At 38.5% G+C, this 144,179-nt stretch overlaps 1 protein-coding gene and 1 long non-coding RNA gene across 2 annotated transcripts; both read right to left on the bottom strand.

Moving 5' to 3' along the window:
• Window positions 1-12,745: 12,745 nt before the first annotated feature.
• LOC128638068 (uncharacterized) lies at window positions 12,746-13,223 on the bottom strand. The gene is made up of 3 exons (XR_008399039.1): window positions 13,096-13,223; window positions 12,929-13,015; window positions 12,746-12,841 (listed from the first exon to the last, which is right to left on the bottom strand). It is a non-coding gene; the product is annotated as an uncharacterized LOC128638068 (long non-coding RNA).
• A 15,009-nt stretch (window positions 13,224-28,232) lies between these two features.
• Window positions 28,233-130,189, bottom strand: LOC128638067 (modulator of macroautophagy TMEM150B-like). Its single transcript, XM_053689936.1, has 7 exons — window positions 130,090-130,189; window positions 60,715-60,789; window positions 53,634-53,693; window positions 49,748-49,815; window positions 48,898-49,025; window positions 33,151-33,328; window positions 28,233-28,667 (listed from the first exon to the last, which is right to left on the bottom strand). The coding sequence occupies exons 1-7, from the start codon at window positions 130,098-130,100 to the stop codon at window positions 28,474-28,476; spliced, it is 714 nt and encodes a 237-aa protein (XP_053545911.1). The 5' UTR covers window positions 130,101-130,189; the 3' UTR covers window positions 28,233-28,473.
• Window positions 130,190-144,179: the final 13,990 nt, after the last annotated feature.

Genomic DNA, 144,179 nt, shown 5'->3' with positions numbered 1-144,179 from the left:
TTGGAGTCTGTACAGACGGTGCTGGAACAATGATGGGTGGGAATGTTGGATTTTTAGCAAAAGATACAAGGTGGCATTGAACATATCACTTTTACTCATGATCCATCGATAGGCACTTGTAGCCAAAAAAATATCACCAGAGTTAGATGTGCTTCGCGATTCTATCAAAATGTTACAGACGTGCCCGGATTTGAAACTTGGTCTCCTGGTTCCCAGCCTGTTTCTCTGTTCCTGCACCACAAGGCTTTGCATTTGCTTGAAGTTTTTGGAGACCTGTTATCTGTAGTGGATTGCTCTCTGGCTCCACCTGCTTGTCAGCTGCAGGTAGTTTTGCAATCAGCTCCCCTATAAAAGGCTGCTTTACAATCCACTTCCTGCTCTGACATAAGGATTCATCCTGTTCTAGTGTTAGTGCCTCTCACCTTGCCCTTGTTTCCTGTGTTGCCTGTATTTCCTGTTTGGTTCCTGAACCTGACTTGTTCTCTGACTACCCTTTTGGATCTCACTTGGTTTTGATGAAAGATTGGGATGGGATAGCGCTAAGAATAGCTGAGAGGTGAAAAAAGGGGCCAGAATGGGATAATATAATAAATATTATAAATACTATAAATATTAAAAAATGTGTAAGCGCCACAAAAGACAGCAATAGAGAATATGTTTAAAGAGACCAACAAAAAATAGCGTTTAAAAAGAAGATAGATAATATTCTACAATATCTCTCAAGATGGTAAAATGATCACTACCATAAATCATCCGATAATGCCAGTGGAGCCCAAAAAATGAATTCGATATATTGGATCAAGTAATAAAATTTATTAAATGACAATCAATTTACGAATATTGTAACAATTAATACTAGATAAATTAAAAGTGTGATGTCGGCATTGATAAAATACATATTCTAAACTACAAAGATAAAAACAATGATAAATTATTAATAAACCGTGTATAATCAATACTAGATAGAAGGCAATGAAGTTAATAAAATAAGTTAGGGTGTACATACAAAAGTAACCAGTTAATGTATCAAAAGGGATGTTATCACATATGTGGGAAACCTGTATCCATTTTGGTTTTCGCAACAGTGTTGTATAGCAGTAAGATGATCCATATACAGGTTCAAGTTTATTCTCTGGTTCCTGATGGTAAAACAACGAGTGTGGAACTGATGTGAAAAACTGATACTTTCTCCGTAAACCTGTTCCTGCACTGTGGTCCGTCCAGCAAAATGAGTATTCAGCGTCTTAGGCAAACGGTTTGAACAGTGTTCCTCGCTGTGTTGAAATCAGATCCGGGTTTAGGTTCAAAATAGTTCCATTCAGATATACCTCTATTCTTGAGGCTTTATTTTAACCCGGTATTCAGACAAATTCTACGCGTTTCAGCCGCCAGGGGCCTTTATCAAGATCCTTGATAAAGGCCCCTGGTGGCTGAAACGCGTAGAATTTGCTTACTGACCTTGGATACTTATTAATTCAACCCCCGGTGTGGTATTGTTAGTAGATAGGACAGGTACATTGAGCAGTTCTGAAACTTTATTCTGAGCTGTCTCTGGATGTGTAATCCCTGTCCCAGGACCTACTAATTGCACACTAATCCTTTGAGCACAAATTTTGTTTACACTCGAGGGCAACCGTTTACTTTCAACTTGTAATATGCGGTTTACTTTCAACTTGTAATAGTGCGGTCCCAATATTGCTTATCGTGTCCTGTGCTAACAATAGCATGCCACTTGTAATGTAGCCCTAATTGTACACATTTACGCCCCAATATTCAAAACATTGACAGATCGACGAGAAACTGCCTTCTTGTCAATATATTGCTTAAAAAGGGGCTAAACCACAAAGTGCTGACGAGTGGGGATGTGTCTCACATAGGAAATACTAGATATTGCGGCTTTTGCAAAAGTCTGCTGACAAGGGCACTATCAGCGGAGGGTGGGTCTGTATTTGAAGTGTTCCTACACAGCACAGACAGTGCATTCACTGAAACGAAAAAAGAGATTTCTGTATAGGAACACTTCAAATAATGCATACCTAACATTACATCTACAGCACCTACACTACCTTCCTCACACTGGAAAATATTGCCGCTGAAAAGGTTGCAAGATAAATATGGCTTAAAATCTGTACCTAACTTGCAGGGCAGCCCTGGGAAAATATCACACTACTGGCGATGTTTCCCCATTAAAATGCAGGTTACTCCCCTAGAATGCCCAGCAAACTCTCATGAATGCCTATCTCAGCATTTTGTCAGAGATCTAACTTACTAATAAAGACAAAATAAAACCCTACCTATTAACCCCTTGCACCAATAGGTTGTTTATATACATCCTGAGGTACATAGCCCATCATACTGCATGCCGTATATATACATTAGACCTTCAGGCAGCCCATGAAGCCTCAGTTGTCAAGTGACAGCTTAGAGCTGCTCTTCCTGGGCTGCAGACATCAGTCTTCATATAATAATGGAGCATGACTGGTGCTTTGTTACCATATGAAGACAGATTGCCAGATCGTTACAGACAGTGACAATGATCATCCGTTTGTGCTGGTGGAAGGTTCGGGAGGGATGGAGGGAGCTGATTGGACAGCACAACAGTTGAGGGGGGAGGGAGCGAGGTGTGTCACCCTACTTACAGAAAAAATGTTTGGAAGGGAGTGGGAGGGGACGCTATGCTTCAGAAAAATGGGCAATCAGAGTGGGGGGGCTACATAATGATTGTGGGTAGGGGGAGGGTCCTACTCTACGGAATTTTTAAAAAAAATAATAAATAATGGTGGTCAGAAGTGTAGGTGTGGGGGTAGAAAGCTGTTTGGGAGGGACCAGGGATGTAGGAAGTGTCAGGTGAGAGGGGGATCCCTGTATTAAAATAATATTATCCTTACCAGCTAACTAATTAACCCCTTCACTGCGGGGAATTTCAGAAGTGTGGTGCAGAGCTGCAATTAGCGGCTTTCTAATTGCTAAAAACTAATTGCAAAGCCATGGATCTCTACTATTTCTGAACAAAGGGGACCCCAGAGAACCTTTTATAACCATTTGTCTTATGAGTGCAGTAGTTGTGTGCCAATAATTTCAGTGAAATCCCCATAGTTTGTGAAAAAGTAAACAATTTTTTTATATTATTGCATTTGGCTGTGAAACAGTGGCATGAAATATACCATTATGGGCCTAGATATCTAATGGACAAAAGACAGGCGCTTCATGTGCATATCTGTAGTCCAAGTTCAGATGTAACACATAATAAGCAAACAGGGTACTCACATTTGAAAAGAGCACCCTTATGTGCTGTTAGACGCAGGTTAATATCTTACAGGTGTATCAGTTCACCTACTCCCAGAAACTGCAACTGTCCCAGGGATCCTTTGAGCCACTCTTCAATGGCAGGTGTATGGGCTTGAATATAACAGGCTTATGCACACTGGTTGTACAATAACTCAATTAATTTAAAACAGATTAAAATAAATTAATACCAAACCAGTGTATAAAAACTGGGTGCAATAAATACCCCAGCTCATGCAATGCGTTTCGCAGCTAAGAGCTGTTTCATCAGGCTTCTAGGCAATATGGACCTAGATCAAAACCTTGGGTTGTCTACTAAAAAAAATATTGTTTTGATAGGTAAATAAAAAAACAAAGCTCTATTTCTGTTTAAATGGAGTGATAGCAGATTTTGTAATTCTTAGTCCAATCAGCCAATAGAAAAAAGTTCCATTCTATTGGCTGATTGGACTAGGAATTTAAAACTCAGCCAATAGAAATGCAAGGGCAAGGAAAACTTTGTATTCAATCTTCAGTGCGCTGCAGAGACATCATGAAGAGGACGTCGGGTGGAAGATCAGAAAAAATAAGGAGCTTTGGATGGGAGATCAGAAGGTGGATGGAAGATGACAGCCCCAGAGGGGTGCCGCCATGGAAGAAGACAGAAGAGGAGCATGGCCGCAGCTGCCCACCTAAGGAGCTGGATTTAAGTTAGTTAGTACTAACTTTTGGAGTTTAGCGTTAGGGATTTTTTGGGGGGGTTTAGTTTAGGGTTAGCAAATGAGCTAAATCACTGATGCACCATTTTAGGATAGGTTTTATGTTGTATAATATATTTAAAGATAGGTTTTTTTGGGTGGTGGGTGGTTACTTTGGTTTTAGTATAGGGTATTTTAGATGCAAAAGAGATAATCACTTCAACTAGGGCACTGCCTGACAAATGCCCTTTTCAGGGCATTTTTTAGTAGGTTTTAGTGTTAGTATAGGTTTTTTTTAGGGGTGGGCTTTTTTTAAAGAGGACTATAGCTTTACGATAGGCTGGTTGGGTATTTTTATTTTTGGAAATGGTAGTGTTTTTTTTTGTATAACATTAGGGGTCTTGGGGGATTAGCCCAAGGGATTAAGGATTAGGGGTTTAAGTAGTAAAGGGGTAGTTTACAATGGGGGTATTGATGGATAGAGGGTTAATAGGTTAGGGATAGTTTGCGGTGGGGGTATTGGTGGTTAGAAGGTTAAGTAGTGTAGAGATAGTTTGTGGTGGGGGTATTGGGGGTTAGGGGGTTAAGTAGTGTAGGGACAGTTTGTGGTAGGGTATTAAAAGTTAGGGGGTTAAGTAGTGTAGGGATAGTTTGCGGTGGGGTATTGGGGGGTTAAGTAGTGTAGGGGTAGTTTGCAGTGGGATATTAGTGATTAGTGGGTTAAGTAGGGAGTTTATTGCTTTGAGGGTGATGTAAGTTTAGGGGGTTAATGGCAGGTGTATGGGCTTGAATATAACAGGCTTATGCACACTGGTTGTACAATAACTCAATTAATTTAAAACAGATTAAAATAAATTAATACCAAACCAGTGTATAAAAACTGGGTGCAATAAATACCCCAGCTCATGCAATGCGTTTCTCAGCTAAGAGCTGTTTCATCAGGCTTCTAGGCAATATGGACCTAGATCAAAACCTTGGGTTGTCTACTAAAAAAAATATTGTTTTGATAGGTAAATAAAAAAACAAAGCTCTATTTCTGTTTAAATGGAGTGATAGCTGATTTTGTAATTCTTAGTCCAATCAGCCAATAGAAAAAAGTTCCATTCTATTGCCTGATTGGACTAGGAATTTAAAACTCAGCCAATAGAAATACAAGGGCAAGGAAAACTTTGTATTCAATCTTCAGTGCGCTGCAGAGACATCATGAAGAGGACGTCGGGTGGAAGATCAGAAAAAATAAGGAGCTTTGGATGGGAGATCAGAAGGTGGATGGAAGATGACAGCCCCAGAGGGGTGCCGCCATGGAAGAAGACAGAAGAGGAGCATGGCCGCAGCTGCCCACCTAAGGAGCTGGATTTAAGTTAGTTAGTACTAACTTTTGGAGTTTAGCGTTAGGGATTTTTTTGGGGGGTTTAGTTTAGGGTTAGCAAATGAGCTAAATCACTGATGTACCATTTTAGGATAGGTTTTATGTTGTATAATATATTTAAAGATAGGTTTTTTTGGGTGGTGGGTGGTTACTTTGGTTTTAGTATAGGGTATTTTAGATGCAAAAGAGATAATCACTTCAACTAGGGCACTGCCTGACAAATGCCCTTTTCAGGGCATTTTTTAGTAGGTTTTAGTGTTAGTATAGGTTTTTTTTTTAGGGGTGGGCTTTTTTTTAAAGAGGACTATAGCTTTACGATAGGCTGGTTGGGTATTTTTATTTTTAGAAATGGTAGTGTTTTTTTTTTGTATAACATTAGGGGTCTTGGGGGATTAGCCCAAGGGATTAAGGATTAGGGGTTTAAGTAGTAAAGGGGTAGTTTACAATGGGGGTATTGATGGATAGAGGGTGAATAGGTTAGGGATAGTTTGCGGTGGGGGTATTGGCGGTTAGAAGGTTAAGTAGTGTAGAGATAGTTTGTGGTGGGGGTATTGGGGGTTAGGGGGTTAAGTAGTGTAGGGACAGTTTGTGGTAGGGTATTGAAAGTTAGGGGGTTAAGTAGTGTAGGGATAGTTTGCGGTGGGGTATTGGGGGGTTAAGTAGTGTAGGGGTAGTTTGCAGTGGGATATTAGTGATTAGGGGGTTAAGTAGGGAGTTTATTGCTTTGAGGGTGATGTAAGTTTAGGGGGTTAATAGGTATCTTTATTAGGTTTGTCAATTTACATTGTCAATATAGGTGGCTATGCTGCTTGGAATATTTCTCCAGCATCGCCACCCATTGCAATGTATAGTAAAATGCCTCTCAGCGATGCTGCCTTAAAACACTGATGTCAGCTGCTTGGAATATTTTATCGGCTTTCTCAACATGGCAAAGGATCCCTTTTGAAAATCTCACCACCTTGTGGCACTTTCGATCATCGGGCCTTAGTGATTCTTAATAGTTCTCTGGGCTGGTAAAATTCTTTAAGAATTCTCACGAGTCCTTCTATTTCCCTGGTGGAATTATATAAAGTCACCTTTTACCCTGAAACAGGGTGTCTCGCTAAGGGGCGTATGCTGCATTTTCGTATGGGGAGAAGATGCATACATTACAAAAGTGCACATTAAAAATTGTAATTTAAACATTTTACAAAACGAATAATTGAACCATTTACAGAAAAATATGCAGGGAAATTTTTTATTTTTAAGGCGAATAATTTTTTTTAACAAAGTTGTTTACCAAAAATCTTATCAAAAACATAAATTTTGCAGGTAAAATTACACAGGAAAAAAATTGTAATACTATGCACAGTGTAAATCGTAATTTAAGTACACTGGATGTGCAAACGAAGCAAGAATTTCAAACTAAAAAGTACAAAATATAAAACATTAATTTTTCATAAAATGGGCTAAACATCTGCGTTCCATGGGCATATATGAATTTTCTCTGAAATCCCATGGCAAGTTTTCACCAAAATACTAAAAACACTAATTAGCCTGAAAGGAAAACCTATGCTTACCAAAGTGACAGGTAATTTAAGGTACAGTGCACTGAAAACAGCGTAATTTGATTTGTATTAAAGGGACAGTCTACACTAAAATTCTTATTGTTTAAAAAGATAGATAACGCCTTTACTGCCCATTCCCCAGCTTTGCACAACCAACATTAAAACCTATAATTTCTGCCTGTTTCTAAGCCTCAACAGACAGACTCTTATCACATGCTTTTTTATTAGCTGTTCACAACAAGAGATTGCTAATTCATGTCTGCCATATAGATAACATTGTGCTTTCTCCCATAGAGTTGTGCAGGACACAGCACTAACTGGCTAAAATGTAGGTCAATAGATAATAAATAAATAGCCATGTGATAAGGGGGCTCTCAGAAGAGGCTTAGATACAAGGTAATCATCTCGTTGGTTATGCAAAACTGGGGGACGGGTAATAAAGGGATTATCTATCTTTTTAAACAACAACTATTTTGGAGTAGATTGTCCCTTTAATCGTAATATTCAAGTTTTAAAACAAGCCGGTATCCCCCTCTGTACTTTAACCTCTATTGAGAACTTTTACCTAGCAGAGAGCTCTTGTTATTTGTATAAGAGACATCTCACCACTCACAGGGACAGACCCTTTTGTTTATAGAATTCTATAAAGGCTGTTCTGCGAGCATTGGAGGGGAAAACCACATCTAGACCGGCTATTTTTTTTAGAAACGGGGCCATAGTCATCATTAATATTTAATCAATTAGTGACCATATTTTATTTTATCAATGACTGTGTATATATTTTGCTTCCATTTTTTTTTTTTTAACCCTTGCAAAAATAAAAAGTAGGACATTCATATATTCGGAAATTAACACAGGTATAATTCGGTTAGCTTGATGAATGTGAACAGTTAAGCTTCTAATGGAACATATGCCGCTAATATATAAGAAATTCCCAAGCTAAGTTTAAAGTTTCTAGACATTAAACTCTGATTTGTTCAGCATTTCACATTAAAATGTTACTTTTCAAAGTGGTTGTTTAAAGTGAATGAAAATGTTGATGCTAAAGTGCCCGGTTTTTAAAAATTTGATTAAAAACAGGGGCACTTTAATTCATCAAAATTTACATTTCACTCCTGTTGAGAAAAAAAACTTACCTTTTAATCTTGACAGCCGCTCCAGCTTCCTCCACCCGTCGCAAAGCCTCTTCCTGGGTCTAAAATGAGGAATCCGGCTTCCTCCAATCAGGCGTTGAATCAGACACTGATTCCCCTGGGGGGGAAGTCTTGATTGGAGGATGACCTATCCATCATTTCTGACATCAGAAATGGCTTGCGACGACCGGAGGAAGCTGGAGCTGCTGTCAAGATTAAAAGGTAAGTTTTTTTTCTCAACAGGAGTGAAATGTAAATTTTGATGAATTAAAGTGCTCCTGTTTTTAATCGAATTTTTAAAAACCAGGCACTTTAGCATCAAAATTGTCATTCACTTTAAATGTTACATTTGAGGAAAGTTAACAGTCAGTTTGGAGAAATTAATGCTGAATGTTCAGAGAACATTCAACATTTGCTCAGACTAAAAAAGATCCTGGTCTACTTGTCAGAAAGTCTTCTCTGTCCCTTAGGAATAAGCTGTTTACAAACATGCACAGACTGTTAGTTTAATGCTATAACAAAAAATTAAATAAACAGCTTCAATTTAAAGGGTCATGTAAATCAAAATTCAACTTTCATGATTGAGGCAGGACATACAATCTTTAGAAAAAAAATCTACAATGTAATGTTATCAGTTTTACCTATTTCTCTTTGTATCCTTTGTTGAAATATATCTCTATCCCATAAAGATATACTTTAGTGATAGTGCAGTCAAGTTAAGCTCTAGAATGCAGCAGTTTCAGTCTTTCAAGGGTGATCTAAACTAATGCTGTACACACTGTCAGAAAAAATGTGCAAAAATTGTACCTTTAGGGGTAGAACAGCTTGTCACTGGGACAGTACCCTCAAAGGTACACCTACTGTACCCTTTAACATAGGTGCATATTGGTACCCTTGCAGATTGTACCTTCCAAAGGCAAATATGTACCTTTAGTGACCATAATGTACCCGTAAAAATAGTGCAAATTTGGCCTTTTCAGGGTACTGGCCCAGTGACAAGCCCTTTGTACCTCATGATGGCAAATTTGTACTCAATACAGATTATTGGAAATTTAAAATGCTGTTTCATCATATTTTATTTTTTTCAAATATGCATTCACCTAATTGTTCAGACAGTATTACAATATCCACAATGCAGTTAGATAAATTTACTTTAGATAGTGTAGCCAAATAACATGTCCTAAGACTGCTACTGGAATTCCTGAAAGAAAACCAGGCTAAACAACCAGTTCCAAAAGGAATTACTTGAAAAGTTTTATTGCAGTCTATACTAGACTCTAACAACACCCTATTTAACTTATGGTGACACGCCACATTAAACATAAATATATATACAAAACATATACCGCTAGATTTAGAGTTTTGCGCTAGAAGGGGTGCGTTAGCTACGCGTGTTTTTTTCCCCCGCACCTTTTAAACAACGCTGGTATTGATAGTTCTCTGAAGAGCTGCGTTAGGCTCCAAAAAGGGAGCGTAGAGCATAATTTACCACCACTTCAACTCTCAATACCAGCGTTGCTTACAGATGCGGCCAGCTTCAAAAACGTGCTCATGCACGATTCCCCCATAGGAAACAATGGGGCAGGAAACAATGGGGCAAAAAAGCAGTGTTCAGCTCCTAACGCAGCCCCATTGTTTCCTATGGGGAAACACTTCCTAAGTCTGCACCTAACACCCTAACATGTACCCCGAGTCTAAACACCCCTAACCTTACACTTATTAACCCCTAATCTGCCGACCCCGCTATCGCTGACCCCTGCATTTTATTATTAACCCCTAATCTGCCGCTCCGTACACCGCCAATCAGCCAATCAGATTGAGCTCGCATTCTATTGGCTGTTCCGATCAGCCAATAGAATGCGAGCTCAATCTTATTGGCTGATTGGATCAGCCAATCGGATTGAACTTGAATCTGATTGGCTGATTCAATCAGCCAATCAGATTTTTCCTACCTTAATTCCGATTGGCTGATAGAATCCTATCAGCCAATCGGAATTCGAGGGACGCCATCTTGGATGACGTTACTTAAAGGAACCTTCATTCGTCGGGAGTCACCGGAAGAAGAGGATGGATCCGCGTCGGCTGCTTCAAGATGGTCCCGCTCCGCGCCGGATGAATGAAGATAGAAGACGCCGCCTGGATGAACATGTCTACCGGTCCGGATGTCCTCTTCTTGCTGGATAGGATGAAGACTTCGGAGCCTCTTCTGGACCTCTTCTTGCCGGATAGGATGAAGACTTCGGACCCTCTTCTGGACGGATCGGTGATACCCGGCGTGGTGAAGATAAGGTAGGGAGATCTTCAGGGGCTTAGTGTTAGGTTTTTTAAGGGGGGTTTGGGTTAGATTAGGGGTATGTGGGTGGTGGGTTGTAATGTTAATGGGGGGGTATTGTATGTTTTTTTAAAATGCAAAAGAGCTGATGACTTTGGGGCATGCCCCGCAAAAGGCCCTTTTAAGGGCTGGTAAGGTAAAAGAGCTGTTAACTTTTTTATTTTAGAATAGGGTAGGGCATTTTGTTATTTTGGGGGGCTTTTGTTATTTTTTAGGGATCTTAGAGTAGGTGTAATTAGTTTAGAATTCTTGTAATCTTTTTTTATTTTTTGTAATTTAGTGTTTGTTTTTTTTGTAATTTAGTTTAGTTGATTTAATTGTAGATAATTGTAGGTAGTTTAGTTAATTTATTTATTGATAGTGTAGTGTTAGGTTTAATTGTAACTTAGGTTAGGATTTATTTTACAGGTAATTTTGTAATTATTTTAACTAGGTAGCTATTAAGGGCTCTATTTATCATTCATTTTAGAATTACAACTTTCAATTCTCCTATGAACTCGCTGCATCTCGCCCTTGCAAAGGCGCACATGTGCGCCAATATTTATCATTAAACCAGTAGTATTTTATCGCTGATTTCCATTGTCGAGATGCGGCGGATTATTGATAAATCTCGCCACAATTTTTTAAAATGCGCCTTATTTATCATTAAAACAGCTTTCAATGTCGATTATTTCGAGCCAATAATGTTAATATCTTTTTTTTTATTTTATTTTTATCCTTTGTTTTTTAATAACTAATATAATACTTTTCTAAATTTTTTAATCCATTTGAATATTATACTTTTTTTTATAAATTTTAAATCCATTTTAATATAATCTGCCTTGCATTACATCAATTTTACTTCCTCAATATTTATTTGAATTGACAAATATTTAATATTGTGTTTGTAAAATATTGATTTTTAAAATATATATATATATATATATATATATATATATGAATGTATATTTTTTAGTTCATAGCTGACATAATCCAAGCCCCCTTTGCATGACCCACATGACTATTTCAAAGGTGTTTCTAGGGACAGTAAACTATTGCCATTGTACCTTTATTAATATTAATACAATTTTACATTTCTTTTCTGGTGAAATGCATTTTTTGTAAATAATCTTATTTTAAACTAAACATACATATGCTAATTTCATGGCTACCTCTTATCACAGGCTTTTGAAATATCTTTTCAAAAGAGTTTGAAATTACACGTTGGCCATATAGATAACACTCTGTTCAGGCACTGGGGTTACTACACAATGCTAATGCAAGAGAATAGATAATAATCAGTGATAGTCATTTCATCAGTGAGCTGGAAGAAGTCCAAGGTAACCACAGATTAAAAAAAAAAGTGTATTAATATAAATGAGTTGTTAATGCTAAACATTAAACTCAGAAATAAAGTGAATATCAATCTTTTGCAAACAATAAAAAAATAGATTGTAGACTGTCCCTTATTCAATCTCATACATTGTTATATTGATTTCAGTGTTATGTTTATAATAATTTATAAGGACACCAATACACGGTTAAACATAAATATTTATTTTTTATCACAAAAATAAAAATAAAATTTGGTCACATTATGAAAAATCAAATTGTATTGTTACATTTTTTCTATTTTAAGGCGCATTTCATGCAAACTTGAATAGTTTTCTTTAAGTCCTTTTTCAGCTTTCTTTAATATCTCCAATAACTGTTTCTTGTTAATCAATATGTTTTGATCTTCAGGTACTGTATAAAATAACCCCTTAATGACCACAATGTACCCTGTATGTCACTGGTCGTTAAGGGTTTTTTCAGGACATAATAGCACAAGTCTAGCAAGAACACGCTATTAATGCCCTCCCTCCAGCAGGCTTTGTGGAATAGAGCAGTCTCAACGCTAGTGGCAAGACCATGCTATAAAACAATCAAGTCCCAAAAAAAGGCCAATGACATACAGGGTACGTCGCTGGTCCTTAAGGGGATAAAGAATAAGGTTATTCTTATGTATTTTTAAATCCATATATAAACACATGTCTGATATACTCACCCCAGTCATAATTAATGGTATCAGAGGAATCATTTGAACTATTTTCATCATGCACCTCTCTGTCCACCTCTTCTTCTTGCATCACTGTATAAAATGAAATTTTAGATTTTACTCCACTTGTATATATTAAAAATAATTAATTATCCTTTTTTTTGTATTTCTCTCTCTCTCTATATCTATCTATCTATCTATCTATCTATCTATCTATCTATCTCTCTCTCTCTCTCTCTCTCTCTCTCTCTCTCTCTCTATATATATATATATATATATATATATATATATATATAATATTTGGTAGTACAATATTCTGTTATTACTAGAATTTTTCTAATATATTATTACTTACTATCTTCTAAATCGTCTTCCTGCACAAGCACTTGTTCTATTTCATAATCTTGTACCACTTCTTCTCTCTCCTCATTATTTCCCTCTCCATCTTGACGGTAATTCTCAACCTGAATTTCTGCATCATCTATGTATAACAAAACAATGGTTTACATTTCAAATAAAATTATTTTTTTATTATAAATGCAATAAAAAGTAATAAAATTAATTTAACCTTCCAAATTCGGATTCTGAAGTTCTTCTTCCTCATTTGACTCATTTTCAATAATAGGCCTTGCCCTACGTTGTTGCCTTCTTATTACTTAAACACAAAAAATGTTAATTTTATTGCCAACATTGTATGGATCTATATATATATAAATTATTACAATTTATAAATACCTGGAATATCATTTCCCTCCCTGTCCATAAACACCCTTGGCAAGGGGTCAGATTCTCCACCAGAACTTGAGGAATTGTCATCAATTGGACAGAGATATCTCGGTGCTCTACGGTTTTTAACTATTTAAAAATGTAAACAAATTAGTTGCACTTTTCATATTATATAATGTAAAATCATATTTAATCTACAATTTAATAGAAAAGAAAAATTATTAATTTGTACATATCTTTTAGAAAAAGACCATATTTCCAATGTTAGAAATAGATTAGATAATCTTTCTAAAATTTTATTTTATCTAATCGCCTTAATACTAGGATGTGCACAACATACTTTCACACATTCTTTTCTTTTACAAACATCAAAACAAAGTTGGCTTATAATTCAGTATAAATAGATAAAAGAAAGAATCAGACATATTATAAAAACCGTGTCATTCTTCAAGGGAGACAGTGTCTACTGTTGAATCCAAAGATTTACATCACTATCTCTTTTTAAACTTGTAAAGTAGAGAACCCAAACAATGTAAGTTAATTAACTTTAGAAACAACACTCAAGATAACTGTGAAAGTAAAATTATATTAAAATGTGTTAGCCAATCACAATAGACAAATGTACAGCCATAAATCACCAGACTCTGAGCATATCTAGAATTTCTTTTCTCTAAGTGATTTCTAGAGATACAATAAAATTATATAACACAATTAAATTTGATAGTTTTATAAAATAAATGTGTTTTCCAATGCACATGTTATGAAATTGATAAAAATACAAATGTTATACATACATTTCTGAGTAACATACATTGTAAAAATTGAATCTGGATTATGTCAAAGTCTTACATTTGCGCAGGTAACACCGGATAAGTGTCCTCAATTTAGATTGTCTCCTGTACAAATCATTGTAGCGTTTTAGGCATTGCTTTCTCGTCCTCCTCTGTCCAGATATACGCCTCACTCTTCTTACCATTTCACAGAGAATATTATTTCTCCTATCCTGGTCAAAGGTGTAAATTCCCCTTCTTTTTTTTGGAAAATATTTTTCCATTGTATATGAAATTATCAATAGTTCACCTATAGAGAATTTCCTAGATCTTGCCATCTTGCTGTGCTGATTTCTATTTCTAGGGTGTAGCCAAGTAACTGAACTAATTTCTATATAAAAATGCGCAATTACAAGTAATAAAATAATCCAATATTTTAAATCAATATTGATATAGATTGGTATTTGTATAAGTTTCAATCTATGTTTCAATATGTATTATAAACTTGTATTAACTTTTAGTTACATCCTAAGCTTTATAATCTTTATTGTATCAATTGTCTCTAATAGTATCTAAGCAAACCTTAACTTTTTACCGTATTGCAACAAATGTATTTTTTTATGCTAGTATCCATCAAATATAACAATTGTTACTTTAACAGACAAAACTAACATGTAATAAGAATTTATATAAATATTATTTAATTTACAATATTTACACATAACCAAACACATGACCGTTATTCATTTTAATTTCACGCCCTTTTCTCGCAACCTTTATGCACAAATTCTTTAAATTAGATTGTAACTTAAATTTAAGTTTAGTTAAATTGTGGATACCATTTTGTGCACTTTAACTACTCATTTTTAAGATGGCATCATTGCAAGCAGGAAAGACAAAAAGTGGGAGAAGTGTAATGTTCACCCATCGTCAAAATTGTATTTTGGTGGAACAAGTGGTGGAACATTATGAGGAGATAATCGGCTACCAGGCAAGAACTGTTAACCCACAGAGAAAGCGGGCAATATGGACCCAAATCAGCGCATCTGTGTCTTCAGAAGGTAGCTTTCCGAAGGATGTAAGGGCATGTCGTAAGAGGGTTAACGACATTAGAAAGAACATAAAAAAAAAGGTATGCCAAGCAAAACAATCGGCTAAAGCAACAGGTGGAGGACCAGGATACAGGGCGGAATTGACTGATTTCGAACAAATTCTCTATTCCAGGATGGGGGATGCAGTTGTGGTCGGCCTGGATGTTCCTGGAGACACAATGGACTTTAGAGGTAAAATGTTTTTTTTATTATTTCTTTTTTTTTTTTGGGTGGTGTTCTTACATTTGTAGGTATATTGTGAATTGATAAATTTTTATTTATATTTAAGAACAACATGAGGATGTCTGTGGGGAAGAGGAGGTAAATGCACAGGAGGACCAACCTTTTGTCCATGAAACCACGTCTCAGGAACCTCAAGCTTCAACTTCCCAAACAAATAGAGATCGAGAAGAAAGCGCATGTAAGCAATATAAAAAAAAAAATTATATGTGTATATCATATCGTTAGTTTGTCAGAGGCTTTTCAAAAAAGTGCTGTTGAGATAAAAAGATGGATAACACAGGAGGGAAGAGAGATAGAAAGGAGGGGATAGAGATAGAAGGTGAGAGAGATAGAGATCTCAAAAGCGAGGTGTGGGTGATGGAGAGAAAAAGAAAATGGTAGATAGAGAGAAAAAAGAGACTTTGCAGTGTTTGGAGATCGAGATCGCAAAACATAGGGTTAGAGGGGTGGGTGATGTATAGAGCTATGGGTGTGACTACTGTAATACCATAAATTGCCCTTTTGAACGGGCATAATGAAAAGCAATATTAAGCACAAATAAATAACCAAACAAAATATATATTCTTAACATAATTATATAAATATAATGAACCTTGTAACGGAATTTAATTTGTAATCAAGCAAACAATGTTTGTATGGGTATTGAAATTCTTCGATGTTTAAAATATTTTTAAATGAACGCATGTGTACATTGAAATCTCAAAAATTGAAAATATAGTTTGTTAACCTTTTTATTTCTCAACAGGTGTTAGAGCATTGCTTCAAACTATGCAAGATAGTTCAATTGCATTATATGATGGTATGTATGGAAATGGTAAATTTTAAAGGTTAGATATGGTTGTTTTTATTTTATTTAATTTGTTTTTTAATTTTATTTTTGTTTTTGAAGAAGAACAGGTCGAATTGACACTGCAACCACTAGTCGAGGACACCATCAATCAAGACGATGATGATGATGATGAGACACAAATACATGGTCACTCACAGGAGGGACCAACACCACCTGATTTAAATACACCTGCTGCAAGTCAAATGGTCAACGAATCTGACATTGATGAAACAGCAGAAGAAGTCAGACAACCTCCAATCACAGAGCGAACAAATGACATACAGGCACTGACAGATATGGCATCCTCATTTAGACAGGAACAAAGTGCTTTTTTTAAGGAACTCATTGAATTACAGAAACAAAGGAACAATATTCTGAAACGTGATTCAGAAATAAAAAGTGAATATTATAAAAAAAAATTAGAAATTATGAATCGGAGATCTCAGAATTGATACACAGAATCAAAAAAATTAAGTGTATATATTTTCTGGTTTTTAAATTTTGTTGTGATTTACATTTATTTTCGCTTTGTTTGTTTTAAAGTTTGTATTATTCATATTTATATATATTTTGTTTTGGTTATATTTTCATTAAAGATATTTATCCCTTAATAAAAGAAACATTTTTGATAAATAAGCAAAAGTTTTATTTTTTCAAATGGGTGGAGTTAACTTCAATATCAAAGAATTGTGTACATTTCTTATAAAAGAATTCAAACTCTGGGTGATGACATGTATTCTGAAAAAAAAAAAAAAAGAAATATTAGTAATTCAAATACATAAAATTTAATAAAATAATACACATTTCTAAATAGTTTGCAATAATACTTACATGAAAAATATCTTTCAATAATTTCCAATCTATTTTGTACACCTGCCCTTGTAGTGTGTCTGCCTATAATTTCTTGAGGGATATAAGTGTCATCTGTGGGATCATTGGGACACTCCTCCTCTAAATTGCCTTGGGAAATTGCAATGTTGTGCAACATGCATGCAACTAGAATTATATCATTACATTTTTCAGGCGAATATTGAAGTGCTCCTCCAGACCTATCCAAAACTCTGAAATGCATTTTTAAAACCCCAAAAGTTCTTTCGATAGCACTTCTTGTGCTACGGTGGGATTCATTAAATTTAATTTCTCCTCTGGTATGTGGCATTGGGACAGGTGTCAACAGCCAAGTTCGCACGGATAACCACTATCACCTATTTTTTAAAAAGAAAAATTGATTAGAGATTATAAATAATTTATACATTACAATTAATCATAATTCATATATATATTTATGACATGTATAAAGTGCAAATCAGAAAAAAACTTCCAAAAAATACAGAGAACTGATTGCATTATAATTAGATTATATGGAAATAAGTTCATATTTACCTAATAGCCAACCGTGTGGCATGTTGCCCTGTTCAAAAGCAGAAAATAGTGCAGATTGTTTTAGGATGTGGAAATCATGACATGATCCAGGAAACCCAGATCGAACAGCCCAAATTCTAAGGTTTGCATCACACACAGCCTGTATGTTTAGGGAATGAAAGCTTTTCCTGTTCCTATATTGCTCCTCCCTTAGGGATGGTGGTCTAAGAACAATATGGGTGCAATCTATAGCACCAAGAACATTGGGCATACCGGCTACTTGGTAAAAGTTGGACTTCACTGTATGCCATTCATGCACATTCCTAGGAACATAAATAAATTTAGAAAGATGTTTTAGAATTGCTTTTAAAACAATTGTTAAATGGCGGCAAAATGAAGGCTGACTCATGCCCACAACATCACTGGATACAGCCTGAAAAGATCCGGTTGCCAAAAAATGTAAAACTGCGAGTAATTTCAAAAGTCCATGTATTGCCCTTGTTCTTCTGGTTCGGGGATCAATGTCATTTTTAATCAGAGAATATAGATTCAAAATGCTTTCTCGGTTTATCCTGAATTTGCGCTTAATTTCACGATCGGATAATGCCTCAAGTCCACAACGGGGCAAAAACAATCGAGGAACTCTTTGCCGTCTCCGGAACATATTTCCATCATTTTCACGATTTTCATGGGACTGAGCAAGAGAAATAGCGGCCAAAATAAAAAAAAACTCCATCTTCTATGAATAAAATATGGGAGTAAATTGTAAGTTCTCCTACTTGGTTATGGAGTATTTTCACGGTCGGATTTATAGGAGAATTATAGGTTCTCCTTTGGCGCAAAATAATGATAAATATGATTTTCGGCGATTTGTTGGGAGTATTTCTAAAAATACGACTGAAATCCATTGTTTTTTGGCTGTATTTGGCGCACCTGTGCGCCTTGGCAAGAGCGAAAAACTGGTCGCATTTTTAGGTCGTATTACAGCTTATTTTGGGCGTAAAATGTGTTGATAAATAGGAGAATAAATCCGACAGAGTAATTATAGGCGTAGGAGAATTATGATGATAAATAGAGCCCTAAATAGTAAATAACTATTTAATAGCTATTGTACCTAGTTAAAATAAATACAAAGTTGCCTGTAAAATAAATATAAATCCTAAAATAGCTACAATATAGTTATTAGTTATATTGTAGCTATATTAGGGTTTATTTTACAGGTAAGTATTTAGCTTTAAATAGGATTAATTTATTTAATAAGATTTATTTTATTTTGTTAGATTTAAATTATATTTAATTTAGGGGATGTTAGGGTTAGGGTTAGACTTAGCTTTAGGGGTTAATACATTTATTAGAGTAGCGGTCGGCAGATTAGGGGTTAATAAGTGTAGGTAGGTAGCGGCAACGTTGGGGGGGCAGATTAGGGGTTAATAAATATTATGTAGGTGTCGGCGATGTTAGGGGCAGCAGATTAGGGGTACATAGGGATAATGTAGGTTGTGGCGGTGTGCGGTCGGCAGATTAGGGGTTAAACAATTTAATTATAGTGGCGGTGATGTGGGGGGACCTCGGTTTAGGGGTGCATAGGTAGTTTATGGGTGTTAGTGTACTTTAGAGCACAGTAGTTAAGAGCTTTATGAACCGGCGTTAGCCCATAAAGCTCTTAACTCCTGACTTTTTTCTGCGGCTGGAGTCTTGTCGGTAGAGTTCTAACGCTCACTTCAGCCAAGACTCTAAATACCAGCGTTAGAAAGATCCCATTGAAAAGATAGGATACGCAATTGGCGTAAGGGGATCTGCGGTATGGAAAAGTCGCGGCTGGAAAGTGAGCGTTAGACCCTTTCCTGACTGACTCTAAATACCAGCGGGCGGCCAAAACCAGCGTTAGGACCCCTTAACGCTGGTTTGGACGGCTAACGCAGAACTCTAAGTCTAGGCGATAGAAAACAACATAGTAATAAAATATAACTCTAATGAAAGGGAAAGGGGATTCAGTGGAGGGATAAATTACAAAACTCACAACTATATATTGAATTGTCACTATGCAAAATATATGCAAATGAGTCTATTTCCCCAGTGCACATTTTGGAGATGGAGCCGTGTTACACATGTCGAGGAACTTTCAACCAATAGATGGTGCTATGGCGTGTTACACAATGTCCATATGTGTGACTGGGGAACAGTTACAATTTTATTTTATTTGTTTAAAAACAGGTTCTTAAATAGCTCTTGCTTATTTTAATTTAAGTTAATATATTTGCTTTATGTTTAAATGCATTAAAATGTTAAAGTGCTTGTGTGCTATTTAGAACCACAACACAGGGTCATTGAAGATATGGGTTGTTAAGTATTTTTTGTTGCCTTGCCCACTTCTTGCATATTACCAACCACCATTGAACATTAATAATTTTGCTGTGCAACATGTATGTTGAGTTCATTTTTGGTGACTGGCAGTTATGTGTTCATTGAATAATTGAGGTGCACAAATTATATGGACTTGCAGGGTTTGGCAGCCTTGAACCACCCATCCCCCTCAACCTTTTAGTCACTCAAGTGATTGTACCTTTTTGGGGGGTTAATGGTACAGACATGGACCCTTTGACAGTTGGAAACATATTTGTACCTTATTTACCCCTAAATGGTACATATTAGTTCCTTAAGTTATAATTATGATCCATTGAGGGTACAACCACAGCAGTTGTACCCTAGGTGTTCACAAACGGACCCCAACCGTACCTTTTTTTCTGACAGTGCAGCTAGAAACACTGTTCAATAAAGACACAAACTGGGAGTGCATAAGTCTTTGTATAGGAGGCATCCAAACAGAGTATGTAAGTGGTGGTAAGTGAAGGAATAGCTGTAAGTGTTCCCTCCTGTCCCCTAAGTTGCCTGCTGCATAGGGTGACCATATTGCCGCTTTAAAAAGGGACACATATAAAAAATACATATGTCAGGATTCTTATACAAAACAGTTCTTTAAACAACCCTGACGTATTTTTTATATGTGTCCCTTTTTAAAGTGCAATATGGTCACCCTACTGCTGCATCTTAAGCTCACTCTACAGATTGTTTGTATAACATTGCTAAAATGCTGCTGCTAATTAATGCTCATGTGCACACTCCTGAGCTTACCTAAGTATGCTCTCATGGAAAGGAGTTCAATAAAGGATACCAAGATAAAAGTACAATTGATAACAGAGGTATTTTGTACACTGAATGGTTTATATGAATCATGAAAGTTTAATTTGACATCTAGGACCCTTTAGCCCTTTCAAACTATCTGTGTAAGTGATTTTCTCTGCAAAATGAATATGCGCAAACTCAAAAGCAGATTTTCCAGATGCAGAAAACATGATAAAGGGACACTAAATACATTTCATGCATCCCCCTCCAGTTTGCACATCAGCTCTGGAATGTAGTGAAAGCTATTTCAACACGGTGGCACCCATAATTAGAGGTAGGCACGGAATAACCTCAATACTATGGGCTAGATTACGAGTTCCGCAGTAAATAATCTTTTTGCATCGCTAGCATTAAGCTTTTTGTGCTTTTCAGGTTCCACTGGTATTAAAAGTTGAAAAAAAAACATATTTTACACTAGCTGTAACCTGAAAAGCGCAAAAATCCTAAACCGAGTTTCGCGTGCATGTGTTCCCCCATAGAAATTAATGGAGAAAAAAAAAGAAAAAACAAACCTAACACCCTACCATAAGCCCCTTGCCTATTATCCCCTATTAACCGCCATACCCCCACATCGCAATAAATAAAAAATACTATTAACCCCTAAACCGCCTTTCCCCTAACATCGCAAACACAAAATAATTATATTAACCACTAAACCACCAGTTCCCCACATGGCAAAAACTAAATAAAACTGTTAACCCCTAAACAGCCAGCCCCCCACAACGCAAAGTCATAAACTAACATCTAAAACCTTAACCTAACCCAAATTAAAATGCACAAAAATTACAAAATAAATTCTTACTACCATAAAAAAACATACCTGTAAAAATAAGTAAAACCTAAACTCACATTACCAAAAATTAAAAAACCCTAACATTACCAAAAATATAAAAATATAAAAACCTTACATTACTAAAAATAAAAAACTAACATTACCAAAATGAAAAAATCCTAACATTACAAAAAAGCACAACCTAAGATTACAGAAAATAATAAAGTCTAAATTTACAGAAAATAAAAAAGTAATTAGCCAAAAAAATAAAATATTTAATCATTTTCTAATACCCCTTAAAATAACAACAACCGCAAAATAAAAAATCCCCATTCTAAAAATAAACTACCAATAGCATTTCCCTAAAGCGAATAGCTCTTTTGTTGAAACCCCCCACTAACCCCGCTAACATTAAAAAAAACCCAACCCACCAAGATAAAAAAAAAAACCTAACTAAAAAATACTAAATTACCCATTGCCCTGAAAATAGCATTTGGATAGGTATTGCCCTTAAAAGGGAATTCAACTCTTGCTGCCCAAAAAAATAAAATCCCTAATCTATAAAAAAACAACCCGAAAAAATAAAAAAAACTGACACTAACCCCAAATTTGGTACTCTCTGATGATGATAGGTGGCACTCCATCTTCATCCATCTTCATGCCGGCGGTGGTCCATCTTCTAACTTCATCCCGGTGGCGGCTTTAACGTTGGTCGTCCTCTTCAGACCTTCAATACGGAGGTCCTCTTCATGCAGTCTCCAGCCGCACTCTGAATAGTGAATGTGAGGTACCCCTTTTTTTATAGGGGTACCCTTGCATTCCTATTGACTGATTTGAATCTTCAAATTCCAATCAGCCAACAGAATGAAAAGCTTTCTTCTTTCCGATTTCGCTGAACTTCATATCATTGGAATTAAAATGGCTCACGAAATCGTGATTGCGCTAGCACAAACCTGTTTGCGCCTCACTTGTAATCTAGGCCTTTGTTTTTAAAATTAATCAATTAACAGATAATATATTTTTAAAGTATACACCGAGTGGTGTAATTACAAATATGGACCAATAGATGGTAGTGGTGTATAAACAGTAACGTTAAGGAGCTTACACACACATCCCCTTGAGAAAGCAGCCAGTAACACCCGGGAAATGCGTTGGGGCCAGGAGAGTGCGTGATCAGCTGAAGTAGTGACAGGAGAGGAGGCGGGTCTGTGCAGTGAGCTTTTGCCGGGTGGTGACGTCACACGCCGGCTTGGAACATCAAACAGCTGAGAGACTGCTGTGGACTAAACTCCCTCCTGCTGTGCCTATTTTGGATGTTATGAGCGTTTTAAATTTTTTTGTTTGTGAGTAGTTTTGTGTATCAATAAATCCTATTTTGGTCTGACATATTACACTATTGTGTGGTGTTTCTCTCTTGCGCTTTCAGATTGGAGAAGTAATCTATTTTTGTGCTCATATTACATGTCTAGAGTTATTTTTAATTGCTTGAACAATAGTCTAGGGCACGCTAACATCTGCATGTCAGAGAGTGTGGATGCACCATGTCCTTCACATTCATTTTTAGACTTTTATGGGGGTTTACAGTCAAATTAATGTTGGCTATTGCTTGATCTCTAAGCCAAAAGTGTGCACAAGTATTAGAGTTCTTAATGTGGTTCTGTGCTATACAATTAATAACAGCCGTTTACTTAATCTCTTTAAGAGCTAAATTGTACAGCAGTATTATTCATTGTGCTCAAGCATAACACTCACCATTTGTAATATGAGTGCAATGAGCACACTTATAGCACTCCCTACACAATCCATTAAAAGTTCAGGGCTAGTTAAAAAAGTTTGTTGTGTTGGGATACCTAATTTAAAATATTTAACCATCTATTTGTAATACCAGAGTGCCCTTTATTCTTTGCGCATGGCTGTGCAAAAGATAATGCACCCATCGCTATTGATTGCGCTCCACTTGAAATCTAGCCCTTAGTGTTTAATGTCCCTTTAAGTGAAAGCGGTTTAGCTTTACATTGAAACAAAAACTGCAGTGTTGGTTCTAATTTTCGATGGATGAAAAGGAATATTAACTCTTTTTTTTCTAGAGTAGTAGAACGTGCCTCCACAAGTATACTTTTTCTTTTTTATGAATATAGAATAGTGTTTTTAAATAAATAAACACATTTTGAAATATCTAATTTAGATGAAAAAAAATAGAGTTGACTACAGTATCTTTTAACATAGTAACATAGTAGATGAGGTTGAAAAAAGATATTGAGTTCAACCTATACAAATCTTAATTTATCGACAATAAAAGCTCTAGTTGATCTTAAATTAATCCCATTAAAAAGTTGACCCATTAAACACCAGCAATCATATCACTGAATTCTATTTCTTGCCAGAAATGTATCTAAACCATTTTAAATGTATCTAAGTAATTGACATTTACTACCTCCTTAGTTAATGAATTTCAAAGTTTAATTGCTTTTACAGTGAAAAAACATTTACAGTTGCAAGAAAAAGTATGTGACACAACAATAGACAATCACGGTCTGCTTAAACTAATAACACACAAAGAATGAAATGTTGCCATGTTTTTATTGAACACACCATGTAAACATTCACAGTGCAGGTGGAAAAAGTATGTGAACCCTTGGATTCAATAACTGGTTGAACCTCCTTTGGCAGCAATAACTTCAGCCAAACGTTTCCTGTAGTTGCAGATCAGACGTGCACAACGGTCAGGACTAATTCTTGACCATTCCTCTTTACAGAACTGTTACAGTTCAGCAATATTCTTGGGATGTCTGGTGTGAATCGCTTTCTTGAGGTCATGGCACAGCATCTCAATCGGGTTGAGGTCAGGACTCTGACTGGGCCACTTCAGAAGGCGTATTTTCTTCTGTTTAAGTCATTCTGTTGTTGATTTACTTCCATTGTCCTGTTGCAACACCCATTTTCTGTTGAGCTTCAGCTAGTAGACAGATGGCCTTAAGTTCTCCTGCAAAATGTCTTGATAAATTTGGGAATTCATTTTTCCTTCGATGATAGCAATCCGTCCAGGCCCTGACACAGCAAAGCAGCCCCAAACCATGATGCCCCCACCACCATACTTCACAGTTGGGATGAAGTTTTTATGTTGGTGTGCTGTGCCTCTTTTTCGCCACACATAGTGTTGTGTGTTTCTTCCAAACAACTCAACTTTGGTTTCATCTGTCCACAGAATATTTTGCCAGTACTGCTGTGGAACATCCAGGTGCTCTTGTGCAAACTGTAAACGTGCAGCAATGTTTTGTTTGGACAGCAGTGGCTTCCTCTGTGGTATCCTCCCATGAAATCCATTCTTGTTTAGTGTTTTTTACGTATTGTAGATTCACTAACAGGGATGTTAGCATTTGCCAGTAACTTTTGTAAGTCTTTAGCTGACACTCTACGATTCTTCTTCACCTCATTGAGCAGTCTGCGCTGTGCTCTTGCAGTCATCTTTACAGGACGGCCACTTCTAGGGAGAGTAGCAGCAGTGCTGAACTTTCTCCATTTATAGACAATTTGTCTTACCGTGGACTGATGAACAGCAAGGCTTTTAGAGATACTTTTATAACCCTTTCCAGCTTTATGCAAGTCAACAATTCTTAATCGTAGGTCTGCTGAGAGCTCTTTTGTGCGAGGCATCATTCACATCAGGCAATGCTTCTTGTGAAAAGCAAACCCAGAACTGGTGTGTGTTTTTTATAGGGCAGGGCAGCTGTAACCAACACCTCCAATCTCATCTCATTGATTGGACTCCAGTTGGCTGACATCTCACTCCAATTAGCTCTTGGAGATGTCATTAGTCTAGGGGTTCACATACTTTTTCCACCTGCACTGTGAATGTTTACATGGTGTGTTCAATAAAAACATGGCAACATTTCATTCTTTGTGTGTTATTAGTTTAAGCAGACTGTGATTGTCTATTGTTGTGACTTAGATGATGATCAGATCACATTTTATAACCAATTTGTGCAGAAATCCATATCATTCCAAAGGGTTCACATACTTTTTCTTGCAACTGTATGTTGTTTGAGATTAAATCTCCTTTTCTCCAGGCTTAAATTGTGACCTCTTGTCACAAATAATTATCTAAACATAAACAGAGCTTCCATCATCTCTGTATATAGGCCTTGAATAAAGTTATATACAGTAATCATGTCACCAATCAAGCGCCCTTTTTTGTAGAGAAAACAGAACCAGTTTGGCTAATCTCTCCTCATAGCTTAAATTCTCCGTTGCCCTATTAGTTTTGTGGCCCTTCTCTTAACAAACAAAGCAAAACAAGGGTCCATGCACTAAATCCCCAGTGTAAGATATATCAATCAAATCCCCTAAAACAAATACATATAAGAATCTGGAGTAGCAAGCCAGAGAAAACAAGCAAAATCGGACTTACTGGATCTATCGTACGCCAACCTATTTTTAGGTTGGTGGGAAGAGACCCACATCTTTGAAGATAAAAATCCATTTAGGCAACGTGTGATCTTCTACCGAAGATTCATAGATGACCTTATCTTTATCTGAAAAGGTCCAGTGAATAAAATTGAAGAGTTTTTACAATATCTGAATTCAAATAGGGACAGTTAACCCAAAATTTCAAATAGGTAATTCCTATAAACTTGCTAACAATTATTATTTTTAACTATAGCCCAATTTAGTAGCCTAAAGCGTTTCTAAGTATTAGTACTTACTTTTGTCTCGTGTGGCTGTTTAAAATGTCCGCCTGCCCCCTCCAATATTTCGTCACCAGTATCTTTTTTTTATTATTATTTTTTTATTATTATTTTTTATTTTAATCATATATTTTTTATTAACATTTTTATTTTGATTTTTGATTTCTTGGATACCCCATCATACACAAAGGACTAATTGGATTCAGAAGGGCACCGGATTTGTTACACAGGACATTTGTTAAGGATATCACTACTTATTAAGACTTGTTATATCATGTGGGACTTTTAATACACATTTTTATTGTTTATATGTTTATATGTTTTGGTATTCCCCTCTCTCCTGAGGGGCACTCACTCTATTGTTTTTAACTAATTTTTTAATTGTTTTCAATCGAATTGTTATATGTACATAGGGTACCCTAGTTTATGTGAATGTAATAAATGTATTTCAATATTATTCTGTTGTTCTGATAATTTAGCCTATAGCTGGCGCTCCCTCTTTCTATATTAATATCCATTTTTAAAAGTTTTTAGGGGTCTCACTTTGGGAGCTTTTATCTGTTTGGATGTTGGCGTTGTATATGCACGTTTAAACACTAGGGTGCTGAATGCAATATAAGATACAGTTGATAGAAGACAGCACCCTCTAGACTTACAAATAGGTGCAACAAGTGCCTTTTATTAAGTGACGTTTCAGGGAATACACCTTCTTCATCAGACCAACAGAAACAAAGTGAACAGCAAACATTTATACCCTATTACCCTCCCCCTGTGCAAAAAAACTGCCGAACTGGTTGCTATGGCAACCAGTCAAAGTTACAGTTAAATAATAATACATACATGAAAAGTGTAACACACATATATATATATATATATACAGTATATATATATATATATATATATATATATATATATATATAAAATGCAAACAAAGTGTTTACCAATGCAGTTCATAGGAACCATATACCTCCAAATAGCCACAGATAATATCAGATATGTGCCATAAAACCTTAAAGAAGAACCAGGCAGTGGCGTGGCGGTCGCGTGTGTGCGAGACAGATCAAAAGAGAGGGGGGAGAGAGAGAGAGAAAAAGAGAGCAAAAGAGATTTGAAAGAGCAAAAGAGAGGGGATAGAGAGCAAAAGAGGGGCGAAAGAGCAAAAGAGAGGGGATAAAGAGCAAAAGAGAGGGGGAATAGCAAAAGAGAGGGGAGAGAGAGCAAAATAGAGGGGAAAGAGCAAAAGAGAGGGGAAAGAGCAAAAGAGAGGTAGAGAGAGCAAACAAGAGGGGGGAGAAAGAGAGAGAGAGAAAGCAAAAGAGAGGGGGAGAGAGAAATATAGAGGGGGAAATAGAGAGAGCAAAAGAGAGGGGGAGAGAGAGAGCAAAAGAGAGGGAGAGAGAGAGAGAGAGAGCAATAGATAAGGGGGGAGAGAGAGAGCAAAAGAGAGGAGGAGAAAGAAAAAGAGAGGGGGAGAGAGAGCAAAAGAGAGGGGGAGAGAGAGCAAAAGAGAGGGGAGAGAGAGAGAGCAAAAGAGAGGGGGGAGAGAGAAAGAGCGCAAAAGAGAGGCTGGAGAGAGCTCAAAAGAGAGGGGGGAGAGACCAAAAGAGAGGGGGGAGAGAGGAGGGGTAAAAAAGAGAGGGGGAGAGAGAGCACAAAAGAAAGTGGGGAGAGAGAGCACAAAATTGAGGGGGGGGAGAGAGTGCAAAAGAGAGGGGGAGAGAGAGAGCGCAAAAGAAAGACGGAGAGAGAGAGCGCAAAAGAGATGGGGAGAGAGAGGGAGCAAAAGAGGGGGGGAGAGAGAGCAAAAGAGAGGGTGGAGAGAGGGAGCAAAAGAGAGGGGAAAGAGCAAAACAGAGGGAGAGAGAGCAAAAGAGAGGAGGGAGAGAGAGAGCAAAAGAGAGGGGGGAGAGAGCAAGCAAAAGAGAGGGGGGAGAAAGAGAGCAAAAGAGAGGTGGAGCTAGAGAGAGCGCAAACGAGATGGGGAGAGAGCGCAAAAGAGAGGGGGAAAGAGAGCAAAAGAGAGGGGGAGAGAGAAAGCAAAAGAGAGCGGGGGGAGAGCAAGGAGTGGGACCGCTGTACTACAAAAAAAGGCCTGTGTAAACGGCCTTTAGGATTAGTTGAGTATAAACAGCTATAGCATAGAAGTTTGAAATGACAGTAAAGGTATTGAAAGTTAAGGTATTGAGAATTGAGTCTAATAGTCTTGACATCTTTATATTAATATTTTTATTATTGTTTCTATGTAAAGTACCATCATATTCTGCAGCACTAGATAACGTGAATATGCTATGTATTAGATACAATACAAGTGCAATACATTCTAACTAGACATAACAGTAATAATGGATAATGAGAGGAAGGGGGTTCTGAAGAGCTTACTCTCATTTTCCTTAGAGAAATGTACCATTCTGAATCACATGAAAGTGCGTTTTTTCCTCTCTCTAGATCCACGTTAATACAATGCTATAGTTGAGACCTGCATTTCATTAGGAATTGTTATCTTCCTCTTCAGGACATGGAGAGTAACCGTATCAAAATGCCAGAATTCAACTGAAAACAATCCAATCAGCACGAATATAATCATGGCAACAATCCACTCGCATATTGCTGATGCTGATTTCATATTCTCTGTAAAGAAGACCACCACTGTTGCAATGAATAAAGGAAAATAAACAGAGCTGGTTGGGTGTTGCAATGATAAATACAAATTTTCAGTTGGTGCTTGGTTTTAGTGGACAGACAAAAAAAAATTATTTCATGACTCAGATAGAACATAAAATTTTAAACTACTTTCCAATATACTTCTATTGTCAATTTTTCTTTGTTTTCTTTTTATCCTTTGTTGAGAAGCAGGGATATAAGCTCAGGAGTGTGCACGTTTCTGCAACACTATATGGCAGCAGTTTTGCAAGAATGTTATATAGCACATTAGCAAGAGCACTAGATGGCACTGTAGTGCGTCAGGCATGTGCACGCTACCTTTCTAGATATCTCTTCAACACAGAATAACATGAGAAAGAAGGAATTTTGATAATAGAAGTAAATTGGAAACTTTTAAAAAATTGTGTTCTCTATCAGGTAGATTACGAGTTTTGCGTTACAACTTTTAATGCTGAAAAAATGGCAATTCCAGCATAACGTCAGTAACGCACTATTACGAGTCGTGTTGGTATTGCTATACCGCAAGCATTTTAGCCTGTAACGCAACATTCATTCCGCACTCATAAAAAATTATGTTTTTGCGTTGGATTTTTATAGCGCCGGTATTACAGGTTGTGCGGTGAGGCTAAAAAGCTTGCATTACAGCCTATACCAACACGATCTATACCGCCATCTGAGAGCAGTAGTTATGAGTTTTGTGTAGCAAAAATGTTTCACAAAACTCATAATAAAGTGTTACAAAGTACACAAACACCCATAAACTACCTACTAACCTCTAAACCGCCACCCTCCCACATCGCAAACACTATATTAAACCTATTAACCTCTAATCTGCCACCCACCCACATTGCGACTATTAAATACATTTATTAACCCCTAATCTGCCGCTCCCTACATTGCTGACACTAAAAAAAATTATTAACCCCTATTCCGCCATTTCCCGACTTCACCCCCACTATAATAAAGTTATTAACCCCTATTCTGCCGCTCCCCGTCATTGCTGACATTAAAATAAACCTATTAACCCCTAAACCTCTGGCCTCCCACATCTCCGCCACTAAGCAAACCTATTAACCCCTAAATCGCCGGCCCCAGCATCGCAAAACACTAAATTATACTATTAACACCTAAACCTAACACCCCCTAACTTTAAATAAAATTTACAATATAACTATATTAAAATAAATAAAATCTTACCTGTTAAATAAAAATAAACCTTACATTACACTATAAATTAACCTAACCTTACTATTCTAATAAAATAAATAAATACTACCAATTGAAAAATCTAAATGACCCATTTAAAAAAAAAACTAACACTACGAAAAAAAATAAATCTTAAATTACGAAAAATAAAAACCACTAAGGTTACAAAAAATAATAAAAAAATTATAAAAAATTAAAACAATTACAGCTAATCTAATAGCCCTATAAAAAAAGCCCCGCTCCCCAAAATAAAAACACCCCCTAACCTAAAATAAACTACCAATAGCCCTTTTGTAGGGCATTGCCCTAAGTTAAACAGCTCTTTTACCTGTAAAAAAAAATACAAAGTCCCCCCAACAGTAAAACCCACCACCCAACCAACCCCCCCCCAATAAAAAAACCTAACTCTAAAAAAAACTAAACTACCCATTGGACCTAAAGGGGCATTTGTATAGGCATTGCCCTTAAAAGGGTATTCAGCTCTTTTTCATTGCCCTTAAAAGGGCATTTAGCTCTTTTTCAAAAGCCCAAACCCTAATCTGAAAAAAGACCCCCCAAAAATAAACAAAATACTTAACACTAACCCCAGAATATCTACTCACGGTTGCTGAAGTCCGGACATCCATGAAGCAAAAAGTCTTCATCCAGCCGGCATCATCTTCATCCATTGTGGGGGTGTCTTCTATCTTCATCCAGCGTGGAGCGTCCACTTCATATGGTCCCTGCCATACACTGAAGCTTCAATGCAAGGTAGCTATTTCAAAATGGCGTACCTTACATTCCTATTGGCTGATTTGATTCTTCAAATTCAAATCAGCCAATAGGATGAGAGCTACTGAAATCCTATTGGCTGATTTGAAAAGCCAATAGGATTTCAGTAGCTCTCATCCTATTGGCTGTTCTGAACAGCCAATAGGATTTTAGAAGCTCTAATCCTATTGGCTGATTTTAATTTAAAGAATCAAATCAGCCAATAGGAATGCAAGGTACACCATTTTGAAACGGCTACCTTGCTCTGAAGCTTCAGTGTACGGCGGGGAATGTATGAAGGGGACGCTCTGTGCTGGATGTCTTCACCGCTCCGCGCCACTGGGATGAAGATAGAAGAAGCCCCCGCGATGGATGAAGATGTCCGGACCTCAGCAACCATGAGTAGATATTCTGGGGTTAGTGTTAGGTATTTTTTTTTTTTTTTTTCAGATTAGGGTTTGGGCTTTTGAAAAAAAAACTAAATGCCCTTTTAAGGGCAATGAAAAGAGCTGAATGCCCTTTTAAGGGCAATGCCCATACAAATGCCCCTTTAGGGGCAATGGGTAGCTTAGCTTTTCTAGAGTTAGGTTATTTTATTTTGGGGGGTTGGTTGGGTAATGGGTTTTACTGTTGGGAGGACTTTGTATTTTTTACAGGTAAAAGAGCTGTTTAACTTAGGACAATGCCCTACAAAAGGCCATTTTAAGGGCTATTGGTAGTTTCTTGTAGGCTAGGGGGTGCTTTTATTTTGGGGGGCTTTTTATTTTTATAGCGATATTAGATTAGGTGTAATTGTTTTTATTTTTGATAATTTCGTTTATTATTTTTTGTAAGCTTAGTGTTTTTTATTTTTCGTAATTTAGTGTTTATTATTTTTTGTAATTTTAGATTTTTACATTTTTCTCACAGTGTTTTTTTAACTTTGTAATTTAGATTTTTTTAATTGGTAGTATTTTTTATTTTATTAGAATAGTAAGGTTAGGTTAATTTATAGTTTAATGTTAGGTTTATTTTTATTTCACAGGTAAGTTTTTATTTATTTTAAGATAGTTATATTGTAAAATTGATTTAAAGTTAGAGGGTGTTAGGTTTAGAGGTTAATAGTTTAATTTAGTGTTTTGCAATTTGGGGGGCGGTGGTTTAGGGGTTAATAGGTTATTTAGTGGCGGAGATGTGGGAGGCCGGAGTTTCAGGGGTTAATAGGTTTATTTAGTTGCGGAGATGTGGGAGGCTGGAGGTTAAGGGTTAATAACTTTATTATAGTGTTGGCAATGTTGGGGAGTGGGGGAATAGGGGTTAATAGCTTTATTATAGTGTCACGATGTCGAGGAGCGGCGGAATAAGGGTTATTTACTTTATTATAGTGGCGGCGATGTCGGGGAGCAGTGGAATGGGGTTAATAACTTTTATTAGTGTTGGTGATGTCGGGAGTGGGAGATTAGGGGTTAATAACTTTATTTAGGTGTCGGCAATGTTGGAGGTAGCAGATTAGGGGTGTTTAGACTTGGGGTTTTATGTTAGGGTGTTAGGTTTAAACGTAACTTTTTTTCCCCCATAGACATCAATGGGGCTGCGTTACAGAGATTTTTCTCTCCGCACTTTAGGTGTTTTTTTTAACACTCTCTCCCCATTGATGTCTATGGGGGAAAGCGTGCACAAGCATGTCAAAGCAGCCCTTGGATTTTGTGCGGTATGGAGCTTAACCCCACCATATCGCACGCACAAGGAGGCTTTTCAGTAACTCGTAATGGCAGCGCTATGGAGGGTGAAATAACGCAACTTTTTTGGCATTGGTTTCGCACCCTGTTTAGCACAAAACTCGTAATCTGAATAATGAGTAAAAAATTTGGGTTTCATGTCTCTTAAAGTTTTAGGGTTTGTTTTTGTTTTGTTTATAAAAACAAAAAAAATATTTGTTATTATTTACTTTCTGCAGTGTAGGATCCCCCTTAGCCTCCCACCTCCCTGATCCCTCAAAAAAAAGCTCTCTAACCCTCCCCCTCCCAATGGTATCCACCATCTTATGTACTGACAGCTATCTGCCAAAACCCAGTTTATAAATTTATATTTATATTTTATTTATTTATTATATTTAAAAATTCTGTAGTGTAGTACCCCCCACCTCCCTGCAATCACTACTGTACTATTTTTTTCTGTAGTGCAGCGTCACTTCCCTCCCTCTCCCATCCACAGTATTTTCTCCCACTCCTTCCCCCCCACCGCTATGATGCCCATTTGCCTCACTCCATCCCTCCCAAACCTACGACCAGCACAAACTTAGATCGTTGCAGACAGTGACACAGACCATGTCACTGTCAGTAACGATCACGCAGTCTGCACTCATATGGTAATGGAGCACCAATAGTGCTCTGTTACCATATGAAGGCAGATGCCTACAGCCCATCTGTTGTGTATATTAGAATCAATAGATCTCTATTACTGTTATTCCCTTTATTCTTTTATCACATATTCACTTTGAACAGACCTGCAGTGGTGAAACTGGTAAGGATACTTATGACAATCAATGCTGTGCAAGCTGCACTGAGGAGAAATCTAGTTGGTGCAACCCAATGCCCATCATGGCTTGACTTTACTTTATAGGTCAGGACTGACTGCATCCAAAAATAAACATTACCAGCGACGAATACCAAGAAAGCTCCTACTAGGTGAGCCTCTTCTTGTACAGAAATCTGTATAAGAAAAATAATGGTTAATTAATTAGCATTATTTTGTACACATATAAAAAAATCTTCCTCTCACTGTTTGTGAATGGTCTAAAATACAATAGTTTATTGACCTAGTGTAATTGTTTGTGATATGAAAATGGTGGTGACACAAACTGTAGAAAACATTAATACTTTGTTTCAGCGCCATAAACTAAAATTAGAAAGTAGAAGATTCAAAGACATTGTAAATATGTTGAATAAATAAAATTACCTCACTATATTTATATGAAGGTCTCCAACCTCCTAAAAAAATGTTGCCCTATTATTAGAAAACTATAAAATCTTATTGGATGTCTGAAACCATCAGAAAATTCTACACATGTACAGTTCATAATTGAACAAAACATTCACTTTGCAGTTTTTTTTAAATACTAAAAAAAAAGGCCCTTGTTCCCGCGCAAACCTTCAGGTTCGCCGGAAACATTAGTTATGAAGCAGCGGTCTAAAGACCGCTGCTCCATAACTTGTCCGCTGCCTCTGAGGCTGCGGTCTTCAATCTGCCCGATCCTATACAATCGGGCTGATTGACAATCCCTGCTAGTGGCCAATTTGCAGGGGCAGCATTGCACAAGCAGTTCACCAGATAAATGTTGACAGTGTATGCTGTTGGCATTCAGCAATGTCTGTCGGACATGATACCCTACAGCGTGTCATGTCGGACAGACATTAGTAAATCTACCCCTTACACTTGATTCAAATGATATATTTATCACAAGTATGGCACCTTTATGCTTTTTTGATGCTTGTGAGTTTTAATAAATGTATTTCTCACCATGGTAATAAATATGTTACTATTACAGAAATCGGCATTTTGTCTCTTCGTAACCTTTAAACCAGCAAGTAAATATATGCCTTATCCATTCACAAACTTTATACTTGCTTGGTGGAGGAAGATAGAGAGAATGTGATAGAGACTGTGAAAGAGAATGTTCTCACTCTTGAAGTCAGATGAACTAAGGGACTACAACTCCTAAGAAAGAATGTTTAAAATACTCTTCTAGAGAGGAAGAAGTAGTTGGAAATTATGGACAAGTGTTGCTTGATATGCCCAGGTGTTCTTGTTTTAAATGACATTTTGAAGAATGACTTGGAACCACTGTCTCAGCCTAACAGGGCAATTTCTTATTGGCCAAAAATATTACATTGAATACATGTCCAGGCCTCTGTTAGTTTTCAGCCTTGAACTATCATAGCCAGTTGACTCAGCTTTACCTTTTTAAGATGCTGCATACTTACGGCTAGATTACGAGTTTTGGGTTATGAGGGTTGCGATACTAACTTGCAAGTTATTGTCACCGCTCACTTCCCTACAGCGCAGGTATTACAGGTTTACAAAAACCCAGCTTTATCAGGCAAGAAGTAAGCGTATAGCAAAATTGAGCTCCATACCGCACTCCAATACAAGCGCTGCTGAAAGCTGGGGTGAGCTGGTTTTACGTGCTCGTGCACGATTTCTCCATAGACATCAATGGCGAGCGCCTGCTGAAAAAAAGCCTAACACCTGCAAAAAAGCAGAGTAAAGCTCCGTAATGCAGCCCCATTGATTCCTATGGGGAAACAAAATGTATGTTTACACCTAACACCCTAACATGAACCCCGAGTCTAAACACCCCTAATATTACACTTATTAACCCCTAGTCTGCTGCCCCTGACATCGCCGACACCTACATTATACTTATTAACCCCTAATCTGCCGCCCCCGACATCGCCGCCACCTACATTATATTTATTAACCCCTAATCTGCTGCCCCCAACATCGCCGACACCTACATTATATTTATTAACCCCTAATCTCCCGTCCCCCAATGTCGCCGCAACCTACCTACATTTATTAACCCCTAATCTGCTGCCCCCAACGTCGCCGCCACTATATTAAAGTTATTAACCCCTAAATCTAAGTCTAACCCTAACCCTAACACCCCCTAACTTAAATATAATTTAAATAAATCTAAATAAAAATTCCTATCATTAACTAAATTATTCCTATTTAAAACTAAATACTTACCTATAAAATAAACCCTAAGATAGCTACAATAAAACTAATAGTTACATTGTAGCTAGCTTAGGGTTTATTTTTATTTTACAGGCAAGTTTGTATTTATTTTAACTAGGTAGAATAGTTATTAAATAGTTATTAACTATTTAATAACTACCTAGCTAAAATAAATACAAAAGTACCTGTAAAATAAAACCTTACCTAAGTTACAATAACACCTAACACTACACTATAATTAAATAAATTAACTAAATTAACAACAATTAAATTAAATTAGCTAAAGTACAACCCCCCCATTAAATTACAGAAAATAATAAACAAATTACAAGATATTTAAACGAATTACACCTAATCTAATAGCCCTATCAAAATAAAAATAGCCCCCCCAAAATAAAAAAAAACCCTAGCCTAAACTAAACTACCAATAGCCCTTAAAAGGGCCTTTTGCGGGGCATTGCCCCAAAGTAATCAGCTCTTTTACCTGAAAAAAAAAATACAAACATCCAAGCCAGGCCGAAGTCCTCAACAAAGCCGCTAGGACCACTTTGCCCAGCTTGGATGAAGACTTCTCCTGGCTTTGTTGAGGATTTCGGCCCGGCTTGGATGAAGACTTCTCCCGGTAAGTCGATCTTCAGGGGGTTAGTGTTAGGTTTTTTAAGAGTGTATTGGGTGGGTTTTATTTTTAGGTTAGGGACTTTGGGCTTGCAAAAGAGCTAACTGCCCTTTTAAGGGCAATGCCCATCCAAATGCCCTTTTCAGGGTAATGAGGAGCTTAGGTTTTTTTTAGTTAGTATTTTATTTGGGGGGTTGGTTGTGTGGGTGGTGGGTTTTACTTTCGGGGGGTTGTTTGTATTTTTTTCAGGTAAAAGAGCTGATTTCTTTGGGACAATGCCCCGCAAAAGGCCATTTTAAGGGCTATTGGTAGTTTAGTTTAGGCTAGGTTTTTTTTTTATTTTGGGGAGGCTTTTTTATTTTGATATTGCTATTAGATTAGGTGTAATTTGTTTAAATATCTTGTAATTTGTTTATGATTTTCTGTAATTTAGTGTTTTTTTGTACTTTAGCTAATTTAATTTAATTGATTTAATTGTTGTTAATTTAGTTAATTAATTTATTTAATTATAGTGTAGTGTTAGGTGTTATTGTAACTTAGGTTAGGTTTTATTTTACAGGTACTTTTGTATTTATTTTAGCTAGGTAGTTATTAAATAGTTAATAACTTTTTAATAACTATTCTACATAGTTAAAATAAATACTAACTTGCCTATAAAATAAAATAAATCCTAAGCTAGCTACAATGTAACTATTAGTTATATTGTAGCTAGATTAGGGTTTATTTTACAGTAAGTATTTAGTTTTAAATAGGAATAATTTAGTTAAAGGGACATTATACACTCATTTTTTCTTTGCATAAATGTTTTGTAGATGATCTATTTATATAGCCCATAAAGTTTTATTTTAAAATAAATGTATAGTTTTGCTTTTTTTAAATAACATTGCTCTGATTTTCAGACTCCTAACCAAGCCCCAAAGTTTTATGTGAATACTGTCAGCTACCTTCTCCAGCTTGCTGCTGTTTGTGTAAAGGGTCTTTTCATATGCAAAAGAAGGGGGAGGGGGGAGTGTCTTATTTGACACTCGCAGTGGGCTTTCCAGCTACCTTTTCAACAGAGCCAAACTGACAGCTTCTAAGTAAGTTTTTAAACAGTTTTATACTGGATTTTTATATCAGTATCTGTGCATCTTATTCTTTATAGTAGTGTCTATTACATGCAGTTATATGAAAATGAGTGTATACTGTCCCTTTAATGATAGGATTTTTTATTTAGACTTATTTAAATTATATTTAAGTTAGGGGGTGTTAGGGTTAGGGTTAGACTTAGATTTAGGGGTTAATAACGTTAATATAGTGGTGGTGACATTGGGGGCGGCAGATTAGGGGTCAATAAATGTAGGTAGGTGGCGTTGATGTTAGGGACAGCAGATTAGGGGTTAATAATATTTAACTAATGTTTGCGAGGTGGGAGTGCGGCGGTTTAGGGGTTAATATGTTTATTATAGTGGCGGCGACGTTGGGGGCGGCAGATTAGGGGTTAATAAGTGTAGGTAGGTTGCGGAGACATTGGGGCGGCAGATTAGGGGTTAATAAATATAATGTATGTGTCGGCGATGTTGGGGGCAACAGATTAGGGGTTCATAAATATAATTTAGGTGGCGGCGGTGTCCGGAGCAGCAGATTAGGGGTTAATAAATATAATGCAGGTGTCTGCGATATCGGGGGCGGCAGATTAGGGTTAATAAGTGTAAGATTAGGGGTATTTAGACTCGGGTTTCATGTTAGGGTGTTAGGTGTAGACATACATTTTATTTCCCCATAGGAATCAATGGGGCTGCATTAAGGAGCTTTATGCTGCTTTTTTCTAAGCTGGCTCTCCGCGTTGATTCCTATGGGGAAATCGTGCACAAGCACGTACGACCAGCTCACCACTGACATAAGCAGCGCTGGTATTGGAGTGCGATAATGAGCAAAATTTTGCTCAACGCTCACTTCTTGCCTTTTAACGCCGGTATTGTAAAAACTCGTAATACCAGCGCTGTAGGTAAGTGAGCGGTGAGAGAAAACTGCTTGTTAGCACCGCATAGCCTCTAACACAAAACTCGTAATCTAGGTGACTGATAGGCAGTTCTAACCCAAACATTTGCTTATCTAAAAAAACTACTGAAATCTATATGGACGAATATGCACCTACTAACATTTCATGTTAAGAGCTACAAATTTTTTTTCAATCCGAATAAATCCTACTCTCGATTGGATTACATTCTAGTTGACCATTTATTCTTAAACTATTTAGAATCATCCCAAATTTAATCTACTACATGGTCGGATCACTCTGGAGTGATTAGCCCTTTAAATCGGCCTTCATGACCCATTAAGCCCTTCATCTGGCGTCTAGATGACACCATTCTCTCAGAACCACTTTTTAAACAATCTATTGAAGAAACTTTGCAAACCTTTTTCCATGAAAATTTAACAGCTAACGTGGATATGAGACTTGTATGGGAAACACATAAATACGCCATTAGGGGGGAGCTAATTAAGATTAAGGCAGCAAAAACGAAACACCGGTCACAATACCATCAGCTCACACAAAAATTAATTGATCTTGATCAATCACACAAACTCAATCCTTTGAATGAAGAAATCTTTAAAGACTTAACTGAACACAGATCTAAATTAAACAAATTATTAAACATTAAATCCCAGAAACAAGCTTTCTATTTAAAACAAAGATTCTTTGCTGAGGGGAACAGAGCAGGCAAGCTTCTTGCAAGAGCAATTAGACAAAAACAAAATTCTCTGTATGTATACCATTTAAAACAAGATGTAAGTAAAAAGATAGAGGATACTACCTCTATTTCTGAATTATTTAGAACATTTTACGCACAGCTCTATGACTTGTTCCCCAACAGGAAAGACTCAGATCAAGCGATCAAATGTACAACTTATTACTATGCCCACATTACAACCAGAGATGGTGAACTCACTCCAGCAACCCATCAATGCACAAAAAATAGAAATGGCAATTAAAATCCTAAAAATAGGGAAAGTTCCAGGGCCCCATGGGTTCACCAGCCTCTATTTTAAAACATACAAACAGATATTAATTCCACATCTCCTTGCCCTTTTTCAGTCTATAGATCAAAACATGCCCATGTCCCCTAGAATGTTAGTAGCTTAATATATCAGTTCTGCCTAAAGCAGGAAAAGCTCCAGATCAGCCAGCCAATTTCAGACCTATCTCTCTCTCTCCGTAATGTTGATCTAAAAATGTATGCAAAAGTTTTAGCAAATAGACAAAACACAGTTCTCGCTTTTTTGATACATACGGACCAAACAGGATTTGTACCTGGCTGAGAAGCCAGGGACAATACGACACGTATATTACATCTTATGCAATATGTTTCCCTTTACAAAATTCCCTCAGTCTTCCAGTCAACAGATGCTGAAAAGGCTTTTGACAGGTTGAACTGAACTTTTTTAAAGCTTGCCCTTCAAAAATTTGGAGTCTCAGAGAAATTCATATCTAATATATTAGCACTTTATGCCCAACCGACAGCAAGAGTAAAGGTGAATGGTATCCTTTCTGACTCATTCCACATTAAGAATGGAAAGAGACAGGGGTGTCCCTTGTCTCCTTTGCTGTTCGTGCTTTCTATGGAGATATAAGCAATTAAAATAAGAAGTAACCCAGAATTAACGGCTCCACAAATAGGCCACACAATATAAAGCAACACTGTTTGCTGATGACCTATTACTTTTCTTGACAAACCTAATGCAATCTTTACCGAAGATACGCACCCTATTAGATGAGTATAGCAGGGCATCTAATTATGTAATAAACTCTTCCAAATCTGAATTACTTCCTATGGAAATGTCCCCAAGAGAGAGCAAATTTTTAAGGACTGACAATCCATACCAAATTCAATCAAAATCTCTAAAATATTTAGGTATCCATCTATCACCAAATCCACAATACCTGTTTAAATATAACTATGAAAAATTCATACATGATTTTAATTCCTTAATTATGGCATGGCTGCCCAAATCATCAATAAATTGGATTGACAGGATCAATGTAGTTAAAATGAACCTCATACCCAAATTGCTTTATGTCTTTCAGACAGTAACAAATTAACTTCCAACTCCCTATGTTCCCACACTTCAATCTATCATAAATTCATACATTTGGCCCCCCCAAAAAAACAAGAATAGCAAAAAAAAAAACTCTTTACCTATCGACTGATAGAGGAGGATTGGAGTCCCAGACCTTCAAGCTTATAAAAATGCTACAATATTGCAAAGAATAGTAGACTGGAGTTACTAATCCAATACATCATCCAAGGCTTAGGTTTCCTTGGAACATTCTATTCTTTCAATTTTCCCTCTTCTTTTTTCTTTTCTTTCTCTATATCGATTATCTAAATTAGTACTAAGCACAAACCTCCATAAACTATTTATCAAGGTCAGTGGATTTTGTTTCACTCAGTTTATTATAAGACTACTTGCTCATTGAATTACAATTTATAACTTTCTGTTGGCATATCTCTAAGGTTCAATGAATGAAGCCTTCAACTCATTCTGGAGCTCTTACTAGGAGCTATGTTAAAACTTATGTATAACTGTAAAAAGCTGACAGGAAAATATCACCTGAGCATCTCTATGTAAAAAAGGAAGATATTTTACCTCACAATTTCCTCAGCTCAGCAGAGTAAGTTCTGTGTAAAAAGTTATACTCAGCTGCTCCCAGCTGCAAGTAAACACATTTAAAAAAATGAAGAAATGAACAGCAGCCAATCAGCATCAGCAGTGCTGAGGTCATGAACTCTTACTGTGATTTCATGAGATTTCACTTAACTCATGAGATTTCATAGTAAGCTTCCTTTACCTGATTGGTGAAATAATAGAGTGCACGATGCTAGTCCCTTCAGATGTCCCAGGACAAACACACTAAAATGCTGCTTAGAAATCCTTTACAATGGGAGGTGGCTACTGAGGAACTTTTGAGGTAAAATATCTTTCTTTTTTACATAGAGATGTTCAGGTGATATTTTCTAATCAGCTTTTTACAGCTATGCTGCATCACTTTCAAGTGTTTAAACATTTGGGTATTATGGCCCTTTAATGTTTAACCCCTTAACGACTGAGGACGTGCAGGGTACGTCCTCAGAAAAAAGGCAGTTAATGCCTGAGAACGTACCCTGCACGTCCTCAGTGTGGAAAGCAGCTGGAAGCGATCCTGATCACTTCCAGCTGTTTTCCGGTTATTGCAGGATGCCTCGATATTGAGGCATCCTGCAATAACATTTTTTACCCCTCCGGTGCAGAGAGAGCCACTCTGTGGCCCTCTCTGCACCGGACATCGATGGCCGCATTCGTTGGTGGGTGGGAGCTGAAGTGGGAGGTGGGTGGGCGGCCATCGATGGCTTCTTGGTAAAAGAGGGGGGCGGGATCGGGGGCGGTATCGCCGGGGGCGCGCACGGGCGCGCGCGCGTGCACGGGGGGTGGTGGGCGGGCGCGTGCACGGGGAGGGAGCGGGTGGGAACCACTTACACTACAGAAAGGCTTTTTTTATTATGGGGAGAAAGGAGGGATAAAATCCCTGAATAAAGTAATCTAAGGGATCTGGGAGGGGGTGGGGGATTAGTCTTGGGGGGGGGGGGGGAAGCTACACTGCAGAAAAAAATAAAATAAAAAAAAAATAGACATTTTTACATGCAAACTGGGTACTGGCAGACAGCTGCCAGTACCCAAGATGGCCCCCAATAAGGCAGAGGGGGAGGGTTAGGAAGCTGTTTTTGGGGGGATCAGGGAGGTTTGGGGCTAAGGGGGGGATCTTACACAGCAGCATATGTAAATATGCTATATATAAAAAAAGGATACCTTTTATTTTAGTACTGGCAGACTTTCTGCCAGTACTTAAGATGGCGGGGACAATTTTTGGGGTGGGGGAGGAAAGAGAGCTCTTTGGGAGGGATCAGGGGGTCTGATGTGTCAGGTGGGAAGCTGATCTCTACACTAAAGCTAAAATTAACCCTGCAAACTCCATACAAGCTACCTAATTAACCCCTTCATTGCTGGGCATAATTCACGTGTTGTGCGCAGTGGCATTTAGCGGCCTTCTAATTACCAAAAAGCAACACCAAATCCATATATGTCTGCTATTTTTGAACAAAGGAGACCCCAGAGAAGCATTTACAACCATTTGAGCCATAATTGCACAAAATGTTTGTAAATGATTTCAGTGAGAAATCTAAAATTTTGAAAAATTTAACGTTTTTCTTTATTTGATCGCATTTGGCGGTGAAATGGTGGCATGAAATATACCAAAATGGGCGTAGATCAATACTTTGGGTTGTCTACTACACTACACTAAAGCTAAAATTACCCCAAAAAGCTCCCTACATGCTCCCTTATTAACCCCTTCCCTGCTGTGCATAATACACGCATGGTGCGCAGTGGCATTTAGCGGCCTTCTAATTACCAAAAAGCAACGTCAAAGCCATATATGTCTGCTATTTCTGAACAAAGGGGATTCCAGAGAAAAATTTACAACCATTTATGCCATAATTGCACAAGCTGTTTGTAAATAATTTCAGTGACAATCCTAAAGTTTGTGAAAAAATTTGTGAAAAAGTGAACAATTTTTTTTATTTGATCGCATTTGGTGGTGAAATAGTGGCATGAAATATACCAAAATGGGCCTAGATCAATACTTTGGGATGTCTTCTAAAAAAAAATATATACATGTCAAGGGATATTCAGGTATTCCTGACAGATATCAGGGTTCCAATGTAACTAGCGCTCATTTTGAAAAAAAGTGGTTTGTAAATAGCAAAGTGCTACTTATATTTATTGCCCTATAACTTGCAAAAAAAAGCAAAGAACGTGTAAACATTGGGTATTTCTAAACTCTGGACAAAATTTAGAAATTATTTAGCATGGGTGTTTTTTGGTGGTTGTAGATGTGTAACAGATTTTGGCGGACAAAGTTAGAAAAAGTGTGTTTTTTTCCATTTTTTCCTCATATTTTATATTTTCTTTTATAGTAAATGATAAGATATGATGAAAATAATGGTATCTTTAGAAAGTCCATTTAATGGCGAGAAAAACGGTATATAATATGTGTGGGTACAGTAAAAGAGTAAGAGGAAAATTACAGCTAAACACAAACACTGCAAAAATGTAAAAATAGCCTTGGTCCCAAATGGACAGAAAATGGAAAAGTGCTGTGGTCATTAAGGGGTTAAGGAAAAAGGAAGGGAGAGACATGTAAGAATTTCCTATACAGCGGAATGGACTTCAAGGCATGTTTTTCCTTTTTCTTCTTTATTTTTTCTTTTTTGAGTTTATACGAATGCTAAAGAACCAAAAGAACACGCTTGATAAAGGTCACTGTGAGACCGAAACGCGTTGACTAGGTAAGGACAATTCTATTCTTATACCCTTTGGAAAGCAACCTACACTATTGTATATTTTTCCTTTGGCAGAAGGATTACTCAGAAGACCAACAATCGAAATTTACACCTTTTCGTCTAACAACACTCATCCACTGAACATAGGAGCCGTTACTGACATACAAACACTGAAGTTGGGGCACCTAAGTATTTTTTCATTATCTGACTTTAAGCTTTTTGGAACTTCAGCTTACACATTTTTTATAAACCATTCTAAGTGCTAAAGACTTTATTATTTAAAGGCACAACTTATCACCGTTGATTCACAGCCTTTTTTTTCTCACTTTTTTCCCATTTTTGGATTTTAGCTTTGACTTTTATATCTGTTTTTATTTGACTTTTTCTGGTTTCAGACAGTGTACCAAGTTTACTAACATTTTTTATACATCATATACTATTTATTGAGTAGTTTTTATTTAGTATTGTTAATCACATGGATCCATGATATATGTGTATGTACTGTTTTTAAGTTTTGTCAATAAATTGTTATTTTAATATCAGTATTGTCACCAGTGGCACTTTATACATAGTTCCATTCAGACCCAGCCTCCTCCAGGGTGGCACTTTGGTATATTTCTGATTACTTACGCTACCTAAGTGTCAGCTAGATTATGAGTTTGGCATTATGAGTGAAAAAGCAGCGTTATGCTTCATAACGCTGCTTTTTCCCTAACACCACTATTACAAGTCTTGCAGGTATAGGTGTACCGCACACTTTTTTGGCCGTCACGCAATGTCAGTACCGCACTTTAAAAAAAAGTCCTTTTTCAATGGGACTCCCAGAACGCTGGTATTATGAGTTTTGCTGTGAGGCCAAAAAGTGAGCGGTACACCCTATACCAACAAGATTCGTACCCCCATCTAAAGTCAGTAGTTATGAGTTTTATGCTACAAAGCTGTAGCATAAAACTCATGACTAAACTGTCACAAAGTACACTAACACCCATAAACTACCTATTGACCCCTAAACCGAGGCCCTCCCGCATTGCAAATAATAAAATAAAATGATTAACCCCTAGTCTTTCGCTGCGGACATCGCCGCCACTTAAAAAATGTATTAACCCCTATTCCGCCACTCCCGGCATCGTTGCCACTATAATAAAATTATTAACCCCTAATCTGCCGTCGGCCCACTCCGCCGCTATAATAAACTTATTAACCCCTAAACCTAACCCTAATGTAACCCTAACCCTAACACCCCCTAACTTAAATATAATTAAAATAAATCTAAATAAAACCTACTATTATTAACTAATTCCTATTTAAAACTAAATACTTGCTTACCTGTAAAATAAATCCTAAACTAGCTACAATATAACTAATAGTTACATTGTAGCTATCTTAGGTTTTATTTTTATTTCACAACTAAGTTTGTATTTATTTTAACTAGGTAGACTAGTTAGTAAATACTTATTAACTATTTACTAGCTACCTAGTTAAAATAAATACAAAGTTACCTGTAACGGGCGGGTTTTATTTTTAGCTTAGGGTTTTGGGCAATGTAAAAGAGCTAAATGCCCTTTTAAGGGCAATGCCCATCCAAATGCCTTTTCAGGGCAATGGTTAGCTTAGGTTTATTTAGATAGGATTTTATTTGGGGGGGGTTGGTTGTGTGGGTGGTGGGTTTCACTGTTGGGGGGTTGTTTGTATTTTTTTTTTTACAGGTAAAAGAGCTGATTTGTTTGGGGCAATGCCCCACAAAAGGCCCTTTTAGGGGCTATTGGCAGTTTACTGTAGGCTAGGGTTTTTTTTTTTATTTTGGGGGGCTTTTTATTTTGATAGGGCTATAAGATTATGAGTAATTCTTATTTTTGATAATTTCTTTTTTATTTTGTTTAATTTAGTGTTTATTTTTTTGTTGTAATTTAGATAAATGCATTTTGTTAATTTAATTTATTTAATTTTATTGTAATGTTAGGTGTTAGTGTAACTCAGGTTAGGTTTTATTTTACAGGTAACTTTGTCTACCTAGTTAAAATAAATACAAACAGCTGTGAAATAAAAATAAAACCTATTAGTTATATTGTAGCTAGCTTAGGGTTTATTTTACAGGTAAGTAAGTATTTAGTTTTAAATAGGAATTATTTAGTTATTAATAGTAAGTTTTATTTAGAATTATTTTAATTATATTAAAGTTAGGGGGTGTTAGGGTTACGTTAGGGTTAGACTTAGAGTTACGTTAGGGCTTAATATATTATTTAGTGTTAGTGATGTGGGAGGCCAGAGGTTTAGGGGTTAATAACTTTAGTATAGTGGCGGCGGCGACATTGGGGGCAGCAGATTAGGGGTTAATAAATTTATGTAGGTGGCGGTGACAATGGGGGAGGCAGATTAGGGATTAATACGTGTAATCTAGGTGTCTGCGATGTCGGGGGCGGCAGATTAGGGGTGTTTAGACTCTGGGTTTATGTTAGGGTGTTAGGTTTAAACATAAAGTTTTTTCCCCATAGACATCAATAGGGCTGCGTTACGGAGCTTTACGCTCCGTGATTGCAGGTGCTAGGCTTTTTTTTTAGCCGGCTCTCCCCATTGATGTCTATGGGGAAATCGTGCACGAGCACGTCAAAACACCGCTTGTATTTGGGTGAGGTATGGAGCCCATTGCAACCATATCACCCTCACAAGCCGTTTTTTTGCAAACCTGTAATAGCAGCGCTATGAAAGGTGAGCAGTGAAAATAAGTTGCAAGTAATTAGCGAGCCAGCTATAACGCAAAACTCGTAATCTGGCTGTGTAAAATAGAATTGTATTCAAATGGAGGAATGCTGTAAAGTTTTATAATATGCCTGTAAACATTTTAATTTCTTTTAAATAAAAGTTATTATAAATATATATATTTTACTCCTGTCTGATTACAGACCCTGCAAGAAAGTTGCTGAACAAATTAACTCTAAAAGGACATGGAACTATAAAGGAAATCTATGCAGATAATATAGCAAAGAGACAAAAAAGGAGAAGAGAAACAGTAAGAAAGCAATGGGAAGGTGATATAAGGAAGAGGAAAATTACATAGTGAGACATAGGGAGAGAACAAGTGAGAAGGGCACAAGGGGCTGTGAGGAAGGGAACGAGAGCTGTTAGATAGTATATGGGGAAGTGAGCAGAGACACATGAAAGAGAGCTGTTAGATAGTATATGGGGAAGTGAGCAGAGACACATGAAAGAGAGCTGTTAGATAGTATATGGGGAAGTGAGCAGAGACACATGAAAGAGAGCTGTTAGATAGTATATGGGGAAGTGAGCAGAGACACATGAAAGAGAGCTGTTAGATAGTATATGGGGAAGTGAGCAGAGACACATGAAAGAGAGCTGTTAGATAGTATATGGGGAAGTGAGCAGAGACACATGAAAGAGAGCTGTTAGATAGTATATGGGGAAGTGAGCAGAGACACATGAAAGAGAGCTGTTAGATAGTATATGGGGAAGTGAGCAGAGACACATGAAAGAGAGCTGTTAGATAGTATATGGGGAAGTGAGCAGAGACACATGAAAGAGAGCTGTTAGATAGTATATGGGGAAGTGAGCAGAGACACATGAAAGAGAGCTGTTAGATAGTATATGGGGAAGTGAGCAGAGACACATGAAAGAGAGCTGTTAGATAGTATATGGGGAAGTGAGCAGAGACACATGAAAGAGAGCTGTTAGATAGTATATGGGGAAGTGAGCAGAGACACATGAAAGAGAGCTGTTAGATAGTATATGGGGAAGTGAGCAGAGACACATGAAAGAGAGCTGTTAGATAGTATATGGGGAAGTGAGCAGAGACACATGAAAGAGAGCTGTTAGATAGTATATGGGGAAGTGAGCAGAGACACATGAAAGAGAGCTGTTAGATAGTATATGGGGAAGTGAGCAGAGACACATGAAAGAGAAATAGAGTGAGATTACTAAATGTGAAGAAATATTAGCTACCGGCTAAAAAAGGGATTATGGGCTGTTTTTATCCTCACTGTAATTAGGATGAATGGCTGCATATGCAATATATATTTATAAATTGTATCAGTGATTGGTGGCTATATGCAGCTCTCTGTACATAATACCTTTACTCTGGCTACTTAGGAGGAGACCAATATAGGAAATATCATGCTGTACAACAGGATATTGATGTATGGTAACTGTTTTTTTACCACTATCATTTGCATGTGGTACTGCCTATTAAATACCTTTATTTATTGGTTAAATTGTCTTTGTGTGCAGGGATTATTAGCTATATATACTGTACATCCCCTATGTATAGAGGATTACTAATCTATTTATCTGCCTGTTCTTTTATAACTATTGTGGGGCCAATATTTTAAAGTGAGAGCGAACATGATACAATGTAGCGTATCATGTCCGCAGCACATCGATAAATGGCAACAGCATATGCTGTCGGCATTTATCATTGCACAAGCAGTTCTGATGAACTGCTTGTGCAATGCCGCCCCCTGCAGATTCGTGGCCAATCAGCCGCTAGCAGGGGGTGTCAATCAGCCCGATCATATAGGATCGGGCAGATTGATGTCCGCAGCCTCAGAGCAGGCGGACAAGTTATGGAGCAGCGGTCTTTAAACCGTTGCTTCATAGCTGCTGTTTCCGATGAGCCTGAAGGCTCGCGTGGAAACAGGGGCATCAAGCTGTATTTGGAGCTTGATAATTCAGTCTCATTGAGTCTTCAGTGGGTATTACTGCTTAATGGCTGTTCCATTTACTTGGGTCTACTTAAAGTGATTGTAAAGTTTAATGAATAAGTGCCCGGTATCTAAAAATAATCTTAAAAACAGGGGGCACTTTTTAAAAATACATACCTTTGCGTTATGGTAAACATAACGCCGATCCACTGCCCGCAGCTCATGCTTTCTTTAGCAGATCAATGACAAATCTGGTTTGATCAATGACAATCGTTGTGTGCCTCCTTTGGCGTCCAGCTCATGGGGCATGCAACGACTGGAGGAAGCCGGATCATCATTGATCTGCTAATGAAATCAGGAGTTGCGGGCAGAGGATCGGAGTTATGTTTATCATAACGCAAAAGGTAAGTATAATAAAAAAGAAGCGTCTTTGTAAAGTTTAATGAAATAAAGTGTCCCTGTTTTTATGATTATTTTTAGATACCCGGCACTTATTCATTAAACTTTACAATCACTTTATATAAGCTAGAGCGAGAGTAACAAAAATTGATGGAAAATGTGGAAAAAGAAGGAATACATCAAGAGTGGGCAATGAGGAATGCAACAAGAAAAAGTAGTATTTGTGAATAAATGATTTAAGTAGGAAGGACTTCATGGTCTTTACAATAAACAGTGTATTTATTTTTTTGAGATTGTTAGTATTCTTACAACAAAAATGTTAAAAGGGCAGTACACTTAAAATAAAACTTTTATGATTCTGATAGAGCAAGCAATTTTAAACAACTTTCCTATTTACCTTCTATTAAAAAAAATTGCTTTGTTCGTTCAGCAGTCTTTGTTGAAGAGGATATCTAGGTAGGCTCAGGAGCAGCAATGAAAAAAAACTTAAAATGAGTGCAACAAAATCTCACCTGAACATTTCCAGCTATGGATGTTCCCAAGGCACACAAACACCCCATGACCAAGCTTGCTGAGTTCAGATGGGAGTTATAGCCATAGTCTCTGAGTTGCTGAAATCTCAATACTACAATCCAGGCAGCTAAACAGAGAGAAGAAGCTGAATTAATGGATATTATTATTATTAATAAAATATATTAATAAAAATGTTTATTTTGATTGGGTAATAAAATACACACCGTCCACCATTCAATTTATATAGGTGTTTTTGCTGCCCTATAAAATAGCTTTTCATTATTCCTTCTTTCTATCTCTTTGTTTATGTAGTATATTTTTTCTGCATTGAGTATTAGACTTTAAAGACTTTGTACCAGGTTAAGGCATTTTTAATAAGAAGGGACTTTGTGTGGGCATTGGAAAAGCTCACAGGTGTGAAATACTGTCACTAGTACTGTTTAGCAGTTCCTGTAGGAAAATAATTATTGTTGCAATTATTTTCCAGCTGCTGCATTGTAACTGTTGGATATTCCCCAACAGGAATGTGATGGCTCACAATCTGCAGTTGGTAACAAGATGATGCTATGGGAAAACACTTTTCATTATCAGCTGTGAAAGTCTAGGGTCCAGCCCAAAGTATGCAAATGTTTCCTTCTGTTATTTTGTAGTATGAGAAGAAACTGATTAATATACATCTAATGTTTTATGTTCCAAATTGTAAATATTGTAGAATTTGTATCACCTCTAGATAATGGTGAGATTGGTTGACCAGTCTAAATTTACACAGAAATAGCAAAGCCTAATTCAAATTGCTTTTAGTGAATACAAGCTGAATGTTAGCTGAAGAATTAAGCCTTTAACACTTACCAAAAAATGCCCCAATATTAAGAACTTGTCCAAATAAACAGCTCTGGGGTGGGAATGCTCCACAAATGCTGTCCAAAAAAACAAATCCATGTATTTATCATATTATACTTAGTTCCACTAGTTATTTAAACATGGTATTTATCTTAATTCGGAAACAACATCACCACATACAAATGCTCCCTGTATGATCAATTATAGTTAAAAAAAACCCCATAATAATAAGCACTTTGACAATTATAAAAATTAACAAAATTAACAACCCAAAAAATTCACATGTCCACTGTGCCCAAAATGAAATAAAAGCAAAGGAATGATATTGCGGTATTGTAAGTAAGTATCTTTGAGAAAATCCCAATCTGGGTGTGAAAAGCATCAGATAAGATCTCCTGTGAGTATCCGGTGTTTTGTTGCAACTATATAGTTTATTTAACTAAACACAATAAAAAATGTTTTCACACCATGGGGCCGATTTATGAAAGTGCGGATGGACATGATCCGCTGTAGCAATCATGTCCGCTGCACATCAATAAATAAAGAGAGCATACGCTCTCGGCATTTATCATTGCACAAGCAGTTCAGGTGAACGGCTTGTGCAATGCCCCGTAGCCTCAGAGGCGGTGGACGAGTTAAGGAGCAGCGGCCTTAAGACCGCTGCTTCTTAACTCCTGTTTCCGGTGAGACTGAAGGCTCGCGCGGAAACAGCTGCATTCGGAGCTTGATGGATCGGCACCCATATCTTGGACCCTGTCATGCATGGATTAGCCTTCTATATGTTGAAGCCATTGTTAAAGTCTGACTTTTTCATGATGACAGTTTGTTTACAGGGTCAGGCGTAAAAATTCCGCTGAGGTTTGGATGATGATTTAGCACTTAAAGGGTTAGAAATTCTTCCACATGGGTGCTTAAATAAAAGACTTTATTTTAATTAACATTAAATAAGTAATGATATAAAGCTATTTTTGTTTACAACCAAAGCTTCTACATACCTTCAATATAATGTTTAAGTTATCCTGAAACGAACAGTAACGACCGCCCATAAAAGGAGGAAGAGTTTATGCTAATGCAGCTTCCACCCCCACCCAATGGAGAAGCGGCTGTGTCCGTTCATTTTAATATGCCTGTGATGTAATGTCTTTTCCCTTAGCATGCACGCTTGCTATTTTCACATGCGCACTTTGGACAGAAACATATATTTGTGTTTCTTTTAATCGCATTACACCGGCTTCCAATGCTTAAAGCGTGACACTCCGCTGGGTAAGTGGAGAGAGGAGGGCGATTCTGTGCATGCTTTTGCAATAAAATAGTTTAGATACGCATGTGGGCTGCCATAATGTTTCTACCTAGGTAGAACTTTGTAACAGGGCCATGTAATGAATATAAAATGGGTTTGGCACAGATTTAAATTTAGAATTAAAATTACAAGGAAAGAAAAGAGAACTTTAAAGAGGTACCTATTAGAAAGATATTTATTATATTAGAAGGTTTGAATAAGTTAAAGATTTTTTTGGGGTTTCCTATTCCTTTAACTATTATTGTTACATTGTACAGATATAAAAATAAGTTAAAGCAGCTATAAAGTGTTTAGTCTGTAGCTTTGTACTTAACACAATGCAATGCTATGAGTTCTTCAGGGTGATCCATAATGTCCGTGTGCCAATCCCTTAAAGATACATACACACATGTTTCTATGGTTTTGAAGCACAACAGGTTAATTTCACACATGTCATCTATTAGTATCCCTACACACTATTAAAAGGGATCAATCATAATACAAGTCATTCAACCTGTAATGGGATCACTAAACCCCCTATATCACCATTCTGTTCTTCATCGTTTACATTTTTTGTCATTTTGATATAAACATCTTAACTAAGATTTTAGAGACTTTGGGACATATTTATCAAGCTCCGTATGAAGTTTGAGGCCCCTTGTTTCCAGCAAGCCTGAAGGCTCACCAGAAACAGAAGTTATTAAGAAGTTATGAAGCAGCGGTCTAAAGAACGCTGCTCCATACCTTGTCCGCCTGCTCTGAGGCGGTGGACAGAAATCAACCTGATCGAATTCGATCAGGTTGATTGACACCCCCTGCTCTAGCGGCCGATTGAAGAACTGCTGGTGCAATGATAAATGCCGACAGCGTATGCTGTCTGCATTTATCGATGGGCAGTGGAAATAATATGCTACTTCGTATCATGTCCGCTCGCAGATTGTTAAATATATCCCTTTGTGTTGTTTTTAGAGGTAATGATATTGTCAGAAGCATTTGGTGATTGTGATCTTGGGTAAAACACACTGAAAATACCAGACAAAGTTCACATCTGCTGAAAACAAGAGCAAGATTGTGATCAACTGTTCAATAAACAGAAATTATGGGATAGATTTTAATCTAACCCAGCAAATTAAACTCCTTCAAATTATTAGAGAGTAAATACAATTCAGTTTCTCCAACTTGTCATCTGTAAAATAGACCAGTGTTTCTAATTTCCATTCCTCAAGGCACACTATCAAGATAGATTAGCACAGATGAAGTAATCATCTGATCTGTAACCATGGTTATTAACTTGCTTTTAACCAGGGTAATCCTGAAAAATCTGACTGTTAGTGTGCCCTGAGGGCTGGAATTGAGAAACATTGGAATAAAAACACAGAATTTAATCCAGAGCATGGAACTTTATCCACATGTCATTGAATTGCAGCAGCTCCATAGGGCTGGTTGCTAAAACCAACCAGGTAAGGAGCTACCTACTTCTGCCTTAATAATATTGGTGCCTATGTATTGGTCTGTTATAATATTGATATCCTTTTCTATTGCATATTTTTGCCTTTTGTACTGGTATTTGTAAAGCTTGTCAGTTAGTTAAACTTTTGCTCCAATTTAGCTAATCCAAATATAGGTAGTGTAGATGTTAAGAAGCAGTGATGGAAGTTAGATAGCCTGACTGGAATATAGTTTTTAACTAAGAAAAGAAAAAGTTTATTCCACTCTACAAATGCACAAAAATACACATGATTGATAAGCATCATCATAATTGAGAAGAAGGCACTTTATTTGATAAAAAGGAAAATTGTATTATCTATATGTAGGTAATAATGCATATATTCTTTTCTATATATTATGGGGTAGATTACAAGTGGAGCACTAATTTATTGCATGCCCGCAAAAGGGCAAATTTGCCCATTAGTGGGTGCGTGATAAATAACCAGCCATTACAAGGTCTCTGGTTAATTTAATAAAGTGCCCCAAAAATACAGTGTAGTGTATTAAAAAAAAAACTGCACTCTGTATTCTGGGGGTAAAGTTGGCAGGAGTGGGGTGTTAAAAAAAAAAAAAAAAACGGCACTGAAAAATGCCTTTATATTGCAGTCTGTGGGAAATGTGTGTTCCCGGTAAATATATATGTATATGCTTATATACATATATGTATTTATGTGTTAATATGTGTATATACACATATAAACACACACATATATATATATATATATATATATATATATATATATATATATATATACAGTATATTCAAATACCTGTATTTAAATTTGCTGCCCATCACTGAACAACTTACTCCCTTTGCTGCGCTAGGTTCCCATGCTGTCTCTCATGCCATGAGAACGAGGCTCCCATTACTGTGAACTTGTAATACACATTAGCTTGCACTTGTAATCTGGCCCTATATACATGAATTCTGGATGTAAACTGGTACAAATCAATTTTATGTGTATTGTAGTCTACTTTGTAATGCATGAGATAAATAAGTAAGCAAAACATGTTTTAACTTATTGTATTTTACATACATAATTCTTGTCCAATAAATAATTACATTGAAACCACTATTTGGAGACAAATGAAGAAGCTCAGTTGCCATTTTGTTAAACTAGATTTTACCTGATGTATGGAACGCCAGCAGTGATATCTACTGATCCATTAGTCACAGCTATAGCGTACCTGAGGGAAATACCATAGGTGAGTCAGGTAGGTTAATTACATAAAACTATGTTTTTCTTCTATAGTTTTAGACTACATCCTAGTCTCTATACCTGGGAATATTGACACAAATATAATGGAATATACCCCCAAACACCATTTAGGCATTTTAGTATAATATATTAAATATATCATATTCCTTTATGAACAATTTGTGAGGCTTTTTTCAAATGTAAACCTAGATACAGTATTGCCATTTGTCTTTTTGGTCATATTTTTCTATTCTGATAAAAGCTTTTGAAGGTTCGGGTATGCTAATTTTCAGCACTTTTTAGGGGCTTAAATTGACCATAAAAAAATTATACATACGGAAAATAAGGTTGTAATAAAATCCCTAAATTAATCCATCCACTTTATATTAATTACAAATTTTGAGGTATTTCTAATCTTTTTTAAATACCCTTTTCTCATTATTCAACAGATCGAAATTTCCAAATGGCTACTAGACTAGACATAAGCCTACTAGGGTTAAGGAAAGCACTTCAACAATAAAATCAATTTAAATAGGACTATGGTCTGTTTATTTACAATACAAAACAATTGTCCAACAAGTTAGTCAAAACAGAAAATTTCAAGCATGAGTATCAAAGTCTTTTTACTGTTTACTAGTATTGTTTGCAAGTCTCCATCAGTAAGACACCACTCCATCACTGTCCTAAAAACACATGAGCCACATGAGATTACTTTTATTAAGAGAGACACAAACAGATGGTAATCCAGTACTTGATAGTGGGATGGAGAATTGTCTCAATCTACTCAACCCCAGGGAACCCAGAATGCTCAGCAGAAGAGAGCTTAACTTAAACCTAAACTTTCCCTGAAGTTGCCTGTTTTATCCAACATGTCAGGGAAGTGGCTATACAAAATTATTCAAAAATTTAAATCAAAGTTCTTAATACACACCATTCATTAATCGTCACTGGCAGTTTGTCACAATAAATTAATAAAAAAAAATGGAAAACAGCACACCTCAAACGGGGCATGGAGTCAAAGACTTGTAAAGTCCTCACCTTTATTCATCATTCATGTAGACTCCAGCCTCCAAATCTTTTGAACGATACATGACTAAGGGCCTATTGCAGGCTTGAAACGTTGTATTCTCTGTTTGGACCCAACAATGAAACAATAAAGGTCTTTTAAAAGATTAGGAGACTAGAGTCTATATGAATGATGAATACTAGCTTGTCACAATAGACACACACATGGATGGAAATTGCAGGAGATTGCAGGGGAGTAACTGGTTTGTTTTTCCTATTTTTAACAATAGGTGGATAAGTGGATGTTATATAGGTTTAAGTAATTTATGACAACGTGTTTTTTAGCTATCTAGGCAACACAACACATGACTGTGTTATTATTAGGTGTTGACATCCAGAATGAACAATTAATCAAATACTAGAGAACCAATTATCTCCAAGTCTTTGTGGTTCTTTCTAATAATTATGGCCCCTTTCATGGACCACAACACCATTCCTATAGCTCCAGTGAAGTCATAGCTAAGGCATAAGAAGATTAAAGGGACACTGAACCCACATTTTTTCTTTCATGATTCAGATAGAGCATGCGATTTTAAGCAACTTTCTAATTTATTCCTATTATCAATTTTTCTTCATTGTTTTGCTATCTTTATTTGAAAAGCAAGAATGTAAGTTTAGAAGCTGGACCATTTTTGGTTCACAACCTGGGTTGTGCTTGCTGATTGGTGTCTAAATGCACCCACCATTAAACAAGTGCTGTCCATTGGCCTGAACCAAAATTTGGCTGGCTCCTTAGCTTAGATGCCTTCTTTTTCAAATAAAAATAGCAAGAGAACAAAGACAAATTGATATTAGGAGTAAATTAGAAAGTTGCTTAAAATTGCATGCTCTAGCTGAATCATGAAAGAAAAAAATTGGATTTAGTATCCCTTTAAGGAAATATCTCTGTTGTGAAATTTCGCCAACATATAGCAATTGAAAAAGTTATGAATACATAAGATTTTGAGCAAACAGTATGGTCTTTCTCGGTACATATTTGTGTAACTAGGTAATATTAACATCAACATCAGGCAGCAACATGTCAGATAAGTATTATTCACACATTGTCATTATTATAAGCAATATACATGAATATTACTCTCTATCTATACTCCATCATTTGATAAAAGAGACTCAGCTAGATGATTTCATTATTCTGGTAGAAAAAACGTATTCATCCCTTATAAGTCTGATAAAGGGGTAGTCATTCATAGGGTTAACTAACTGATCATTTAATCTTTCTAACAATTATATAAGTGATACTTCAATTTTCCATTCTGTCAAAGAGGGTGCAGAAAATATCATTCACATTCATGGTTTTATTCTCTCTTTTACTGCTTAGCATAATATAGAAGAGTTTTAGTCAAAGTAAACAAATCAATTTGGGGGTTTATTTAATAGAAATATTAATGGGTCAAAGGACAATTTAAAAGATACAACTGTTTAAATCTCTCTTTGTATGTTCAGCCATTAATTCTCTATCTTGGGGCAGTGCCCCCATATATGGGGTAAAGTACCTCTCTGACCACAGCCCTCCAACAGGTGGCCTCAGTCTGTGGGTATATTTTAGGGGGTCGATCCGATAAAAATCGTCGCCCGCAAAAGCCGGCGACGCCAATATTTGCGCGGGTTTGGTATCCTATATACGGCGTAACCTAGAAGTTACGCGCGTATATTTCTGCCGTCGCCCGTAGTTTTTTGGGCCATAGGCAGGTATACCAAACCCGCGCAGTTTGGTATCCAATATGCAGCGTAAGGACTTACGTGGCGAAAATGGAGAAAACTTACTCCATTTTCACCTCGCCACAAAAAGCAGCCGTAAGAAGCCTTACGCTGACTATTGGAGACCCGTAACTTCCTAAACTGGCTGCTAAAATAAACCTAACACCTAACGCATGCGCAATGTCTATCTCCCTGTCAACCGCGATCTTCTAAAATAAACCTAACACCTAACGCATGCGCAATGTCTATCTCCCTGTCAACCGCGATCTGCTAAAATAAACCTAACACCTAACGCATGCGCAATGTCTATCTACCTGTCAACCGCGATCCCCCCCCCCCCGAAATCCCTAATAAAGTTATTAACCCCTAAACCGCCGCTCCGGACCCCGCCGCCATCTACATAAACTAACCCCCTACTGTGAGCCCCTAAAACCGCCGCCATCTACCTTATCTATCCCCTAATCTGACCCCTTACACCGCCGCCACCTATATAAAAATTATTAACCCCTAATCTAATCCCCCTATACCGCCGCCAGCTATATTAATATTATTAACCCCTAATGTAAGCCCCTTACACCGCCGCCATCTCTATTAAAATGATTAACCCCTAATTTAATCTACCTACCCCGCCGCCAGCTATATTATCTATATTAACCCTAAGTATATTATAGTTAATATAGGTATTACATCATATATATTAACTATATTAACCCTAATTATATTAGGGTTAATATAGTTAATATAGTTACTATAGTATTTATATTAACTATATTAACTCTATCTAACCCTAACACCCCTAACTAAATTTATATTAAATTAATCTAATTCATTTATAAACTAAAATATTCCTATTTAAATCTAAATACTTACCTATAAAATAAACTCTAAGATAGCTACAATATAATTAATAATTACATTGTAGCTATGTTAGGGTTAATATTTATTTTACAGGTAAATTGTTAATTATTTTAACTAGGTATAATAGATATTAAATAGTTATTAACTATTTAATATCTACCTAGTTAAAATAATTACCCAATTACCTGTAAAATAAATCCTAACCTAAGTTACAAATACACCTACACTATCAATAAATTTAATAAACTACAAACATCTATCTAAAAATACAATTAAATTAACTAAACTAAATTACAAAAAACAAACAAACACTAAATTACAAAAAATAAAAAAAAGATTACAAGATTTTTAAGCTAATTACACCTATTCTAAGCCCCCTAATAAAATAATAAACCCCCAAAATAAAAAAAATTCCCTGCCCTATTCTAAATTAAACAAATTTCAAAGCTCTTTACCTTACCAGCCCTTAAAAGGGCCTTTTGTGTGGCATGCCCCAAAGAATTCAGCTCTTTTGCATACAACAAATACAATCCCCCCCCCCATTACAACCCACCACCCACATACCCCTATTCTAAAACCACCCAAACCCCCCTTAAAAAAGCCTAACACTACCCCCCTGAAGATCTCCCTACCTTGTCTTCACCACACCGGGCCGAACTCCTGATCCGATCCGGGCGATGTCTTCCTCCAAGCGGCAAAGAAGAATTATTCCTCCGGCGATGTCTTCCTCCAAGCGGCAAAGAAGAATTCTTCCTCCGGCGACGTCTTCCTCCAAGCGGCAGCAAAGTCTTCATTCTTCCGGCGGCATCTTCAATCTTCTTTCTTCGCTCCGCCGCCGCGGAGCATCTATCCCGGCCGACTGCTGTACTACGAATGAGGTACCTTTAAATGACGTCATCCAAGATGGCGTCCGCCGAATTCCGATTGGCTGATAGGATTCTATCACCCAATCGGAATTAAGTTAGAAAAATCTGATTGGCTGATTGAATCAGCCAATCAGATTCAAGTTCAATCCGATTGGCTGATCCGAACAGCCAATCAGATTGAGCTCGCATTCTATTGGCTGATCGGATCTTCAGGGGGGTAGTGTTAGGCTTTTTTAAGGGGGGTTTGGGTGGTTTTAGAATAGGGGTATGTGGGTGGTGGGTTGTAATGGGGGGGGGGATTGTATTTGTTGTATGCAAAAGAGCTGAATTCTTTGGGGCATGCCCCACAAAGGGCCCTTTTAAGGGCTGGTAAGGTAAAGAGCTTTGAAATTTGTTTAATTTAGAATAGGGCAGGGAATTTTTTTTATTTTGGGGGTTTATTATTTTATTAGGGGGCTTAGAATAGGTGTAATTAGCTTAAAAATCTTGTAAAAATCTTTTTTTTATTTTTTGTAATTTAGTGTTTGTTTTTTTTTGTAATTTAGTTTAGTTAATTTAATTGTATTTTTAGATAGATGTTTGTAGTTTATTAAATTTATTGAGAGTGTAGGTGTATTTGTAACTTAGGTTAGGATTTATTTTACAGGTAATTGGGTAATTATTTTAACTAGGTAGATATTAAATAGTTAATAACTATTTAATATCTATTATACCTAGTTAAAATAATTAACAATTTACCTGTAAAATAAATATTAACCCTAACATAGCTACAATGTAATTATTAATTATATTGTAGCTATCTTAGGGTTTATTTTATAGGTAAGTATTTAGATTTAAATAGGAATATTTTAGTTTATAAATGAATTAGATTAATTTAATATAAATTTAGTTAGGGGTGTTAGGGTTAGATAGAGTTAATATAGTTAATATAAATACTATAGTAACTATATTAACTATATTAACCCTAATATAATTAGGGTTAATATAGTTAATATATATAATGTAATACCTATATTAACTATAATATACTTAGGGTTAATATAGATAATATAGCTGGCGGCGGGGTAGGTAGATTAAATTAGGGGTTAATCATTTTAATAGAGATGGCGGCGGTGTAAGGGGCTTACATTAGGGGTTAATAATTTTAATATAGATGGCGGCGGTGTTAGGGGCTCACTTTAGGGGGTTATAGATATAATATAGCTGGCGGCGGGGTACGGGAGCGGCGGTTTAGGGGTTAATAACTATATTAGGTTGCGGCGGGGTACGGGAGCGGCGGTTTAGGGGTTAATAGCTTTTTTATTGTTAGGATAGTGAGGGGGGATAGCGGATAGAGGGTTAGACGTGTCGGGCTATGTTAGGGAGGCGTGTTAGACTTGTCGGGCTATGTTAGGGAGGCGTGTTAGACTTGTCGGGCTATGTTAGGGAGGCGTGTTAGACTTGTCGGGCTATGTTAGGGAGGCGTGTTAGACTTGTCGGGCTATGTTAGGGAGGCGTGTTAGACTTGTCGGGCTATGTTAGGGAGGCGTGTTAGACAGTGCGGGTGTTTTAGACTTTAGTCAGGTTTTATAGGCGCCGGCAGTTTCTAACGTGCCGCAAGTCACTGGCGACGCCAGAAATTTGTACTTGTGCAGATTTCTGGACATCGCTGGTTTGTCAGACTTACGGCACGTTAGCATCTGACGGCGACTTATATAGGATAGCTTGAGTTGCGAGCTGAAACTGCGGGCGACGCCGGTTCCCTCGCTTGCGCCGCAAACTGCGATCTATATCGGATCGCGCCCCATATGTGTGAGATAAAATACCACCTACACAAGGTGTAGATAATGTCCCTCATATTGTTTGCTGCTGTGTATAATATACAGTGTTAATGGTTTACATATTTTATGATTTTCAGAGTAATGTGAAATATTAAAGTGCGAAAGCTGGAGATAAGTATATCATTTATCCAAAAATTGGGTTCTCCACTTCCACTATATATCAGAATTCTGTTTCAATGTGCCTCCTATAAAGACAGTATAACAGGGGACACATGTATGAACTGTATGTGGACCTTGAGGGTTAGAAATTTGACCAGCTTGGAAATCCTGATCTAGAGTAATATTCTTGAAATTGGGCAAGTATATCCACTGTCAAACTAAACTTTACATTTGAAGGAGTTGTTTGTGTATATAGGTTTTCATTTTTAAAAAAAAATAAAAATAAAATGTAAACACTCTTGCCAAGAGCTTACCTGGTCTGTTCCCCTAATAAAAGCATTTTTGCTCACATTTAAATGTGGTAATAATCATGGATTAGAAGGTCTTTAAGAGCATTTCCTGCAACCTGAAGCTCCTCATATGGTGCTTGGTTATGGGGATTGTGTTTATGTTCCTATTCCTAGATAATGTCTTCATTAATTCTAAATACTATTACCTATCTTATATTTGTACTTTATAAAGTATCACTTATGTGCCTCACAATGAATAAATTGATTGCTCTCAACATGCCAAAACACAAGAAATCCACAGTTTAACTTACACAATCCAGATACCAACGGTGAACCATATGGTGAGGCAAATGGGCATCAAATACCAAATCCACATTATATTGAGCCTACAATGCAACAAACAGATACAGTTAGCACATATACATAGACTGGCTTTTATCAAATTCAACAAAAAGCACACACAATTATAACCATGCAAATATTATGTAAAATTGCATGCACTGTTAGTATTAACATGATATTTTAGCCAAAAAGTATGGCGTTACTCTACTTAGCAAATCATTTGTTTAGAAGGTTTCTCGATATAGGCCAGTGGAGGCTTCTCCATAGGGACAGTAAGGACAACGCCAAATCAGTTTTTAGGGACAAAAAAATAAATGAATAAAATTAAATTAAATGCCATTCAGGTAACTAATGTGTGTGTGTGTGTGTGTGTAGGAGGAGTTTAAAATAATTATAAAGTCTGCCAGGATCTGAGGTTGTTTATTTTTTTTAAATTTGCCCTGTTGAAAGCACTTTACACATGCTCAGTTTGCCTTTATAAGAGTTTTTTTATGTACATTAGAGTGCAGGTAGTGACATTGTAAAGAGCACCAGTGACAAGTCCTGGAGAAGAGAGAAATATGAGAAAGTAGGAAGTGGCACCAGCTCAGCCTTGACTTTCTTAACTGCTTCTAGTGCTGCTTTTGGTTCTAGGCCCTTCACAGAGGAGCCAAGCACTTCTCCTGGCTGCCACGGCAACATTCATCTGCTTACCTAGTCTGGGACACTTAATGCGGCGTGATTAACAGGTAAGTGTAATACCGGTTACCTGCCAGTTGCATTGTGTTCATGTGAGCTGGACTGGGGGTCACACTTATCTTGCTGAGCGTTTGCAGTTAGGTCTGTTCTATGGGAGATTGGGAGCAGGTAATTACTGAGTTATTTGTAAGATACACTCTACACTGCAGGAAGTACCGACCCAAAACACACACTCACAAACACTGCACCTTGCTAGAAGTTATGTAATGTGCAAACCCCACATACAACCAACATGCGTAGAGAGTGCAGACACACACACAGCTTTCCTGCCATACCCTGTCCTGAGTGAACACACAGACTGATTGCTCTGCCTGGAGGTAAACACATGCATAGGTAATCATTGACTCTTCATATTACCTATACCCAGTGCTTTTCTTGTAAAAGAAATGGTGCCCGTACTCAAAAAAAGGTGTCGGTACTCATTGATTGATAAATTCTGCTATGTAACTTTGAGAAAAGCAAAGGGACAACATTATTTACAAAGTTTGATGTATTTTGCAGCCCCCTCTTGTGAAACTAGAGTATTTACATGATGATTACAAATATTACTGAGGTGGGGGTACTCAGTACCGGAGATAAACCCCACAAAAAAGCCCTGCCTATACCCATGCAGACATACACCCTCTTCCTATTACATGTGCTCTCACACACATATACTTCATATGATCTATTTTCCCAAATACACACTCACATACACACTGCACATTTACACTCTCACACATATATCATGAATACTTTTTTTTTAAACTCACATTCTACACACTTTACACATCCACAAATACAATTATAAGCACACACCACACACTCCCCATTTACACATCCACAAATACAATTATAAGCACACACCACACACTCCCCATTTACACATCCACAAATACAATTATAAGCACACACCACACACTCCCCATTTACACATCCACAAATACAATTATAAGCACACACCACACACTCCCCATTTACACATACACAGCTCTACATACACAGTACACACTTACACAAACACACACTGCCAACATTTCTTTGAACTCAAGACTTAAAACCAATGCCCTAAATTACGCACATAATGCACTCAGTGCCCTAACGCTGATGTATACAACACCATTTTGTTAACATCAAATACACAACATACAAAATTAAATTCACTGCCATGTTACGCACAACACACATTTTTCATTCAATGCCAATAAGCACACAGCATATATTTTATTCAATCTCATCACATTTACAATATACACATTTGAGTCACTGTCTAGAGGTATATGTACAAACTGGAACTCTACTACCACACCCTGATTGCATAAAATGTATTACACAGCAGCCAAGGTTTCTAGAAAAAAAAGTTAACCATTCTTAAAAATGTGTTGCTTGCACATGAAAACTTTCCTATTTCTCCTCCTTCAAATTCTTGAATGTGTCCCATAGCCAAGAATTAACTGCTTCTAGTGCTGCTTTTGGTTCCAGGCCCTACACTTGGCTAACCATTTCAGGTGACCATCTCTGTTCAATACCATTGAAGGACTGAATACTACATTACCTAAATATTGCAGTGCATGGGCGGAGCCATCTGAGGGGCGGTGCTTTATTTCAAGGGGTGGGGCCTAGCACCCCACCATCTAATAAATTCACTATGCGCTACTGGTATAGGATGATACCAGGGTCTGGGGTCAAATCATTTATAATTTTCATAAACAAATTGCTTTAAAAAATAATTGCATTGAAAAAAAGCCAAACGGTTTAGATATGCCAATAGAAACAAGCCAAAATGGTCAAGGTCAACGTTGTATCCCACAAATTGATTGGATTAACAATGTTGAATCATACCCATACAAGGTATTGGGGTGTTATTGTGCTACAAATTAATTTAAAGGACCAGTATAGACTAGATTTGCATAATCAACAAATACATTATAAAAAGACAATGCAATAGTACTTAGTCTGAACTTCACATGAGTAGTAATTTTTGTTCTGGCAATTTTTCGGAGTTATGTCTATTTCCACTCCTCCTGTTTCACATGACAGCTATCAGCCAATCACAAATGCATACACGTATATTCTGTAAATTCTTGCACATGCTCGGTGGGAGTGACTCAGAAAGTGTAAATATACAAAGACTGTGCATATTTTGTTAATTGAAGTCAATTGGAAAGTTGTTTAAAATTGCATGCTCTATCTGAATCATGAAAGCTTAAAGGGACACTGAACCCAAAAAATTATTTCGTGATTCAGATAGAGCATGCAATTTTAAGCAACTTTCTAATTTACTCCTATTATCAATGTTTCTTTGTTCTCTTGCTATCTTTATATAAAAAAGAAGGCATCTAAGTTTTTTTCTTGGTTCAGAACTCTGGACAGCAGTTTTTGATTGGTGGATGAATTTATCCACCAATCAGCAAGGACAACCTAGGTTGTTCACCAAAAATGGGCCTGCATCTAAATTTACATTCTTGCATTTCAAATAAAGATTCCAAGAGAATGAAGAAAAATTGATAATAGGAGTAAATTAGAAATTTGCTTAAAATTTCATGCTCTATCTGAATCACAAAAGAAACAATTTGGGTTCAGTGTCCCTTTAATTTTGACTTGAGTGTCCTTTTAAAAACTTGTCATATAGTATTTCCATCCTTAGGGTTAATTAAAAAAAACCCTGTTATTTCTTTATCATTTCCATAACTTTCCTTTATCCATGTAATATTTTGTGCACATGTTTCTGTATGTTGTAATATTTTCCATATTAATGTGATCAACTATTTTGCTGCTACATCTGTAACATTAAAGGGACGTTGGGCATGTGCAAAATTATGTAACATTAGAATAGCCTTTTGTTTGAAAAATGTTTAATAAATACCAAATTTGGCAGCTAACACTATACTTACCTTGTGTGCTAAGTTGTCCTCTTCTGCACAGCAGTTTTTTCAACTAGCGCACCATGGGCTCACTGTCTAATCACAGCGAGCCCAATCGCACCTTTCAACTACATATAGCGCAGGTCAGCACTAGGTAAAGCTGACGGCTTTCCTTATGTAACATAAATCTACATAGTGCAGAATTATGTAACGTTACCCAACATTTACTGTCTCCTTAACTGTGTCATGACTCATGAGTGCAAGAGCTGGCCATAATTTATCACTGCAGTAACTGACTTCATGTAGGAGCATGCAAAGAGGTTTCCTGTCCTGTTGCAATTTCATGTTTGATTCTCTACTGCTGATCCAGTTCAAAGGCAGCAGTTTTTTAGATAATGAGTTAACACTGCAGTCAATTACGCGTGCATCCCTTTTGTGGAGCTCTGGCCTTTGGGATTTATTAGAAATGTCACAATAAATGCTGTACTTTCATTATCTGTGCATTGTCATCGATTTAATATTATTTTATTATCTCTGTTAATGAGCTGGATTTATAGACGCTTGTGATGTTGCAGAGGTTTAATATTCATTAAGCCCTGTTTCACCTTTCTTTCCAAGTGTATCATTCATGGGCGTTAGTGTGCAACAAGACCGTATTGCTTAATGGTGAAAACAATTGCAACTGCAACAACTTCAGAAACATGCTTAAAGGGACATGAAACCCAAAATTGTTCAGATAAAGCGTACAATTTTAAACAACTTACTTATATCATCCAATTTGCTTTGCAATTTGCTTCGATCACGTGGTATCAACAAACCTCTCCTGGGAGCTAGCTGAACACAGCTGGAGAGCAAATGTCAAGAAGCATACATGTGCCGCCACCAATCAGAAGCTAGCTCCCAGTAGTGTATTGTTGCAACTGAGCCTACCGAAATATGCTTTTCAACAAACGATACCAAGAGAATTAAACAAATTAGATAATAGAAGTAAAATGGAAAGAAGTTAACAATTGTATGCTCTTTCTGAATCATGAAAGAAACATTTTGGTTTCATGTCCCTTAAAAACACAGTAAATGCAGCAACCCCCCAAAGTTAGGACCAACTATAGTTAATCATTTACAGGAAAGCGAGAAAAATGATACATTAACCCTTACTGATACGGGCGGAGGTGAGGGAATCCTACTGGAAACCACACTGGAACTCTGTCGGGGGGGGGGGGGAGTGGGGAGAGAGGGGGGAGGAAAAGTTAGGTCTGAGATAACACTGCACTGTAAAATGTATTTCATAGTGTTTAGATTGTCATGCTGTCTTGTACTTTCTCCCGCACTACGGATCTTTAGACTCTGCTCTTGTAAGGTTCCTGCCCCTCTTTGTATCTATACCACCTCACTCCTCTTGGGGTTTTTTTTTTTTTTTTTCCTCAGGCTGCATAGCTTTAACTTACAAAGATGCCACTTAGAGTCACAACTTGGAATGTAGGGGGCCTCAATACACCTATCAAACGTAAAGCAGTACTTAATCACCTTATAAAATTAGGCACTGACATTGCGCTGCTACAGGAGACGCACCTTACCGACATAGAACACCAAAAGCTACGCAGAGAATGGGTGAATCAGGTTATCTTTCTTTCGCACACCAGGGCTAGCAGAGGGTTGGCAATAATGTTTGGGAAGAAACTGACGGTTAACATAAAAAATACACACCTAGACCACAACTTCAGATACATGATAGTGGAAGCAACAGTGGACTCAGTAGACTATGTTTTCTGCAACATATATGCACCTAACCATAGAGACCCCAAATTCTGGGAAGATCTGATAAAACATTTAGCACCTCACTGGGGGACCCGATTGATAATTGGAGGGGACTTTAATATCTCCCCGACTCATACACTTGATAGACAATGGCTAGAGCCTCTGAAAATCAAAGATCCCCGAAAAAACTATGAAGCGAAATATGAAACAAGAATATTTAGAATGTTCGACACAGATATCAACACTAGTGATATCTGGAGACTGCGTAACCCAGAGGGTAAGGAATTTACATGCCTATCAAAAGCCAAACACACGCTATCTAGGATAGACATTTTCCTAATAGACAACAAATTGATCGACCGAGTGCTGGACTGCAAAATTCACGACATACTGATATCAGACCACGCACCAGTGACACTGACGTTAAGAACTAGTGGACAACACACTAATAGAAATACACTCCGCTTCCCCACCTACCTGATAAAATTGGAATCCTTCATCAAATTCCTACAACATTCCTGGACAGACTATGCGACAGACAACGCTATCCACACAGATAATATTACACTTTTTTGGGATTCAGCTAAAACAGTGTTGGCAGGTAATATTATCTCATATGCAGCTAAAGTGAAACATAAGACACAACTCAGACACACAAGCCTACAGAAACAGTTAGCTCAGGCTTATCACCTTTACCTTCAGACTAATTCAAAAACTACATACAAGAGCTACATATCAGCAAAGGCTGAGTTAGATACATTCACAAATCACCAGGCTGCGTCGGGCTTATTAAAAACGGCGAGTAGACTTTATAGATTCGGAAGCCGTTCGGGAAAGTTGCTGGCCAAACTAACTAAGGCACAGACAGCAAAGGTTGGTATTGCCGCTCTGCGCTGGAAAGGCAGGTCATATACCACCTCGGAGGACATAGTGAGTTGTTTCGAACAATACTATTCGCACCTATACACGAAACAGGCTCCAGCACCTAAAGAATTGGTGACCCAATTCTGGGACTCGGTTAAACTTCCGAAAATCTCCTCAGACCAATTAGATAATCTGAACGCCCCGGTCACACAAGAAGAGCTATCTAACACCCTGAAAAGCTTGCCCTTAGGCAAGACACCTGGCCCAGATGGTCTGCCATCAGAATTTTATAGGGCTCTGCAACCACAGCTGACTACCACCCTCACTAAGCTGTTCAATTCACTTTTGCAAACAGATATGCGTCCTTCTAGAGAATTCATGGCGGCAAACATTACGCTCATACCCAAGCCAGGCAAGGATCACTCCTTGCCGGAATCTTATAGACCCATCTCTCTCTTAAATGTGGACTATAAGTTGTTCACAAAATTATTGGCGAATTGACTCAAGACCATACTGCCAGATCTGATCCATCCGGACCAGACTGGCTTTATATTCAAACGTACGTCAGTGGTAAATCTCCGTAGAGTATTACAGGTGGTGGACCACTATTGGAGACAGGGGAACGAAGGTCAGACGAAATGCAGCCCGGAGGCCTTCCTGTTGTCCTTGGACGCAGAGAAGGCCTTCGATAGGGTGGAATGGCCCCATTTGATGGAGTCATTGCATAGATTTGGATTCAAGGGTCATTTTTTGAACATACTGGGCAAAATCTATAACTCACCAGTGGCGAGGGTTCTATCCAACGGTCTATTCTCGGGGGACTTTCATCTCCAGAGGGGCACCAGGCAGGGGTGCCCCCTCTCCCCACTATTGTTCAATCTCGCCCTGGAACCACTGGCCTCAAAACTCAAGGGAATGTTCCCAGGTATTAGCATAAAAAATATCCCTCTCCACCTGGCACTATACGCAGACGACATGTTGTTGTTTGTGGACTCCCCACGAGTTCATATCCCGATCATACTCCAGACAATAAAGGAATTTGGCACCTTGTCGAGGTACAAAATAAATACCTCCAAATCAGAAGTGCTGTGGCTTAGGAAACATCAGCACTCTACTCACGACTTCCCGTTTGTAGAAGCAACGGAAAGTCTTCTTTATCTAGGTATACACCTGCATAGGGATCCTGCAAAAATTTGTAAATTAAACATGTCCAACAAGTGCATACAATTATCCTCTCAGCTGTCAAATTGGCTTGACCTCCCCTTGGGGCTATCGGGTAGAGTCCATTTGATTAAGATGACGATATTACCCAAAATATTATACCCAATGCATATGTTACCATTTCTCTTGACTAATGCAGACACAAGCCTCCTATATAGGGCGATATCGCGATTCATCTGGAAAAAAGGGAAACGGCGGATAGCGATGGAAAAATTACAACTTCCTTATTCTGCAGGGGGGCTAGCCCTCCCGAATTTAAGGCTATACAATTGGGTAGCGCTGGCTAGGATGGTAATAGACTGGCAGTTAGGCACAGCCCACTTTGGGGATGATAAGCTTGAGAGAGCGATAGTAGCCCCCATCTCACTGGCATATTTGCCCTATGGAAACGGAAAAACCCTACCCACTGAAATCCTCAATAATGTGACATACAGAGACCCTTTAAGGGCCTGGCACAAAATACATAAATATTTAAAGATTGACTCCCCCTCGCCCAGGTTTATACCGGTCTTGGGAAACCCAGACTTCCCGGCTGGTATGGACCAGGAACCCTTCCGAATCTGGGAGGGAATGGGACTAAAGGTGCTGGGAGACACACTGGATTCACTACTACACACAGTTCGATCCTTTCAGGATTTAAAAACCAGATTTCACATCCCAAATGGGCATTTCTATGCCTATTTACAGCTGAGACACTATGTAGGATCGCTGCAGTCTTCCAATGAAAGGTTCTGGGAGGCATCGCCTTTCGCGATAGCACAAACCTTGTTCCGAGCGGGATCATTCTCGCTGTCCCATATTTACAAATGCCTGCTACAGCAAAACGAATCTATGATCCTAACAAAAGTTATATCAAGACATATCCTTGCCTTCTCAGTGGAGCCCACAATACAAGATCTTAAAGAAAGCCTGGAAAAAACCAGACAGGCAACACTAGCGGTATCACAAAGGGAAACACAAGTTAGAATTCTACACATGGATTATATCACACCACATAGGCTATCTAAATGGGACAAAGGAGTCCCGGACCACTGTATTAAATGCAGATTACCAGCCCCATCATTACATCATTATTTTTACACTTGCCCGAAGGTCAGAAAATTCTGAGGTCAATGTCAATACTGGCTAAAACTTACACTTAAAATAGAAATTGAATTCAAGGAAACAGAAATCTTCCTGTTTGAATGGGACGAGGAACATAAAAAGCTACATAAATTCCTTACTTTATACACAATTCTTGCCAGACAATGCATTCTTAAGAGATGGATTGTTAGACAAGCACCGACAATGGCACAATTGAAACATTTGTTACTCAAGCAACTTTTCGTGGAACAATACGACGCTAGACTTGACACAAAAAGTAGACTACGCCCCTTTCTTAAAAAATGGAAAATATACATAGATACACTGGACTCATCTATACAGAATCAGATATATAAACCATTTGCACACCTAGACACAATGCTGCAAGTTAACATGGAGGAAGGGAGACATTCTGTAGTGGGGATAGAGCAAGATAGTGACTTCTCGGAAGTAATGCTGTTTTAAGCTAGAAATACCAACACACCAACAAGACATAGGTACATATACATAATTTTTTTTTTTTTCCTCTCTCTTCCCCTTCCCTCTCTCTCTCTCTCTCTCTATATATATATATATATATATATACAAATCTGTGTCTTCTTTCTCCCCTCCCTCCCCCGCTCCTCCGCACTGAGTTTGTAACCAAGAATAGAGACACCAAAGAAATCATCGTTAAAGGTCCAAGACTACAATGTAAATAGTTGTTAGAAATTATTTGTTTGTTTTTGTTTTAAATATTGGAAAAGTCTTTAAAGGAGCAAGGCATATATCCAGTAACACATACTGGAGAGATGGACTTTACTCTCCGGAAATGTTACTCCACACAAGGTTATTTTATCCTGCAGTATGGTATAAGCAGTTATATAACATATGTGCTGTATCTTGTAAAACGAAAATGAATAAGATTATTGTAAATGCTTTGTTTCCTTTTAATAAAGAGAATTTAAAAAAAAAAAACACAGTAAATGCAAATGTTTGTAAGTGTAGAATATTCATATGTCTGTTTTGTTATAGAAAAAACATAATTTATGTAAGAACTTACCTGATAAATTAATTTCTTTCATATTGGCAAGAGTCCATGAGCTAGTGACGTATGGGATATACAATCTTACCAGGAGGGGCAAAGTTTCCCAAACCTCAAAATGCCTATAAATAGACCCCTCACCACACCCACAATTCAGTTTAATGAATAGCCAAGTAGTGGGGTGATAAAGAAAGGTGTACAAAGCATCAACAAAGGAATTTGGAAATAATTGTGCTTTATAAAAAAAAATTATAACCTCCATAAAAAAGTGGGTGGGCCTCATGGACTCTTGCCAATATGAAAGAAATGAATTTATCAGGTAAGTTCTTACATAAATTATGTTTTCTTTCATGTAATTGGCAAGAGTCCATGAGATAGTGATGTATGGGATAGTAATAACCAAGATGTGGAACTCCACAGAAGAGTCACTAGGGAGGGAGGGATAAAATAATAACAGCAATTTTCCGCTGAAAAAGATTAATCCACAACCCAAAATATAAGTTTATTCTCATAATGAAAAGAAAAAACTTAAACATAAGCAGAGGAATCAAGCTGAAACAGCTGCCTGAAAAACCTTTCTACCAAAAACTGCTTCCAAAGAAGCAAATTCATTAAAACGGTAGGATTTAGTAATTGTATGCAAAGAAGACCAAGTTGCTGCTTTGCAAATCTGATCAACTGAAGCTTCATTCTTAAAAGCCCAGGAAGTGGAGACTGATCTAGTAGAATGAGCTGTAATTCTCTGAGGCGGGGCCTGACCTGAATCCAAATAAGCCTGATGAAACAAAAGCTTTAACCAAGATGCCAAGGAAATGGCAGAAGCCTTCTGACCTTTCCTAGAACCAGAAAAGACAACAAATAGAATAGAAGTCTTCCTGAAATCTTTAGTAACTTCAACATAATATTTCAAAGCTCTTACCACATCCAAAAAAAGTGTAAGGATCTCTCCAAAGAATTCTTAGGATTAGGATACAAAGAACGGACAACAATTTCTCTATTAATGTTGTTAGAATTCACAACCTTAGGTAGAAATTTAAATGAAGTCCGCAAAACTTCCTTATCCTGATGGAAAATCAGAAAAGGAGATTCACAAGAAAGAGCAGATAATTTGGAAACTCTTCTAGCAGAAGAGATGGCCAAAAGGAACAACACTTTCCAAGAAAGTAGTTTAATGTCCAAAGAATGCATAGGCTCAAATGAAGGAGCCTGTAAAGCCTTCAAAACCAAATTAAGACTCCAAGGAGGAGAGATTGATTTAATGACAGGCTTGATATGGACCAAAGCCTGTACAAAACAGTGAATATCAGGAAGCTTAGCAATCTTTATGTGAAATAAAACAGAAAGAGCAGAGATTTGTGCCTTCAAGGAACTTGCAGACAAATCTTTATCCAAACCATCCTGAAGAAACTGTAAAATTCTAGGAATTCTAAAAGAATGCCAGGAGAATTTATGAGAAGAACACCATGAAATATAAGTCTTCCAAACTTAATAATAAATCTTCCTAGAAACAGATTTACGAGCCTGTAACATAGTATTAATCACTGAGTCAGAGAAACCTCTATGACTAAGCACTAGACGTTCAATTTCCATACCTTCAAATTTAATGATTTGAGATCCTGATGGAAAAACGGACCCTGAGACAGAAGGTTTGGCCTTAATGGAAGTGGCCAAGGTTGGCAACTGGACATAAGAACAAGATCCACATACCTGTGAAGCCATGCTGGAGCTACCAGCAACACAAATGATTGTTCCATGATGATTTTGGAGATCACTCTTGGAAGAAGAACTAGAAGTGGGAAAATATAACCAGGTTGGTAACACCAAGGAACTGTTAACGTATCCACCTCTTCCGCTTGAGGATCCCTGGAACTGGACAGGTACCTGGGAAGTTTCAGATCTATTTCTGGAAAACCCCACATCTGAACAATCTGGGAAAACACATCTGGATGGAGTGACCACTCCCCCGGATGTAAAGTCTGACGGCTGAGATAATACGCTTCCCAATTGTCTATACCTGGGATATGAACTGCAGAAATTAGACAGGAGCTGGATTCTGCCCAAACAAGTATCCAAGATGTGAGTCCCACCCTGATGATTGACATTTGCCACAGTTGTGATATTTTCTGTCTGAAAACGAATGAATGGTTCTCTCTTTAACAGAGGCCAAACCTGAAGAGCCCTGAAAATAGCACAGAGTTCTAATATATTGATTGGTAACCTCACCTCTTGAGATTTCCAAACCCCTTGTGCAAGAGATCCCCAGACAGCTCCCCAACCTGAAAGACTTGCATCTGTTGTGATCACAGTCCAGGTTGGATGAACAAAAGAGGCCCCTTGAACTATACGATAGTGATCTAACCACCAAGTCAGAGAGAGTCGAACATTGGGATTTAAGGATATTAATTGTTATATCTGTGTATAATCCCTGCACCATTGGTTCAGCAGAGAAAGCTGGAGAGGTCTCATATGAAAATAAGCAAAGGGGATCGCGTCCGATGCTGCAGTCATGAGACCTAAAACTTCCATGCACATAGCTTCTGAAGGGAATGATTGAGACTTAAGGTTTCGACAAGCTGAAACCAATTTTAATCGTTTCTTGTCTGTTAGAGACAGAGTCATGGACACTGAATCTATCTGGAAACCTAAAAAGGTGACCCTTGTCTGAGGAATCAAAGAACTTTTTGGTAAATTGATCCTTCAACCATGTCTTTGAAGAAACAACACTGGTTAATTTGAGCGAGATTCTGCAGAATGTAAGCTAGTACCAAGATATCGTCCAAATAAGGAAAAACCGCAATACCCTGTTCTCTGATTGAAAAGATTCTTGGAGCTGTCGCTAGGCCAAATAGAAGAGCGATAAATTGATAATGCTTATCTAGAAAAGAGAATCTCAGAAACTGATAGTGGTCTGGATGAATCAGAATATGAAGATATGCATCCTGTAAGTCTAGTGTGGACATATAATGCCGTTGCTGAACAAAAGGCAGAATAGTCCTTATAGTCACCATTTTGAAAGTTGGCACTCTTACAAAACAATTCAAAATTTTCAGATCCAGAACTGGCCTGAATGAATTTTCTTTCTTTGGGACAATGAATAGATTTGAATAAAACCCCAGACCCTGTTCCTGAAATGGAACTGGTATGATTACCCCTGAATGCTCCAAGTCTGAAACACACTTCAGAAAAGCCTGATCCTTTACTGGATTTCCTGGGATGCGTGAGAGAAAAAAATCTTCTCACAGGAGGTCTTACTCTGAATCCTATTCGGTACCCTTGAGAGACAATACTCTGAATCCATTGATTTTGGACAGAATCTGCCCAAATGTTTTGGAAGAATCTTAATCTGCCCCCTACCGGCTGAGCTGGAATGAGGGCTGCACCTTCATGCAGACTTGGGAGCTGGCTTTGGTTTCTTAAATGGCTTGGATTTATTCCAACTTGAAGGTTTCCAATTGGAACCAGATTCTTTGGGGGAAGGATTAGGTTTCTGTTCCTTATTTTATCAAAAGGAACGACAATGGTTAGAAGCTTTAGATTTACCCTTAGGTCTTTTATCCTGAGGCAAAAACCTCCCTTCCCCCCAGTGACAGTTGAAATAATCTAATCCAACTGAGAACCAAATAACTTATTACCTTGGAAAGAAAGAGATAGTAATCTAGACTTAGATACCATGTCAGCATTCCAATATTTGAGCCACAAAGCTCTTCTAGCTAAAATAGCTAAAGATAAAAATGTCATCACAGATAAAATGATTAGCATGTTGAAGCAAGCGAACAATGCTAGACAAATCAGGATCCATTTCCTGTTGCGCTAAACTTTCCAACCAAAATGTTGGTGCAGCTGCAACATCAGCCATAGAAATGACAGGCCTGAGATGATAGCCAGAATATAAATAAGCTTTCCTTAGATAAAATTCAAGTTTCCTATTTAAAGAGTCTTTAAAAGAAGTACTATCTTCCATAGAAATAGAAGTACATTTAGCAAGAGTAGAAATAGCCCCATCAACTTTGGGGATCTTTTCCCAAAACTCCAGTCTAACTGCTGGCAAAGGATATGATTTTTTAAACCTTGAAGAAGGAATAAAAGAAGTACCAGGCCTATTCCATTCCTTAGAGATCATATCAGAAATAGCATCAGGAACTGGAAAAACCTCTGGAGTAACCACAGGAGGTTTATAAACATAATTGAAAAGTTTACTAGTTTTAATATCAAGAGGACTAGTTTCCTCAATATCCAATGTAATCAACACCTCTTTTAACAAGGAACAAATATACTCCATTTTAAATAAATAAGTAGATTTGTCAGTGTCAATATCTGAGGAAGGATCTTCTGAATCAGATAGATCCTCATCAGAGGAAGACAATTCAGTATGTTGTCGGTCATTTGAAATTTCATCAACTTTATGAGAAGTTTTAAAAGACCTTTTATGTTTATTAGAAGGCGGGTTGGCAGACAAAGCCTTCTGAATCGCATCAGCAATAAAATCTTTTATATTCACAGGTATATCATGTACATTAGATGTTGAAGGAACAACAGGCATTGTACGATTACTGATGGACACAATCTCTGCATGTAAATGCTTATCATGACAACTTTTACATACCACAGGTGGAGATATAGGGGCATATTTATCAAGGTCCATATGGAGCTTGATGCCCTGTGTTTCTGGCGAGCCTGCAGGCTCCCCAGAAACAGCAGTTATGAAGCAGCGGTGACAAAGACCGCTGCTCCATAACCTGTCCGCCAGTTCTGAGCAGGCGGACAGACATCGCCGGAAATCAACCTGATCGAGTATGATCGGGTTGATTGACACCCCCGTGAGTCTGCAGGGGGCAGCGTTGCACCAGCAGCTCTTGTGAGCTGCTGGTGCAATGCTGAATATGGCAAGCGTATTGCTCGCCGTATTCAGTGAGGTATGGCGGACCTGATCCGCACTGTCGGATCAGGTCTGCCAGACCTTGATAAATTGGGGCCATATTCACCACAAATTTACAACAAATGCACTTAGATTTGGTAAAACTGTTATCAGACAGCAGGGTTCCAACAGTGGTTTCTGAGAAAGGATCAGATTGAGACATCTTGCAAATGTAAGAGAAAAAACAACATATAAAGCAAAATGATCAATTTCCTTATATGGCAGTTTCAGGAATGGGAAAAAATGGAAACAGCATAGCCCTCTAACATAGAAAAAAAGCAAGAGGCATATAAGAATGGGGTTTTAAATAATTAAAATATTTGGCGCCAAGTATGATGCACAACGCAAACTGAAATTTTTTTGGCGCTAATAATATCTGGAAATGACACCTTCGCGCCAAAAAAATTCTCGTGACAAGAATGATGCAATAAACTTTCTATTCTATTGGGTACTTATAGAGCGCGTACTAATCACCTGTAAGGGTCTCAAGGTGCTAAGGGAAAGTAGATAGGAGGAAAGGGGGGAGGGGATGGGCGTTCAGTCAAAGAGCCAGGTTTTGAGGTCCTTTCTGAACTTTATAAGGGAGGTGGATTGTCTGAGGTGCAGAGGGAGGGTGTTCCATGTCTTTGCTGCTATGTGGGAGAAGGATCTTCCAGCCGCTGTGGCTTTGCTGATGCGGGGGATGACTGCGAGTGCTTGGTCGGCCGATCGTAGTTGTCTGGCGGGGGTGTAGAAATTTAGGCGGTGTTTTATGTATTCGGGTCCGATGTTGTGTAGGGCCTTGAACGCGTGGGTAAGGAGCTTGAAGGTGATTCTCTTGTTGATGGGGAGCCAGTGAAGGTTCCTTAGGTGTTGGGCGATGTGGCATGTCGAGGATGAGTCTGGCTGAGGCGTTCTGGATATGTTGGAGTTTCTTTTGGAGTTTGATGGTGGAGCCGGCATAGAGTGCGTTGCCGTAGTCCAACTGGCTGCTGACAAGGGTGTGGGTGACTGTTTTCCTGGTTTCGGTAGGGATCCACTTGAAGATTTTTCGTTGCCGGTGGATGATGTTTAAGCATGTTGAGGTGATGGCATTGATTTGTCGGTTCATGGAGAGTGATGAGTCCAGGATGAAGCCTAGATTTCTTGTGTGGTCGGTTGGGGTTGGAGGGTGACCGAGGGCTGTGGGCCACCATGAGTCATCCCATGTGGATTTATTGGGTCAGAGGAGGAGGACTTCGGTTTTGTCTGTGTTTAGTTTGAGCCGGTTGTCATTCATCCATGCGGCGACTGCTGTCAGGCCTTTGTGGACGTTCTTTTTGGTGGTGGTGGGATCTCGGGTGAGTGAGATGATTAACTGGGTGTCGTCGGCATAGGAGACAATGTTGAGGTTGTGGCATTGGACGATGGCTGCGAGAGGGGCCATGTAGATGTTGAAGAGGGTGGGGCTCAACGAAGAGCCTTGCGGTACACCACAGTTGACTGGTGTGGGTTTGGAGGAGAAGGGAGGGAGTCTGACTTTCTGGGCCCTGCCCTTGAGGAAGGAGGTGATCCATTCCAGGGCTTTGCTGCGTATGCCGGTGTCGTGTAGGCGGGTGCGGAGGGTGTTGTGGTCGACAGTGTCAAAGGCTTCTGAGAGGTCTAGGAGGATGACGGCGGCAGTTTCTCCTCGGTCGAGCATGGCGCGGATGTTGTCTGTGGCAGCGAGGAGGGAAGGTGCCAGTTTTGATGGAGCAGTTGATGGTGCGGCAGAGTTCAGGAGCGATGGTGTCGCTTGCTTTTTGAATATGTGATGAGGGCATGGGTCCGAGGGTGCGCCAGCATGGATGGATTTCATGATTCTGAGGGTGTCCTCTGTGGTGAGGGGGCTCGAGATAGTCCGTGTGTGATGCGGGGGGGGGGGAATTTGGGAGGGGTGTCGTTGGGTGTAGGGCAGTGGGTGGTGGAGGTTGAATTATGAGGTGTGAAACTGTCATAGATGTTGAGGAACTTGCGGTGGAAGTGGGCAGCGAGGGTATTGCAGAGGTCTTGGGAGGGTGGGATGTTGGTGGTGTCGCTGTTGGGTTTAGAGAATTCCTTGATGACTGAGAACAACTCCTTGCTGTTGTGTGCGTTAGAGTTGATTCGGTCTTGGATGGCTGTTTTTTTGGCAGTTTTTATGAGGTGGTGGTGGGTGATGATTGCTTCCTTAAACGCAGATTTTTCCAGAAGGGTCTTGTTGGCTCTCCAGGCTCTTTCCAATCATCTGCAGTGGCGTTTGGAATCCTGAAGGGCCGGGGTGAACCAGCTGGCCTTGTTGGTGGTTTGGTGGCTGGACGTTTTTTTGAGGGGGGCGAGGGTGTTTGAGCCGTCTGTAATCCAAAGGTGGAGGTTGCGGGCGGAGGAGTTGGCGTCTGTGGAAGTAGGTGGGGAGGCTTTGTTTAGGGTGCAGTGTAGTTGGTCTTGGGTGATGTTGTTCCAGTTTCTGTGGGGCGGGTGGTACTGTCGGAGGTGGGTGGTGGGTTTGTTGAAGAAGAAGTGTATGCAGTGGTGGTCAGTCCAGATGAGTTTGGTGATGTTATTGACTGAGATGTGGTTGCCTGAGGAGAAGATTGGGTCGAGGGTGTGGCCGGCTGCATGGGTAGTCCATTGAGGCAAGGGCATGGGGTGCGATGTGGTCGGTGATGGAGTCGCAGAAGGTGGGATGAGGTCCGGGAGGTCTGTAGATGAGGGTGCCGCGGAGGGTGGTGTTGGGGTTGACCTGGATCTTGAAGTGTAGGTGTTCTAGGCCTGGTAAGTGGTCGTCGGAGCTGGTTGTGACTTGGATGGTATGTTTGTGGATGATGGCGATGCCTCCTCCAGGTCGGTTGCTGCAGTCTTTGTGGCAGATCTTGTAGCCTTCGAGTATTGCAGTGGAAATGTCCGGCGCTGATGTGGGGTTTAGCCAGGTCTCGGTGATGAAGGCAACGTCTGGGGAGGTGGAGTCTAGCAGGTTCCAGATATCGAGGGCGTGCTTGTGGATGGAGCGGGTGTTGAGGAGGATGCAGTTGAGGTAATTGTGGCTGTTTTTGGGTGGGTTATTTGTTTGGGTTGTGGTCCAGAGGGAGGGGAAGGAGCAGTTGCGGCAGGTAAAAGGTCCGAAGGTGTTGGTCGAGGATGCATGGTGGCAGGTGGACGATCTACCGGTGTTAAGCGCGAGGAGGGTGCTGGCGTCGTAGTGGCGGCAGTTTCTGGAGCCAAGGTTCGTGGCTTTGGGTGCAGTCGGGGCACGGACGGGCGCTGACGGGCTTGCCTTTGGCGTGGATTTAATGCTGCTCCCTGCACCATTGAAGTAATCTCTCTCTCCCTCCTCCCTATGTATTTTTGTTGTATTTTACTGCATATTGTTTGCTCTGTTTTCATTTCACACCTACCCCTATCCAGCTAACCAGCCCACCCACCATCCTGCTGTATTTAATGCTGCTCCCTGCACCATTGAAGTAAGCTCTCTCTCCCTCCTCCCTATGTATTTTTGTTGTATTTTACTGTATCTTGCTTGCTCTGTTTTCATTTCACATCTACCCCTATCCAGCTAACCAGCCCGCCCACCTTCCTGCTGTATTTAATGCTGCTCCCTGCACCATTGAAGTAAACTCTCTCTCCCTCCTCCCTATGTATTTTTGTTGTATTTTACTGTATCTTGCTTGCTCTGTTTTCATTTCACACCTACCCCTATCCAGCTAACCAGCCCGTCCACCTTCCTGCTGTATTTAATGCTGCTCCCTGCACCATTGAAGTAAGCTTTGGCAAGTTGTGCCCTCGCGAGCCTAATTTTGCCTGTGAAATTGAATGAAAAGATAGTTAATTGAAAAAAGACTATACCCCAGGTAAAAAATATTTTCCTAAATATGTTTTTGTTCACAAATATGAAACTGATAGAGGCCTATTTATCAAGCCGTCAACCACAAATACGCTGGAATACCGCAACGTAATTGTGGCAAGCCTGATTCCCCTTATTTATTAAAGCCTACAGACCGGCAAAAGTTGAAATTTATGACGTAACATACGATCCGCCGGTCTCAAACTGACACATATATCGATGTCACTACAGATGTTCCGAATGCAAATTTGGCACTATATGACTACTTTTGCTAGTTATCAAATATCTACCAGGTACTCTCGCCCAGGGTACCTGATTTTCAATCCGCCACCCTGGAGGCGGCTGATGCCATAGGAATCAATGGGAGTCTAAAAGCAGCGAAAGCTCATGCTGCCCGATATCCCATTGATTCCTATGGGAGAATAAAAGTTATGTTTACACCTAACACCCTAACATAAGCCCCGAGTCTACACACCCCTAATCTGCCGGCCCCTACAACGCCACCACCTACATTATACTTATTAACCCCTAATCTTCTGCCCCACCATCGCCGCCACCTACATAAAAGTATTAACCCCTATCCCGCCGCTCCCGGAGCCCACCGCAAATAAATAAAGTTATTAACCCCTAAACCCCTGGCCTCCCACATCAGTACCATTTACTAAACCTATTAACCCCTAAACCGCCAGCCCCCCACATCGCCATAAACTAAATTAACCTATTAACCCCTAAAACCTAACAACCCCTTAACTTTACATTAAATATTAACTCATCCCTATCTTATAATAAATTAAAACTTACCTTTAGAATTAAATTAAACTATATTAAACTATTAATTAACCTACCCTAACTATTATACTAAAATTACATTAAATTATATTAAACTATTAATCTAACCTATTATACTAAAATTACATTAAACTATATTAAACTAATAATTAATCTACCCTAACTGTTATACTAAAATTACATTAAACTACAAATTAAATTAAATATATTATATAGTTAAAAACCTAAACCTACTCAAATAATTTAAATCTACTATTAAAAATTACAAAGTTACAAAAAACTAACTAAGTTACACAAAATAACAAACACTAAGTTACACAAAATAACAAACACTAAGGGCTAGATTACGAGTTGTACGTTAGGGAAAAAAAGCAGCGTTAAGAGGTCCTAACGCTGCTTTTTTCCACCCGCTGCTATTACGAGTCTTGAAGGTTTAGGGTCACCGCACACTTTTTTGGCCTTACCGCAAACCGACTTACGTAAACTTCGTAAAGTCTATTTTCAATGGGACTTCCATAGCGCCGGTATTACAAGTCTGTCCTGGGAGGCCAAAAAGTGAGCGGTACACCCTACACCGTCAAGAGTCCTAACGCATTTAAAAGTCAGTAGTTAAAAGTTTTATGGTACAATGCTATAACATAAAACTCATCACTAAAGTACTAAAAAGTACACTAACACCCATAAACTACCTATTAACCTCTAAACCGAGGCCCTCCTGCATCGCAAACACTATAATACATTTTTTAACCCCTAATCTGCCGCTCCGGACATCGCCACAACTATAATAAACATATTAACCCCTAAACTGCCGCACTCCCGCCTCGCAAACATTAGTTAAATATTATTAACCCCTAATCTGCCATCCCTAACATCGCCACCAACTACTAATAGTTACATTGTATCTAACTTAGGGTTTATTTTTATTTTACAGGCAAGTTTGTATTTATTTTAACTAGGTAGAATAGTTATTAAATAGTTATTCACTATTTAATAACTACCTAGCTAAAATAAATGCAAAAGTACCTGTAAAATAAAACCTAACCTAAGTTACAATAACACCTAACACTACCTTATAATTAAATCCGTCGCGGAACATCCTCTTCAAACGACGGCTTCTTACTGAATGACGGTTCCTTAAAGTGACGTCATCTAAAATGGCGTCCCTTTAGATTCTGATTGGCTGATAGAATTCTATCAGCAAATTGGAATTAAGGTAGAAAAAATCATATTGGCTGATGCAATCAGCCAATAGGATTGAACTTCAATCCTATTGGCTGATCCAATCAACCAATAGGATTGAGCTCACATTCTATTGGCTGTTCCAATCAGCCAATAGAATGCAAGCTCAATCCTATTGGCTGATTGGATCAGCCAATAGGATTGAAGTTCAATCCTATTGGCTGATTGCATCACCCAATAGGATTTTTTCTACCTTAATTCCAATTGGCTGATAGAATTCTATCAGCCAATTGGAATCTAAGGGATGCCATCTTGGATGATGTCACTTAAAGGAACCGTCATTCAATAAGAAGCTGTCGTTTGAAGAGAATGTTCCGCGTCGGATGTCTTGAAGATGGAAGATGCCGTCTGGATGAAGACTTCTGCCCATCTGGAGGACCACTTCACCCGGCTTGGATGAAGACTTCTGCCGGCTTCGTTGAGGACTTCGGCCCAGTTGGATGAAGACCTCTGCCGCTTCCTTGAGGATGGATGTCGGGTCTTCAGAACTGTAAGTCGATCTTCAGGGGGTTAGTGTTAGGTTTTTTTAAGGGGGTATTGGGTGGGTTTTATTTTTTAGATTAGGGTTTTGGCCGCAAAATTGCTAACTGCCTTTTTAAGGGCAATGCCCATCCAATCAGCCAATAGAATGCAAGCTCAATCCTATTGGCTGATTGGATCAGCGGCTGATTGCATCAGCCAATAGGATTTTTTCATAATGGCGCCAATTGGAATCTAAGGGACGCCATTATGGATGACGTCACTTAAAGGAACCGTCATTCAGTAAGAAGCCATTGTTTGAAGAGGATGTTCCGCATTGGATGTCTTGAAGATGGAGCCGCTCTGCATCGGATGGATGAAGATAGAAGATGCCATCTGGATGAAGACTTCTGCTCGTCTAGAGGACCACTTCACCTGGCTTGGCTGAAGATTTTCTCCCGGACTTCTGCCGCTTCCTTGAGAATGGATTTTGGGTCTTCAGAACTGTAAGTCGATCTTCAGGGGGTTAGTGTTAGGTTTTTTTAAGGGTGTATTGGGTGGGTTTTATTTTTTAGATTAGGGTTTGGCCCGCAAAAAGCTAACTGCCCTTTTAAGAGCAATGCCCATCCAAATGCCCTTTTCAGGGCAATGGGGAGCTTAGTTTTTTTAGAAAGTATTTTATTTGGGGGGTTGGTTGTGTGGGTGGTGGGTTTTACTGTTGGGGGGGTTGTTTGTATTTTTTTACAGGTAAAAGAGCTGATTACTTTGGGGCAATGCCCCGCAAAAGGCCCTTTTAAGGGCTATCGGTAGTTTAGTTTAGGCTAGGGTTATTTTTTATTTTGGGGGGGCTTTTTTTATTTTGATAGGGGTATTAGATTAGGTGTAATTAGTTTAAATATCTGTAATTTGTTTATTATTTTGTGTAATTTAGTGGGGGGTTTTTTTGTACTTTAGCTAATTTAATTTAGGTATTTGTATTTAATTTAGTTAATTTATTTAATTATTGTGTAGTGTTAGGTGTTATTGTAACTTAGGTTAGGTTTTATTTTACAGGTACTTTTGTATTTATTTTAGCTAGGTAGTTATTAAATAGTTAATAACTATTTAATAACTATTATACCTAGTTAAAATAAATACAAACTTGCTATAAAATAAAAATAAACTGGGGAACTTCCGGGCGGCGGCCATGACAGGCTGCTAGATTGTTTGCTGCTCCATCTCTTTACCTCAATCTGCTTACAAAACCTTTATTAATGCTCCATCGAATATTATTTTTTCCCTCAAATAGCACAGCAGAGTGAACCCTATCGAGGGATACCGTTATTTTACAGTTTTGGAGCTTCAGTTAATCTACTGGAATAAAATACAGGCTGCGGCCTATAACTTAACCCCCGGCAGGGATCCAGCGTGTCCCTGTTGTTAAGATACAGTGAGATTCCGCAGAACACTGTAATAATTTTCTCATCCTAACACAGGAACCATCTACAATTTCAAAGTAGCCACATACAGGGGGATTGTATTTGCAGCAGCGTACTATATTTGCACTATGGCTATGGAAGCTCTGGACAGATGGGAGCGCACTATAACTCAGGCGATAAGTGACCATTACAGGAGTCTGGAGATAGAGCTATGCAAGATATTTCTAACTGGGGAAGACATGGAGGGCGATCAATTCAGAATCTTAGATCCGCCAACAAGGAGCTATGAAGATGAGATCAGGAGTGGCCCGATCATTACTACTACCACCTCCCTATCTAGCCAAACAGACTACGGTAGTGTCTCTGGGAAAGAACAGCTGCCCGTGCTGGAGCCCGGTCAGGAGCACTTTGCAGTAACGGGGGCCTTAACCTGCGCTGAGCAGGAGCTTATTCCACAAACGAAGGCCGCATCTGAGTTGGAGGTGGAAACTTCCCTTGCTCCCTTAGAGGAGATGACTTACCTCAGCGGCACAGTGCTGATTCACCGGGATTGCCAGATGCCACAAGCGGTCTCATTCACCAGCCTCACAATCTCTGATCCGGCGCTACGGCAAGGTGAGAATGATTGCACCTGTCCCCTCATGGCCATACCTGGGTCTGGAGGTCCTGCTGCTCGAGACGAATGGACTTTGCTGTCTTGTGTTCATGCCGGGTGCTCCCTTCATCTGCAGGACTGTAGGTACTGGCAGCAGCACTCCCCTTGCTTAGAGTTCCATTATGGTGTGGGCTAAAATAAGGGAGACTTCGGCTTGCTGTACAGGGCTAGAAGACCAAGAGACCTACATTTATAAGCCTCTGCGGATTCATAATATCCCTGCTAATATCTGAATGGCTCAGAGGCTGTTTTTCACGTCATAATGAGGACCTTCTGTTGGGGGCCCATTCTAGCCTGCCCTTTGATCTCCCTGCGATAAAACTTTTAGCGCTAGTACACTACCGAACTTTGCCTAGCCTTGGGTCTCAGCTGCATTCAAGCACTGCGGGACATTACTTGCATGTTTCCATTCTTTTGGTTGTATAGTTGTGTATGGAATGTGGGATTGTTAATATGCCCTATTTACTAAATGCATTGTTGAAGCTGGGTTATAACTGATTGCCTAACACTGGGGGTGTAGGGTAGTGATGCATGTATTTGGGGTGCTATGTAAATATGCTGCTTTTACTTTTTGTTACACTTGAGAACTGTATGGAGGTCTATGTTACTATAATTGTCTGTCATGACCTAAATCTTCCTTGTAGCCTCTCTCACTAGGCAGTGTATAGTTAGGATTTATGACACATGTTTTGTTTTTATTTTTTTAACCACCATCATAACTCCCACATTGACCCCTGTGATCTGGTCAATAAGGCTTGTAATTAAAGCTAGTATTGCTCTATCCTCCTACATCCTGGCTTGCTAGTGTGTGTGTGTGTGTGTGTGTGTGGGGGGGGGTGGTAGGTGAGCTTCTGAACTTAGGAGACATACCAACTGTTTTATTAGTATTTAAATATTAGATGTTAGGGCAACGCAGCCTGCTAATTGGATCTTGATGCTGTTGCTTGACTTACAGCCCTGTGCATATTTTTATGAAACATTGGGTATTTTTAACTGGAGATATAATTCAATGCACTTCCTCCCGCTATGAGATCCAAATATTACCCCTGGGACATCAAGCTCACCACCCCTCTATTAATATTTACAGGCTCCGGTACCCTTTACAATGCCCATACAAATGCCCTTTTCAGGGCAATAGGGAGCTTAGGTTTTTTAGATTAGGTTTTTATTTGGGGGGTTGGTTGTGTGGGTGGTGGGTTTTACTGTTGGGGGGGAGTATTTGTATTTTTATTTACAGGTAAAAGAGCTGATTTCTTTTGGGCAATGCCCCGCAAAAGGCCCTTTTAAGGGCCATTGGTAGTTTATTGTATTTTCATAGGGCTCTTAGATTAGGTGTAATTAGTTTAAATATTTAATAATTTATTTTTAATTTTGTGTAACTTAGTGTTTATTTTTTGTAACAAGTGTTTGTTATTTTGTGTAACTTAGTTGTTAGTTTTTTGTAACTGTAATTTTTAATAGTATATTTAAATTATTTGAGTAGGGTTAGGTTTTTAACTATGTAATTTAGTTAATTTAATTTGTAGTTTAATGTAATTTTAGTATAATAGTTAGGGTAGATTAATTATTAGTTTAATATAGTTTAATGTAATTTTAGTATAACAGTTAGGGTAGGTTAATTAATAGTTTAATAAAGTTTATTTTCATTCTAAAGATAAGTTTAAATTTGCTATAAGATAGGGATGAGTTAATGTTTAATGTAAAGTTAAGGGGTTGATAGGTTTAGGGGTTAATAGTTTAATTTAGTTTATGGCAATGTGGGGGGCTGGCGGTTTAGGGGTTAATAGGTTTAGTAAGTGGTAGTGATGTGGGAGGTCAGGGGTTTAGGGGTTAATAACTTTATTTAATTGCGGTGGACTCCAGGAGCGGTGGGATAGGGGTTAATACCTTTATTAGAGTTGCGGTGGGCTCCGGGAGTGGCGGGATAGGGGTTAATACCTTTATTAGAGTTGTGGTGGGCTTCGGGAGCGGAGGGATAGGGGTTAATACATTTAGTTAGTTGCAGCGTTGTCGGGTAGCGGCGGAATAGGGGTTAATAAGTTTATTAGAGTTCCGGTGGGCTCTGGGAGCAGCGGGATAGGGGTTAATAACTTTAGTTAAATGCGGCGGGTTCCAGGAGCTGCGGGATAGGGGTTAAACATTTTAGTATAGTGGCGGTGTTTAGTGACAGGTTATAAATAAAGTTGGTAAAAAGCTAAATAGCAGCGAGATCGATAATTGTTTAGTTAACAACAGTCCGCTGCTTATCGCCCCATACTTGGTGCGCGGCTTTTTGACAGCTTTTTATATAAATATGGAGAGAGTATTCAGGTCTGCGGCCGCAATGTTAGGCATTGTCAGGTGAGCGTATTGGTGCCATTGAATGCAAGAAAGTTGACGGCTTGATAAGTAGGTCTCTTAGTCTGCAAAAGGAAATATACATAAACCTGACTCATGGCAAATATAAGTACAATACATATATTTAGAACTTTATATTAATGCATAAAGTGCCAAACCATAGCTGAGAGTGTCTTAAGTAATGAAAACATACTTACCAAAAGGCACCCATCCACATATAGCAGATAGCCAAACCAGTACTGAAACGGTTATCAGCAGAGGCAATGGAATTTGAGAGTATATCGTCAATCTAAATAAGGGAGGTAGGAGATGAATCTCTACGACAGATAACAGAGAACCTATGAAATTGATCTCCCGTGAGGAAAACCATTGCATTCAATAGTGATACTCCTTTCACATCCCAATGACATTCACTGTACTCTGAGAGGAACCGGGCTTCAAAATGCTTAAAAGCGCATATCAACGTAGAAATCTTAGCACAAACTTGCGTCACCACCTCCATAGGAGGCAAAGTTTGTAAAACTGAATTGTGGGTGTGGTGAGGAGTGCATTTATAGGCATTTTGAGGTTTGGGAAACTTTGCCCCTCCTGGTAGGATTGTATATCCCATATGTCACTAGCTCATGGACTCTTGCCAATTACATGAAAGAAATAGTCTATCTGGATAGAGCGAGAGGCATCTTAGAAACTTTGCAGACAAAATGAGGGGCTGACCATCAAGGGCATGAATGAACAGTTTTTCACCTAAACCTTGGCCAAGCTTGCAGAATTCTTAAAGGACTATTACATAAAGTCGACAAGTGCATAATAAAAAATAAAATAAAAAAAACAATGCAATAACACTTTCTCTGAATCTTAAATGAACATAAGTTTTTTTCAAAATGCTCTTCAATTTTTTGCCCCCCTGTATCATGTGACAGTCATCAGCCAATCAAAGACTTATATACGTATTTACTGTGAACTCTTGCACATGCTCAGTAATAGCTGGCGCCTTCTATACATATAAAATGATTGTACACAATGTGTTAATGAAAGTAAATTGGAAAGTCTCTTAAAACTGTATGTTTTAATAGTATTATTAATAGCATTATTTAACCTTGCAGTCTTCTAACAAACTAGCACCTAGATTACGAGTTTTGAGCGCTATAGGGAAAGTTATTTAACCCCCTATAGCGCTGCCATTACAAGTTTAAAAAAAAACCCGGCTTCCGCGGCGATATGGAGATTTTGAGCTCCATACCGCACCAAAAACAAGCAGTGTTTTGACGTGCACGCTTTCCTCATAGACATCAGTGGGGAGAGCCGGCAAAAAAAAGTCTAACATTTGCGATTGCGGAAACAAAAGCTCCGTAACGCAGCCCTACTGATGTCTAAGGGGAAAAAGAAAATACAGTTTAAACACCCTAACATAAACCCCGAGTCTAAACAACCCTAATTTGCTGCCCCTGACATCGCCGATGCCTGCCTACAGTTATTAACCTCTAATCTGCTGCTCCCAATATCTCTGCCACCTAAATAAAATTATTAACCCCTAATGTGTCGCTCCCGATATCGCTGCCACTACACTAAAGTTATTAACCCCTTTTCCGCCGCACCCCAACATCGCCACAACTATATTAAAGTTATTAACCCCTATTCTGCCTCTTCCCAACATCACCACAACTAAATAATGTTATTAACCTCTAAACCTCTGGCCTCCTACATCACTACCACTAAATAAACCCATTAACCCCTAAACCGCCAGACCCCTACGTTGCAACAACCTAAATTAAACTATTAACCCCTAAACCTAAACCTAACCCTAACGTAACCCTAACCCTAACACCCCCTAACTTTAACATAATGAAATTAGATCTAAATTAAATTTAAAATTATTAACTAAATAATACCTTTTAAAACTAAATACTTACCTGTGAAATAAAACCTAAGCTAGCTACAATATAACTAATAGTTACATTGTAGCTAGCTTAGGTTTTATTTTTATTTCACACGTAAGTGTGTATTTATTTTAACTAGGTAGACTAGTTAGTAAATAGTTAAAATAAATATAAATGTTCCTGTGAAATAAAACCTAACCTGCCTTACACTAAAACCTAACATTACAAAAATAAAAAACCTACTATTACATTAGGAATGCAAGGGACGCCATCTTGAATTGCGTTCTTACATTAAAGATTCAGTGTACGGCGGAGACTTATGAAGAGGATGCTCTGCGCAGATGTCTTCAGGATGGACCCGCTCCGTGCCTCCGGCATGAAGATAGAAGAGGCCATCTGGAGGTTAGTGTTAGGCTTTTTAAAGGGTTTATTGGGTGGGTTTTATTTTTTAGTTTAGGGTCTGGGCAGTAAAAGAGCTATATGCCCTTTAAAATGGCAATACCCATACAAATGCCCTTTTCAGGGCAATGGGTAGCTTAGGTTTTTTTAGAATTAGGTTCTTTATTTTGGGGGGTTGGTTGGGTGGTGGGTTTTACTGTTGGGGGGGTCTTTGTGTTTTTTACAGGTAAAAGAGCTGATGTATTTGGGGCAATGCCCCACAAAAGGCCCTTTTAAGGTATTGTAGGCTAGGGTTTTTTTTTTATTTTGGGTGGGCTTTTTTATTTTGATAGGGCTATTGAATTAAGTGTAATTCTTTTTTATTTTGGATTTCATTTTTTATTTTTTGTAATTTAGAGTTTGTTATTTTTTGTAACTATATAAGAATGTAAGTATTTCTTTTGTAATTAGATAGTATGTAATTTTTAGAGTAGTGTTAGGATTTTTTAATTTGTAGTTTAGTTTAATTGGTAGTTAGATTATTTTAGTTTAATAATTAGATTAGTTTATATGTTAGCTTAAACTTACGGCTAGATTTAGAGTTTTTTCGGTAATGACCCGCGTAGCTAACGCTGGTTTTTCCCCCCCCCCGCACCTTTTAAATACCGCTGGTATTTAGAGTTCACAGAAGGGCTGCATTAGGCTCCAAAAAGGGAGCGTATAGCATATTTACCGCCACTGCAACTCTCAATACCAGCGGTGCTTACGGACGCGGCCAGCTTCAAAAATGTGCTTGTGCACGATTTCCCCATAGGAAACAATGGGGCCGTTTGAGCTGAAAAAAAACTAACACCTGCAAAAAAGCAGCGTTCAGCTCCTAACGCAGCCCCATTGTTTCCTATGGGGAAACACTTCCTAAGTCTGCACCTAACACCCTAAACACCCCTAACCTTACACTTATTAACCCCTAATCTGCCGCCCCCGCTATCGCTGACCCCTGCATATTTTTTTTTTTAACCCCTAATCTGCTGCTCTGTATACCGCCGCCACCTACGTTATCCCTATGTACCCCTAATCTGCTGCCCCTAACACCGCCGACCCCTATATTAACCCCCAACGTCGCCGCCACCTACCTACACTTATTAACCCCTAATCTGCCGACCGGACCTCACCGCTACTCTAATAAATGTATTAACCCCTAAAGCTAAGTCTAACCCTAACACTAACACCCCCCTAAATTAAATATAATTTTTATCTAACGAAATAAATTAACTCTTATTAAATAAATTATTCCTATTTAAAGCTAAATACTTACCTGTAAAATAAACCCTAATATAGCTACAATATAAATAATAATTATATTGTAGCTATTTTAGGATTAATATTTATTTTACAGGCAACTTTGTATTTATTTTAACCAGGTACAATAGCTATTAAATAGTTAAGAACTATTTAATAGCTACCTAGTTAAAATAATTACAAAATTACCTGTAAAATAAATCCTAACCTAAGTTACAATTAAACCTAACACTACACTATCAATAAATTAATTAAATAAAATACCTACAATTATCTACAATTAAACCTAACACTACACTATCAATAAATAAATTAAATACAAATACCTACAAATAAATACAAATAAATACACTAACTAAAGTACAAAAAATAAAAAAGAACCAAGTTACAAAAAATAAAAAAATAATTTACAAACATTAGAAAAAGATTACAACAATTTTAAGCTAATTACACCTACTCTAAGCCCCCTAATAAAATAACAAAGCCCCCCAAAATAAAAAAATGCCCTACCCTATTCTAAAATAAAAATAGAAAAGCTCTTTTACCTTACCAGCCCTTAAAAGGGCCTTTTGCGGGGCATGCCCCAAAGAAATCAGCTCTTTTGCCTGAAAAAAAAACATACAATACCCCCCCAACATTACAACCCACCACCCATATACCCCTAATCTAACCCAAACCCCCCTTAAATAAACCTAACACTAAGCCCCTGAAGATCTCCCTACCTTATCTTCACCATGCCGGGTATCACCGATCGGTCCAGAAGAGCCTCCGAAGTCTTCATCCAAGCCCAAGCGGGGGCTGAAGAGATCCATCATCGGGCTGAAGAGGTCCATCATCGGGCTGAAGAGGTCCATCATCGGGCTGAAGTCTTGATCCAAGCGGCGGCTGAATAGGTCCATCATCGGGCAGAAGTCTTCATCCTATCCGGGCAGAAGAGGACATCCGGACCGGAAGACATCTTCATCCAAGCCGCATCTTCTATCTTCATCCATCCGGAGCGGAGCGGAGCCATCTTCTTCCAGCCGACGTGGATCCATCCTCTTCTACCGACGCCTACTCGCCGAATGACGGTTCCTTTAAATGACGTCATCCAAGATGGCGTCCCTCGAATTCCGATTGGCTGATAGGATTCTATCAGCCAATCGGAATTAAGGTAGGAAAATTCTGATTGGCTGATGGAATCAGCCAATCAGATTGAGCTCGCATTCTATTGGCTGTTCCGATCAGCCAATAGAATGCGAGCTCAATCTGATTGGCTGATTGGATCAGCAATCGGATTGAACTTGAATCTGATTGGCTGATTCCATCAGCTAATCAGAATTTTCCTACCTTAATTCCGATTGGCTGATAGAATCCTATCAGCCAATCGGAATTCGAGGGATGCCATCTTGGATGACGTCATTTAAAGGAACCATCATTCGGCAAATAGGCATCAGTAGAAGAGGATGGATCCGCGTCAGCTGGAAGAAGATGGCTCCGCTCCGGATGGATGAAGATAGAAGATGCGGCTTGGATGAAGATGTCTACCGGTCCGGATGTCCTCTTCTGCCCGGATAGGATGAAGACTTCTGCTCGATGATGGACCTCTTCAGCCGCTGCTTGGATCAAGACTTCAGCCTGATGATGGACCTCTTCAGCCCAATGATGGACCTCTTCAGCCCGATGATGGATCTCTTCAGCCCCCGCTTGGGCTTGGATGAAGACTTCGGAGGCTCTTCTGGACCGATCGGTGATACCCGGTGTGGTGAAGATAAGGTAGGGAGATCTTCAGGGGCTTAGTGTTAGGTTTATTTAAGGGGGGTTTGGGTTAGATTAGGGGTATGTGGATGGTGGGTTGTAATGTTGGGGGGTATTGTATGTTTTTTTTCAGGCAAAAGAGCTGATTTCTTTGGGGCATGCTCCGCAAAAGGCCCTTTTAAGGGCTGGTAAGGTAAAAGAGCTTTTCTATTTTTATTTTAGAATAGGGTAGGGCATTTTTTTATTTTGGGGGGCTTTGTTATTTTATTAGGGGGCTTAGAGTAGGTGTAATTAGCTTAAAATTGTTGTAATCTTTTTCTAATGTTTGTAAATTATTTTTTTTATTTTTTGTAACTTAGTTCTTTTTTATTTTTTGTACTTTAGTTAGTTTATTTAATTGTATTTATTTGTAGGTATTTTATGTAATTAATTTATTGATAGTGTAGTGTTAGGTTTAATTGTAGATAATTGTAGGTATTTTATTTAATTTATTTATTGATAGTGTAGTGTTAGGTTTATTATTTTAACTAGGTAGATATTAAATAGTTATTTATTATTTAATAGCTATTGTACCTGGTTAAAATAAATACAAAGTTACCTGTAAAATAAATATAAATCCTAAAATAGCTACAATATAATTATAATTTATATTGTAGCTATATTAGGGTTTATTTTACAGGTAAGTATTTAGCTTTAAATAGGAATAATTTATTTAATAAGAAATAATTTATTTAGTTAGGTAAAAATTATATTTAACTTAGGGGGGTGTTAGTGTTAGGGTTAGACTTAGCTTTAGGGGTTAATAAATTTATTAGAGTAGCGGTGGGGTCCAGTCAGCAGATTAGGGGTTAATACTTGAAGTTAGGTGTCAGCGATGTTAGGGAGGGCAGATTAGGGGTTAATACTATTTATTATAGGGTTATTAAGGCAGGAGTGAGGCGGATCAGGGGTTAATAACTTTATTATAGTAGCGGTGAGGTCCGGTCAGCAGATTAGGGGTTAATAAGTGTAGGTGGGTGGTGGCGACGTTGGGGGGGGCAGATTAGGGGTTAATAAATATAATATAGGGGTCGGTGGTGTTAGGGGCAGCAGATTAGGGGTACATAGGGATAACGTAGGTTGCGGCGGTGTGCGGTCGGCAGATTAGGGGTTAAAAAACTTTAATAGAGTGGCGGCGATGTGGGGGGGCCTCGGTTTAGGGGTACATAGGTAGTTTATGGGTGTTAGTGTACTTTAGAGCAAAGTAGTTAAGAGCTTTATGAACCGGCGTTAGCCCATAAAGCTCTTAACTCCTGACTTTTTGCTGCGGCTGAAGTCTTGTCGTTAGATTTCTAACGCTCACTTCAGCCAAGACTCTAAATACCGGCGTTAGAAAAATCCCATTGAAAAGATAGGATACGCAAATGGCGTAGGGGGATCTGCGGTATGGAAAAGTCGCGGCTGCAAAGTGAGCATTAGACCTTTACCTACACGACTCTAAATACCAGCGGTAGCCCAAAACCAGCGTTAGGAGCCCCTAACGCTGGTTTTGACAGCTAACGCCAAACTCTAAATCTAGCCGTTAGTTTTTTTAATTTGACAGGTAAATTCTAATTTAATTTAAGCTAGGGAAATGGTAATTTGAATATAAAGTTAGGGGGGCATTAGGTTTAGGGGTTACTAGTTTAAATTAGTTTATTGCGATGTGGGGGGCTTTTGGTTTAGGGGTTAATAGTTTAATTAATATATTTAGTTGTGGGGGGGCTTTCGGTTTAGGGATTAATAGGTTTATTATTGTGGCGGCGGTGTAGGGCTTAATAACTTTAGTATAGTGGGGGCGATGTAGGCTTACGTCAGATTAGGGGTTAATAATATTTAAATAGTGTTTGCGATGATGGAGGGTGGCAGTTTAGGGGTTAATAAGTTTATTATTAAATATAAAAAGAAAATTAAAAGTACTTGAAAAAGCACTCTTGCCTCAAACCTTAAATAGAGAAAAACAATGGACATATATTGCTATGACCATCCATACTGGTGGAGTAAAACATCAACACACATGATACTAGTGTCAGAGTGATTGGTTTATTGCCCTATAAAATAAAATAAATAGTGCATGTGAACTTACATACAATAAATTATATATATAGCAGTGAACTTAGGAATTTTACAAAGAGAACCCTGTAAATAATAATAAGTGTTCCAAATAAAATGTCCATAAACAGTTTACCACACTGAAGTGTTGTTTTCCTGAATGCTGTGTTGATAAGTCCCAAGAGAAACAAAAAAGTATTTTGTTAATGTCCTTTTTTCCCAGTTGTGATAAAGGAAATAAATAGTGACAAAAAACAATTGTAATCCTGGTGTCGTTCCTACTTGTAATTAAGCACTGCTCAATCTTCACTCTTTATGGGCATATAAAAACAGGTCTAGATTTAAACCATGCTCACAATCCATTAAGCAAGGAGAGAGGCTGTAAAGTAAGGCTCTGCTACTTACACTGAAAAGCTAGCAGTATACAACTGCCAAACTGAACAGCTGAGCAGCCAGAGAGCTTCTGGAATACCAACACTAAACTGCCAATACTACCATGCAAAAAAACCAGACCCAATAAAGCTGGTAACTAGAACCTGATAGCCACATAAGCTTACTGTGATTCAGTAACAGTTGTGTCCCAGTTCAGTGATGATTTGAGCAAAGATTCTTTGTTTTCCAGTAAATTTAAAAGGATATGTGGATAACACTTGCTCCAGGGATCTTGAAAGGAAATTTGCCTACGATCGTTTCACCAAATTGGCTTCATCAGGGCTTGTAATTTGCATTTATCCTCAGCTGCCTTAAAGGGCCATAATACTCAAATGTTTAAACACTTGAAAGTGATGCAGCATAGCTGTAGAAAGCTGACTAGAAAATATCACCTGAACATCTCTATGTAAAAAATAAAGATATTTTACCTCAAAAGTTTCTCAGTAGCCACATCCCATTGTAAAGGATTTCTAAGCAACAAATCAGTATGAAGGAAGGAGCGAGCTTTCGTGCACACACATCTTATTTCCCTATTAAGTGTAGGGAAGTTTACTATGAAATCTCATGAGTTAAGTCAAATCTCATGAGATCACATTAAAAGAGTTCATGACCTCAGCACTGCTGATGCTGATTGGCTGCTGTTCATTTCTTCATTATTATTATTTTTTTACCTGCAGCTGGGCAGCAGCTGAGTATAACTTTTTACAGAGAACTTACTCTGCTGAGCTGAGGAAATTGTGAACTAAAATATCTTCCTTTTTTTACATAGAGATGCTCAGGTGATATTTTCCTGTCAGCTTTTTACAGTTATACTGCATCAATTTCAAGTGATTTAGCATATGAGTATTATGTCCCTTTAAATAGCAGCCTAATTGAGGATCATCCCCCAAGTCTAAAACATGTGAAAATAAAATATTTCTACTACATAAATAATAAATAACGTTCACTGCTAATCAATAGATACAAATACTTAAATATTTCTCAAAAATTGACACTTTTTGACCATATGTGAATGAAATCAGCAGGTGTTATTAACTGAAATATATAGGTATATTTCTATCTTTTTTTACATATAATGGCTCCCTGTTCATATGACCCCTATGGTTCATGCTTATACTGCTGCACTGTTGCAGCTATTTTATTTAAAGGTGCAAGACAATTGATATTGGCTAAAAAAGCAACCACTTGGTAAAAAAACTTTGTTGCCAATAATTTTAATCAGTATTTGCCTGCTTTTTAAACCTTTTAAACTTCTCATTTGAGAGAATAAAGTAAACAAGCTCAACAGGTATTATATGTCAAAGTATACATGACTTATTTCTTTCATTTGTACATACTATAACTTCCTGCTGATGAGACCATTATGGCTAACACCTCTTAAGCTGCATATTAGCAACTGTTTTATTTAGATTTTAAGGTATAGGACACTTGATATTAACTGTACAACAACCACTTGGTAGTATGCATTGTTGCCAGTTAATTTTATCAATAGTTACCTGTTTTATTAAACAACCTTTAATACTCTCATTTTGGAGAGAAAAATTCATGACATAAAAATGTAAAGATACAGGGCACAAAGTGTAAACCACTTGGTAGATGTACATTTATATATACATGATATTTGACTGACACAAAATCTGGGAATTATTTAACACATCACACATGTTTTTTTGAGGTAAAACCCAAAGTATTTTGCTAGTATAATTAACACTACTAAAGCTCATTGTACTGTTTAGAATATTTCAAACTACAGAAGCAATTAATGAACCAAATGTTACATTCATGCATGATGCAAACATACGCCTAGATTTAGAGTTCTGTGTTAGCTGTCAAAACCAGCGTTAGGGGTTCCTAACGCTGGTTTTGGCCACCCGCTGGTATTTAGAGTCAGTCAGGAAAGGGTCTAACGCTCACTTTGCAGCCGCGACTTTTCCATACCGCAGATCCCTCTACGCCATTTGCGTATCCTATCTTTTCAATGGGATCTTTCTAACGCTGGTATTTAGAGTCTTGGCTGAAGTGAGCGTTAGAACTCTACCGACAAGACTCCAGCCACAGAGAAAAGCCAGGAGTTAAGAGCTTTCTGGGCTAACGCCGGTTCATAAAGCTCTTAACTACTGTGCTCTAAAGTACACTAACACCCATAAACTACCTATGTACCCCTAAACCGAGGCCCCCCCACATCGCCGCCACTCTAATACATTTTTTTAACCCCTAATCTGCCGACCGCACACCGCCGCAACCTACATTATCCCTATGTACCCCTAATCTGTTGCCCCTAACACCGCCGACCCCTATATTATATTTATTAACCCCTAATCTGCCGCCCCCAACGTCGCCGCTACCTACCTACAATTATTAACCCCTAATCTGCCGACCGGACCTCGCCGATACCATAATAAAGTTATTAACCCCTAATCCGCCTCACTCCCGCCTCAATAACCCTATAATAAATAGTATTAACCCCTAATCTGCCCTCCCTAACATCACCGACACCTAACTTCAAGTATTAACCCCTAATCTGCCGACCGGACCTCACCGATACTCTAATAAATTTATTAACCCCTAAAGCTAAGTCTAACCCTAACACTAACACCCCCCTAAATTAAATATAATTTTTATCTAACGAAATAAATTATTTCTTATTAAATAAATTATTCCTATTTAAAGCTAAATACTTACCTGTAAAATAAACCCTAATATAGCTACAATATAAATTATAATTATATTGTAGCTATTTTAGGATTAATATTTATTTTACAGGCAACTTTGTATTTATTTTAACCAGGTACACTATCAATAAATTAATTACATACAAATACCTACAAATAAATACAATTAAATAAACTAACTAAAGTACAAAAAATAAAAAAAGAACTAAGTTACAAAAAATTAAAAAATAATTTACAAACATTATAAAAATATTACAACAATTTTAAGCTAATTACACCTACTCTAAGCCCCCTAATAAAATAACAAAGCCCCCAAAATAAAAAAATGCCCTACCCTATTCTAAAATAAAAATTGAAAAGCTCTTTTACCTTACCAGTACTTAAAAGGGCCTTTGCGGGGCATGCCCCAAAGAATTCTGCTCTTTTGCCTGTAAAAAAAAAACATTCAATACCCCCCCGACATTACAACCCACCACCCACATACCCCTAATCTAACCCAAACCCCCCTTAAATAAACCTAACACTAAGCCCCTGAAGATCTCCCTACCTTGTCTTCACCACGCCGGGTATCACCGATCCATCCAGAAGAGGGTCCGAAGTCTTCATCCAAGCCCAAGCGGGGGCTGAAGAGGTCCATCATTGGGCTGAAGTCTTGATCCAAGCGGGGGCTGAAGAGGTCCATCATCCGGCTGAAGTCTTGATCCCAGCGGGGGCTGAAGAGGTCCATCATCCGGCTGAAGTCTTCTATCAAGCGGCATCTTCAATCTTCTTTCTTCCGGCTCCGTCTTCATCCCGCCGACGCGGAACATTCATCCTGGCCGACGACTTTCTGACGAATGACGGTTCCTTTAAGGGACGTCATCCAAGATGGTGTCCCTCGAATTCCGATTGGCTGATAGGATTCTATCAGCCAATCGGAATTAAGGTAGGAAAATTCTGATTGGCTGATGGAATCAGCCAATCAGATTCAAATTCAATCCGATTAGCTGATCCAATCAGCCAATCAGATTGAGCTTGCATTCTATTGGCTGTTTTTCCGACTTAGCTTTAGGGGTTAATAAATTTATTAGAGTAGCAGTGAAGTCCAGTCGGCAGATTAGGGGTTAATACATGAAGTTAGGTGTCGGTGATGTTAGGGAGGGCAGATTAGGGGTTAATACTATTTATTATAGGGTTATTGAGGCGGGAGTGAGGCGGATTAGGGGTTAATAACTTTATTATAGTAGCGGTGAGGTCCGGTCGGCAGATTAGGGGTTAATAATTGTAGGTAGGTGGCGGTGACGTTGGGGGCGGCAGATTAGCGGTTAATAAATATAATATAGGGGTCGGCGGTGTTAGGGGCAGCAGATTAGGGGTACATAGGGATAACGTAGGTTGCGGCGGTGTATGGAGCGGCAGATTAGGGGTTAATAATAATATGCAGGGGTCAGCGATAGCGGGGTTGGCAGATTAGGGGTTAATAAGTGTAAGGTTAGAGGTCTTTAGTCTCGGGGTACATGTTAGGGTGTTATGTGCAGACTTAGGAAGTGCATGAGCACGTTTTTTAAGCTGGCCGCGTCCGTAAGCACCGCTGGTATTTAGAGTTGCAGTGGCGGTAAATTATGCTCTACGCTCCCTTTTTGGAGCCTAACGCAGCCCTTCTGTGAACTCTAAATACCAGCGGTATTTAAAAGGTGCGGGGGAACAAAAGCATGGGTAGCTAATGCACCCCTTTGGCCGCAGAACTCTAAATCTAGGCGATGGTTAACCTTTATAAAAAGGGAGAATTTAAGAGATCCTTATTTAAACCTCCTGGAGATATTGGGGCATATGTATCAAGCTCCGTATGGAGCTTGATGCCCCGTGTTTCTGGCGAGTCATCATACTCACCAGAAACAGCAGTTACAGACCGCTGCTCCATAACCTGTCCACCTGCTCTGAGCAGGCGGACAGACAATGCCGGAAATCAACCCCATCAAGTACGATCGGGTTGATTGACACCCCCCTGCTGGCGGCCGATTGGCCGCGAGTCTGCAGGGGGCAGCGTTGCACCAGCAGCTCTTGTGAGCTGTTGGTGCAATGCTGAATATGGCGAGCATATTGCTCGCCGTATTCAGCGAGGTCTGGCGGACCTGATCCGCAGTGCCAGATAAGGTCCGCCAGACCTTGATAATTATAGGCCAATGTGTCTAGGTTAAAAATCCATCGGCTCTACAGTAATACTTTATCCAAATCCCCCACTCTAATACCCAAAGTCACTTTCTCAATCCCTATGAGGCTAAAGGTTTTGAGTAAGGAATTGTGATATAATTTAAAGTGCTGGACTATACTTGAGGTTTTGACTTCATGTTCAATATCCCTAAGGTGTTCTAATGTTCTATCACTTAAGACTCTTGTAGTTTTACCTGTATAGAATAGAGAACAGCCACATTTTGCTAAATAGATTACTCTTTCAGTTCTACATGTTATTTTAGTTCTAATTTATATATATGCCCAGTCTTAGATACAAAGTATCTGGCTTTTTGTATATAATTACATGCTTTGCAACACTTGCAAGGATAGCAAACTGGTTCTTGTTTGGAATTTTGTAACCAATTTGGTTTAGCTGGTGGTCTTCTGTAAAAACTTCTTACCAGATTATCTCTTAAATTGTGTGCCCTCCTAGCCGTTATTGATGGATATTCCCCTATTATTTGTGCCAAATCATTGTCAGTCTGTAATAAAGGCCAATGTTTTTTTAAGGCAGCTGAGGAAGAATACAAATTACAAGCCCTGATGAAGCCAATTTGGTGAAACGATCGTAGGCAAATTTCCTTTCAAGATCCCTGGAGCAAGTGTTATTCACATATCCTTTTACCTTTACTGGAAAACAAAGAATCTTTGCTCAAATCATCACTGAACTGGGACACAACTGTTACTGAACCACAGTAAGCTTATGTGGCTATCAGGTTCTAGTTACTAGCTTTATTGGGTCTGTTTTTTTGCATGGTAGTATTGGCAGTTTAGTATTGGTGTTCCAGAAGCTCTCTGGCTGCTCAGCTGTTCAGTTTGGCAGTTGTATACTGCTAGCTTTTCAGCGTAAGTAGCAGAGCCTTACTTTACAGCCTCTCTCCTTGCTTAATGGATTGTGAGCATGGTTTAAATCTAGACCTGTTTTTATATGCCCATAAAGAGTGAAGATTGAGCAGTGCTTAATTACAAGCAGGAACAATACCAAGATTACAATTGTTTTTTGTCACTATTTATTTCCTTTATCACAACTGGGGAAAAAGGACATTAAAGGGCCATTATACACTCATTTTTTCTTTGCATAAATGTTTTGTAGATGATCTATTTATAGAGCCCATAAAGTTTTTTGTTTTTAAAAATGTATAATTTTGCTTATTTTTAAATAACATTGCTCTGATTTTCAGACTCCTAACCAAGCCCCAAAGTTTTATTTGAATACCGTCAGCTACCTTCTCCAGCTTGCTCCTGTTTGTGTAAAGGGTCTTTTCATATGCAAAAGAAGGGGGAGGGGGGAGTGTCTTATTTCCCACTTGCAGTGGGCTTTCCGACTACCTTTTCAACAGAGCTAAACTGAAAGCTTCTAAGTACGTTTTGAAACCATTTTATACTGGATTTTTATATCAGTATCTGTGCATCTTATTCTTTACAGGGAGTGCAGAATTATTAGGCAAATGAGTATTTTGACCACATCATCCTCTTTATGCATGTTGTCTTGCTCCAAGCTGTATAGGCTCGAAAGCCTACTACCAATTAAGCATATTAGGTGATGTGCATCTCTGTAATGAGAAGGGGTGTGGTCTAATGACATCAACACCCTATATCAGGTGTGCATAATTATTAGGCAACTTCCTTTCCTTTGGCAAAATGGGTCAAAAGAAGGACTTGACAGGCTCAGAAAAGTCAAAAATAGTGAGATATCTTGCAGAGGGATGCAGCACTCTTAAAATTGCAAAGCTTCTGAAGCGTGATCATCGAACAATCAAGCGTTTCATTCAAAATAGTCAACAGGGTCGCAAGAAGCGTGTGGAAAAACCAAGGCGCAAAATAACTGCCCATGAACTGAGAAAAGTCAAGCGTGCAGCTGCCAAGATGCCACTTGCCACCAGTTTGGCCATATTTCAGAGCTGCAACATCACTGGAGTGCCCAAAAGCACAAGGTGTGCAATACTCAGAGACATGGCCAAGGTAAGAAAGGCTGAAAGACGACCACCACTGAACAAGACACACAAGCTGAAACGTCAAGACTGGGCCAAGAAATATCTCAAGACTGATTTTTCTAAGGTTTTATGGACTGATGAAATGAGAGTTAGTCTAGATGGGCCAGATGGATGGGCCCGTGGCTGGATTGGTAAAGGGCAGAGAGCTCCAGTCCAACTCAGACGCCAGCAAGGTGGAGGTGGAGTACTGGTTTGGGCTGGTATCATCAAAGATGAGCTTGTGGGGCCTTTTCGGGTTGAGGATGGAGTCAAGCTCAACTCCCAGTCCTACTGCCAGTTTCTGGAAGACACCTTCTTCAAGCAGTGGTACAGGAAGAAGTCTGCATCCTTCAAGAAAAACATGATTTTCATGCAGGACAATGCTCCATCACACGCGTCCAAGTACTCCACAGCGTGGCTGGCAAGAAAGGGTATAAAAGAAGAAAATCTAATGACATGGCCTCCTTGTTCACCTGATCTGAACCCCATTGAGAACCTGTGGTCCATCATCAAATGTGAGATTTACAAGGAGGGAAAACAGTACACCTCTCTGAACAGTGTCTGGGAGGCTGTGGTTGCTGCTGCACGCAATGTTGATGGTGAACAGATCAAAACACTGACAGAATCCATGGATGGCAGGCTTTTGAGTGTCCTTGCAAAGAAAGGTGGCTATATTGGTCACTGATTTGTTTTTGTTTTGTTTTTGAATGTCAGAAATGTATATTTGTGAATGTTGAGATGTTATATTGGTTTCACTGGTAAAAATAAATAATTGAAATGGGTATATATTTGTTTTTTGTTAAGTTGCCTAATAATTATGCACAGTAATAGTCACCTGCACACACAGATATCCCCCTAAAATAGCTATAACTAAAAACAAACTAAAAACTACTTCCAAAACTATTCAGCTTTGATATTAATGAGTTTTTTGGGTTCATTGAGAACATGGTTGTTGTTCAATAATAAAATTAATCCTCAAAAATACAACTTGCCTAATAATTCTGCACTCCCTGTATAGTAGTGTCTATTACATGCAGTTATATGAAAATGTGTGTATACTGTCCCTTTAACAAAATACTTTTTTTTCTCTTTGGACTTATCAACACAGCAGCATTCAGGAAAACAACACTTCAGAGTGGTAAACTGTTTATGGACATTTTATTTGGAACACTTATTATTATTTACAGGGTTCTCTTTGTTTAATTCCTAAATTCACTGCAATATATAATATGTATGTAAGTTCACATGCACTATTTATTTTATTTTATAGTGCAATAAACCAATCTTTTTGACACTAGTATCATGTGTGTTGATGTTTTACTTCACCAGTATGGATGGTCATAGCAATATATGGCTATTGTTTTTCTCTATTTAAGGTTTGAGGCAAGAGTGCTTTTTTCTAGTACTTTTCATTTTCTTTTTTTTATTTAATATTTTATAAATATACTAGAGCACCGTTTTTTTATGACTTTTTGCCTTCCTACACTATACTTGTGGCCAATTATTTTGTTATTTATTGTTAATAAGTTTATTATAGTGGTGACGATGTTGGGGAGCGGCGGAATAGGGGTTAATAATTGTATTAGTGGTGGAGATGTTGGGAGCGGCAGATTAGGGGTTAAAATCTTTAAAATAGTGTTTGCGATGTGGAAGGTCTCGGTTTAGGGGTTAATAGGTAGTTTATGGGTGTTAGTGTACTTTTTAACACTTTAGTTATGAGTTTTATGTTACAACTTTGTAGCGTAAAACTCAGAACTACTGACTTTAGATGGCGTTACAGATCTTGTCATTTTAGGCTGTAAAGCTCGCTTTTTAGTCTCACCGCAAAACTCGTAATACCGACGCTATAGGAATCCCATGAACAAGCGTAATTTTTAGGAGTGCGGTACTGACGTTGCGGTACAGGCTAAAAGGCTTGCGGTACACCTATACCGACAAAACTTGTAATGGCTGCTTTAGGGAAAGTTATGCATTATGGGCCACAACGCTGCTATTTGACTCATAACGCACAACTCATAATTTAGGTTTAAGATAATACAGATACAGCTAACTAACCCCTTAACAACCATGATGTACCTTTTAAATTGCTGGTTGTTAAGGGTTTGTCAACTCATAATAGCAAGGCTCTCGCTAACAGTGGCAAGACAGCACTATTATGACCTCTCTCCCTCCTGCAAGCCACCTGAAATTGTTGCAGGTCATAAAGAGGTTAAAGGCACCATTAAAGGGACATTATACACTAGATTTTTCTTTGCATAAATGTTTTGCAGTTGATCCCTTTATATCACTCATCTAGGGGTGTTTTTGTAACAATGTACAGTTTTGCTTATTTTTTAATAACATTGTGCTGATTTTCAGATTCCTAACCAAGTACCAAAGTGTCAGATATACACGCTCGTTTACAGACTCCTGCTGGCTCCTGTTTATGTTATCTGTCTATTCATATACAGGGAAGGGGGTATTGTCCCAGCCTAACATCATCAACAGTGCTAAACTGGGAGAAAGTTTTTAAAAGGTTTTATACCAGATTTTCAGATCAGTATCTGTACATATTCTTCTTTATAGTAGTGTCTATTACATGCCGTTATATGAAAATTGGTATATACTGTACCTTTAAATGTATGGTCTTAAACAACACTATGTATATTATAGGTGAATAATATCTCTCTCTCTCTCTCTCTCTCTCTCTCTCTCTCTCTCTTTATATATATATATATATATATATATATATATATATATATATATATATATTAAAAGGCCAGCTATGTTTGTCAGATGCAGTCATGCACAGTAGAGACTGTGCAAGGACAAACATACATGGCCTTAAGCAGCAGAGATAGATGGGCCATGGTGGGGGGCATGGCCGGATGTGCCATGATGGGGGCATGGCCGGGTGGGCGTTATGAGGGGGCCTGGTCAGGGCAGAACATGCAGGTGGGAGTGAGCACAAAAGAGGGGGGAGAGAGAGCAAAAGAGAGGGGAGAGAGAGCAAAAGAGGGGGGAGAGAGAGAAAAAGAGAGGGGAGAGAGAGCAAAAGAGAGGGGAGAGAGCGCAAAAGAGGGGGAGAAAGCAAAAGAGGGGGAGAGAAAGCAAAAGAGAGGGGCAAGAGCAAAAGAGGGGGTGAGAGCAAAAGAGGGGGAGAGAGAGCAAAAGAGGGGGAGAGAGAGCAAAAGAGGGGAGAGAGAGAGCAAAAGAGGGGGGAGAGACAGTAAAAGAGAGGGGAGAAAGAACAAAAGAGGGGGAAGAGAGAGAACAAAAGAAAGAGCAGCAAAAGAGAGGGGGAGAGCAAAAGAGGGAGAAGAGAAAGCAAAAGAGAGGGTGAGAGAGAGCAAAAGAAGGAGAGAGAGAGAGCAAAAGAGAGGGGGAGAAAGAGCAAAAGAGAAGGGAGAGAGAGCAAAGGAGGGGGAGATAGAGAGAGCAAAAGTGGGGGAGAAAGAGCAAAAGAAGGGGAGAGAGAGCAAAAGAGGGGGGAGCAAAAGAGGGGGAAGAGAAAGAAAAAGAGGGGGGGAGAGAGCAAAAGAGGGGGAAAAAGAGAAAAAGAGGGGAGAGAGCAAAAGAGGGGGGAAAGAGAGAGCAAAAGAGGGAGGAGAGAGAGGACAAAAGAAAGAGCAAAAGAGGAGGGAGAGAGAGCAAAAGAGGGGAGAGAGAGCAAATAAGAGGGGGGAGAGCAAAAGAGGGGGGAGAGAGAGCTAAAGGGGGCAGAGAGTTAAAGAGGGGGGAGAGAGAGCAAAATAGGGGGAGAGATAACAAAAGAGGGGGAGAGAGCAAAAGAGAGGGGAAAGAGAGCAAAAGAGAGGGGAGAGAGAGCAAAAGATAGAGCAAAAGAGGAGGGAAAGAGAGAAAATGATGGGGGCATGGCCAGGTGGGCGTTACAAGGGGGTCTGACCAGGGTGGACCATGCGAGATGGGGGCATGGCCAACTGGAGCAGCCATGATGAGGATGTGGCCAGGTGGGAGTGGGCATGGCCGAGACAGAGAGCACAAAAGAGTGGGGAAAAAGTTCATAAGAGGGGGGAGAGAGAGCAAAAGAGGGGGGAGAGAGAGCAAAAGAGGGGGGAGAGAGAGAAAAAGAGAGGGGAAAGAGAGCAAAAGAGAGGGAAGAGAGAGCAAAAGAGAGGGGAGAGAGAGCAAAAGAGGGGGAGAGAGCAAAAGAGGGGGAGAGAAAGCAAAAGAGGGGGGCAAGATCAAAAGAGGGGAGAGAGAGAGCAAAAGAGAGGGGAGAAAGAGTAAAAGAGAGGGAAGAGAGAGCAAAAGAGAGGGGAGAGAGAGCAAAAGAGGGGGAGAGAGCAAAAGAGGGGGAGAGAAAGCAAAAGAGGGGGGCAAGAGCAAAAGAGGGGAGAGAGAGAGCAAAAGAGAGGGGAGAAAGAGTAAAAGAGAGGGGAGAAAGAACAAAAGAGGGGGAAGAGAGAGAGAGCCAAAGAAAGAGCAGCAAAAGAGAGGGGGGAGAGCAAAAGAGGGGGAAGAGAGAGCAAAAGAGAGGGGGGAGAGAAAGCAAAAGAGAGGGTGAGAGAGCAAAAGAGGGAGAGAGAGCAAAAGAGAGGGCGAGAAAGAGCAAAAGAGAGGGGAGAGAGAGTAAAAGAGGGGTGGAGAGAAAGCAAAAGAGGGGGGAGAAAGAGAGCAAAAGTGGGGGAGAAAGAGCAAAAGAAGGGAAGAGAGAGCAAAAGAGGGGGGAGCAAAAGAGGGGGAAGAGAAAGCAAAAGAGGAGGATGAGAAAGCAAAAGAGGGGGGAGAGAGCAAAAGAGGGGGAAAAAGAGAAAAAGAGGGGAGAGAACAAAAGAGGGGGGAGAGAGAGCAAAAGAGGGAGGAGAGAGAGAGGGCAAAAGAGAGGGGAGAGAGAGTAAAAGAGAAGGGGAAGAGAGAGAGCAAAAGAAAGAGCAAAAGAGGAGGGAGAGAGAGCAAAAGAGGAGTGAGAGAGAGCAAAAGAGGGAGAGAGAGCAAAATAGGGGGGAGAGAGAGAGCAAATAAGAGGGGGTGAGAGAGCAAAAGAGGGGGGGAGAGAGAGCTAAAGGGGGGGGAGAGAGTTAAAGAGGGGGGAGAGAGCCAAAGAGGGGTAGAGAGAGCAAAAGAGAGGGGAGAGAGAGCAAAAGTGAGGGGAATGAGATCAAAAGAGATGGGGAAAAGAGAGCAAAAGAGGGGGAGAGAAAGCAAAAGAGGAGGGAGAGAGAGCAAAAGAGTTGGGAGAGAGAGCAAAAGAGGAGGGAGAGAAAGCAAAAGAGGATTGAGAGAGAGCAAAAGAAGAGGGAGAGAGAGCAAAAGAAGGGGAGAGAGAGCAAAAGAGGGGGAGAGAGAGAGCACAACTAAGAGGGGGGAGAGAGCAAGAGAGGGGGAGAGAGCAAAAGAGGGGGGAGAAAAAGAGAGGGGAAAGAGAGCAAAAGAGGGGAAAAGAAAGCAAAAGAGGGGGAGAGAGAAAAAAAGATGGAAGAGAGAGCAAAAGAGAGGGGAGAGAGAGCAAAAGAAGGGGGGAGAGCCAAAGAGGGGGGAGCCAAAGAGAGGGGAGAGAGAGCAAAAGAGAGGGGAGAGAGAGCAAAAGAGAGGGGAATGAGATCAAAAGAGAGGGAATAAAGAGAGCAAAAGAGAGGGGGGGTAAAGAGCAAAAGAGAGGGGGAGAGAAAGCAAAAGAGAGGGTGAGAGAGCAAAAGAGGGGGAGAGAGAGCAAAAGAGGGGGAGAGAGAGCAAAATAGTTGGGAGAGAGAGCAAAAGAGGAGGGAGAGAAAGCAAAAGAGGATCAAGAGAGAGCAAAAGAAGAGGGAGAGAGCAAAAGAAGGGGAGAGAGAGCAAAAGAGGGAGGGAGAGAGAGAGCACAAATAAGAGGGGGGAGAGAGCAAAAGAGGGGGAGAGAAGAAGCTAAAGAGGGGATGAGAGAGCAAAAGAGGGGGAGAGCAAAAGAGAGGGGAGAGAGAGCAAAAGAGCAGGAGAGAGCAAAAGAGGGGGGAGAGAGAGCAAAAAAGAGGGGAAAGAGAAAAAAAGAGAGGGGGTGAACAGAGCAAAAGAGGGGGGAGAGAGAGCAAAAGAGAGGGGAAAGAGAGCAAAAGAGCGGGAGAGAGCAAAAGAGGGGGGAGAGAGCAAAAGAGAGGGGAGAGAGAGCAAAAGAGAAGGGAGAGAGAGCAAAAGAGAGGGGGAGAGAGAGCAAAAGAGGGGGAGGGAGAGCAAAAGAGAGGGGAGGAAGAGCAAAAGAGGGGGAGAGCGAGAGTGCAAATAAGAGGGGGGAGAGAGCAAAAGAGGAGGGAGAGAGCAAAAGAGAGGGAGAGATCAAAAGAGGGGGAGAGAGTGCAAAAGAGGGGGAGAGAGAACAAAGGAGATGGGAGAGAGAGCAAAAGAGGGGGAAGAGAGAGCAAAAGAGAGGGAAAAGAGAGCAAAAGAGAGGGGGTGGAGAGAGCAAAAGAGGGGGGAGAGAGAGCAAAAGAGAGGGGAAAGAGAGAAAAAGAGAGGGGGCAGAGAGCAAAAGAGCGGGAGAGAGCAAAAGATGGGGAGAGTGAGCAAAAGAGGGGGGAGAGAGCAAAAGGGAAGGAAGAGAGAGCAAAAGAGAGGTGAAAGAGAGCAAAAGAGAGGGGGGAGAGAGAGCAAATGAGCGGGAGGGAGAGCAAAAAAGAGGGGAGGAAGAGCAAAAGAGGGGGGAGAGTGAGAGCGCAAATAAGAGGGGGAGAGAGCAAAAGAGGGGGTAGAGAGCAAAAGAGAGGGGAAAAAGAGCAAAAGAGAGGGGGAGTGAGCAATAGAGAGGGGAGAGAGAACAAAAGAGAGGGAGAGAGCAAAAGAGGGGGGAGAGAGCAAAAGAGGGGGAGAGAGAGAGCAAAGGAGATGGAAGAGAGATCAAAAGAGGGGGGAGAGATGGCAAAAAAGAGGTGAAAGAGAGCAAAAGAGAGGGGGGAGAGAGCAAAAGAGGTGGGAGAGAGAGCAAAAGAGGGGGAGAGAGAGAGCAAAAGTGGTGGGAGAGAGAGCAAAAAAGAGGGGAGGAAGAGCAAAAGAGAGGGGAGGAAGAGCAAAAGAGGGGGGAGAGAGTGCAAATAAGAAGGAGGAGAGAGCAAAAAAGGGGGTAGAGAGAGATAAAGAGGGGGGAGAGAGCAAAAAAAGGGGGAGAATAAAAGAGAGGGGAGAGAAAGCAAACGAGCAGGAGAGAGCAAAAGAGGGAGAGAAAGAGCAAAAGAGGGGGAGAGAGAGCAAAAGAGGGGAGGGAGAAAGCAAATGAGGGGGGAGAGAGAGCAAAAGAGAGGAGAGAGAAAGCAAAAGAGAGGGGGGAGAAAGAGCAACAGAGGGGAGGAGAGAGAGCAAAAGAGGGGGGAGAGAGAGCGCAAAAGACAGAGGAGAAAGCAAAAGAGGTGAGAGAGAGAGCAAAACAGAGGGGAGGAAGAGCAAAAGAGGGGGGAGAAACCAAAAGAGGGGGGAGAGAGAGCAAAAGAGGGGGGAATGAGATCAAAAGAGAGGGGGAAAAGAGAGGGGGATAAAGAGCAAAAGAGAGGGGGGAGAGAAAGCAAAAGAGAAGGTGAGAGAGAGCAAAAGAGGGGAGAGAGAGCAAAATAGGGGGGAGAGAGAGCAAAAGAGGAGGGAGAGAGAGCAAAAGAGTTGGGAGAGAGAGCAAAAGAGAAGGTAGAGAGAGCAGAAGAGGGAGAGAGAGCAAAAGAAGGGGAGAGAGAGCAAAAGAGGGGGGAGAGAGAGAGCACAAATAAGAGGGGGGAGAGAGCAAAAGAGGGGGGAGAGAGAGAGCTAAAGAGGGGAGAGAGAGCAAAAGAGGGAGGGAGCAAAAGAGAGGGGAGAAAGAGCAAAAGAGCAGGAGAGAGCAAAAGAGGGGGGGAGAGAGAGCAAAAGAGGGGGGAAAGAGAGCAAAAGAGAGGGGCTGGAGAGAGCAAAAGAGGGGGGAGAGAGAAAAAGAGAGGGGAAAGAGAGCAAAAGAGAGGGGGAGAGAGAGCAAAAGAGAGGGGAGAGAGCAAAAGAGGGGGAGAGAGAGAGCAAAAGAGAGGGGAATGAGAGCAAAAGTGAGGGGAGAGAGAGCAAAAGAGAGGGGAGAGAGAGCAAAAGAGAGGGAAGATAGAGCAAAAGAAGGGGGAGAGAGAGGAAAAGAGGGGGGAGAGAGCAAAAGAGGGGGGAGAGAGAGCAAAGAGGGGTAGAGAGAACAAAAGAGGGGGAGAGAGAGAGCAAATGAGAGGGGGGAGAGAGAGCAAAAGAGAGGGCGTGAGAGAGCGCAAAAGAGAGGGGGGAGAAAGAGAGCGCAAAAGAGAGGGGGGAGAGAGAGAGCACAAAAGAGAGGGGGAAGAGAGTGCGCAAAAGAGAGAGGGAGAGAGAGCACAAAAGAGAGGGGGAGAGAGAGTGCAAAAGAGAGGGGGAGAGAGAGTGCAAAAGAGGGGGGAGAGAATAAAAGAGAGGGGAGAGAAAGCAAAAAAGCAGGAGAGAGCGAAAGAGGGGGGGAGAGAGCAAAAGAGGGAGAGAGAGAGCAAAAGAGGGGAGGGAGAGAGCAAATGAGGGGGGAGAGAGAGCAAAAGAGAGGAGAGAGAGCAAAAGAGAGGGGAGAGAAAGCAAAAAAGCAGGAGAGAGCAAAAGAGGGGGAGAGAGAGCAAAAGAGGGGAGGGAGAGAGCAAATGAGGGGGGAGAGAGAGCAAAAGAGAGGAGAGAGAGAGCCAAAGAGGGGGGAGAGAGAGCGCAAAAGACAGAGGAGAGAGCAAAAGAGGTGGGAGAGAGAGCAAAACAGAGGGGAGGAAGAGCAAAAGAGGGGGGGAGAAACCAAAAGAGGGGGGAGAGAGAGAAAAAGAGAGGGGAATGAGATCAAAAGAGAGGGGGAAAAGAGAAGGGGAGAAAGAGCAATAGAGAGGGGGGAGAGAAAGCAAAAGAGAGGATGAGAGAGAGCAAAAGAGGGGAGAGAGAGCAAAATAGGGGGGAGAGAGAGGAAAAGAGTTGGGAGAGAGAACAAAAGAGAAGGTAGAGAGAGCAGAAGAGGGAGAGAGAGCAAAAGAAGGGGAGAGAGAGCAAAAGAGGGGGGGAGAGACAGCACAAATAAGAGGGGGGAGAGAGCAAAAGAGGGGGGAGAGAGAGAGCTAAACAGGGGAGAAAGAGCAAAAGAGGGGGGAGCAAAAGGGAGGGGAGAAAGAGCAAAAGAGCAGGAGAGAGCAAAAGAGGGGGAGAGAGAGCAAAAGAGGGGGGAGAGAGAGCAAAGGAGGGGGAAAGAGAACAAAAGAGAGGGGCTGGAGAAAGCAAAAGAGGGGGGAGAGAGAAAAAGAGAGGGGAAAGAGAGCAAAAGAGAGGGGGAGAGAGCAAAAGAGAGGGGAGAGAGAGCAAAAGAGGGGGAGAGAGAGAGCAAAAGAGAGGGGAATGAGAGCAAAAGAGAGGGGGAGAGAGCAAAAGTGAGGGGAGAGAGAGCAAAAGAGAGGGAAGATAGAGCAAAAGAGAGGGAAGATAGAGCAAAAGAAGGGGGAGAGAGAGCAAAAGAGGGGGGAGAGAGCAAAAGAGGGGGGAGAAGGAGCAAAGAGGGGTAGAGAGAACAAAAGAGGGGGAGAGAGAGAGCAAATGAAAGGGGAGAGAGAGAGCAAAAGAGAGGGCGTGAGAGAGAGAGAGCGCAAAAGAGAGGGGGAGAAAGAGAGCGCAAAAGAGAGGGGGGAGAGAGAGAGCACAAAAAGAGAGGGGGAAGAGAGTGCTCAAAAGAGAGGGGGAGAGAGAGCACAAAAGAGAGGGGGAGAGAGAGTGCAAAAGAGAGGGGGAGAGAGAGTGCAAAAGAGAGGGGTGAGATAGAGAGCAAATGAGAGGGGGAGAGAGAGAGCAAAATAGAGGGGGGAGAGAGAGCAAGGGGTAGGACCGCTGTACTGAAAAAAAAAATGGCCCGTGTACATGGACTTTAGGACTAGTATCAAACAAACAATTAATAAGTCTGGCGCTTAAAGCCGTAGGATATATAGATAGGTCTCAAAATTAATATACGTAATATCCCTATGCACAAAAAAACAAATTTCCTCTTAAAAATAAATTTCAACAATGAATTAATGCATAAACTGACAAATTTTATTCCTAGTTTATAATATGATATTAAAAATCACTTAAAATTCAATCGATCCAACCACATTCACACTTGCATACACACTACACTATACAATTCAATAATAGCACATTTGATAGTACAATAACAGTATAAATTAAAAGTAGCCAATTTCATAAAAAGTCTCCAATTTAATGGCACATATGTATTATATCATATTATAAACTAGGAATAAAATTTGTCAGTTTATGCATTAATTCATTGTTGAAATTTATTTTTAAGAGGAAATTTGTTTTTTTGTGCATAGGGATATTACGTATATTAACCCCTTAATGACCACAATGTACCCTGTATGTCACTGGTCGTTAAGGGTTTTTTCAGGACATAATAGCACAAGTCTAGCAAGAACACACTATTAATGCACTCCCTCCAGCAGGCTTTGCGGAATAGAGCAGTCTCAACGCTGGTGGCAAGACCGCGCTATAAAACAATCAAGTCCCAAAAAAAGGCCAGCGACATACAGGGTACGTCACTGGTCCTTAAGAGGTTAATGTTGAGATCTATCTATATATCCTACAGCTTTAAGCGCCAGACTTATTAATTGTTTGTTTGATTTGTCATTTGAACTACCTAGGGAGGTAGTTATTCCAGTCAGGCATAGTAGGAGAGGTTTAGCGCTTGACCCTATTTTTTGTTTACAATTGCTTCCTTTAGGACTAGTATATACTGTATATATTTACTCTAGAACAGCACAGTATTATTCTGAATGAGAAAATAACTTGGGTTTACATATCCAATTATTATAATTTTTTTATACAGATAGGTGTACTTTATGTGCCCATTTATAATTGGTTGTGTAACCAGTTTATGTCAGCAATATATGGTATATAAAATCATATATTTTTTAAGCAGCTCTCATTCTATTGGCTGATTCATCATCCAATAGAATTAGAGCTGCTTAAAACAGCCAATACATTTTTAGCAGCTCTAATTCCCATTGGCTAATTGAAATTTTTCAGCCAATAGGAATACAAGGGACGCCATCTTGGATTGCGTCCCTTGCATTGAAGATTCAGTGTACAGTGGCGACCGTATGAAGAGGATGTTCCGTGCCGGATGTCTTCAGGATGGACCCGCTCCCCGCCTCCGGGATCAAGATAGAAGATGCCACCTGGATGAAGATAGAAGAGACCACCTGGATGAAGACTTCTCGCCAACTCTGGGAGGAAGATCGTTCAAGCGGGACTTCAAAAACTGTAAGTGGATCGTCAGGGGGTTAGTGTTAGACTTTTTTAAGGCTTTTTTGGGTGGGTTTATTTTTTAGTTTAGGGTCTGGGCAGTAAAATAGCTAAATGCATTTTTAAGGGCAATGCCCATACAAATGCCCTTTTCAGGGCAATGGGTAGCTTAGGTTTTTTTAGAATTAGTTTTTTTTATTTTGGGGGTTGGTTGGGTGGTGGGTTTTACTGGGTTTTTTTTTACAGGTAAAAGAGCTGATATCTTTGGGGCAATGCCCCACAAAAGGCTAGGGGGGTTATTTTGGGTGGGATTTTTTATTTTGATAGGACTATTAGATTAGGTGTAATTCTTTTTTATTTTGGATAATTTCGTTTGTTATTTTCTGTAATTTAGTGTTTGTTATTTTTTGTAACTAGATTTTTTTAATGTGTAGTTTAGTTTAATTTAATTTGTAGTTAGTTTAATTTTAGTTTTATCATTATATTAGTTTAATTGTTAGTTTAAACTTAGTTTTTTTAATTTGACAGGTAAGTTTTAACTTAATTTAAGCTAGGGAAATTGTAATTTTAATATAAAGTTAGGAGGTTGTTAGGTTAAGGGGTAAATAGTTTAATTTAGTTTATTTCGATGTGGGGGGCTTTCGGTTTAGGGGTTAATAGTTTAGTTTAGTATATTTCGTATTGGGGCTTGTGGTTTAGGGGTTAATAGGTTTAGTATAGTGGCGGCGGCATAGGGCTTAATAACTTTAGTATGGGGGGGCGATGTGGGCGGACGGCAGATTATGGGTTAATAATATTTAAATAGTGTTTGCGATGTGGGAGAGCGGCGGTTTAGGGGTTCATAACTTTAGTATAGTGGTGAAGATGTCAGGGAGCAGCGAAATAGGGGTTATTATTTTTTTAAAGTGGCAGCGATATCGGGAGCGCCAGATTAGAGGTTAATAAATTTATTATAGTGTTTGCAATGCGGGAGGGCCTCGGTTTAGGGGTTAATAGGTAGTTTATGGGTGTTAGTGTACTTTTTAACACATTAGTTATGAGTTTTATGTTGCATCTTTGTAGCGTAACACTCATAACTACTGACTTTAGATGGCGGTACAGATCTTGTCATTTAGGCTGTAACGCTCGCTTTTTAGCCTCACCGCAAAACTCGTAATACCGGCGCTATGGGAATCCCATGAAAAACATCATTTTTAGGAGTGTGGGACTGATGTTGCGGTACAGGCTAAAAGGCTTGCGGTACACCTATACCGACAAGACTTGTAATGGCTGCGTTAGGGAAAATGATACGTTATGGGCCACAACGCTGCTATTTGACTCATAACGCAAAACTCATAATCTAGGTGTAATTTATTAGTAAGGTCACTCACCACCCTGTACTGGGTTCTCAGATGTGTTTTGTTTTCTCACCACCCTCCCTTCTGCTAAGTAACAACTGAATGATTATTACACTGTAGTCTATAAGATTTAAATGTTTAATATCATACTTTGCTCTAAGGATTTTTACACTAAAAAGTGGACACTTGTTTGTAGCTAGTGACATCCTGACTGCTGCCCCTGTACCTTTCCTGCCCCTGTGCATGGCTCCAGTTCACATGAGTACACAATGAAAGAGGGTAGCAGGTGATGGTACTAAGGGGTAGATTTATTATATGGCGGGCAGACATGATTCGCTGTAGCAAATCATCTCCAACCGACATCACTAAATGCCAACAGCATACATTGTCGGCATTTAACATTGCACAAGCATTTCTTGTGAAATGCTTGTGCAATGCTGCCCCCTGCACATTCGCGGCCAACTGGCAGCTAGCAGGGTGTTAATAATCCCAATCGTATCGGGATGATTGAAGTCCGCCACCTAACGCCACCTTACGTTTCTGGCATAAGTTTCTGGCGATCTGGAAACTTCGGGGGTAGATTGCAGCATCCGCTGCTTCTTAAATATACCCCTAAAACGTAACTTTTAGTCACTCTTGACAAGCAGCTATACAAAGCACACAAGCAGCATAGAACAATAGCTGTGTTGGGTCATGGCTGGATGTTTCTGAGGTAAATCTTGGGTATGGGATTTTATAAGAGGATGGCTGGGGGGTGCAAATGCCCTTTCATGGAATTTTGCACTTTATATCCAAATGTATTTGATGAAAGTAAATCTTTCCTGCTGCACATGTTGCCACTGACTTAATTGCGCTTTGGTCATTTTATTGTTGCCCTCCCTAATAAGATCTCGTTTGATGCCCATGTTCATGAGTATGGCTGGGCTATTAGTAAGAGGAATTGGGGTAATTTAGCATTTTGCTGCTCTGAGTGTCAGCTTTCTGTTGTCTCTAGTAGAGTGGTCTGATGGGCAGGACTATTAAAGGGACACTCAATTCAAAATAAACATTTATGATTCAGATAGAGCATGCAGTTTTAAGACACTTTCCAATTTACTTACATTATCCAATTTTGCAAAGTCTTTTTATATTAACACTTTCTGGGGAACAAGCTCCTATTGATTGAACATGTTCACAAGCTCACAGGGTATATACTAGTCTGTGATTTGCTGATTTCTGTCACATGATAGAGGGCCGGAAAATAAGAGAAAAAATTAGTTTGCCAGAAAAAAATTCTACTGCTTATTTGTAATTCAGATTAGGTGTTATTCCATTGTCTTTTTATTATGCACTTGTTAATTATGCAATTCTACTGCATTTAGTGGTCTTTTTAGCAGCATCAGTCTGTCAAAGAAAATGCTATTTAAACCTTCAGCTTTAGTGCATTTGGCTTAGCGTGCCTTAGGTTTACCGTTCGAGCAAAAGCCAGAACAGGATTTTAATAGCACACCCCATAGAAGTCTATCGGGAGAGGGAGTTCGCATTGGCCACGTTATCCGACCTCCAGATGTTAGCGTGCCTGAGGCTTTTGCTTGAGTGATAACTTTTAACTTTCACCTTGTAACATGAGCAAAATATTAGCAAAAAAATAAGAGGGCTATTGATTTAACTTGAGCGGTATTAGTGCTCAAGAGATAATTTGTAATCTAGTCCTAAATGTTAAAAAAACTGAATTATGAAATTTAATTCTCACTCCCCGAGAATATAATAATATATTATAATAACACAATGAGGCCTATTTATCAAGCTGTCAGCCGCAAATACGCTGGAATTCCGCAGTGTAATTGTGGCGAGCCTGATTCCTCTTCTTTATCAAAGCCTACAGACCGGCAAAAGTTGAAATCTGTGACGTAAAATACGATCCGCCGGTCTCAGTCCGACACAGATCGATACTTACGTCATTACAGATGTTCTGAATGCAAATTCGGCACTATCTGACAACTTTTGCTAGTTAACAAATTTCTAACAGGTACACTCGCCAGTATTCCGGCCCAGCGTACCTGCTTTTCAATCCGCCGCCCTGGAGGCCGTGGATGCCATAGGAATCAATGAGAGTCTGAAAGCAGCGAAAGCTCATGTTCGCTGCTGCCCGATATCCCATTGATTCCTATGGGAGAATAAAAGTTATGTTTACACCTAACACCCTAACATAAGCCCCGAGTCTAAACACCCCTAATCTGCTGCCCTGACATCGCTGCCACCTACATAATGTTATTAACCCCTATTCCGCCGCTCCCTACACCGCCCCCACATAAATTATACTTATTAACCCTTAAACTACCGCCCAACATCGCCGCCACCTACACAATGTTATTAACCCCTATTCCGCCGCTCCCTACACCACTGCCATCTACATTATACTTATTAGTCCCTAATCTGCTGCCCCGACACCGCCGCCACCTATATTACACTTATTAACCCCTATTCCGCCGCTCCCGGGCCCCGCCACCACCTACATAATGTTATTAACCCCTATACCGCCACTCCCGGAGCCCACCACAACTAAATAAATGTATTAACCCCTAAACCCCTGGCCTCCCACATCACTAGCACTTACTAAACCTATTAACCCCTAAACCGCCAGCCCCCCACATCACCATAAACTAAATTAACTTATTAACCCCTAAACCTAACAACCCGCTAACTCTACATTAAAATTACAACATCCCTATCTTATAATAAATTAAAACTTACCTTTAGATTTAAATTAAACTATATTAAACTAATAAGTAATCTACCCTAACTATTATACTAAAATTACATTAAACTATATTAAACTAATAATTAATCTACCCTGTTTGTTATACTAAAATTACATTAAACTACAAATTAAATTAACTATATTATATATTTAAAAACCTAACCCTACTCAAATAATTTAAATCTACTATTAAAAATTACAAAGTTACAAAAACTAACAACTAAGTTACAAAAATTAACAAACACTAAGTTACAAAAAAAAATAAACACTAAGTTACACAAAATAAAAAATAAATTATCAAATATTTAATCTAATTAACTATAAAACAGGGTTTTTTAGTAAAGCTCACCTAGAATAATAGTAATAAACGCTATAGTGCAACCTAGAAAAACATATTTAGAAAAAGCAAAAAGAAAGAAGATTCCACAAAATAAGTGCAATCTCAAAGTCTAGGATACAAAGCATATATAGACACAGGACCAGAAGATTCAATGCAAAAACAATAATTCTTTATATGTGAATATATATATAAAGTGCATAAAAAAAACCACACATATATGTACAGTTCAAAACATACAATACATCAACCATACAAATACATTCATACTCATAACAGTAAAAAGGGGTACCCCAATTGAGCAGCAAGAGGTTTTCAACTTATTATTAATAAGGTGCACCATATGAGTCCAAAGACTGTAATTTCCAATTTTAACAAAATATTGGAGCAAACTTTAGGATGCTTTAGAATACATGCAGTTAATTGCATAAGCCAACCATCATAGAGCAGAAATTGCACAGGAGATAACTTTGAAATCATGCAGTTAGTTGAATAAGCCAGATGTCATGAAGCAAGAATCATAGCGTTATTGCAAAAGATCGTCAGTGCAATGTAAATTAATATGTTAGACTCATAAAGCTCAGTCCTGTCCAAACATCCAGATGTTCTGTGTAAATGTTAGCAGTCAAGCAGTAAAGCAAAGTTCATTCCTTATCAGTATTGCAACAATAACAAAGCGCAGTCTCTGTAGCAAAAGCTCAGTTGCAGTAAAAAGGATATAAGTACTATACACATTTCATTGGTGCATTTTCTCTTAGTGAACAGAAAGCCATAAAGTCACTTTGCAAATATATATGCTTCGTAAGCACATCGCCACTTATCATAGACAGGTAATCACATACCAGCCGCATCGAGCGGCATGCTTGTATTTAGAGCAACGTGATCCTCATCCGTCTGTGAGTATATGGTCAAAAGCGGCACAGTGTCCCAATACAAAGATTCTTGATACTTGCTTTCAAGAGGGGTAACTCTCCCCTTGAGTGGGGTTTAGATGTTAGATAGCGACCTGCCAACGCGTCCCCATGCGCGTTTCGCTCCACCCTCGTGGTCGCTCGGAGCTTCTTCCGGGTATGACGTAGCTACGGCTTACGTGTCCATTTATTGGTTGTTTTGGTCATCTGACTTGGAGGCTCATTCCATTATCAGTATTGCGTAAGAGCTCATTATTATTTTCAAGCTGACAGCTGTATTCTAATCGCTGTCATATTTAAAACAATCATACAGCATTACTCATCAATAGATTACATAGGCCATAGCACATCAATTTAATACAACATTCATTCCATCACATACATACAATATTAGTGCCAAAAAATATATATAGCAAATAATCTTCTATTTCTTTAGCGTCCCTTAGATTTTCGAAATCAGGTCACAGGGAAAGCATTTTAGTAAAAGATTCATATTCATGTCTATAATAACGTACCAAATTGATCAAATTTATTATAATTTTTACTATCAAATTCCTGGAGGCCAGAGACCCTAAACAACATGGATAGCAGAAAGTTATAATTCTCTTCAATTAAAAGGAGAGATTTGTCATTTCAAAAAAGAGGCGAACTCTAATTTTTCATTAAGGCCGTGTGGGGATAGAGTATTCAAGTAATAAATCCAACGAGTCTCTTTTTGTAGGAGAATGGTGTCAATATCACCACCTCGTTTACTGGATTTAACTGCTTCAATACCAATAAATTTTAGATCATCTGTCCTAGACTGGTGGCATTGTGCAAAGTGCCTTGCTATAGGACTATCGATATTAAAATCTTTTACATCGTCACGATGTTCGCTTATTCTGGAATGAAACTCCCTGTAGGTTTTACCTACGTAAAATAATGGGCAGGAACATGACAGTAGATATATTACACCAGTCGTTGAGCAATTAATAAAAGATTTAATTTGATAGGTTTTTTCAGTATTGCTCATAAATGTTTTAGTTCGTTTTACATACTGACAACAAACACAATGATTGCACGGAGAGCAACCCACAATTTTCTGGGAGTGTCTATCTAACCAATTAGTATTCCTGACTTGGTTAAACTCACTTCTGACTAAAAAGTCTTTTAGGTTTTTAGCCCTTCGCGCGGTCATAAGTGGATAATCACCCACATATTCTTTAAGGGCTGGATCAAGGGAGAGAAGATGCCAATTTTCTTGTAATATTCTTTTAATCTTTTCCCAATGGGAATTGTATCTCGTGATATATCTAATTTTAGTAGTTGTCTTATCTTCCTCATTTGTATTAGTCTGGTTTTTAAATAGAAGATCTCTTCTATTCATGTTCCTTGCCTTAAAAAGGGCCCTCTTTATACATCTTCTAGAGTATCCTCTAGCCAGAAATCTATCTGCCATCTCATCAGCCTGCTTTTTGAAAACCCAATCATCAGTGCAAATCCGCCGTAGCCTTAAAAATTGCCCATAAGGAATATTTTTCTTTAGATTTTCTGGGTGATGGCTTGATCCCAACAACACACTATTAGATGCTGTCGGTTTTCTATATACCTGAGTAACTATCATATTATCTCTTCTAGCAACAAGGAGATCCAGAAAACTTATTTCATTTAGGTGATAATTACAGGTTAAGAAAATATTAATATTGTACCTCAATCGGTTTCTTGTAATCATGTAATGACTTACATGATTACAAGAAACCGATTGAGGTACAATTAACACCTAAGTCTACATCACTTCTCGGTGAACCCCCTGTAAAACAAAAATCCAATATTGTCAATTTGTCCACGTTTCCTCTTAATCAACAGCATATTAGTCTGTTGGAAAAAGGCCTAAGCTTTTGTCCCTCAAATAGACTCGATCTTTTTGAAATTACAAAAGATCTGCACTTATTTGCACGTAAGTTAGCCTTAAAAAAGATTATGGCACCACGAACAACTATTAACCTCAGGAGTGCTGAGGACAGAGAGGCCATCCATAATCTAGAAACCCTTGCATTTGAACAATCTTTAGAACCAATGACAATATGCCCCCATACTGATATGAGGAAAAAATCAACCTATATGCCATCTTTCTCATCCATTCCAAATATTGCGGTATTTGTTCAAAGCGTTACTGAACAATTTGCACAGATTCAATTCACTGGTGTATTGAATGATAACTTATCAAAAGGAGAGCGGAAAGCCCTAGAAGATTTGATCGCCCATAATGAACTGGTAGTAAAACCAGCCGATAAGGGCGGGAATGTTGTCATTCTTGACCAAGATTATTATATCAGTGAGGCGATGCGCCAACTTCAAGATACTGAGCAATATGTTCCAGTCACCTTTGATGATTTTCAGAGATCCCATAGTGAACTCTTATTTATTCTTAATGATGCGAGAAGATACAATTTAATCAATAGCCAAGAACAAGGGTATATGTACAATGCTAAACCAGTGACTCCAGTTTTTTACTGGATACCCAAGCTGCACAAATCGCTAGAAAAACCTCCCGGCCGTCCCATAATTTCTGGGATCGGTGGTCCAACAGAAGGTATCAGTAGATATATTGACCATTTTTTGAAACCATTTGTCGGTGAACTTCGCACTTTTGTGCAAGATTCTACCGACGTGATTAAAAAACTTGATGGCATTACTATCTCTGAAAAAATGCTTTTTGTTTCTTTGGACGTAGAGTCCTTATACTCTTCGATCCCCCATGCAGTTGGAATAAAAGCCTGTAAATCATTTTTAACAACTAGAGGACCAGGCTATTCTAAACACACTCAATTTGTTGTGGATCTTTTGGAGTTTGTCTTAAACAATAATATCTTCCTTTTTAATGGAAGGTACTACAGACAGAAACGCGGTACGGCCATGGGGGCCACATGTGCACCAACCTATGCTTGCCTCCACCTTGGCTGGTGGGAAGATAATATTGTATTTAGTGAACACTCTGATTGGGTTGATGCACATGTGGCCCTCTGGATCCGCTATGTGGATGACATTCTCATTTTGTGGGATGGCACTGAACAAGATCTGTTGGAATTTGTTTCGGTCCTTAACCATAATGATCTTAATATTTTCTTAACCTGTAATTATCACCTAAATGAAATAAGTTTTCTGGATCTCCTTGTTGCTAGAAGAGATAATATGATAGTTACTCAGGTATATAGAAAACCGACAGCATCTAATAGTGTGTTGTTGGGATCAAGCCATCACCCAGAAAATCTAAAGAAAAATATTCCTTATGGGCAATTTTTAAGGCTACGGCGGATTTGCACTGATGATTGGGTTTTCAAAAAGCAGGCTGATGAGATGGCAGATAGATTTCTAGCTAGAGGATACTCTAGAAGATGTATAAAGAGGGCCCTTTTTAAGGCAAGGAACATGAATAGAAGAGATCTTCTATTTAAAAACCAGACTAATACAAATGAGGAAGATAAGACAACTACTAAAATTAGATATATCACGAGATACAATTCCCATTGGGAAAAGATTAAAAGAATATTACAAGAAAATTGGCATCTTCTCTCCCTTGATCCAGCCCTTAAAGAATATGTGGGTGATTATCCACTTATGACCGCGCGAAGGGCTAAAAACCTAAAAGACTTTTTAGTCAGAAGTGAGTTTAACCAAGTCAGGAATACTAATTGGTTAGATAGACACTCCCAGAAAATTGTGGGTTGCTCTCCGTGCAATCATTGTGTTTGTTGTCAGTATGTAAAACGAACTAAAACATTTATGAGCAATACTGAAAAAACCTATCAAATTAAATCTTTTATTAATTGCTCAACGACTGGTGTAATATATCTACTGTCATGTTCCTGCCCATTATTTTACGTAGGTAAAACCTACAGGGAGTTTCGTTCCAGAATAAGCGAACATCGTGACGATGTAAAAGATTTTAATATCGATAGTCCTATAGCAAGGCACTTTGCACAATGCCACCAGTCTAGGACAGATGATCTAAAATTTATTGGTATTGAAGCAGTTAAATCCAGTAAACGAGGTGGTGATATTGACACCATTCTCCTACAAAAAGAGACTCGTTGGATTTATTACTTGAATACTCTATCCCCACACGGCCTTAATGAAAAATTAGAGTTCGCCTCTTTTTTGAAATGACAAATCTCTCCTTTTAATTGAAGAGAATTATAACTTTCTGCTATCCATGTTGTTTAGGGTCTCTGGCCTCCAGGAATTTGATAGTAAAAATTATAATAAATTTGATCAATTTGGTACGTTATTATAGACATGAATATGAATCTTTTACTAAAATGCTTTCCCTGTGACCTGATTTCGAAAATCTAAGGGACGCTAAAGAAATAGAAGATTATTTGCTATATATATTTTTTGGCACTAATATTGTATGTATGTGATGGAATGAATGTTGTATTAAATTGATGTGCTATGGCCTATGTAATCTATTGATGAGTAATGCTGTATGATTGTTTTAAATATGACAGCGATTAGAATACAGCTGTCAGCTTGAAAATAATAATGAGCTCTTACGCAATACTGATAATGGAATGAGCCTCCAAGTCAGATGACCAAAACAACCAATAAATGGACACGTAAGCCGTAGCTACGTCATACCCGGAAGAAGCTCCGAGCGACCACGAGGGTGGAGCGAAACGCGCATGGGGACGCGTTGGCAGGTCGCTATCTAACATCTAAACCCCACTCAAGGGGAGAGTTACCCCTCTTGAAAGCAAGTATCAAGAATCTTTGTATTGGGACACTGTGCCGCTTTTGACCATATACTCACAGACGGATGAGGATCACGTTGCTCTAAATACAAGCATGCCGCTCGATGCGGCTGGTATGTGATTACCTGTCTATGATAAGTGGCGATGTGCTTACGAAGCATATATATTTGCAAAGTGACTTTATGGCTTTCTGTTCACTAAGAGAAAATGCACCAATGAAATGTGTATAGTACTTATATCCTTTTTACTGCAACTGAGCTTTTGCTACAGAGACTGCGCTTTGTTATTGTTGCAATACTGATAAGGAATGAACTTTGCTTTACTGCTTGACTGCTAACATTTACACAGAACATCTGGATGTTTGGACAGGACTGAGCTTTATGAGTCTAACATATTAATTTACATTGCACTGACGATCTTTTGCAATAACGCTATGATTCTTGCTTCATGACATCTGGCTTATTCAACTAACTGCATGATTTCAAAGTTATCTCCTGTGCAATTTCTGCTCTATGATGGTTGGCTTATGCAATTAACTGCATGTATTCTAAAGCATCCTAAAGTTTGCTCCAATATTTTGTTAAAATTGGAAATTACAGTCTTTGGACTCATATGGTGCACCTTATTAATAATAAGTTGAAAACCTCTTGCTGCTCAATAAGGGTACCCCTTTTTACTGTTATGAGTATGAATGTATTTGTATGGTTGATGTATTGTATGTTTTGAACTGTACATATATCTGTGGTTTTTTTTATGCACTTTATATATATATTCACATATAAAGAATTATTGTTTTTGCATTGAATCTTCTGGTCCTGTGTCTATATGTGCTTTGTATCCTAGACTTTGAGATTGCACTTATTTTGTGGAATCTTCTTTCTTTTTGCTTTTTCTAAATTTAATCTAATTACACCTAATCTAAGAGCCCTATGAAAATAAAAAAGCCCCCCCAAAATAAAAAAACCCTAGTCTACAATAAACTACCAATGGCCCTTAAAAGGGCCTTTTGCAGGGCATTGCCCCAAAGAAATCAGCTCTTTTACCTGTAAATAAAAAATACAAACACCCCCCCAACAGTAAAACCCACCACCCACACAAACAAACCCCCCAAATAAAAACCTAATCTAAAAAACCTAAGCTCCCCATTGCCCTGAAAAGGGCATTTGTATGGGCATTGCCCTTAAAAGGGCATTTAGCTCTTTTTCAAAAGCCCAAACCCTAATCTAAAATTAAAACCCACCCAAAAAACCCTTAAAAAAGCCTAACACTAACCCCCGAAGATCCACTTACAGTTTCTGAAGAGCCGACATCCATCCTCAACGAAGCAGCAAAAGTCCTCATTGAAGCCGGCAGAAATCTTCATCCAAGCGGGCTGATGTCTTCATCCAACCGGGCAGAAGTCTTCATCCAGACGGCATCTTCTATCTTCATCCATCCGGCACGGAGCGGCACCATCTTCAAGACATCCGACGCGGAGCATCCCCTTCTTACGACGTCTTCTTCCGAATGAAGGTTCCTTTAAATGACATCATCCAAGATGGCGTCCCTTAGATTCCGATTGGCTGATAGAATTCTATCAGCCAATCGGAAATTAAGGTTGAAAAAATCCTATTGGCTGTTGCAATCAGCCAATAGGATTGAACTTTCATCCTATTGGCTGATCCAATCAGCCAATAGTATTGAGCTTGCATTATATTGGCTATTCCAGTCAGCCAATAGAATGCAAGCTCAATCCTATTGGGCAATGGGGAGCTTAGGTTTTTTAGATTAGGTTTTTATTTGGGGGGTTTGGTTGTGTGGTTGGTGGGTTTTACTGTTGGGGGGTGTTTGTATTTTTTATTTACAGGTAAAAGAGCTGATTTCTTTGGGGCAATGCCCAGTAAAAGGCCCTTTTAAGGGCCATTGGTAGTTTATTGTAGGCTAGGGTTTTTTTTTATTTTGGGGGATTTTTTAATTTCATAGGGCTCTTAGATTAGGTGTAATTAGTTTAAATATTTGATAATATATTTTTTTTTATTTTGTGTAACTTAGTGTTTATTTATTTTTGTAACTTAATGTTTGTTATTTTTTGTAACTTAGTTGTTAGTTTTTTGTAACTTTGTAATTTTTAATAGTAGATTTTAATTATTTGAGTACAGTTAGGTTTTTAAATATGTAATTTAGTTAATTTAATTTGTAGTTTAATGTAATTTTAGTATAACAGTTAGGGTAGATTATTTAGTAGTTTAATATAGTTTAATGTAATTTTAGTATAATAGTTAGGGTAGGTTAATTAGTAGTTTAATATAGTTTAATGTAATTTTAGTATAACAGGGTAAATTAATTATTAGTTTAATATAGTTTAATTTATTCTAAAGGTAAGTTTTAATTTATTATAAGATAGGGATGAGTTAATATTTAATATAAAGTTAGCGGGTTGTTAGGTTTAGGGGTTAATAGGTTAATTTTGTTTATGGCGATGTGGGGGGCTTGAGGTTTAGGGGTTAATAGGTTTAGTAAGTGGTAGTGATGTGGGAGGCCAGAGGTTTAGGGGTTAATACATTTAGTTAGTTGCGGCGGGGTCCGGGAGCGGCGGAATAGGGGTTAATAGGTTTATTAGAGTTGTGGTGGGCTCCGGGAGCGGAGGGATAGGGGTTAATAACTTTATTTCGTTGGGTCGGGCTCCGGGAGCGGCAGGATAGGGGTTAATACATTTATTAGAGTTGCAGTGGGCTCCGGGAGCGGCGGGATAGGGGTTAATACATTTATTAGAGTTGCGGTGGGTTCCGGGAGCGGCGGGATGGGGGTTAATACCTTTATTAAAGTTGCGGCGGGGTAGGGGAGCGGCGGGATAGGGGTTAAACAGTTTAGTATAGTGGCGGTGTTTAGTGACAGTATATAAATAAAGCTGGGAAAAAGCCGAATAGCAGCGAGATCGATGACTGTTTAGTTAACAACAGTCCGCTGCTCATCGCCCCGTACTTGGTGCGAGGCTTTTTGACAGCTTTTATATAAATATGGAGAGCATATTCAGGTTCGCGGCCGCGATGTTAGGCGATGTCAGGCGAGCGTATTGGTGCCGTCGAATGCAAGTAAGCTGACGGCTTGATAAGTAGGCCTCAATATGTTATTTGATTGTGGAGTTTCCATGTTTTTAACATTCAATTTGTAACTTCTTACTGCTCACTGGCTGATAAGCAGAACTCTCTCTGCTCTATTGGTGGGCCAGGACATGCCTAAATAGCACAGTGATAGAATAGAACAGTGATATCCGTTATACAAAAAAAAACCTTAACACATTTTAAAATGCTCTCAGAGAAGAAAAAAATAACTTTTTCCCATTTTATATTAAAAGCACATGAAAGTCAAATTGTAACTTCCATGATTTAGATAGCGCATGTCATTTTAAAACACACTTAAATTCACTGCTGTTATCAAATGTACTTTGTTTTGTTGGTATCCATTGGTAAACCAGATGTGGACTCTGTACCCAATATGCCTAGAGGGATATAGCTGCACCTCACTGATGAGGCCAACATAAGGATAAAATGATTTTCTGGGGTTGCCATGTTCCTTGTTTGGAAGAGCATTGTCTGGTATTATGGGGCCGGACCATCCTTTTCAGATGGGATCAGACTGTGAAAGACAGAATTGGGCTATTAGAATTCTCTTAGTTGAAGTTAAAGGGATAGAAATGTCAAAATTTTAATGTGCATGGGTGCATTTCCATTTGAAGTAGAAAAATGTTTGCAATATATTTCCATTAGTAAAAATGCTTCTAGTCAAAGTTTTTACTGTTTTTCAGCGGTATATGCACATATCCTGCGAGGGCCTTTGCACCAGTATTCAAACATCACACTTCTCTGAGAGCCAGTGGTGGCTTGCATGACACAAATGACATCTTCACAGGAGCAATACACACAACTGCCAGTTCTCTGAGAAGGTTTGGTGTTTGAATACTGGTGCACAGGCCCTCAGGATATGTGCGTATACTGCAGAAAAACAGTAATAGCTTTTATTAGAAGCATTTTTGCTAATAAAAAATGCTTATATTTTAAATGTAAATGCACTCATGCACCTTTCAATTTAGACCTTTCTATACTTATAATGTGTTCTGTAGGGGGATTCCAGGAGACACAACTGTACAAAGGGTATGAGAGATGGTGTTAAAAACTGATGAACCTCCTAATACATCTCCCAGGTCAGTTCATGCCTTCAACCTACTGTTAATTAGTGCTTTGCAAATAGGGACAGTAATCCAAGTTCACAACTTCTGTTTGTTGGGTTCTCACGCCGAAACCACCCACTAATTCTGAATTATATGAGATTGGGCATAGGGGAGAACTAAATTAGGGTACCATTTCAAAACTCTATCCAATAGGCCGAAAACATTTTTGTATATAGTTAAATGTTGTATGGAATTAGGAATTCAAAATACAGTATTGTGCCCACTGAGGCTGTTATCAGTCATTGAGAATCAATTGTTACCCATGCATTTTGAGACCTGTTACTATGCATGTCGAAAATTCTTTGTAAGCCTATGGCATTAAATTAGGACTCAAAACGAGGTAGGCCCAGACCCCTCCTTAAGTGGTCTGTACATAGTGGCTCTATTTATAAAAGGCTTGAGCCTTCCCCAAATAAACAGATTTAGATTGTTTTGAATTTGATGAATTAAATACTTCTGAAGAGAGACAGGTACCGCCTGTAGTACATATAAGAGTCCAGGAAGGATGTTCATTTTCAAAGTCTGGATTCTGCCCCACCAAGAAAGTGGTCATTCTTGCCAAGTATCAGTCTTTCCAGATAGCGGCTCGGAGCATTGTATAGTTCACTTTGAATAGTTTATGGGGATTTGGAGTCAAATATATACTAATGTATTTCAGAGCCTGCAGTTGAGGTTTAAAGGGGAAAATTGACAGCAGTGAATCCAAATCACATTTTGTTAAAGTCCCTTTTAGAATTTCTCATTTTTGGTCTAAATTCTGCCATCATCTCCTGGACTGAGATCTCGGGAGCAATTAATGTATGGAGGAGATCATTTGCATAAAGTTAGACTTTGTATTCATTGGCTCCAATAGCCACCCTGATATCCTGGGGTTTTGTCTACAGTAATTTTGGGCCAGTAAGCTAGATTTTTAAGCCTTTATAAAACTAGGCCAATTTGGTTTCTCATGTTCATATTGTGTGCCTTAAGAATATGCAATTTCATACATAAATAACTAAATAAACACCAAGCTGTTAAATGTATCTTTAAATGAGAGAGAATGCAAATCTGGTGACATTTTTTTAAATGTATTCAAAGTAAAAATCCCACTTTATAAACTCTGTTGCTCATTTTAAGGCACATTAAATACTTTGAGATAATAATTGTAATACAATGCCTAATTAAATATAGTAGCAATATATTTTCTTTATTACTTTTGGCTCCTTTGCTGCAATTTAGCTATAAAAATTCTAGCTTTTCCAAAGGCTGCAAGAATTGGAGTTGCATTCTACTAGCTCATTAATATCTGTCCAAATTGTCTTAGCAAAGGAGATGAGATAACAGATTTTTAATGAGTGTGTTCAGTGGCTGAAAATCAATAAAAATTTTGTCAACAAAATAATATTTTAACTGTCTTTAAAACATTTATTTTGTATTATTATTTATAATATTGATTAGACAGATAATACATTTTTAAGAAACGTTTCAATTTACTTCTATTATCAAATTTTCTAAGCTTGGTATTCTTTGATGAAAAGCATGACTAGGTAGGTTTTCGTTACTGTGCACATGTGATTTTTTTGTTGTTGTTGGTTCATTGCTGCTCTACAGCTGACTTTTCAACAAAGGATACCAAAAGAACAAAGCAATATTGACAGAAGTAATTTGGATATTCTCCTAAAATGACAAGTTCTTTCTGAATTGTGAAAGATTAATTTTGACCATCACGTTCCGTTAAGGAAATTCTCTACATGCTTGTATTAAAAGGGGAGATACTTCAGTACAATGTTGTAGAAAAAATAATTCTGTGCTTTGTTCATTTTAAATCTTCTATTTTGTATTTAGTATAGAAAAAAGTGTGAATTTAAACAGTAATATTTATTTTTACACACAAGAACTTCCATACAAATTATTTACACTGAACATTTATTGGTTTTGTCAATGCCATTCTCTTTGTATGGTTGGGACGTTAGAGTGTTCTAATATATGATAATTAAAAAATAAATAAACAAAAATAACACCAACTGCATTGCATGGGCATAGGACCTGCTGCCATATTCTGTCTCCTGTACTGATAGAAGACTTGGCAATGCATGCTGCAGTTTTACATTTTAGAATGATAACACATAGGGGTAGATTTACCAATGTCTGTCCGACATGATACGCTGTAGCGTATCATGTCGGACACACATCACTGAATGCCGACAGCATACACTGTAGGCATTTATCATTGCACAAGCAGTTCACCAGAACTGCTTGTGCAATATCGCCCCCTGCAGATTCGTGGCCAATCGGCCACTAGCAGGGAGTGTCAATCAGCCCGTTCGTATAGGATCGGGTGGATTGAAGACCGCAGCCTTAGAGGCAGCAGACAAGTCATGGAGCAGCGGTCTTTAGACTGCAGTTTCTGGCGAGCCTGAAGGCTTGCGTGGGAACAAGGGCCATTCGGCCCTTTGTCTATCTTTGTCTATCATAGACACAAGTCATTTATGCTTCCTAAACAATCTTACTATGCAAAGTATCTTCAATATCTTCAATGGAGATTTTTGTGCAACTATTCACAGAATATCAGTTTTAATTCTCAAACAGGAAACCACCTGCCCCACGGATGCACAAGAGCGCATGTTCCTTCCACTCTAGCATCCTGGTCTTAGAGAGTCCTGCTTTATACAGAAACATGAGCGCTCTTGTGTGTCCAAGGAGAAGGCAGGAAGGCATCTGATTGGCTATACCCCCCCCCAGAAGTTTAAAAACAAATATAAAAAAAAACAAATAAAAAAGGATTTACAAAGAGGGGATTGAATAAAGCAGGAACATTTTTTTTTCTCTAAATGGAAAGAATATCACTTCCTTTTATATATACTGTATATATATATATATATATATATATATATATATTATAAAACCTATAATACCATTTGTTGAAAAAACATATGTACATATCCTCAGCAACAACAATGCACTACTGGGAGCTAGCTGATGATTGGTGGCTGCACACATTTTTCATTTATCATTGGCTCACTAACTGTGTTCAGCTAGGTTTCAGTAGTGCATTGCTGTTCTGGACTCCTGGAGGTGATTTTAGCTCAGTGTTTAATCCCTTTACCACATATTTATCACTATGACATGATGCAGGGAAATTAATGTTGGTTGCATGAAATAAACTGGGGATGTTACATTTTAATTTTACTTTCAAACTTAAGAGGAAAGTGCAGAATCTTGTGTGTTTTTTTATCTATCTATTTATCTCTTTATATCTCCATCTATATCTATCTCTATATACCTCTATCTATCTATCTATCTATCTATCTATCTATCTATCTATCTATCTCTATATATCTCAAGTTATATCTATCTATCTATCTCTATATATGTCTATCTATCTATCTATCTCTATAGATCTCCATCTATATCTATCTATCTATTATTTATCTGTCTATTAACTATCTATCTATTATCTATCTCTATATATATCTCCATCTATATCTATCTATCTATCTATCTATCTATCTATATCTATCTATATCTATCTATATATCTCCATCTATATCTATCTATCTATCTATCTATCTATCTATCTATTATTTATCTGTCTATTAACTATCTATCTATTATCTAAATCTCTATATATCTCCATCTATATATATATATATATATCCCTATATATCTCCATCTATCTATCTATCTATCTATTATTTATCTGTCTATTAACTATCTATCTATTATCTAATCAATCTCTATATCTCCATCTATCTACCTATCTCTCTCTCTCTCTCTCTCTCTCTCTCTCTCTCTCTCTCTCTCTCTCTCTCTCTCTCTCTCTCTCTCTCTCTCTATATATATATATATATATATATATATATATATACATCTATAGCTATCTATCTATCTATCTATCTATCTATCTATCTATCTATCTATCATCAATTTACCCACAAAACGGATATCTTTTTTTATTAAAAAACAAACTTTTGAGATCTCTTCCTCGTGTTGTTGCAGATTACTTTAGATACTCCTCTGCTGTAAGCAGAACTTTCACACAAAAGAAGAAAAAAACACACATAATCTCTGTCATCTAAAATCTTAAAAGTAAACCATACTACTTACCTTACACTCATATAAATAACAGGCAGATTCAGTAATGCTTCTACAGTGTAACTGTGCGTATGACAATATTCTTCCCAACAGCTAAAAACATGCAAAATGGTGTTTGTATATTACTCAAGGGGCATTTCACATCCTGTGTAGGCCATATATAGACAAAGTTCCCTTGTAATATTCTAGCCAGTTAGTTTGTGTGTAACTTGCACTATTAGTGTTAGTTCCTCTAAGTAACATGTAATATGGGTAGACTTGATGGGCCTTTTTGGTTCTTATCTATCGTCAAATTCTATGTTTCTATTATCTTCTCAACAGAGGTGACTGATTTCAAGAAGACATGTGCATGGCGAAAAAATTTGGTTCGGTTCGGTTCGGATCGATTCGGAATTTTTAGAAGTTCGTTTCGGATCGATACGAATTCGGAAAATTCTGAATCAATTTGTTTTGGATTCGTTTTGGATTCATTCGGATTCGAAGAAATTCGGTTCGATTCGGTTCGATTCGGATCGATTCGGTTCGTAAATTCGGCATTTCGGTAAGTGTTAGGTGGGATTAGACTAGTATTATACTGTATATTAGGTGTTAACCTAACATACTGTACAATACTAGTGTAATCCCAATGGCCATCCGTATTTACGAATCGATTAGATTCGGTTCGATTCGGAAAATTCGGCAGAATTTTAATTCGGAAATTCGGTTTGATACGAATCGAAACGAAACGAATCGCACATGTCTAATTTCAAGTCCAATTCAGGTTATCAACAACCTTGTGTTTGCTTTAGCAGTAATTTACTTGATTTAAAATCTTTACACAACTAGATAGATATGGTGTAGCATTCTCCTATCAAACTAAAAAGTGTATACTTCATTTATTTGGAGGAAGCTTTTTTTTTTAACAAACATTTTAATAAACAAACGTGGTATTAATTTATTAAAGCTCTATTTAACCCTATTAGAAAGGCTGTAAACAGTAGACAGGGCACACAGTTACATATGCATACATTCATATACTTATGTACAGTTAAGGGGATCTGCAGGAAAGTCACATTAGGACCCCAACACCTACAAATGGCGTGCAGTAAGCTCTTACGTGGTTTGATTCTAAATCACACTTCCACTGTTGGGATTACCTCTTGTCAGTACCGGCGGCTTCATGACTGGGCTTTATATTGTGAGATCTTTAGGAACCTATTGCTATGCGTTTCCATCTGCACCACTGCTAAACCATCTGAATGCCAATGGTATGTTGACATGATGGGCAAACTAGGCATGATTTTTAAATCAATATATTTTCACTTTTAATCTTTCACAAGTATTGTTTTTTTTTTTTTTTCGCAATATTTATTTTTTATCACCTAGATTATGAGTTTTGCGCTAAAAGCCTCCTTGTGCTGTGCGTTATGGTGCGTTAAGCTCCATACTACACAAAAGCCAAGGGTTGAGTTTACGTGCTTGTGCACACTTTCCCCCATAGACATCAATGGGGAGAAAGTGTTACAAAAATAACTAACACCTGAAGTGCGGAATGGAGATCGCCGTAACGCAACCCCATTGATGTCTATAGGGAAAAGAAAGTTATGTTTAAACCTAACACCCTAAAATAAAACCATAGTCTAAACACCCCTAATCCGCCGCTCCCCAACATCGCCGACAATAATAAAAGTTATTAACCCCTACTCCACCACTCCCCGATATCGCCGACACTAATAAAAGCTATTAACCCCTAATCCTTTGCTCCCAGACATCGCTGCCACTAAATAAAGCTAATAACCCCTAATCTGCCGTTGCCCGACATCACAGACACCTAAATAAACCTATTAACCCCTAAACTGCCAGCCCCCCACATCACAAAACGCTAAATTAAACTATTAACCCCTAAATCTAACACCCCTAACTTTAAATTAAAATTACAATATAACTATATTAAAATAAATCAAAACTTACCTGTGAAATGAAAAAAAAAATTAAGTTTAAACTATAAATTAACCTAACATTACTATTCTAATAAAATACAAAAAATTACCAATTAAAAAATCTAAATTACAAATTTAAAAAACCTAACACTACTAAAAAAATAAAAAAATATAAAATTACGAAAAATAAACACTAAGGTTACAAAATAATAAACGATATTATCAAAAATAAAAACAATTACACCTAATCTAATAGCCCTATAAAAATAAAAAATCCCCCCAAAATAAAAATACCCCCTAATTTACAATAAACTACCAATAGCCCTTAAAAGGGCCTTTTGTTGGGCATTGCCCTAAGTTAAACAGCTCTTTTACCTGCAAAAAATACAAAGTCCGCCCAACAATAAAACCCACCACGCAACCAACCCCCCAAAATAAAAAACCTAACTCTAAAAAAAAAACTAAGCTACCCATTGCCCCTAAAGGGGCATTTGTATGGGCATTGTCCTTAAAAGGGCATTCAGCTCTTTTTCACTGCTCTTAAAAGGGCATTCAGCTCTTTAATACTTTGCCCAAAGCCCTAATCTGAAAAAAAACACCCCAAAAAATAAAAAAAAATGCCTAACACTAACCCCAGAATATCTACTTACGGTTCCTGAAGTCCAGACATCCATCTCCATCCAGGCGGGGAGAAGTCTTCATCCAGGCATCGAAAATGCTTCATCCAGGCGGTAAGAAGTCTTCATCTAGGCGGCGACATCTTCATCCATTGCGGGGGCATCTTCTATCTGAATCCTGGCGGAGCGGAGCTATCCTGGACCGGCGATGACATCCTGCACGGAGCGTCCTCTTCATACAGTCACTGCCGTACACTGAAGTTGAATGCAAGGTACAAGTTTCAAAATGGCGTACCTTGCATTCCTATTGGCTAGTTTGATTCTTCAAATTCAAATCAGCCAATAGGATGAGAACTTCTGAAATCCTATTAACTGTTCAAAACAGCCAATAGGATGAGAGCTACTGAAATCCTATTGTCTGTTCAAATCAGCCAATATGATTTCAGTAGCTCTCATACTATTGGCTGTTTTGAATAGCCAATAGGATTTCAGAAGCTCTCATCCAATTGGCTGATTTGAAGAATCAAATCAGCCAATAGGAATTCATGGTATGCCATTTTGAAACGGGTACCTTGCATTCAACTTCAGTGTATGGTGGTTACCGTATGAAGAGGATGCTCCGCGCAGGATGTTATCACTGGTCCAGGATAGCTTCGCTCCATGCTGTCGGGATGAAGATAGAAAATGCCCCCGCGATGGATGAAGATGTCGCCACCTGAATGAAGACTTCTCGTCGTCTGGATGGAGATGGATGTTCCGGACTTCAGGAATCGTGAGTAGATATTCTGGGGTTAGTGTTAGGTATATATTTATTTATTTTTTCCAGATGATATATCTCCATCTATATCTATCTCTATATATCTCTATCTATCTATTATATATGTATTGATCTATTTATCTATCTATCTCTATATATCTCCACATCTATCTATCTCTATATATTTACATCTATATCTATCTATTATTTATCTGTCTATTAACTATCTATCTATTTATCTATATATATCTCCATCTATCTACCTATCTCGCTCTCTCTATCTATCTATCTATCTATCTATCTCTATATATTTACATATATAGCTATCTACGTATCTATCTATCTATCTATCTATCTATTTACACACAAAACAGATTATTTTTTTTTAATTAAAAAACAAACTTTTGAGACTTCAATCTCGTCCTCGTGTTGTTGCAGATTACTTTAGATACTCCTCTGCTGAAAGCAGAACCTTCACACAAAAGAAGAAAAAAACACACATAATCTCTGCCATCTAAAATCTTAAAAGTAAACCATACTACTTACCTTACACTCATATAAATAACAGGCAGATTCAGTAATGCTTCTACAGTGTAACTGTGCGTATGACAATATTCTTCCCAACAGCTTTGAGCCAGTGTATGCAAAATGGTGTTTGTATATTACTCAAGGGGCATTTCACATCCTGTGTAGGCCAAATATAGACAAAGTTCCCTTGTAATATTCTAGCCAGTTAGTTTGTGTGTAACTTGCACTATTAGTGTTAGTTCCTCTAAGTAACATGTAATATGGGTAGACTTGATGGGCCTTTTTGGTTCTTATCTATCGTCAAATTTTATGTTTCTATTATCTTCTCATCAGAGGTGACTGATTACAAGTCCAATTCATGTTATCAACAACCTTGTGTTTGCTTTAGCAGTAATTTAATTGATTTAAAAGCTTTACACAACTAGACAGATATGGTGTCACATTCTCCTATCAAACTAAAAAGTGTATACTTCATTTATTTGGAGGAAGCTTTTTTTTTTTAACAAACATTTTAATAAACAAACGTGGTATTGATTTATTACATTGCTTCTGTTTTAAAGGAACATACCAGTGAAAATTTAAATATACATAGATGAATTACATGTTTTAATAGAAACATATTAGCAATATACATGTATTGGCAAAAATGCTTCTAGTAAAAGTTTTCACTGTTTTAGTGTTCACATTTTTCTCTGCACGTGCATGTGGAGCATAGGTAGATATTCTCAGTGCACCAGCATTTTAAATACTGCAGCTGCTCAGAGCACCAGTGGGGCTTGTATCAGCAATTAATAAACTGAGTCATTACAAGATGGTACAACACCTTAGGCTCTCTGAGCAAGTGCTGTGTTTAAAATGCTGGTGCATGGAGCATACTTAAATACACACCTATTGCTTTTATTAGAAGCGTTTTTGCTAATACACGTATATTAGAAAAAAGCATATTTTAAAAACTGAAATGCATCCATGTGGATTCCAATTCTGGCTAGAATGTCCCTTTAAAGGACCAGTCAACACATTATATTTGCATAATCAACAAATGCAAGATAACAAGACAATGCAATAGCATTTAGTCTTTACTTCAAATAGTAGTAGATTTTTTTATAACAAATTTCAAAGTTATGTATATTTCCACTCCCCTTGTACCATGTGATAGCAATCAGCCAATCACAAATGCATATACGTATAGTCTGTGAATTCTTGCACATGCTCAGTAGGATCTGGTCACTCAAAAAATTGTAAATATAAAAGACTGTGCACATTTTTTTTAATGGAAGTAATAGCTTGTAGGCTTCTGCATTCGTTTCGGTATGAATGACAATTTGTACCAAAAACACAGATATTTTTTTGCTTTCACGAAACAAATATCTGAACAAATGCACAAACTAAATTTAAAGAAAACAAGGAAATATTGATGAACTTTGTCAGTATTAATTTGTTTCCTTTAAATTACCTTTAGGGGTTAAATACCTTTACCACGGTGGATCCTCGAGCCTGCGTTAAAGAAGATGGTCCTTGAGCACAGTCCCTGGGATCGGCCATGATAAATCTGCTATTAGCATGGGCCCGGGGTTCTGTGAAGAAAGGTCGGGATTAGTACGGCTCTACAGCGCACTCCAAGTAAGTGTAACGCTATAAGTGAACTTTTCAACTGTAGCAAAGGAAAATTGACATTAGTTTAACAAAAATAAAAGTAAATGTTCCACAAATATTCAGTATTCATTTTGTTTTAAACTCAATGAATACCAAATAGTGCAGCAGGTGAATATTTGGAAAAAAATAATTTTTCAGAATATTTATTCTGAAAGATTCAGATGAACCAAATGTTTTGCTGCTGCACAAGTCTAGTAGCTGGTTTAGGCAATATGCAGCATTTTGAAGAAAACCTAAGGTGTAGATCACAATCTATCAGAGGCATTTTCAGCTATTTTAAATTCAACTATTAAAATACAATAGTGTGTTTTAGTCTCTTTCCAGCACTGGCGATTGCATTTTCAGATCCTCTTGCTAAAAGCCCTATTTTTAATATGGGGACGAAAATTTCTCGGTGATCACAATCAATTTTCAAGACCCTTTTTAGTACTTTTTTGAGGCCAGTTTTGACTTTTCAAACTGAACACCTGACTTTGATAAGTCATCAAAATGGCATTTTGTACACCTTTGCATCTATTTCAAGACTATTTGTAAACAGTCTATTATCTTGCATATGTGCAAAACACTCTGAAATGACCATGGGAGTCATTGTAGAGGTCTATTAAAGGGATATGAAACTCTAATATTTTTTAAAGTGCATTTAAAAGATTGATGCAATTCATAAAAATCAGCAAATGCTTACATTTAGCAATTCTGCACGGTTTTAGTACAAATTCTATCCTTTTCCAAACCCACTGTGGGACTCATTATACGACTCCTATCATTTGGGCTACCTAGGTAGGGACTGGCACACGCCTTTGTACCCTGTGGTGCAGTAGGCAACATCACACACAGACCTAAGGCGGCTGCAGAAGAACAAAACTGCATTACCAGTATGAGCGACATAAAGCGGATCTGCAGCAGAGTTGGTAAATATCTCGCAAACAACAACGATCGCAGTCAAAAATATAATGCAAATGTTTTATGTCTACTTTTCTTAAAAGAAAGCATAATTATTTTTTTTTGTTTCCATTTTCCTTATGGAAACTATCTGTAATTTCAGATTTATACTATGAATATTACCTGCATAATTTTAATATGACTATAACAAATATTTAATAATTATATAGATCTCAATATTGATTTATAATGTTTAGTGCATTGTTAGTGATCCTGCATGTATATCACCATATACTAATAAGCTATACAAAATAACATTGTCTGAGGAGGACATACTGTGTATATATATATATATATATATATATATATATATATATATATATATATATATAAAATATCATTGACAGACAGCCACAATCGGCAGAAGTGGGGCATCACTGTGTGAAATTACACTCTGCGCCTATGCTCATCCAGTATTAGCTTCTGAACTTCAACATGTGTATGGTGCAATTACATAAGTCCCTCAATGCGCATGCGAACGGAAGAGAGCGCAAGGATCATTCATTTGCAGATTAGCACAGTGCTCATGCATCAGGATTGGCGTCTGTGATTTCAGCTGGGACAGCCTACTGACAGCCTACTTTGGAGGGCTGTCGTTTGTCCCAATTTCTCTATAAAAAAATATATATGTTTTTTTTATTATTATAAGTGCATTATAATTGTAATAGCATAACATATGATATACAGTTGTTTAAAATGATTCTTTATTGTACAGTTTTATAATCATTTAACAACTGTGGTATTGATTTATTAAAGCTCTATTTAACCCTATTATAAAGGCTGTATACAGTAGACAGGGCGCACAGTTACATATGCAAACATTCATATATATTGTGAGTTCTATAGGAACCTAATGCTATTCGTTTCAATCTGCACCACTGCTAAACCATCTGAATGCCAATGGTATGTTGACATGATGGGCAAACTAGGCATGATTTTTAAATCAATCTATTTTCACTTTTAATCTTTCACAAGTATCGTTTTTTTTTTTAACAATATTTATTTTTTATCACCTAGATTACGAGTTTTGCTCTAAACAAAATTGCGTTATTGCACTCTCCATCGCGCTGCCATTACAAGTTACTGAAAAGCCTCCCTGTGCTGTTCGTTATGGTGCGTTAAGCTCCATACTGCACAAAAGCCAAGGGCTGAGTTTACGTGCTCGTGCATGCTTTCCCCCATAGACATCAATGGGGAGAAAGTGTTACAAAAATAACTAACACCTGAAGTGCGGAATGGAGATCGCCATAACGCAACCCCATTGATGTCTATGTTAAACCTAACACCCTAACATAAAACCCTAGTCTAAACACCCCTAATCTGCCGCTCCCCAACATCACCGACACTAATAAAAGTTAACCCCTAATCCGCCGCTTCCCGACATCACCGACACTAATAAAGCTATTAACCCTAATCCTTTGCTCCCCGACATCACCGCCATTAAATAAAATTATTAACCCCTAATCTGCCGTTCCCTGACATTGCCGACACCCAAATAAACCTATTAACCCCTAATCTGCCAGCCCCCCCACATTGCAAAACACTAAATTAAACTATTAACCCCTAAACCTAACACCCCCCAACTTTAAATTTAAATTACAATATAACTATCTTAAAATAATTAAAAACTTACCTGTGATATAAAAAAAAATTAAGCTTAAACTATAAATTAACCTAACATTACTATTATAATAAAATAAAAAAAAATTACCAATTAAAACATCTAAATTACAAATTTAAAAAACCTAACACTACTAAAAAAATAAAAAAATCTAAAATTAAGAAAAATAAAAAACACTAAGATTACAAAAAATAATAAACAATATTATCAAAAATAAAAACAATTACACCTAATCTAGCACTATAAAAAATAAAAAATCCCCTCAAAATAAAAACACCCCTAACCTACAATAAACTACCAATAGCCCTTAAAAGGCCTTTTGTAGGGCATTGACCTAAATTAAACAGCTCTTTTACCTGTAAAGAAAATACAAAGAAAATACAAAGTCCGCCCAACAGTAAAACCCACCACCCAACTAACCCCCAAAAATAAAAAACCTAACTCTAAAAAAAACCTAAGCTACCCATTGCCCCTAAAGGGGCGTTTGTATGGGCATTGTCCTTAAAAGCGCATTCAGCTCTTTTTCACTGTCCTTAAAAGGGCATTCAGCTCTTTTACACTTTGCCCAAAGCCCTAATCTGGAAAAAAAAACACCCCCAAAAAAAAAAAAAAATGCGTAACACTAACCCCAGAATATCTACTTACGGTTCCTGAAGTCCGGACATCCATCTCCATCCAGGTGGCGAGAAGTCTTCATCCACAACCTGTAATACGGAGCTATGGAAAATCCGGCACTCAAACTTCATTTTTTTGAGTGCAGAATGGACGTTGCGTCACAGGCTAAAATACTTGTAATATAGCTATACCGCAGTGACTCGTAATACGTGTTCCTGGCCTTTCCATGTGCAATGGCCAATTTCTCAGTGGTATAGCTGTACTGCAAAACTCATAATCTAGCCAAATGTTTGTTAAAGCATCTTTTCCGTTTTGGCATGATCTGAAAACAATTTGGCGACTATGGGTTTCTATTGAAAGAACTGATATCTTCTTATACTGGAATTTAACAATAGTGTGAAGTGAGAACCCACTCCCATGCAACATTGTATCTGCCTAGAAAATGTTAAAATGGAAATGCGCCTTTGTGACCAGTTGTGACCTTCATGCACGCTTAGTCCAAACAGTGCATTTCAAAGTGCTAGTGCCTACATTATTAAACTTGTAAACTGAAACAAACTTTCATGAATGTGAGTTGAATAATGTAGGCGACCAGTTTGGGGGTGAAAGCAAAAATCCATTTTGGAGCAAATCCCTGATAGATTGTTATCAACTTTAAAGTTACAAGTTTTGCTTTTTGGCCTCTCAAGGGAAAACAGAACAGGCACAATTTTACACAAAAGCATAGAGGTGTCTAATTTATATATAAACTTATATTAACATATGCTGCAAATTTGAGCATTGAGGGCCTTTATGGGATTCATCAAATAAAAAATCCTGATATACACTCTGGATCTCAATTTGGGCACAATTTTCTAAAGTAAAGTAAAGATGTCTCGTCAGTATAACAAAGCCCCTAAGGGATTGTTTTAAAGGCCAATTTTACATTTGGAACTGTGTATCTCATAAAGGGGAGTTCACTGATATGAATTATGTTGACAAAACCATTACAAAATTAGATCAATTGAAGTGAATGGTACAAGGACATCACATTAAAATGCATTACAATAAAAACATTAAAAAATTAATTTAAACCAAAACGCCAGATGTATGCAAACGGTGTTATTTAAACAGCCTCAAAAGATTCACTATGGCAGATGACAATGTAGCACAACTAGTGGGTCCTTCTCCCCAAATGGTGGCATGAAGAGCGCCAAATTTGAAAGATAAGATAGTTCATAGCCATTATTCTTCCAAAGTACATGCAAGTAATTGACTTGAAGTCTAAAATACAAGGGAGCTTTCCATGGGGGAATGTGTCTTTTGCACATTTATGAAAAAGGCAAAAAACATATTTTTTTCAAATAATTATGATATAGAATTCACAATCTAACATTTCTTTAATTGTAATTTGGTTGGTGTAATCTACTTGTTGTCTTGTTCCTGACCTAAATTCTATGTGGGTAAAACTACAAGAATGTCCAAAGACTGTATAAGAGAGCATAGGGATGATATTGGAGCTGATATCCCAGCACCAGTGCAGCTAGACACTTTCATAGTCATCATAATGCACAAACTAATTCCTTAAAATTTGTAGGAATTAAAAAAGGTATTTTGAATGGAAGAGGAGGTAATAAAGATAAATATGTTCTCAAAAATGAATGTGCTTGGATTTATCGAACGAGGACATTGGTGCCTATTGGTCTCAATGAAAAAAAAATTGAATATATTTGCTACTTAGGAGAGTAACTCTCTATAAATCTGTATATCATTGATTTTCCCTTTAAGGTGCTAAAGATAGTAAGTCTTATGTTTCACTGTTGGTCACTATTAGTATGTTAAGCCTCTATATGAGAATTGTTGTACTATGTTACTCCTTTATGTAAAGTTCTTACATTGTAAATGATATTGTAGATATGATGAAATATACTGTGAGCCCAAGACGTGGTGTATCTATTTTATAAACTGGAATGCAATGAACATATTGCAGCCTTAATTTCACCATCTGTTGGCGTGGCTAAGCATTGTGATTTAAACGATGAGAGAACCAATAACAGTAGCCATGAAGAAGCCCCGTGAGAATTGTTAATGAGCCTACCTAGATTTAGCTTTAAACAAAGAATAGCAAGAGAATAATCAAATTTGATGATAAAAGTAAATTGGAAAGTTGCATACTTTCAATGGCATACTCGGTAACGGTAGGTGTACCCTGTCAGATTGACATGAGATGCTTGGCAGCAGAGGTGGAATAAGCCAGTATATCAAATACCCTATGAAAGGAGGCAACAAATACGATGTAATCGTATATCACCGATTTATTGTTCTCCCATAGAGAATTCAACCAGGCCAAAGCCTTATCCAAAAGCAACAAAATCAGGAAGTCCACCTTTGACCTATCAGATGGAAATACCTGGGGAACCATTTCAAAGTAAATGCCCACTTGGTTAAGGAAGCCATGACATTGACTTGGGTAGCTCCCATAACTCTGAAGGTGTGAGGTAGGAGGGCTGAACCGCTCATACCCTTAGTGACCAAAGGTTTGGACTGCAACCACAGGAGCAGCAACAAGAGAAGCCACCGGCCTAGAAACACCTGGAACAAGATAAGCAGTGCATACTAGGAGGGTATGCAGAGCAGAGCCAGAGCGAACTGATCCATACGGTGAGCTTATTGATCCTGCCTATAGACCAAAGTGGGTAGTGTAGCAATACCTGCAATGTCAGGATTCATGGCCCTTGCATAATGTCAGGGAAACAAGAAACCAGATGAAAACAGATGAAAAGTTTATTGAAAAATAGCTATAAACAAAATAATTAACAACAATAGGGAAATCCAGGATGTAGTCGATACCAAGCCAGAGGTCAGATGCCAAAACAGGTAGTCAGCCGAACCGGGTCAAGAAAGTCAGAGAGCAGGAACAACGGGAACAATAGCCAGAGTCAGGAATCAGGAAATAAGGAATTAGAAAATCAGTCAGCCAAAGCCAGGGTCATACACATAGTAAGGTGCAAAATACAGGTATGCGCTTGGTAGGTCTGGACTCACGCAAGGGTGGAGACAGAATGGACTGGGTGATGGTTATATAGTAAAGTGGCGTTACATCATCACAGAGAGACAGAAAGTTGCCAGTAATTTGCAGAGTGAAGATGTTCACACGTTTGCCCATAAGAGGGTGTGTGAGAAAAATGCAGTCAGAATCTCTGCAAGCGAAGCCAGAAACAGGGCTGTACTCCAAGAAACACAAGGAAAGGTAAGTAACCTGGACTTTTTCTGAAAGGCATATATGTGTTTTTACCACTCTATAGAGGCAGGGAATTTAGCACACTTAATTTCAATTTTAGACCAATACCTGGTTTTAATTATTTCTTTGTGCACATAGAATACAAAACACCTATAAAACACACCGTCACTATAAAATAAATATATACACCACACTAGGTTTCCTGAAATGTTTGCAATAGTAACTTGATTAACTGCCAGTTCAATACTCCTTGGTATGGCTTGCAGTACTTAGATGCAAAGTTATGTAGGTCAGAAAAAAGTCTAACACCTGCAAAGGCGGAATGAAAAGCTCTGCAACGCAGCCCCTTTGTTGTCTATGGGGACAAAAACTAACGTTTAAACCTACCATAACATAAACCCCACATCTAAACACCCCTAATCTGCTGCCCCGACATCGCCGACACCTACATAATGTTATTAACCCCTAATCTGCCGCCCCCGATATCGCCACCACCTAAATAAAACTATTAACCCCTAATCTGCTGCTCCTGATATCGCCGCCACTAAACTAAAGTTATTAACCCCTATTCCTATCCCCCACACTATAATAAATACATTAACCCCTATTCTGCTGCTCCCCGACATCACCGCCACAAAATAAAGTTATTAACCCCTAAACCTCTGGCCTCCCACATCACTACCACTAAATAAATCTATTAACCCCCAAACCACCAGTCCCCCATATCGCAACAACCTAAATTAAACTATATATTAACCCCTAAACTTAATTCTAATGTAACCCTAAGCCTAACCCTAAACCTAACCCTAACTTTAACATAATTAAAATAGAGCTAAATTAAAATTAATTTAAATAAATTATTAACTAAATAATACCTATTTAAAACTATATATTATTAACTAAATAATACCTATTTAAAACTAAATACTTAGCTGTGAAATAAAACCTAAGGCCCAGATTACAAGTTTTGCGTTAGAGGCTATGCGGTGCTAACGAGCAGTTTTTTCTCACTGCTCACTTACCTACAGCGCTGGTATTACTAGTTTTCAGAAACCCGTCGTTAAAAGACAAGAAGTGAGCGTTGAGCAAAATTTTACTCCTTACCGCACTCCAATACCACCGCTGCTTAAGTGGTACGATTTCCCCATAGGAATCAACAGGGAGAGCCGGCTGAGAAAAAAGTCTAACACCTGCAACAAAGTGTAAAACTCAGTAACGCAGCCCCATTGATTCCTATAGGGAAATACAATTTATGTCTACACCTAACACCCTAACATGAACCCCAAGTCTAAACACCCCTAATCTTACACTTATTAACCCCTAATCTGCTGCCCACGACATCGCCGACACCTACATTATACTTATTAACCCCTAATCTGCCGCTCCGGACACCTCCACCACCTACATTATATGTATTAACCCCTAATCTGCTGCCCCAACATCGCCGACACCTACATACTATTTATTAACCCCTAATCTGCCGCCCCCAATGTCGCCACAATCTACCTACACTTATTAGCCCCTAATCTGCAGCCCCCAACGTCGCCGCCACTATAATAAACATATTAACCCCTAAACCGCCGCACTCCCACCTCGCAAACATTAGTTAAATATTATTAACCCCTAATCTGCCGTCCCTAACATCGCTGCCACCTACCTACATTTATTAACCCCTAATCTGCCGCCCCCAATGTCGCCGCCACTATACTAAATGTATTAACCCCTAAATCTAAGTCTAACCCTAACACCCCCTAACTTAAATATAATTTAAATAAGTCTAAATAAAATTACTATCATTAATTAAATTATTCCTACTTAAAACTAAGTACTTACCTATAAAATAAACCCTAAGCTATCTACAATATAACTATAATAGTTACATTGTAGCTAGCTTAGGTGTTATTTTTATTTTACAGGCAAGTTTGTATTTATTTTAACTAGGTAGAATAGTTACTAAAAAGTTATTAACTATTTAATAAACTACCTAGCTAAAATAAATACAAAAGTACCTGTAAAATAAAACCTAACCTAAGTTACAATAACACCTAACACTACACTATAATTAAATTAATTACCTAAACTAAATACAATTAAATAAAATTATCTAAAGTACAGAAAAAAACAAACACTAAATTACAGAAAATAATAAACAAATTACAAGATTTTTAAACTAATTACACCTAATCTAATCCCCCTAACAAAATATAAAAGTCCCCCCCAAAATAAAAAAATA

This window comes from Bombina bombina, chromosome 8 (assembly GCF_027579735.1).
Source record: "Bombina bombina isolate aBomBom1 chromosome 8, aBomBom1.pri, whole genome shotgun sequence".
Classification (NCBI taxonomy): domain Eukaryota; kingdom Metazoa; phylum Chordata; class Amphibia; order Anura; family Bombinatoridae; genus Bombina; species Bombina bombina.
The sequence above is the reverse complement of the archived record's forward strand: the minus strand, read 5'-3'. Positions and strand labels throughout refer to the sequence as shown.

Excerpts from the sequence above, each read along its gene's own strand:
- LOC128638067 (XM_053689936.1), bottom strand. Across the intron at positions 53,694-60,714 it reads ACCGTTGGTATCTGGATTGT|GTACGCTATAGCTGTGACTA; the intron begins GTAAGTTAAACT and ends TATTTCCCTCAG. Across the intron at positions 28,668-33,150 it reads CACAGCATTGATTGTCATAA|TGGTGGTCTTCTTTACAGAG; the intron begins GTATCCTTACCA and ends TCATTGCAACAG.